General features: G+C 37.9%; 3 protein-coding genes and 1 long non-coding RNA gene across 20 annotated transcripts; 1 reads left to right on the top strand and 3 right to left on the bottom strand.

Annotated features, from left to right (window-relative positions):
* Window positions 1-1,862: 1,862 nt before the first annotated feature.
* agtr2 (angiotensin II receptor, type 2) lies at window positions 1,863-5,277 on the bottom strand. The gene is made up of 2 exons (XM_030144717.1): window positions 5,102-5,277; window positions 1,863-3,435 (listed from the first exon to the last, which is right to left on the bottom strand). The coding sequence occupies exon 2, from the start codon at window positions 3,379-3,381 to the stop codon at window positions 2,137-2,139; it is 1,245 nt and encodes a 414-aa protein (XP_030000577.1). The 5' UTR covers window positions 3,382-3,435; window positions 5,102-5,277; the 3' UTR covers window positions 1,863-2,136.
* A 20,251-nt stretch (window positions 5,278-25,528) lies between these two features.
* On the bottom strand, window positions 25,529-43,918 carry apool (apolipoprotein O-like). Of its 14 annotated transcripts, none has more exons than XM_030145136.1 (18): window positions 43,876-43,918; window positions 42,825-42,920; window positions 42,593-42,718; window positions 42,006-42,060; window positions 41,673-41,771; window positions 36,135-36,226; window positions 33,784-33,900; window positions 32,654-32,885; window positions 32,325-32,561; window positions 32,065-32,184; window positions 31,081-31,206; window positions 30,472-30,597; window positions 29,984-30,109; window positions 29,384-29,506; window positions 28,775-28,905; window positions 27,716-27,830; window positions 27,164-27,268; window positions 25,529-26,186 (listed from the first exon to the last, which is right to left on the bottom strand). In XM_030145136.1, exons 1-18 carry the CDS (start codon window positions 43,885-43,887, stop codon window positions 26,098-26,100), a joined length of 2,127 nt encoding a protein of 708 aa, XP_030000996.1. In that variant the 5' UTR covers window positions 43,888-43,918; the 3' UTR covers window positions 25,529-26,097. The 14 variants fall into 14 exon arrangements, with proteins under 14 accessions (XP_030000996.1, XP_030000997.1, XP_030001004.1 ...); XM_030145137.1 differs by having other exon boundaries at window positions 27,716-27,826; window positions 28,780-28,905; XM_030145144.1 differs by having other exon boundaries at window positions 29,984-30,041; window positions 30,530-30,597.
* Window positions 43,919-44,629: 711 nt separating this feature from the next.
* On the bottom strand, window positions 44,630-143,160 carry LOC115426896 (connector enhancer of kinase suppressor of ras 2). Of its 4 annotated transcripts, none has more exons than XM_030145132.1 (24): window positions 142,812-143,160; window positions 123,291-123,454; window positions 111,688-111,890; window positions 109,637-109,724; window positions 106,399-106,440; window positions 102,028-102,147; window positions 100,047-100,106; window positions 99,835-99,903; window positions 88,346-88,492; window positions 77,807-77,934; window positions 77,481-77,692; window positions 73,532-73,618; window positions 72,508-72,716; window positions 67,651-67,688; window positions 67,525-67,567; window positions 66,483-66,531; window positions 64,853-65,025; window positions 63,252-63,325; window positions 63,058-63,129; window positions 56,336-56,406; window positions 56,131-56,231; window positions 51,831-52,581; window positions 50,001-50,263; window positions 44,630-47,771 (listed from the first exon to the last, which is right to left on the bottom strand). In XM_030145132.1, exons 1-24 carry the CDS (start codon window positions 142,873-142,875, stop codon window positions 47,562-47,564), a joined length of 3,438 nt encoding a protein of 1,145 aa, XP_030000992.1. In that variant the 5' UTR covers window positions 142,876-143,160; the 3' UTR covers window positions 44,630-47,561. The 4 variants fall into 4 exon arrangements, with proteins under 4 accessions (XP_030000992.1, XP_030000993.1, XP_030000995.1 ...); XM_030145134.1 differs by having other exon boundaries at window positions 47,562-47,771; window positions 51,831-52,425; window positions 142,812-142,875; XM_030145133.1 differs by lacking the exon at window positions 73,532-73,618.
* LOC115426900 (uncharacterized) lies at window positions 75,223-95,365 on the top strand. Its single transcript, XR_003936401.1, has 3 exons — window positions 75,223-75,232; window positions 83,881-83,886; window positions 95,257-95,365. It is a non-coding gene; the product is annotated as an uncharacterized LOC115426900 (long non-coding RNA).
* Window positions 143,161-144,179: the final 1,019 nt, after the last annotated feature.

Here is a 144,179-nt window from a genome sequence, read left to right as displayed (position 1 = left end):
TGGCTGGACCGGAATGTATCATAAGGGTATTGGTATATGGTATCTGGCCTTGGTACTGTATGTATACAACCTATGAGAGGCACTCCAAGAGGAGGAGGGGGAATGATGGAACTGGATGTCCATCTGCCGAAGTGAGACAGTTAAGTGGAGGAAGACGCTCTGTCACAGCCGCTGGAGGGGAGGATTGAGGAGAGGAATGTAAAAATGATGGAGGGAATAAGTTTCACCAAAAATGTGAGCGAATGAGGACAAAAATAGACAAGTCCAGAGCAGTGGAAGAAGTATTCAAATGCTTTATTTGGTAAAAGCAGGAAGACAGCACTGCAAAATGTCAAAGTCCTGCTTAACTTATTTACTACAACAAGTATTAGCAGCAAAATACAAAATGTTGAAGTAAAAGTACCTCCATGACCCTTTTGAGGATTAAAAAGATCATGAGGTTGAATGGATGAAGTGAAAAGACTAGTTTGGTCCCAGTGAATGTTATGAAAACCTTTACTACAGGGGTTATGTGATCACTCTCATTTGTCTGATCAGTCTGTTCATCAGTCTGTGAGAAGGATTAAAGAAAAAATACTGGGAGGAACTTCATCAAACTTGATAGAAGGGTAAAGCACTTGTGAAGGACGATTCCCATACATTTTCGAAGAGAAAAATCACCCCAAACTGACATACAACAAAGAAAATACCAGTTAAAAGATAAATAAAATTAACTGAGAAATTGCAGTCACTATATTAGAAAGACCTCTTTTACCATCATACCATCGCCAATACTCCAACACTTATGTGAAAATAGTAATACATCTATGGTGAAAACACTAGCAACATCCTTACCAGTATTTTGGAATTAAGTATGTTCTAGATTTCATTATTTGTATGCTTTATTTTATAATATTATGAATAATTACATGTATTTTGTGAGTATAGGTTCTGAAGAAATATAAGATTAGGTACAACATTCCTGGAGTTCATTTCAAGTCCTGAATCTTTTATGTATTTAAAATTATTTTGGCTTTAATCTAACTATGCTAACAGCTAGCCTGTGGTTAGCATGCTAGTTAACACTAACTGAAGTCACCATGTTAGCTAGCTCATGTTAGCTATTTGACTTGAAAAAGTACAGCTATATATATTCATGTTTGCTTAAAAGAAAGCATTTTCTTATATGTATTACTAAGGAAACTAAAGGTCATGTTTATATTCGTTTTGTGTGTAGGATGTTGTAGAATAGGCAGACATCTCGGTGACAGGAAGTAGCTTTGTTTAGCATGTGTAGCCTACAACAAATCTGGATGAAAGGAGAAAAACATAGGTCATAATTAACTTGTTGTTTGTAATGTTGTGGTTTAATAGCAGAGAGCTGTTGGCCTTGGCTGAGTTCTGTGTCCTTTAGTTATCTCACATTATTGGATTTTTGATTGTGGAGTTTCCGAGTCTGAACAGCAGGTTATTGTTGTTTTGCTGGACTGAAGGTCCATCATATGAAACATCATCATATGAAACAAAAACATTTATTTTAGGTGAGATATTTATCTGGACATTTGTTTAGAGATTTAGAAGTAGAACTACTATGCGGCAGAAGTGTTAACAATGAATATGATGTCAAGAGGTCAAAGGTCGATCCCTTATTATCAACTGTACGTGTCAAATTTCCATCTTTGTCAGACGAATTTGTAGACTTAATGGTACAATATTTCCTTCTACCACAAAATTATAAACAAGTATATACACAACTACAGGTGCATCATAATTGTACTTAGCCTATGTGCAATATTTGAGTAAAAGTCACCACTCCTATGATCTTCCATTTTAATAGAAATTTACATTTTTGCATATGTTGTTTATTATTCAGAACAAGAGACTGCAAGAAATACATTCTTTTATTCGATAAATTCATTTACATAAAACAGCAATAAATGTTTAAAGTTAAAGAATGCACAAAATCCAGAAAAGACAAAAACAGTAGTAACACTGGTTAATTATTATCCTTAAACATCTGTATTTCTTTTATCTGTCATATGCTCTGTTGGACTTTGACTTTAGCAACAGCCCCCATGTTTATTTGAGTTCAGTCATTACTCTTTTGGGATGTGGAGCAAGTACAACAAAAAAAAAAGTTCTGCCCTCTAAAGTCCACTAGGCAGCACCAGAGCTCTCCACTATCGCCAGGTCTTTCAGGTCACTGAGTTTCCGTGAGAAGGAACTCAGCCTGGTACTGAAGGAGCCCCTCTTCTGGCTGTGATCATCCCTCCGGGCCTTCAGGCAAGCGCATAATCCCTTACAGAGACCACCGAGGCGACCGCGAAAATGATGCCCGATAAAGCAGTAGAGCAGGGGGTTGATGGCCGAGTTGGAGAATCCCAAGCAGAGGGTGATGGGGGTGAGGTTGCGGATGGTCCAGTCCACCCAGCAGCTGTCGGCCAAACCGTAAGCTTGCAGAATTTCCAGCATGGTCACATAGTGGAATGGGAACCAGCAGAAGAAAAAGGCCAGAACCACAGCTGCCACCGTCCACAAGACTCTCTCCAGGCCCCTGCCCTCTTGTGGTCTTCCTCCACTGGAGTTTGGGTTCACACAGGGAGTGGGGGGTCTCTCTGTTCTACTGCAGTGCTCTGGGGATTCCACAGATTTTTTGACAGAGTGAGATGAGCTCCCCATTCGTATCACGTCGGTGTCCGCTAGTAAATGTCGGCCAATCACACAGTAGCAACAAGAGATAACAACCAGAGGCAGAAGGAAGGCCAGAATTATCTTCATCCAGGCCAGAGTTAGAAACCAGGTATCATCAGGATAAAAAATCGCACAGGCCTCCACGTTTTCCTTCAAGGGGTAAAGGTCCCGCAGAGCCAGGGTAGGCGCAGAGCAAGCACAAGACAGAAACCACACCAGGCCGCACGCCAGTTTGGCTCGTTTGGGGTCCCGGGCACTCTGGGAACGCAGCGGGTGCACGATAGCCAGGTAGCGGTCCATGCTCATGCACGTGATGAAGAAGATAGACGCGTAGAGGTTGAAGCTGAGCAGAGCGCCACAGATCTTGCAAGCCAAACGTCCAAAGGGCCAGTTGTAGTCCTGGGAGTAGGGGACGGCCCACAGCGGCAGGGACATCAGGAACAGAAGGTCGGACACACACAGGTTCAGCATGAAAGTGTTAGCGATGCTCCTGGAGGTGCTGGAATGGGCTAGCACAAATATAGCCAGCGTGTTACCCACAATCCCCAGCCCGCTGATAATGCTGTAGATGATGGGGATGAGGGTGGTCATGGATAGAGAAGGCCATTCTGGACAGTGGGAGGTGGGGGGGTCTGAAGAGGAGTTCAGGTAGCTCTCTGTAGTGGAGTTAAGGGAGGAGTTGAAAAGGGAAAGGTTGTTTGGGATCACCATGATGGAACTTGATGTACCCTTACGTCACTAGACTTGACTTCCCTCCAAGAACAGCTGGAAAGAAAATGGAAAATTGGGCAATTAGAATTCATGCACCATTGTTTTTTGTTTTTTGTTTTTTTTAATCAAATCTCAAAACAAATCAGCAGGTATGAAGCCTGTTACAATGTGTGCATGATTTAATGTGAAATACTCACACAATTACTATTTTGTATTGTATTTTCAATTAACAAACTGAAAATAAAGCTATTAATATGTGAATCTGCAAACACTAAATTATGTGGCACTCACATGGAAAATTCACTTTTTACAGTGTATGGTCCAACAGTAGAATAGAATATAGATTAATTGAGTAGTTGCCACTTATTGAATTAATCAGTAGCTATTTTGCCATCTCATTATTTGATTTTCTGTTTTTTCCTCCTTTGTGGCTAACTATCCTTGGGTTGTGAACCAAACACATCATTTGAGGTGAGGATATCCTTGGAAATTAGCATGTTTGTTTTGTAGTTCAGAGCACCTAAACATCAAAACAACAAAGAATTGAAAGTTGCACCTCTTGCAGAGTTGTGTATGCACATGTTAGAAAATGGAGGAAACTGAAGAGACAAACAGTGTAAACTGTAAATAGTTTTCGCTGGAGCTGAGCTAAATAAAGACTGAGAACTGACAGATGTGAAAGGTACAGTTTTCATTAACAGTTTGTCTATTTAGCAATACAGCTACATTAACTGATGCACTGTAAGTTCTCAAAATAAACAAATACAAGAAAAACTTTTAGTTTTTTTTAATAGATGTTTTACTCAACTTATTTTTCTATGAGTAAAATAAAAATGACAAAATACTGTAGAATTATTACAAGTGATGCTTGCATCTCTGTGTAGCAAAAGAGGGTTAAATACAGCTGAAGTCTGTTCTTTGTAGGATGATAAATTCAATCCACCCATTGTAACATTTATCAAAAATATCTGTATTGAGTCTCAAAGCAAAATGTCAATTTTTCCATTACAAAAATGTCATACATCACCTTATATGATGCATGACATTCGTTTGCCTTTTATGGATGAAGAAAAAACTTGTCCACACAGTAATCTTTAGTATTTGCCTCATGTGTTTGTTAGCTGTCCCACTTGATAACAAATCACACTAAAAATACATTACACCATTCTGGACGTTTGGCAGTAATGAAATACCTGCTGACAGGGTTGTAATAATCTGGTGTCACTCTGTAGACACATCTATTTTTTTTTTTTTAGGAATAATTGAAAAAGTCTTTTTAAAAAACTCATAACATCCACCAGGTCGACGCTGACTCATTTTAATGTTAGGGTTACTTTTAGGCCATGGTTAAAGTGATGGAGTTCAGACTGTGTTTCAACCACATGTTAAACACAGAAACCAGATAAAGTCTATAACCCACATATTGGCCTTTCACTTCTTTGTCTATAATGTTAAGACTGATTACGACTTATACATATATACATATATACATACTGTGATCCCCCAGTTTAGTTAAAGTCACTCAAACTGTTCTTTTTCCAGTGCTATGTAATCCACATCAAAACAGAAACAGCAACAAGTAGAAGGCAGACAATATCATCCTCAAACAAAAGTGGCATTAAGGCCAAAAAATAAAAGAAACTTAAACACATTATCAAATCCAACTAAAAGTGCTTAATCTCTGCCTTTGCATGTTTCTTATTAAAAGCATTTCTTTTACCTGGTCTGGTTGGAGTGTCCTGTTCAAGCAGCCAAGCCTCAGCCTCAGTTCTTTTGGCTAAAGTCCATGTCTTGACATTTGCTCCTCGACCCCTCTAAGAGAAATCTGTGCAGCTGAGTACTCCAGACCATATCACGCCTCTGTGTGTGTGTGTGTCTGTGTGTGTATGTGTTGTGTGTGTGGAGAAAACAGACTCTGAGAAACCAGATGAGTTTGGGGGTCTTATAGCTCCCTGGAGCCTCTTGATGATTGCACAACAGGGAAGTTGCTTATGCGTCACAGCTTCTTTACCGAAGGGGCTGGACTGGGCTGGATGTGGACACAAGCCAGGCCAAGGGGGGTAGGAATGAAACACTTTTACTGTTGCTGATTTTTTTTTTGTTTTGTTTTTTTTTGTTATGTTTTGTTTTTGTTTTTTTCATTTCAATCCTACATTTTCATTTTACTTTCTGTTTGCGAGAAAGAGAAAATCAAGTCAAGATGTGCATCAAGAGTCAGAGCTGAGTCTCCAGTGGCTGGTTTTGCTGCAGACACACAACCTCATGCTGCACCTGGACCATAATGAACAGGCCACCGGGGTGTTTAAAGTGTCAAACCTCACGGCCTGTAACTGTCCCAGCCGGGGCCCCTGACCTGACGAATTGAAGTTACCAGTTAATTAGCAGAGCATCGCACTTTGTGTCATATTCTTTCTGCCAGCGGTCAGATAAGGCATGGGAAATATTTACTCTGTCTCAGCGGAAGTCGAAGGAAGCCACTGGGGCAGAGGCAGAAGAGGAGGAGGAGAGAGGAAGATGAATGATGAGGAGGAGGACGAGCAGATCCTGCAGGGAGTGAACGAGAAGATGAGAAGGAGAGGGAACGACGGAGAGCGGGAGGAGGAATAAAGAGAGAAAGCGGAGATTCCCTCCAGTGGTTTTTCATTAAAGCCTCTGGTGAAAGTTAATGAGGGATGCGTGCAAAGCTCTGAGACCGATTACATCACAGCCGCTTTGATCAATGGCGTTAGCGGCCGCCTGTATGTGTGTGTGCATGTGTTGGCCTATGCCTCGGTACTTGTGCAACTACATGTGCTCAATCTGGGCCTGAATGCATCGACGCAGTGTGCACAACGCAGTTTACGTATGTTCACACATGTGCGCTCCGTTCAGCATCGATCAGGATGTGACACATTATAAGACCCGTGGGAACCTTGACGGTGAGGATGACGGGTGAAACTGAGAAGGTGTGTTGTCTTCGTGTAGAGCTGCTTTTGCCCAAAAGGGTCATGGGGGCACTGTGAATCCATTTTTCTAATTAAAATAGAAGAAATGGTCATGTTGACATCACCAAAACCCTGTGGAATGTAGAGGGGATACCAAAAAAGATGTGTAAAAAACAAAAACAGATAAGGAGATTAACCCATAAAGACCCAGTGCTACCTTTGTGTCAGCTCCCAGATGAATTTTTCTTTATATTTAACTTTTCTGAAGTGATTTATCACTATTTATTGTAATATTATAATCAGTATTTTTCATTTTTTCAGTGTAAATCATGTAGTTTCCTATATTTAATTCACTGATCACATAGACCAGGGGTGTCAAACTCATTTTCTTCCGGGGGCCACATTCAGCCCAATTTAATCTGAAGTGGGCCGGACCAGTAAAATAATAGCATGATAACCAATTAATAATGACAACTCCAAATTGTTTTAGTGCAAAAAATAACATTAAATTATGCCAATATTTACATTTAGAAATTATCCAAACAAAAAGGATGTGAATAACCTGAAAAACATGAAATTTGTAAAGAAATATAAGTACAATTTTATCAATATTATGCCTCTACTTATCATTTATACATATGCATTACTGATCAGATCTACAAATACAAAAAACATTTAGTAACAGGCAGAATATTGTTAAAATTGCACTTAATTCTCTTTAGACATTTCAGGTTGTTCATATTTGTTCAGGTTATTCACATTTTATTATTAGAGGATAGTTTATTAATGTAAACATTTTCATAATTTAATGTTTTCACATTAAATCAAAAAGAAAAAACTGGTGTTGTCATTATTTATAGGTTGTTATGATATTATTTTTGAGTTTGAGGCCCTAACTTGCACTTTGTAAATTCATCTCGCGGGCTGGATTGAAACCTTTGGCGGGCCAGTTTTGGCCCCCGGGCCTCATGTTTGACACCTGTGACATAGACGCTGAGAAAAGCTCAGATTATATTCAAAGGTTATTATTTCAGAAACAGAGAAAACTGAAGAAAAAGCAACTTTTTCAGCAAATATATCATTAACTGAACATAAAAACAACTGTTTCCATCCACTGTCATTTATCAAACTCCACGGATTTTACTGGTGAATCAATGTTGTAGAAGATGACGGTGTTTCCATGGTAACTACGAAGCCTCTGAACGTCCAAATGGGTCAAATCTGATGACCGTGAAAGATGACAGACTGTATTACACACCAATTATTTACATGTATTGACAGGATAAGTGGATGAACAGGTATTAAACATTTGAGATCATTTCATTATTTTTCAGTATTAGAGGCGACCGTCGGTGTTATTTAGATACATGTGGTTTGAAGTCCATTACGTTCATCACTGTCTTGATGGTGGAACTGTGAGTAAAAACATAGACAATACAGGATATTTTCATACATTTTGGTCCTGCATGGGGAACACTGGTCCTGTTTGGGAACCACTGCTGTACAAAATGAGAAATTGGGAACGTGCCGTATGTCACCGAACTGTGAAAATCCAAAACGGATCCTCGGTAATACAGCAGGCATGATGGGTATGCACAGTTGTTTTCTCACTGTCTCTACACATACACACTTATGCACAATCCAAAGGCCTTCAGTCATGACGTGCAGCTCCTAAAATCTGATATTTATGGTGTCACGCCAGCCAACTGAAATAGACGACTGGAAAAAAACCCAAAAGGCAGGACTTCGCTCTCTCTTCCCACAGCCACACTGAACCCAAGTCTTACTCAGTACACTTATAAAACACACCTCAGTCGATCTGCTCTCAAACTCACATTCACTCTATCTTAACTTTCACTTGTTTTATCTCACAAATACTCCTAAATTCAACCTTTTGACCTTTGTCGAAATCCAAATTAAATCAACTCTGGAGATAATTAGATTTTCACTAGTGAATCATTGAGCCTGTTTACGTACACACAAATACTCCGATCATTATCCAATTTCTGGAGTTGTCAGATTCTTTAAATGACCATACAAGCATCATAATCTGATATGTTTTATCAGATAATGACAATAATCCGATTATGAGGAATCGGATTAACACACCCAGATTTCTCCCCAATACTCCGGCGTCTTTTTGCACGTATACAGGTTAATTTGATTTATTTCATTCTTTTATGTCTGTGCATGTGTAAAAACAATTAAAATGGTAGAAAATGGAAGTCAACAGGAAGTCTGAGTCTACCATCAACACGTAGGAACATACTCCGAAAGAAATACGATAATGGACTGGAGCGACTAAACCAAGGTTTGTTGATTATCGCATTTCTTAAGTGCATGTAAATGCATTAGATTTCATTATTACAATTATCCGATTACTCCCAGATACTTTATGTTCATGTAAACAGGCTCAATGTTTCCCTTTCTTTGGCATTCATTGCATGTTAATACATACTGGTATTAAATTATACACTGCAAAAAAGGGGTGTCCAAAAACAGATAAAAACACTAAATCTGAGGTATAAGGTACTCAAAACAAGTGAAATATCTGTCCATGCAGAAAGATATTTTCACTTGACCAGATTTCTTGAATAAAGATTGTTAAATCTACAAATTAGCATGTCTACAGATGTATGAACACTTACAATAAGGAATTAACTCGTAAAACAGGATAAATTATCTAACACCTCTAAGTTTTTTTTTTAATCTTGGTAAGAACCAAATAATTTGCAGTGTATAGCATTCACACAGTTTACATACACCACTATGAGCCAACATTAAAAACTTTACAGGAAGGAAAACTAGGTCAGTATTATCATCAGAAATGTACTTAAGTATTTCATGCATGCATTTTGAGAGAAAAATATCTAGATTTTTGGATTATTTTTCTAATTCTAAAGTCTATTTGATATTTTTTATGGCATTTTATTTGCAACTTATGTTTCCTTTTTATGCATGGTGTCTTCACAGTTATTCAAACACTTTGAGTAGATTTATCATAAGAAAATAAACATATCCAAATCCTTTTCAGACAGAATCAGTAAAGCTGTTGTACATTATACCAGAAGGTTTCAGATACTGTATATCAGTAAAAAACTAATGTGCAAAGAGGTCAAATCAGGTCAAAAACTATCAGTATGTACATGAAGCTGTGACGAGCATGTACATTTAGAGCAGAATGTAATGTTTGTGCATCAAAAAACCACTGCACTTTGCATTGCCACACAACAGTGGTTTGTGTGACCTATTTTTAACCTATTAAGACCCAAATATTCACCACCAACCAAAATCATCTTCTGATCTAAAGTGTTTAGTACCTGTTGATTCAGTAATCCTATCAATACATGTAAATAATTGGTGTAAAATGCAGTTTTTCATCTTTTCATGGTCATCAGATATGACCTATTTGGACGTTCAGAGGCTCCTTAGTTACTGTGGAAACACCGTCATCTTCTACAACACTGATTCACCAGTAAAACCCATGGAGTTGGATCAGTGATGGTGGTTGGAGATGCTTATTTTATGTTCAGTTAATGATATATTTTGCAGAAAAAGTCACTTTTTCTTCAGGTTTTTTTTTTTTTTTTTTTTTTAATTTCTGATAGAATAACCCTCAACTTTAATCTAAGCTTTAATGAACATCTACATGATCAGTGAATTAAATATAGGAAAATGCCTGATTTTCACTTAAAAATGTAAAATACAGAGCATAATATTAGAATAAATGGTGGCAAATCACTTAAGAAAGGTTAAAAATAGAGAAAAAATCATTTGAGAACTGCCACAAAAGCAGCACTGGGTCTATATGGGTTAAAGACTGAAATACACAATACTGAATTAAATACAAACCTCCATTCAGAGACAAATTATGTTGTGCATTTGTTATTTCTGTGTAGTGCACAGTACACAGTGTACACAGAACAGATTACTCCAGTGGGATATGGAAGAAACAGCTTTCTTTTTTTTCCCCCTTTTCCTCATCAACAGTGGATTTATTCTCACACTTAGAACATTATTGCTGGTTTTTACATACATTTATCCACAAATATAATGAGTTTCTTATGTGTGTCTTTTACATACACAACAAACAATAATATAGCATAATCTAAAATAACACCTCATTCCTTACTGACAGTTGTGGCTATGTAATTCTTTTTATAATTAAATTATGGAAAGCAAAAGTAGTCAATTTGTAAAAACAGCTGGGGGGTGGGGTGGGGGTGGAGTGTTTGAACAGTTGCATTACATTCTGAATTTTACTGCTGTATATGTTTACGGTTGAGTTGTTTAACCCATTAAGACCCAGTACTACTTATGTGGCAGTTCCAAAATAGTTTTTTTCTCTATATTTAACTTTTCGTAAGTGATTTATCACCATTTATTATAATATTATTCTCTATATTTCATGTTTATACAGTAAAAAACCGGAATTTTCCTGTATTTAATTCGTTGATCATGTAGATGTTCATAAAAGCTCAGATTAAAGTTGAGGGTTATTATATCAAAATCAGAGAAAACTGAAGAAAAAGCTAGTTTTTCAGCAAAATATATCATTAACTTAACATAAAGCCAGTGTCTCCATTCACTGTCATTAATCAAACTCCAAGGGTTTTACTGGTGAATCAATACTGTAGAAGATGACGGTGTTTCCATGGTAACTACAGAGCCTCTGAACGTCCAAATGGGTCATATCTGATGACCATGAAAAGATGACAAACTGCATTTTACATGGATTGATAGGATTAGTGGATCAACAGGTATTAAATATTTTAGATCAGTAGATTGTTTTGGTTGCCAGTAGATGTTTGGGTCTTTATGAGTTAAATATTTTAAGTCTGTTTCAAATGCATCATACTCTATAAAATCAAGATCAGTATTTTCTTGTGATGCGTTAGCTTTGATTCCAGCACATTCACTGGGGCATCATTTCCATAAGCGTATGCAATGTTCCAACATTTATTTCCATGTATTTTATAGACTCATAATGCAGCTGAACCTAGACCTGAACAACTGAACCAACCCCAGACCAGAACACTGCCCCCACAGGCTTCTACTGTAGGCACTAGGCATGATGGGTAATCCCTTCATCCAGCTCTCCTCTTACCCTGATGCATCCATCAGTCTGGATCAGGGTCAGTCTGGACTCATCTGACCACGTGAACTTTATCCACTGGAAAACAGCCCAGTGTTTATGTTCTCTATCAAACTAATGGTTGTTTAAGAAATTAGAACATACTCCATCAGTTAAAGGGTTAAAGAATGTGCTGCAGCTGAAACATTTTCATCACTGCAGTAATTCTCCAATGGAAGGCTCTGAACTATTGGCTCAGTGAAATCCAGGCGGTGAATGTATTTATTTATTGGTGTCTCTGTCCAGGTATTTTTAAAAAGTCAACTTTTCCTGAGGTCAGAAAAACAGACATGTTTTCGGCTTTGCATCACTGTGTTTTTGAGTGAATCCAAGAGTGTTTTGGAGCAATTTACTGAGTTTAAGATCTTTCAAATGTTCAAGATCGTCACATATGGCGATAGTTTTCATTGGACAGGAAGGGGATGGGAAAGTGCACCAAAAACACAGACACATGAAACAGAGTACAATGCATTTGCCTCTGATGTTTAATGAAAAACAGGTATGACACTGCAGTAATTGGTACTTAAAAGTACCTGACTTGAGTAATAGTGCTTAATTCAATTCCACCACTCGTACAGACCCCTCACTGGGTGTCAGATACTCAAAATAAGACGCTTGAGTTTGAACATGTGTGGGAGTGTGGGAGTGTGTGATCATCCAAACACTGGGATTCAGTTACAGGCTGTACTGGCAGCAGATAAGAAGAGCAACAGAGCAGAGAGCATCAAACTTTAGCTTACATACCATCACTGGACACCAGCGCCACAGCCAATTAGGTTTTCACTAACCCACCCCCCCCCCCTTTTTTTTTTCCAAATTAAAACTTTTAGTTGCTGTTATAAATTGGGTAAATCATTTTATTTCCTCTGCACTTATGAAACAAACAATGGTGATAACTGAGGATGTGATGTGTTTCCACTGAATTCAATAAACTGCAGGCATGCAATTTTAGTTTTATTTGTGCGCATATCCAGACTAATATAAGGCAACATCAACAAGTACACATATAACAAGAAAAGTACTCGGAGAGCACAGACCTCTTCCGAGACAGATCTGCCTCCTGTGCATGCATATTTGTTTGTTTGTTTGTTACCAAGATAACTCAAAAAGTTATGGATAGATTTGCATGAAATTTTCAGGAAATGTTGATACTGGCACAAGGAAGAAATGACTACATTTTGGTGGCGATTGGGGGTGAATGATGACAAGCCCCCCCCCCCCCCCCCCCCCCCAGGCCCGATCACCACCAAAATGTAATCATTTCTTCCTTGTGCCAGTATCAAGATTTCCTGAAAATTTCATGCAAATCTGTCCATAACTTTTTGAGTTATCTTTCTAACAAACAAAAAAACAAACAAACATGCACACACACGCGTAAACACACAAAGCAAAGTGATCACAATACCTCCTGGTGGAGGTACAAAATATGCACATGTAGTGGAATTACTGATACTCTGAGTTAATCTTTAATGCTGGGACTTTTTTTTTTTAATAATGTAAAAATATAAAAAAATAACATATAAATTATAAAAAGTAAGTCCTTGGTCAATAAATAAATGTATCATTTACTTAATATGTAAGGACAAATGTTCAGTAGTGGTTTTAACAAATATTAAGTAAATTAAAATATGTTGAATATAATTTTATGGTGGAAGTATTAACTCAACACAGAACACGCCCACCTTTACCAAAACCTCCAATGAATTAACACTACATCCATCATTCACCAAAAAAAAAGACAAGATTGCTGTTGTTTACATATATCATTGTTACGATGTCATCAACTTTCTCCTCAGTCAAAGTGACACCACTGTGTAATAATCTTAATGTTGTACACTGGCTGATAGTTTACATTATAAATTGTTTTGCTTAGTTTTTAGCAAGAAAACTGCAAATCACATTCATTTTTCCATGCGCTTTGTGTTGACACTAGTTGTACCAAGTGATGCTAGGCACAACAAACCCCTATGCCCTAGCACCCTCTATTGACGAGCCGCCGCTGTCTGTTAGTGTTCACCACAGTTTTTACAGCCACATGAATGAAAAGAGGTTCACCTGGTCGACTCCTTCTACAGGTTCAGTTTCATGGTGTATCAGTCTGTCTACTGTGGCTCACTACTCCCTCTAGTGGTAGGAAGTGGTAATACAGATTTGCTGACTGGTACAGATCTCTCCAATGCAATGACATCTTTAGTATACTGTCAGATCTGTTCTCTCTAAACACTTAAATAATTAAAACAAAAAATATTACAACCACATTGATAAATAAGTTGATGTAATAAATGTAAACTGTAGCAAAGAAGTGACACAATATTACAAAATATATTTACATTTCCTGAGAAATTAGTACAATAAGAAATGTACAAAAATACACACTTAAGTAAATCTATAACAACTGAATCAAATCTGTATCTATACTTCATAAGAAACAATGTAAGCGTTTTGGTAGATTGTAGATGTATTTTCTTGTAAAATTGATGTTGCATTTTGTACATTTCGGTCAATCAAAACAAGAACAAAAATCTGGATGAACTCCGTGACCCTTTCAACTGACCTATGGTTTATTTAATATAAACTTGGGCATTTGACCTTTAACCTCTGGCCTCCACTATTTTACCGGTTCATCCTTGAATCCAAGTGAACATTTGTGTCAATTCAAAGACATTCTATCAAAACATTTCTTACATAACATGTTTTAGATTCATTTGGATTTTAAATTTGCAATTTCAGATTTTACTTATTATTATTTTCATCCATCCATCCATCCATCCATCCATCCATCCATCCATCCATCCACCAATCCATCCATCCATTCATTCATTCATTCATTCATTCATTCATTCATTTATCTGCCAAGTGATCAAACTTTGGCATTCCAATAAATGTTGTGAAATAAAAAAAGTACAATATCTGCTTCCAAAATGTAGCTGATTAGAAGTATACAGTAACATGAAATGAAGTGGTAAATGGAAATACTAAAAATAGAGTACATGTAAATACAGAGCTTAAGTAAATGTACTTGGTCCACATCTGTATATATACAAACAGTCTCCAGACACCCTTAATTTACTTACATAATTATGTTTATATTTTATGTTTATATGTTTTTGCTGATAAATGTGTTTGAAGGGGGAGGATTGGGGTCTTCTTCACTGCTGGACCCTGGGAAGAAAAGCATCACAAACTGCAGCCTTCGCAAAGTCATCTGTGGAAAATCTGGTTCAGGGAGGTCAGAGGTCAGAGGTCAGGATTGTGAGCCCCACTTCCTCTCCACAGGCCAAACAGAGCACTGTGGACAACGTGACACTAGTGACATTAGTTCTCATAACTTCATCATATCTGCTACATGTCGGGGGGGGGGGGGGGGGGGGGGGGTGGTGGAGTGAGGGGCCTCCCTCCCTGTTTGGGGGCCCCTTGAGAGAGGTGAGATCTGACAATAGTTAGTGTTACATCCTGCAGGGGGAGGGGCTCTGATACACCCACAACTGGCTCTCAACTTATAGCAACAACATCCTTTTTTTTTTTTTTTACAATCTGTGAGAATAAAATATCATCTGACTCCCCAGACGTCCACGTCTATTTTAAACCCAGTCAATACGTTCCATGTGGTGTTATTAACAGTAGGACAAAAGTCTGAAACAGTCTTTAACTTTGTTGTTTCTTCAGGGTTGTAATAGGTGTGTATCTTTACGTCTTACAAGAAATATGCAGAACTGAATGCTTTTTTTTTTTTTTTTTTTTTTTTCAGCAATCTGGCCTCCACTATAACTGTACTGGGTGCCACAAGTTGCTTGACAGTTTTGATCTAAGAGGGTTTTGAGCTTTAGATCAGTTCCCCCTACTGGTTTTATTAAATTAATTTATTACTGTATGGATAAACAGGACAAGGTTGTACACAAACAAACACTAATACAGATCCTGAAGAAAAAAACAAACAACAGGCAAAAACAAAACAGTAACAACAATAGAAGAGCATCAGTGAATTTAAAGAACAGAATAGTCCCATATCTAAATAACCAGTAGCAAACAACACATGAAAAAAAAGAAAATACGTGTGTGCGTGTGTGTGTGTGTGTGTGTGTGTGTGTGTGTGTGTGTGTGTGTGTGTGTGTGCGCGTGGATATGTGCGTGGGAAGTTGCGATGTGAGTTGCGTTTTTGTTTTTTTATACTGTTTACATAGTTGCTGTATATTCCAGCTGTACATAAATTATTACAAACACTAAGAAATGCATATGTTCAAATACATTCCATGTGGTTTTATTTATGACTTTTGTCCTGGACATGGTTCCAGGATAAAAATCTTAAACAGTCTTCAGCTTTGTTGTTTCTTCAGGGTTGTAAAAAGTGTGTATCTTTATTTCTAACAAGAAATGTGCAGAAATATGTGCACAGTATTGAAACACAATGCATTTTTGTTTTTAGTACTGTTTACATTGTTGTTGTATATTCCAGCTGTACATAAATTACAGACACTAAGAAATGCATGTCATTAGCCTCATAGCATAATTAATAAAGTCATACACGATATGGACAAAGGTATTGGGACATGTTGAATTCAATTTCTTTTCCAACGGATCTGGGATACAAAATAACAATGACAAATGTCAAAATTTATTTATATATTGTGATAATCTTTGAGGTATTTTGGAAGCAAAGATTACAGTTTAAACAAAACCAACCAGTCCAATGCAATAATATTTAATGATACGTTCCAATACGTTCCATGTGGTTTTAGTAACAACAAGTGGTGCCAGGCACAACAAACCCGCCCCTCGCATGTATTGTAGCTTATTTTGGCATCGATCCAGCGGATGTCATCATGTCTATGCATGTGCTGATGTCAGCATATCTGTTGCCTCTATATATGTGCCAAGTTTGAACTAAATTTAAACAAAGTGGATGTTTTTATAGACATTTGAAATTTTGCCCATTATAAGTAAATGGAAGGAAAAAAAAAAAGATTTTAAAAATTCATAAAATTTTAACTTTGACCTACGTTTCCCAAAATGTAACCACATCTACTCTGGACCACTGGCAATCTGTAAACCCAATTTAGTAGGAATTCAACTAATAGTTTTGCTGCTAGAGTTTTAACAAACAAAAAAACAAACTGAACCAAAAACAATATTCCTTGGGGGGGGCATGGTTCCAGGACAAAAGCTTCAGCTTTGTTGTTTCTTCAGTGTTATAATAGGTGTCTATGTTTTGTTTTGTTTTTAATGCATATGTGCACAGTATTGAAACACAGTGCATTTTGTTTTTAATAGTGTTTACATAGTTGCTGTATATGCCAGCTGTATATAATTTACTATAGAGACTATGAAATGCATACCGTTAGCCTCGTAGCAGAATTGCCTAGGTCATATTTTTGGTGAAATTGTGATATCTGTGTAACTTTACTCTCTGAACACTACTGATTCATTTAATGCTAATATCAAAATTTGGCCAAAAATATGACTCAAGCAGTTCTACTATGAAGCAAATGATGTGTTCCATGTAGTTTTATTAACAATAATATAGGGACACGGTTCCAGGACATGAGCTGTTTCTTGTTTGTTTCTGTAACATTTCTGACACAAAACAGTACAGTCACATCAGACCAGAACCCACATGTCCCTTAACCCCTCAGCTCCAACCAGCAGCACATACTGTACAGCATATGTGGTTTCCTCTGCAAGAAACAGGAAGAAGAACTGGACCAAGTATTGACGTCTAATTGATCTGACATCTCCCACTATTGGTTTTTTTACGCGTTTCTAGCATGTGTGCACCAAAACACACACGGTCACACATGCACATTTGGTCCCCAGGGTCGTGGCCCTGGTCAACCTCATGCAGAGTTTATGAGGTCCAGGAAGCCTCTGAGGAGCACTAAAGAGACCATAAAGATGGTAACAGATTATGTGGTTCCTCTGTGTGCACACATAATATACAGCGGTTTAAATCAAAATATAAGGAAATGGGCTTAAAACAATATAGAGATGAAGAGCTTTGAAGAGCATTTAGTGTTTTCTTATTTTTCTTCTTCTTCTTCTTCTTCTTCTTCTTCTTCTCCTTCTCCTTCTTCTTCTTCTTCTTCTTCTTCTGTGTGCATGTATGCATGTTTATAACTCATTTCTCTGGTATAACCGCAACTATAAAAGTGAAACTGGGGGTGGGAGTAAATAAGTTTTTCTTCTTCTCACTCCCTTTCAGGCTACTAGGGTTGCATATTAGTAGTGAATTATTGTATATTTATGTATATTTGTGCACACATAATGATGTGTATATAATATGTGGATGTTATATTATTTCTGTCTTATTGTGAAATTGAAACAACACTGTACGTAGAGTGCACAAGCTCAAAATAAACCAATCGATCAATCAAATATAAGCAAAAATGTGGCACCGAAAACAGTTAAAACGCACGATTGTTTCACAAATTGTTTCACAGTTATTTCCATGACTCATATTTCCTGCACAAATGTTTCACAGTTAATAACATATGAATATTAATGTGTTCTTCTCCCCTGAGAATGATGAGTAATGATGATAATTTCCTACTTCTACTCCTACCTACTCCTACTTGTCTCAAATAGGAACCGAGTTTATCGTAAACTAATACATTATCTACTGTCGGATCTGCCAGTTGAAACCTGGTGTGCAGTCATAGCTCAAGCAGCCTTCCATAACGCTCTGTTTGTCTGTGTGGAGCTTTAACCCATAAAGACCCAGCACTACTTTTGTGGTACTTCCTAAATGACTTTTTCTCTCTTTTTTAACCTTTCGTAAAGGGGTCATATTTTGCTAAACCCACTTTTATTAGTCTTTGGTACATTTATTACACTGGTCAACAACAAATTTATTCTTTAAGTTTTTTGAGCCAATTTAGGATCATTTTGGTGTGCTGAATCCAAAAATCACATTAATTTTGCTCAGTCAGGTCAACTTTCTGAACTATGCTACATATTGGCTTTTTAACATTTTTGCTTGCATTTATGGGCATTTTCACATCATATGATACAAAATTCTTTCAAATTTCTTGCAATAAACGAGTTCTGAAGATTTTACTTTTGCCAATTTATGATTTTTGTTTTTTTTAATATTACAGGTGAATGAAATGGCTTCGACTAGAAGATCTTGCAAAAATAAGCCTGACGTATTCTGCTACATCTGCGGTGAATACACCATTGTACCTAACAGGAATCAAGTCACAAGTTTCATAAAGTGTGCTTACCAATCTTATTTTGGTATTAATTATTATATTTTATGAGAAGATCGAATTTTTCAAAATCAAATCAGCAAAAAAACCTGACCTGATTGAGAAAAACAGATGTCATTTTTGGATTTAGCGGTGCAAAATGGTCCTAATTCAGTTGAAAAAACCGAGACAACTTGCAAAAAACATTTTTTTGTAACCCAGTGTTATTTGTGTATTTGGACCCTAATAGTTCAAAAAGTTTGAATTTGACCCCTCCAGGTGCTGCAAAGCTATCTTTATATTCATTTTGGCAAAAATTGAGTGGATTTCTACAACCTGTTTTAATTTCTGCTTAATTTGTTACGTCTGTAACTAGTTACGTCAGGACATTCGCACATATAAGGTCAAGACTTCTGACAAACATTTCACCGAGTACGACATACTTGTTTGTCAGCAGCAGCGGTTGTAGTTAAAACTGAAAATATGTCCAAACTTCGAGCCGATTACCTAAAATGTTCGGCTGTTGGTTGAATGGGACAGAGCAGCACAGTAAACAACCTGGGGAGTGGGGGTAAGTGGGACATGAAGTGGCTCATTTGCATTTAAATGTCAGCGCTCAAATCTACCTTTCTGGTGTCATTACTCAGAAATAGGGTTGAAGATGGACCTGTGGAGTTGAATTAATGAAGAATTCAGACCCAAGCACAGTATTTACAGTTTATGTGACCACAGGGAAATGTTTTAAAATGCATAATTCTATTTTAAAAAGCAAAATATCACTCCTTTAAGTGACTTATCCCCATTTATTATAATATTATTGTTTGTATTTTATGTTTTTTTTTCTGTTAAAATCATGCATTTTCCTATATTTAATTCACCGATCATGTAGATGTTCATAAAAGCACAGAGTAAATTCAGTGGTTGTTTTATCAAAACAATAAAAACTGAAGAAAATATGACTTTTTCCAGTAAAATATGTCATTAGCTGAACATAAACCAGGTGTCTCCATTCACTGTCATTGATCAAACGCCATGGGTTTTACTGGTGAATCAATGTTGTAGAAGATGACAGAGTTTCCATGGTAACTACGGAGTCTCTGAACGTCCAAAGGGGTCATATCTGATGACCATGAAAAGATGAATAACTGTATTTTACACCAATTATTCACATGTATTGATAGGATTAGTGGATCAGCAGATATTAAACATTTTAGATCAGTAGATGCTTTTGGTTGATGGTGGTTGTTTGGGTGTTTATGGGTTAAAAAACATCTATCATGACCAAACCCACAAAACAGACCTTATCTATGAATCATATTTCTGCATAAACTGCATATCCTGGCCAATTTCATTCCACATTACCTTATCGTACACTGGTGACCGTAGAGTTGGGATAATGTTGTTTTGACATATTTGTCTTTTTATTCCCATTTATACACATCAGTAATCGCCTCTGACTGGGTTTAATGATTTCAAACTGAGCCTAGTTACACTTTATCTGGCAAGAATAAATTACACTGTCACAATCATTTCATGAGAAGAGATAAAAAATATTTTATTCCAACTTTATGGGCAACAGTGTATTAAGGAAACACATTTATGTAATGTTTCAAAGCTCTGATATAATTAAATCAAGATAAAGGCATTTTAATCATTTTAAATATACATCTCAGTCTATAGATGACCTAAAACACTTTTAAAATACTTTATTTTGAGTGTTTATTTATTTATTTATTTATTTATTTTTAATATATATTGAACTGTGCAGAGGTCTTAAACCTTTATCGGGCAAGTGACTATTTTTGGTGATTTCCACACACATTACAAGACAGTGACAGCAACAGTTCCAGTGAGGACTGAGTCAACAGGTTCAGATTCAATGTGGTCTACAGCAGGGGTCTCAAACTCATGTTCTTTCAGGGGCCACATTCAGCCTGATTTGATCTCCAGTGGGCCGGAGCAGTAAAATAATAACATAATAACATATAAATAATGACAACTCCAAATTTGTGTCTTTTTTTTAGGGTAAAGAAAAAAAACATTAAATTATGAAAATATTTACTTTCATAAATTATCCAAACAAACAAAGATGTGAATAACCTGAAAAAAATGACATTTCTTAAGAAAAATAAGTGCAAATTCAACAGTATTATGCCTCAACTTATCATTTTTACATGTGCATTATGGATCAGGTCTACAAAGACACTACACACTTAGTAACAGGCAGAAAATTGTAAAATTGTGCTTAATTTTCTTTAGAGATTTCAGGTTGTTCATATTTGTTCAGATTATTCACATTTTGTTGTTACAGGATAGTTTGTAAATGTAAATATTTTCATAATTTAATGTTATTTTTTGCACTAAAACAAAGAAAAAAATTAGAAGTTGTTAATTTAAGATTTTTTGCTTAATTTAAGATTTTTTGCTAAATTTAAGATTTTTTTTGCTTAATTGAAGATTTTTTTGGTCTTAATTCAAGATTTTTTTTTACTTAATTCAAGATTTTTTTTTTGCTTAATTCAACATTTTTTCTTTAATTCAAGCTAATTTTTTTGTTTGTTTGTTTGTTTGTTTAATTCAATTCAAGACTGTGGAAATTTTGACTTTGCAAAAACATCCCACGGGCCAGACTGGAACCTTTGGCAGACCGCATTTGGCCCCCGAGCCGCATGTTTGAGACCCCTGGTCTACAGGGTCTGTCTGGAGGGTCTAATTCTAATGTTCTAAAATACACGTTCCTTTCACCTTACATGTGTTTTTCTTGCATTTTTTTTTTGTTCTACTCATGGGTAAGGAACCAAATATGGTAACTTCATTGACCTTGATTTTCTATATAACAATAAAAATGTTTGAAACATTTCACAAAAGTAATAAAGTCTTGTTATATCCTCCAATAACACACTAAAGTTTTTTGTTTTTTTTTTAATTTTTATTTCCTGATGAAGGCTTGAAGCTGAAACATGTTGAAGTGTTTTTTGTTTTTTTGTTTTTTTAATTTTTATTTAGATTTTTGCACAATATAAAACAAAACAAAACATCCGAGACAAGACATAAATAAAAAAATAAATTACACCACATAGTATTATTATTGTTACAAATATTATACTACATCTATGGATACATTGCCAAATATCAAAATATTTATATATTTGTATACATATGCACACATCTATATAAATACAAAACACCTCATGTCAGGGCTTATAAGAGCAATTCTCGTCAACAACCCAAAAAGGTTAATTATACAAATAGTCTTCGACCATGTGCTGTCTCCACTTAAAAAGATCCATTTTCATTTGTAATGATGCAGTCATTCTTTCCATAGTGTACGCTTGTTTCAGTCTTTGCTTCCATTCTATTACCATTGGTGATTTGACACTCTTCCAATTTACTGTGACTATTTTTTTAGCAATCAATAGTAAAATATGTGAAATATATCTCTGCTCTGCATTAAAATCATTGACTGGTATGACTCCAAGTAAATAGAACAAAACATTTGAAGGGACTTCTCTTTTTACAATTCTTTCAATTTCTTCTTTGATATTTTTGAAGTGTTTTTTTAAAGGTCTACACATGACCATGCCGTGAGAATAAAGGCATTTGAATTCTTAAAGAGAGTTTGTTATCTACTTTATGATTCCCTTTTTCCAAAGAGCACCTCAAACAAACTCTCTTTTTTTCGAATAATAGTAGTATTCCTTCCCATGATTTTTTGACACTAAGGTTGAAATTCTGAACATCACAGTATTTCTGAGTGCCCTGGAAAAGGTTAAACAGTCTTTAGCTTTGTTGTTTCTTCAGGGTTGTAATGGGGGTTTATTTTTATTTCTAACAAGAAATATGTGCCCAGTATTGAAACACAATGCATTTTTGTTTTTAATACTTTTTAAGTATTTGCTGTGTATTCCAGCAGCTGTACATAAATTACTATAAAGACTAAGAAATGCATATGTGTGATCATGCATTTCAGAAAAAAATATAAATATTGTAGAAGCTACATGGGATCATGTAGACAGAGACCCTGAAGCCCCAGGGACATTCTGAAGATATGTAATATAATTAAAGATTATTTAAGAAAACATCCAGACAGTCGACCCAAGAGAGGCGAAGATTTACTGAATCCAAAAGGACTTTACCTGCAGAGGCCGTTTAGTTCTTTGTTTTATACATTTTTCTTCATATTTGTTGCTAGAAATAAAGACACATGACCATTACAATCCTGCAAAAATAACCTAGTAAAAGAGTGTATGTTAAATTTTTGACAAAACCAAATCAAATAATTAAGAAGGAAGTGAAATGCTCATTTTTTTCCTCCTTTTCAGTAGTAAAACAGAATGTACATTAAAAGTACATTTATCAGAACAATAGTGTTGAGCACTCTCAGGAACAGGATTCTTATTGAAAGTTTTTTTTTAAATGTTTGAAATGCCTTAAATAAAACCTCTAAAAACCACCTCTGAACCTTGTTTTTGGGAAAGGATTATTCATTTTCACTCCATAACTTTCTGTATCTATGCCAGAAGTGGGAAGTAACAGGCTTTTACTGCAGCTGAGGAGACTTTACATCATGGGTGTCAAACTCATTTTAGTTCAGGGGCCAAATTTGGTCTGCAGTGGGCCAGAGGAGTCAAATAATAACAGAATTCTATAGAAATAATGTCAACTCCAAACTTTCCTTACATGATGAAAAAGTTTACATCTACAAACTGCCCTTTAAAACAATGTGAAGAACATGAACAACCTACAATTTAAGAAAAATCAGTGCAATTTGAACAATTTTCTGTCTCAGTTTATCATTGACGTCATGTTCAGTACAACTTACAGATCACAGTGGATCTACAAATACACTAAATATTCAGTAACAGGCAGAATATTAGTAAAAGTACACTTACATTTCTTCAGACATTTCAGGTTTTTCATATTTGCTCAGAATATTTACATTTTCTGTGAAATTATAGAATTTATTTTAGTGTAAATACAGGAAAATTACATGAAAATATTTACATTTACAAAAATAAAAAAAATGGAGTTTTAAGAATTTCTAGGTTATTATGATCATATTTTTGCCGGTCTGTATGTGGAACCTGAACCCCAATTTTCTGTGATCATCTTCAGTGTAATTTTGGCATTTTCACAAATTTATCCTGCGGGCCGGATTGGAACCTTTGGCGGGCCCCATTTGGCCCCCGGGCCGCATGTTTGACACCCCTGCTTTACATGTATCTGAATCCACAATGTTTTACTTTCACTCCTACATTTGATTATTTCTATTTTACATTCCAAACATCAAGACTGAGTTCAAACTAAATGGAAAAGACAACACACACACACACACACACACAATTTCCCTGATGGGGTCGAAGTTCAGGCTCGACAAACATCAGAGAAAAATAAAGTAAAAAAAAAAATTCTGTTGTTGACTCTTTTCAGAGTCAGCTTTTCAGCGTTCTAACTGTTCAACATGTTCATTAACTTCGGTGCATTCTGATGTTATTTGAGGTGAGAACAGTCTAACGGTCCTCAGCTTCACTAACATGATATGAGTTTCAGGTCAGTGCAAATGTCCTTCAAAGGGTCTTTCTCACAGGGGTCTTATCTCTAAGTTCCTGGCACTAACCAAAACACTTTCGACACACCATAATTTTCTCATCTTTATCTTATGGGAGACAGAAGACTACATGGTTCAGACAGCTTCAGCCTTTGCCTGATGTTGTATCTCTTTCTTGGAGCTCCAATAAAGTGAGTATTTTTGACACCGAACGCTTGAACCGACCCTTGTTTATTGAAGACAAATTAGTAGAGTATTATTTTTCCATAACAGGGTCTATTCCATATTTTTATGCTTCAATAAAAAAAGAGCCTGTTTTTTTTTTTTTTTTTTTTTTTTACCTTTACTTCTGCAAAGAACTTCAACCACTTAAACAACTATCTGTGTTTTTTAAGTTAAGAGTTGAGTCCTTTTTATCTCACCAGCCGATAAGTACGAGGTGTTGTGAAGGCGTCGTCTTTATTAGCAATTTCTTCAAACATCTTCTTTGGTCGGATTAATTTAAAATTTTATATGTCACTTCTTTGGGACAATGTCTGCAAAGTTTGTTCATAGCTTGGAGATATTTCCATTTTTTTTTTTAAATTTAAATTTATTTTTTTACAAATTTTTTAAATATTTAAAATTTGCCTTTACTTTTAACGGTCCATATTTTTGATGGTTTATAACATGGAAATGGTTACATATATCCGTATATTTACTATTCAGCACAGATAGGAAGTCATACACAGACTTTCATTTGGGACCATGACCTTTGACCTTGAGTGACCGTAAAAGGGTCAAACTCAAGGTCACCAGTGCCTACATTTCAACAATCTTCTCCAAAAGTACTGCTTGGATTCATTTTTTTTTTTTTTTTAATCAAGCTTCCTTTGGACAATGTCTATAAAGTTTATGCACAGTTTTGAGAAATTAACGAAATTTTGAATTATTAAAAATTTCTTTACTTATGATGGATCATATTTTAATGGCTTTTAACATGTAAACGGTCATAGATATCAGTACAGTTACTGTTGAGCGCTGATAGGAAGTTGAATATGGACTTTGATTTATTTAGTTGAGTTCTCCTCCAGTGAAAGTACCACCCACTTCTATTGGGAAATTGATCTGCATCCAGACCACAGGACTCTAACATAGAGACAGAACCTGACAACCTCAACTTATTGATTCTTGATAGAACATGCCGATTAGAAACAGGGCCACTGGTCCTATTTTTTCGACATATAAACTGGAGAAACAGAAGTGAGACAGACTAATGATATTGTAAGTTTTCCCATCAGTGTTGAAATCCCTGGAGATCATTTTTCTGTGTTCATGTGGTTTATACAGACTAGTAAGAAATACAGTTGAAAAAACATGATTTGAGAAAAATATAGATTTATTTTTGGGTTGCTAAATCAACAGACATTTCTTTTTTTTTTTTTAACAAAATGGAACTAGCCCAACAACCAGCACATGTGCAGTGTTTCCAGCTTACGGACGAACTGGGCTTTATTACAATAAATAAGAGCACCCTGATTGTGAAAGCTGCAGCACAAAAGCCAGTAATTGTTTAGCGACACAGACATGAGAAATCTGCCAATTCGCCATCTGCCAATTAAAAACAGCAGTGAGCGTGTTTTTTTTTTTTGTTTTGTTTTATTTTCCCTGGTCCTTGTTCTTCTACCAAAACTGATGTCAACTCGTTTACTGGAATTTATTGCACTTCTGCTGCGCATATGTACAAAGACCTTTTCTGAGGAAATGTGACTGAGAGATGTGGGCAGATAAAATGGAAACACTGATGAAAGACTCCCAAACTATGCTCGCTTACAAAATGGCTTATTTACACGGTGTATAATGACAGTTCCAGGATGCGCAGTGTTTGAATGAGGTATGGGATGGCAGTGTGATGGTAATGAGGCTTCTCCTGTGGCTGTCTGTCGTCTCTCAGCTTCGTGTGGTGTACAGGTCTTGATCCTCGGGGCTGGCCTGGCCGAAGTCCATGAGAGCAGGGTCTGGTTTGAAGCCAGAGCCCCCTGGAGGACGCAAAAGCAACAGCAACAAGAGCTTAACCACAAAAAACAGATGTACCGCACACCAAAGACATGATTCACTCAGTATTTGTCAAGAGCTGAATGACATGACCACAAAACAGAAATATAGACTTTTTTTTCTTTCTATAAACAGTCAAGACAAGATGTGATTCAGTTAGATGCTTTAAACTAATGTTTTTAATTTTACCTTATACATATATTTTATTATTTTGAATAATCCTTCATATGTTATATAATTCCTTCTGTGGTATAGAGTTAGCCTATAGTATATGTTCAGTATTTTTTGTAGTTTTATATATTGTCTGTATTTATCAATATACATTTTCAGCACAATTTTGTGGCAAAGTTTTGATGTAAATCTTTCTTTTTGCATTTTATGAATCTGCTGCTAAACAGAAAAGTGCGGCTAAACTGATTCCCATTGTTCCTGTAACAGGGACAAAGATCTGTTCTATTCTATTCTATAAAAGTAACAGGAGGATGGAGATAGATGTGGAAAATTATTTGAAACCTAACAAAGCACAAATATTCAATGGACAGAGGAAACATTCACACTGAACATACTGCAGCAAAATAACATGTTTTATATTAAATATTTATTATGTGTGAGAAGTTTCTTAGTTTAGGCATTTTGTTCACACCATAAAAAAAAAAAAAAACCCTGATGAACTGAAGTAATCTGATGTTATCGTCTCAATCTGAATAAATGAAAGACGAAGATGGAAAATTCAGAGGTAAATCATGTTTAGAAGCGGTGAAAATTAACCCCACACTCACACACAACATGAACAGCCAGGATATGTTCCAATCAGATAATAGAGCGTTCAGATGTGATTGTGTGTTTCTTTGTCTCTGTGGACGTGTATGAAGCAGAGGTTTACATGTATGGTGTGTATCACTTGGCGTGGGGCCCATTAACAGTGGATCAGTGGTGTGTGTGCAGCAGGTGTTTGTGCTACCTTTGTTGTCTTCTGCTGCAGGCTGTTCAGGAGGTGGTGGTGGAAGTGTCGAGGTCTCCTCCACAGGAGCTACAGGTTCTGCTTCAGTAGATTCGACAACAGTCTCTGTGGAACAGTGTGAACATACAGTAACAGTGGGTCAGTTTTAGGGAACTGCTGTGGTCTCATGGAGCCGGACCCGTCTCCACACTTTATTAAAGCTGTGTTCGTGCTGGAAACGGTCTGACTCTATTCAACAGCACTCTGAAATAAGGAGTAAAACTACAGGATGCAGCAGTACAAAAGTGCCGAATGAGGACATGTGTTGGGGAAACATTTGCACAAGGGAGAGTCAACTGCAGTATTGAAATGAGTAAAACCACACAAAAGAAACTATCACATTCTAGTCAAAACCTGCCATTTCCAGCCTGTCGATGCAGCTCAGAGGTTGGCATCGTTCTTTCATAAAATGACTGGGACTTTGGAAATGATGACACAGATAGCGGGATGCTTACAAAATACGTACCCGAAGGCAGGATTATTCCAACAGTGTTTCCTGTGTGTTTCTGGTACCTTTGTTGTCTTCTGCTGCGGGCTGTTCAGGAGGTGGTGTAAGGGTCACGGGCTCCTCCACAGGAGCAACTGGTGACTCTGGCTCTGGTTCTGCCGCTTCAGCAACTGCCTCTATACAAAAGTATCAATAACAGTAACATTGCGTCAATGTCAAGGTGTTGTGCTATTTCTCGCATAGTCACGCTGACAGATCTGGCTTAATTTTCTATCATTCTGGGATGTGGGGTCGAAAACTGGGGCCTCTTCTTTGGATTCCTTTAAATAATGAAATAAACTTGTGTGGCGCTAAGCTCATGATTCAGCAGCAACACCTTTACAAAACTGCATCAGAGGAGAACTTGCAGGACTAACATTACCCCATGAGAAAGTGGTTTTACAATCCCTAAAATCCCCGCAAAAGAAACGCCACAAGAAAAGAGGCACAGCTTTGGTAAATCTTACCATTTTTAGCATGTGGTTACATTTCAGAGTTAGTTTTTCTACATAGTGGTAACACATGTAACAGAAGAAGGAGGGGAATCCTGACAGAAATAGTCGCCCAGTGATACAATTATTCCAGCATAGTTCTTAATTTGTGTTTATAGTGCCATTTAGAGTTGCAGCTATTGATTATTTTTGTAACTGATTAATCTATCAAATATTTTCTATGATTCAATTTGATTATACGAAAAATCTGAAAAAAACATGTCTGAAAATGACATCTACAAAGCGTATGTGCACCGAACTCTTCAACACACTCGTATCCAACTTATTAACAACTTAAGATGGAAAGCCAATTATTTTACTGTTTGTGTGAAAGCTTAACAGTTTAAAGAAGAGATGGTTCCAATGTACAAAAGTGAACAAATAGACATTTTCTGCCTTTTTGTCCTTGACTCTTAAGTCGTTTGTGTTGATGCTGGTGTCATGTGTGTCATAATAAGTGTCTGTGTGAAATACAACAGTGAAACCAATGTTTAGAAAAATTAAGGAAATGAAGCTTCAGTTCAGAAAAATTGTAATCGAATAATTTTTTAAATTGCGTCAACTCGATACGAGTCGATGAATGGTTTCAGCTCTGGTACCTTTGTTGTCTTCTGCTGTGGGCTGTTCAGGGGGCGGTGGGCTGACCACGGAGGGCTCCTCCACAGGAACAACTGGTGGCTCGGCAGCTACCTCTGGTTCTGGTTCAGCTGATTCTGCTACGGCCTCTGTAGAAAAAGAGTGAATATACAGTAAATGTGTTTTGGGAAATGTGTGGCGTCTGGCTTAGACACCCCTCCTTGGCGCTGTGCCAGTACTGGAGGTCTAACTCATTCCACTCTCATTCAGGAATAAGAAAGACAAACCCTGTGGGCTGTTAGGCTGGTTTGGATTCCTTTGAACAGAGTACACCCATCTTGGGCAACGCAAAGCTCAGGATGCAGCAGCAGTGCCTTTACAAATTTATGCCGTTGGAAAAATTTTTGGTAAAGCATTTGCACTGGGGACGTGAGCTGTGGTATTAAAATGATAAAATCCATACAAAAGAAACCAACACATGAAAAGATATTTTTGTCAGACACAAAAATCTGGGGAATGTGACTTCAATAACAGTAACACACACCGGGATGGAGGAGAATAGTGACTGTAATGGTCACCCAGTGGCAGGATTATTCCAACAGAGGGTTTCCTGTGTGTCTGTGGTACCTTTGTTGTCGTCTTTGGGCTGTTCAGGAGCTGGTGGTGTGAGTGTCGAAGGCTCCTCCACAGGAACAACCGGTGGCTCGGAAGCTACCTCTGGTTCTGGTTCAGCTGATTCTGCTACTGCCTCTGTGGAAAAACAGTGAATATATGGTAAATGTGTTTTGGGAAATGTGTGGCGTCTGGCTTAGACACCCCTCCTTGGCGCTGTGCCAGTATTGGAGGTCTAACTCATTCCACTCTCATTCAGGAATAAGAAAGACAAACCCTGTGGGCTGTTAGGCTGGTTTGGATTCCTTTGAACAGAGTGCACCCATCTTGGGTAGTGCAAAGCTCAGGATGCAGCAGCAGTGTCTTTACAAATTTATGCCGTTGGAAAAAATTTTGGTAGAGCATTTGCACTGGGGACATGAGCTGTGGTATTAAAATGATAAAATCCATATAAAAGAAACCAAGACATGAAAAGATGTTTGTGTCAAAACACAAAAATCTGGTGAATGTGACTTCAATAACAGTAACACACACCGGGACGGAAGAGAATAGTGACTGTAACAGTCACCCAGTGGCTGGATTATTCCAACAGTGTTTCCTGTGTGTTTGTGGTACCTTTGTTGTCTCCTGCTGTGGGCTGTTCAGGAGCTGGTGGTGTGAGTGTCGAAGGTTCCTCCACAGGAGCCACTGATGGCTCAACGGCTAACTCTGGTTCTGGTTCAATCGATTCAATAACTGCCTCTATAGACATGAGCGAATACACAGCAACATGGGGTCAGCACAAAGGAATCTGTGGCATCTTTGGCCAATTTGTCTTTCTTTTTTAAAGAATCACGCTCATCTGAGAAGTGGTGATCTCCTGGTGTACAAGCAGCACTTTTACAAAATTATGTCAGTGGAGAAGGGGTATAATAAGGACTAAACCCCTGCAAACGCCGTATGAAACATCAATGTCAGTGTGAAGTTACAGCTAAGGGGTGATTGTTCTTTTCATACAATGACTGGGAAAATAGTGACACAGAGGATGGAGGAGAATAGTGACTGTAACGGTCACCCAGTGGCAGGATTATTCCAGCAGAGTGTTTCCTGTGTGTTTGTGGTACCTTTGTTGTCTTCTGCTGTGGGCTGTTCAGGAGCTGGTGGTGTGAGTGTCGAAGGCTCCTCCACAGGAACAACCGGTGGCTCGGAAGCTACCTCTGGTTCTGGTTCAGCTGATTCTGCTACTGCCTCTGTGGAAAAACAGTGAATATACAGTAAATGTGTTTTGGGAAATGTGTGGCGTCTGGCTTAGACACCCCTCCTTGGCACTGTGCCAGTACTGGAGGTCTAACTCATTCCACTCTCATTCAGGAATAAGAAAGACAAACCCTGTGGGCTGTTAGACTACTTTGGATTCCTTTGAACAGAGTGCACCCATCTTGGGCAGCGCTAAACTCAGGATGCAGCAGCAGTGTCTTTACAAATTTATGCCGCTGGAAAAAATTTTGGTAGAGCATTTGCACTGGGGACGTGAGCTGTGGTATTAAAATGATAAAATCCATACAAAAAAAAAACCAACACATGAAAAGATGTTTTGGTCAAAACACAAAAATCTGGTGAATGTGACTTCAATAACAGTAACAAACAAACACCAGGATGGAAGAGAATAGTGACTGTAATGGTCACCCAGTGGCAGGATTATTCCAGCAGTGTTTCCTGTGTGTTTGTGGTACCTTTGTTGTCTTCTGCTGTGGGCTGTTCAGGAGCTGGTGGTGTGAGTGTCGAAGGCTCCTCCACAGGAGCCACTGGAGGCTCAACGGCTAACTCTGGTTCTGGTTCAGCTGATTCAACAACCACTTCTATAAAGGAGAACAGGGAATAGGGCAAATTATACTAACACAATGTCAGTATGAGTGTATCATTCAGTAACACTTCCAAACTCAAGACTAATAGAATTATTAAAAGAACATTATGAAAAGATTTTTTAAAAATAGTGGCAGTTAAATTAATAGGTAATGATCTCCAATTAATTTGAAATATGTAATAACCAGTTTAACTCTCTTTTTTTTCTGAAGTTCTCTACTGAGGTCAAGAAGCACATCGGTACGAATGTGAAGGAGGACTTTACTGAACTGTTTTAACAGAGTGACATAAGATTTACCGTTCTGAATTCTCAGCACAGTCCTTCTTTGTCCTCTTTTTCAGATTTTTTAGACTGTTGTCAACCTTACTGAAGTTCAACCACCACTTGAATGTGAAACTTTTTAATGCCAATTATGATTTTTATTATTGCATATGAGATGTTTGCCCTCGCTGAGATCCAGTTTTAATAGCCTTGATAGAATTCAGATGTCACTGAAACATATTGTTTTATAATATTCTTTAATATTTCTGTTAGTACAGTTTAAGAAATGTGCCTTTCAAGCTGACAGTTTAGATGAGTTTGAGGGATTTACTTGAAATCTGTATTTCACAAGAGAGCATTTGTGCTCAAAGTTAAAACATGCTGTTAAATTCAATAATTTAGATTTACATAAGCTTCTTTTGTGTGGATTCATTACTTCCAGTTTCCTTTTAAATATTCATCATTTCAAGTTTTAGTCTTGCACAACCATAAGCAACTTGAGCAATAAATTTGTTATTTTTTTTATACATACATCCAAGTTATTTTTCACCCAGCAGAGGAAAGGCATAGAAGTGGTGTGTGTCTGTGGCACCTTTGTTGTCTTCTGCTGTGGGCTGTTCAGGAGGTGGTGGTGTGAGTGTCGAGGTCTCCTCCACAGGAGCCACTGGTGGCTCGACAGCTAATTCTGGTCCAGCTGATTCAGCAACCGCCTCTGCAGAAACAGAGTAAATATACAGTAAGATGGAGAACATTTATCATTTCATACACTGTAATTATTAGATGTACAATGTGAAAAACAGGCACTGGTTTGCATTGTGCCCATTGACGTCACATGCAGACTATCTGCGTTACCTGCTGGCTGGTCTGTGGCAGCAGATGGCTCCTCAGTGGAGGGAACAGCTTCGGTTGGACTAGACTGTGCTGTATCTGGTCCTGAGCCCGGCATGGGTTCAGCCGGGCTGGCGTCGGTGGGCACGTCCCCTGGTGTCTGTGTTGAGTCCAAGGGCTTCTCACTCTCGACAGGGGCAGGTAGTTCCTCAGACGGAGGGCAGGTCTCTGTCTCTGATGCCACAGAGTTCACCACAGACTCTGGAGAACACACAGGAAAACAGAACAGTATAAGATAATGATGAAACAAGTGTTGAAGACAAGGAAACCCATTGGTAACTATAATGTGATACCTGTGCTGGTGTCAGGAGGCATCTGGTCAGGTGAAGTCTCTGTGAGCGTTCCTGATGATTCCTCTACTGTTACAATGGCTTCTTCTACCTGGACAGGAAAAGACCCTGCAGATTCCACATCTGCTTCAGAGATCGTAGAGCTTTGGGCTGAGCTGTCTTTTGATGCGTTGGACTCTGAGGCAGGGTTAGACCCAGACACAACCTCCTCAACTACAGCAGGCCCTGTCGCAACCTAACAGGGCACAATATTCAACATTAAAAACTTCTCATCAACTGCTACTCACACACATATGGTCCATAAAGTCTCTTTACAATTTAACAAATTTATTACAAAAGCAAATGAATAGATATGTTTTTTTTTTTTTTGCCTCATTTAATCCACCTCTATATGGACACCATTAGTTGCACAAAGCACATCCAGACTATACTAGATTTCTTGTCATGTTGGCTGTAGCGTAGCCTCATCAATGGTGTCAATGGCATCAGTGATCTTTTGCAACATATCCAGTCAAAAGGTCAAGGTAAACATTTGCAGTAATTGATCTCTTGTAGAGGAAAAATGGACCAATGATGCGACGGCACATGATCCAACAATGTGATTAAAAACTTTGAAAACCACTGAGTACATAAAACAAATCTGATTAACATATCTTATCAATTGATTTTGTAATAAATTTTATATTATTTTATAGTTTGTTTGTTTTTTAAACTTGGTCCATTTAGAAAATGTGATTTATAGTTCCTTGGACATTTCTCCACATGTTTAAGATTTATACAGAAAAAAGAAAAGGCAGAAACATCATTAATACTGAATCATTCTGTTTCTAGGTCACTGATACCTTCAAAACAACTAAGCAAAATGTACAAAGAGCTTTAATGCCTCAAAACAGAGCAAAACAATTACCATAAAAGGCCAAAGTGACTGGAAAAAAGAGATAGAATGCAGTCTTTTGAGAGACAGAAGGGATTTTTTGCGCAAGTAAAATATGCAGAGGGGAACTCATTAAGTGGGAAGTGTCTCTATCATAAGGGCTGAAACGTTTTCGTTTGAGTCACACACAACAGAGGAGCTTTACAGTAGTTTCTACTGTTAAAATTGTTGCAAATACAGAGTAAACATGATTGCTGACCTGTGACTGTGATGCAATGATCTCTTTGGGTACATGTTCCTCAGCCTTGGGGGTAAACAGTGAGGACACGGCGGCGCCGCTCCACTGCCCGGCAGCATACACCTTCTTACCTGTAACCTTCAACACACAGATGACAATAATAAGCACGAGAAGAAATGGAATACAGCTTGTTATTTGTTGAATTACAACCAAGCAGTCAGGAGCCACTTCCACCTGCTGTACTTCTTACAAGCTCTCTCTTAAAGGGGTCATATTTTGCTAAACCCACTTTTATTAGTTATTGGTACATTTACTTGTGTATTTGGACCCTAATAGTTGATAAAGTTTGAATTTGAACCCTCCAGGTTCTGCAAAGCTATCTTTATATTCATTCCGGCAAAAATCAAGTGGATTTCTACAACCCGTTTCAATTTCTTCTTAATTTGTTACATCTATAACTAGTGGCATCACAACATTTGCACATGTAAGGTCAAGACTTCAGACAAACATTTCTCAGAGTGCACCTTAACTGTTTGTCAGCTGCAGCGGTTGTAGTAAAAACTGAAAATATGTCCAAATTTTGAGCCTATTACCTAAAATGTTCTCTTGTTGGTTGTACTAACAAACTCAAGTGGGTGAACGGGACATAGCAGCACAGTCAACAACCTGGAGGGGTGGGGTGTGAAGTGGCTCATTTGCAGTTAAAGGGCCAGTGCTAAAAACAACCTTTCTGGTGTCATTACTCTGAAATATTGTTTGAAGATGGACCTGTGGAGTTGAATTAAGGAAAAATTCAGACCCAGTCATAGCATTTACAGTTTATGTAGACCACAGGAAAATGTTTTAAAATGCATAATTCCATTTAAAAAAGCAAAATATCACTCCTTTATCTCAGGGTGCAACGTTCACACCAAAGAATATGATGAAATTACTTCAAAACTAACACTTTGCGAAACCTGAGGTGTTCTAGTGTAAAGTCCAAACTGATTAAATATTGAATCCCAGAAATGTATGTTGTCACGTTCGGTGGAAACTCAGTGAAAGGTGCTGTTCTAAATGCAGTGTTTATCGAAAGAGTGTAGAATTAGATGTAGTTCTTTTGTTTCTCACAGTGCCATCTTTTGCACCTAATTGTATTTCAACACAGAAAAGAAAGTCAACAGTCAAACGACACTGAACTAGGAAAAAGCAGTATGATTAGGTCTTAACTATAGAAGGTTATTTTACAGTTAGTGCATAATAACACCAGTGACACTGAATAAAACACAGGGTAATAATGGGAACCTGTTACTGAAAGTGCAATATTATAATAAACACATAATGAGACCCTACACTGGTAAACATTTAGTAGGAGTAGATTATCTATTTGCCTGCAAATCCTATAAGATAGTGTAATACTAATGTAATTAATTTTACAGCTGTTTTATATCTTTTCAATCTATTTTTAATCTATTCTTGTATTTTATTCTTTTTGGGGGGTTTTTATTTATTCTTCTGTACAGCACTTTGGTCTACTGTGGTTGTTTTAAAGTGCTTTACAAATAAAGAAGAAAGAGAGAGAGCTTAATTGTTCATTCTCCCCTTATAAGTCGCTTTGGAAAAAAGCATCTGCCAAATGCAAAAATGTAAATGAATGTAAATGATGTACATTAGTGCACTCTTAAGGCCTTTACACGCCAAGGGCTGGTCTTTTTAATGTGACTAATTCTACATTAATATATGTTTTTTTAATTGTTGTTTGTGTCATGAGTATTTTCAAACACAGAACATCTTATTTTTGCTGAACAAGGTTGATTATTCTGAGCAGTATGGATAAACACATCAACCGATCACTCTTCAAATGTGATGTGACAATATCAGCGGACCAGGAACTGACGGACGACATGTGGAGCAGAATCACAAAACAACTACAGAGGATGAGACCGGTGAGGAGCGTCTGTATCGTTAACATCACATCAATCAGATGTTAGTTCTGAAGAAAGTCTTCTGTGATTCTATTTAGATATTTTATTAAACTGCTGCTACCATCACTGCTGTTTTGAGTCATTTTGATGTAAAACATTCATGGATGAGTATTATACATTTCTGTAATATTTATCGTCACACCCCGTGTATACAGCCTCTCACAAGGATTTAAAAGTGTAATACATCATGGATGCAGCGCTGGTGGAATACTGCCAGTATAATTCTCTCCTACTCATTCTCCAAATTAACAGAACTTCACACCTATCTGAGATTAAAGTTGTAATTTATGTTTGCTGTTTTCAGATGGCTTGTCCCTCTACACAAAATACTTCAAACTCTGTTATGTGTCAGTGCTATATTTGGAGTTGCATTGCTGAATCTGGTACAAATGGAAAAATGAGCGTTACCTTAAACAGAGCCACTGCCTGGGCGGGGTAGCACACCGATGCTCCTGCACTCATCAGGCCCAGAGGAAGTGCCACCCTCTTCCCACGTGAACCTGAAATACAAAATTTGCAATCTTTGTTAACCGTGTGAATCTTACGATGGCTTTATGATTCTGTTACAATCGGCCTGTGAGCGATTCTTGATGCATCTCAATGGTCACATGCTCCATTTTCTGTAATACCGCACATTTACTTTTCCATCACTTAATACAAACAGTCTTCAAAAAGGACAACGTTAACTCCCCCTTATTAAAAATGAGTAAAAAAAAACAAAACAAAATCAGATTACAACAGTCTGTAATCTAAAGAGCTGTATTTTCCCTTAGCAACATCTGTGTGAGCCTCCTCAATCTGTAACCATGACAAAACAAAACCCATATCCATCTGCACACAGCGCACCATAAGTAGAGCTGGAATCGATAAAAATGCAGTTTGTTTTCATGTAGCAGGTCTAAGAAAGGCCGCATTATGTCCTCAAATAAACATTATTAACAACAATCTGTTACCCAGTGTTTCCCATTAGTGATACAGACGGTGGTTTTATAAAGAACCCGAAATACTGTGTTAAAAAGTCTCATTTAATCATGTTGTTATTGAAACTACCCACAAAAACTCCATTTTCCATGAGTGAGTGAGTGAGTGTGTGTGTGTGTGTGTGTGTGTGTGTATGCCTATACGCAAAAGACACAACTAAACCAGACCCAGAACCAGCAGCCTCTGAAACCAGTCACAGCTGCAACAGAGAAATGAACCAAATGCAATGAGACAAAATGAGTGCCAATGAGTGTTAACGGCATCATATCAGCTGTAAGTTATGAGGCAGACACACGTTCTGTCTGATTTTATCACAAAGACACAACCTGGTCCGTCCCACTCAGATACTCACTGTGTCAGTGTAACTGCACTGAGCGTCAGTCTCATAAGGTGAAAAATAACTTGAGAATTGTGAACTTCAACATGTTGCTTAAAATATCAAAAGTTAACCCACAATCCAATGCAAGGGGGCAACACGTCAATGTTACTTTACATCTTTACTGTCCAGTGTGAGGCTAAAAAATACACTCATAAGCGTTAGTGTAATTATTATGTACGCTGAGGACTTGATTAGTGACTTATTTCATCAATGCAGACGTCTGCGTCATGATGCATCATCAGGTATTGGGCTGGGTATCATGGCCAATTTCCTTAATTTGATTTCGATTCAAAAGGTTCTGAATCAACTGATCGCGATTCGATTTGATCCGATCTGATATCGATTCGATTCAGTATTAATTGATTGATTCAGATTAATTTAGTGATACCAAAGTACAATTTTGAGCTGTAACCTGATTACTTGACTACCGCAGCCATGCAGCACATCATTATTGGTATCAATGTTGACATTAGAAAGGAAACAAATATGACATTTCAGCAGTAAACAGCAGAATCTGCTCTTAATTAATAAGGGGACTGAAACATTGCCATGTTCCTGCAGTGGCTCAGAATGGACTTCTTCGTCATCTTTATTCTGTTTTAGGGCTGGTGCTTTTGGCCTTAAGGTGCATTACTATCACCTATGGCTGAACGTGGATCCAAGTTAATACTCCTAAAACGACCGGCTTCCACGATCCGCCTCTGAGAGCCACCATGGACCAGATGGTCCAGGCGGCCAGTTCCTCCGCACTGTGGGCTCGAGTCTGAGGCTGGGAGGACCTCCCGCAGAAGTGTTTTCCCCAGCCTTCCTCCGCGCCCCTCCTGCACCAGAACCGTCATGGGGGAGATCGAGACTCCCCGTCTCCCTCAGGGGCCTGCATCTCAGCATCGGCGGTACCCGGGTCAGGTACTTGCGGTCCTGCTCTGAAAAATCGATCTAATCCACTATTACTCGATAATGCTAAATTAAGTTAAAATCGATCCAATCAATTTTTTCACCCAGCCCTTATTCCTGAATGTGACTAGTTATCATAGCAACGTACAGGAGCATATTAGGACATCAACACTTATTCATTATATTAATTGTGTTATGACTATTATTTATCTTCTACTCAGTTACTTTATTGTGCCACCACTCTACATATCATGTGGACAGTGGCTTAAGTGCCAGTGAGTTCTCTCTTTTTAGTCCTTTTTAGTCTTTTGGCCCTTGTGGCCTTGGTTATGTACTGATGTGATGTCTCTGACATGTTGTACTCCTGTCAGTTGTCTTCTATTTGATGTAGTTGTTGTCACTGTTGTTGGTGGTGTGTTCTTCTATGTTCAGGAGCTGCTTGAACTGAATTGCCCCCTTGGAGACTAATAAAGTTGTCTGTATCTATCACATTGTGCACAACTGCAGCTACGAACAGGTGACGTAACAATGGCAGAGAAGGATACTTAAAACTGTAAGGTATCATTTCCAAAATCAAATTTTACTTTATGTTATTTGTCAGGTGACAATGTTATTTTGTAGACCTAATGTGTAGCCGATTTATCAAGTTAGAATCTATGACGTTTTTGGAGATTTCCAGCTAGCTTGGCTCATTGTTCCACATTGCAACATAATGGAAGACAAACAGTACCTACTATGTTGGATTGATAACTCTGTGATCTGCCTGATTTTAGGGCAAGTTTACTAATGCTTTAGCTGGCATGGAACCTCTGTGAAGCGGTCTCTAATTTCAAGTAATGGAGACAAAAATACACAGTGCCAAGTTGAAGCCAGATGAAGTGACACCATCAGCGGAAAAGTGGCAGAACAAAAGTCAAATACACGTGATCCTTCACCGATCATCAAGACAGGAAATAAACTGACACTTGTGGTTCAGTCAGACTGTGTCAGTGAGAACTAAAGAACCAAGTTCCAACACTGGTCTGACAAACACCAGACTTAGAGTCTCTAGTAGTGGTAAAACCTGCCTGTAGAGAGACAGACACAAAGACAAGACAGACAGAAAGAGCTCACAGAGTTGAAACAGAAACCTTTTGTCTCACGTTGCAAATCTGTTACTTCTATAGTTTAGCAGTGAAATGTATCCTCTGTGATTGTGGTCTGTGAATGTTGACAAACAGACTTTCACCTGTGACAGCAGTTTTCGTAGGACTGGGTCAAACTCGGGTTAAATGACATGAACAGGAAACTGAGGAACAGTGAATGACGTCCCCATTTCCTCTACAGGGGGCTGGCCAAGTGGTAATGGACGAACAGCCTTACTATGTTTTTGTTTGCCCTTTCACAGCTATTTATTGTAGAAAGATGATCTTCAATCTGTGATTGAAAAAAAAATGTTTTAACCTAATTTTCTGACTTAAAAATAGTAAAAACCCCTCTGTAATGGATGGAGAGAAAATTAACATCTGTTTGTGACCACTTCATAAAACCTGCCTTAAGATGCAGCTCCAGTTTCATAAAACTGTAAATCTTTACAGTTCGTCCTCCAGGGTGTCTATTTTGCAAAACAGTAAACAGTTTGTATTTTTTCAATATATAAGGGCATAAAACAGCAAGAGTTTTGGTGACGGATGTTTCGGTAACGGATGGACAGGGGAGAAGAATTACAAATTTCAATTCTTTATTCAGCATATTTATTAGTATATATTATCTACAAAGTTAAGTGCCTTAATAAACTAATTTAATACATTTTAACACACATTTCTCTTAGTTTATTAGATATTTGTAACCAATGGACAAAGTGTAGCAAAAGGCTTTTAAATGGACCTTACAACTAATCATCAGTATAATATAGGTCCAAGAGAAGAGGATTAAAGTTATGCTTTAAATTGCACTGACGGACAAAGAATGCAAACATACAATTATACTGAAGGTAATGCCATCTAAGTATTTTAAAAACATTTTTCTAAAAAATAAAACTTGTGCTGGACACTAGAAGTAATGTACTTTCAAACTATATAAGTCTTCAAAAGGTGATTTTAAATGTATTTTTGATCAAGATGTTAACCTTCCCTTGGCCAGCCCCACAGACAGAGCTGTGGATTCTATGTTAAACTTTTCCTTCCACACTTACACTACACTTAGTTTGTGTTCTGGAGCTTTCACATGTATTTCAGTTTTTCTTTGCTCACTGTGTCACTCACTTAAAAGCTTGAGGTGTGATTATTTTCTCAACTGCTGTTTCAGTGATAGTGACTGTGTGATTTATTACATCCTGCAGCTGGATCCAAGTGTGGCAATCAAAAACCTTCTCTGGTTAAGAACCTGTTCTAAACAGTTCAGTTCATAGGATCTGGCTCCATGTTCCATCTATAACTGCATGACAGAAGACATTCAGACTGTAGAGGTTCTATATTACATTAACTGTAATAATATTTATGTGATGTAATATTAAATTGCACCATTATTGCAACATACGTTTTTCTTTGTCTTTAGATTTTATTTAGTTTACATTCTTAGCTACAACATAACATGTTTCTCTGTGTTATTTTACTTAAATTTACTCATGACATTGGAAAAATGATTTCATCATTATCGTTTTGAATGTTCTACCTCTAGATCCATGACATGTTCTGCTGCATGGCAAGTATTTCTTATGTTCACATATTAAAGATGGTTTAAAACCACATCTATTTTATTTTGCACCGTCTTTTACAACATTGAATGATGAAATCAGAGCCTACAGGTGTTTTTGTCTTGTTATGTTTTATATTTCATCATTTTTATCTTAATGAACCTTTTATGCTGTTTTCAACCTGTTACATCTTTTTTCATCCTGCTACATGTTTTATGTTGTTTTCATCTTTTCAAATAATTTAAAACCACAAATAAACATTGGTTTTCTTATGCACTCACTTACTGATGAAACCATTTTTATCACTGTAATATTTTTGGTCATATCATGAGGCCACAGGTTCTACACTGGCTTTTACACTGCTGTCATTGGCTGTATATGATACAGATGCTAAAAAGCCACATGAAATACAACATTATACTGGGTTAACTCTATGCTGACAGCAGAGTGAGTTCTCATGGCTGCCTAAGAAAGAAAACATTCTTTGAAGATTACAGATGTGTGTAATGTGGGATGTCTCAACACTCTCTGAGTGTAAACCAAACCATGTCCGGAGCTATCACTGACTGACAGCATTTGGTGCAGTATAAGCAAACTGAAATATGTGTGGAAAACTATGTACTGCAGTATATAAACTCAGTAACTACAAAGGTTTTGTAGTATACCTGTTTTACTCTTTATATATGTATATATACGTAGATCAGCAGTGTGGAATGCACGGTTGGGTGACAAAATGATAATGTTAATTATTATGTTATACATTTCTCTTATATTACATGTTTATTTTATAGTCACCAAAACACTTAAAGAATGCTGTTTTACCTCATCTTTATCCAATATATTTTTTGTGTTTTTTTAAACAAACATTCTAACTAAATATAACTGACTGTTTTGAATGTTCTGCTGATTTCAAGTGCCACTTGACCACAAATAACCATCTGGTTTCTTAAACTTTGACTCAGAACCAAACATCAGCCTGTAAGTATGAGTGTGATACTATAACTGGGGCTCAGATTACCTTTCCGTGCCAAGAACATGCCAAGCAGGCCCGCCATGGTGATGGTGCCAAATCTGGGTATGAAGTCCGGTGGAGGGTCTTTCAAGTAATAGTACACATCTGGGAAACAGTTCACACAAAAACAAGATGATGGTGAAAGATGAGTAGAGACAATTTCTTCCATTTTTATCATTTCATGCCATCACAAATTAGACAAAAGCAAAAATGTGTAGCCACTGGGGTGGGAATGTCATTAATCATATTCAGTAGTAGGAAAGGAATGTAGGTTTTGACATTCAACAAATGGGGTTATAAGTTCTAAATGAGACCTTAAGGAACCTACTGTTGACTCACCCTCTCCTGCATGGTACAGATTTACACTTCCTCTTTTCACAGAAACACAGGCACCCTGCAGGAAAGGGAGGACATGCTAAAAATTACACTTCAACAACCACCACCACAACAACAACAACAACAACACAACTATCGCACATGAGCCACACATCTATTTTATAAAATTGAAGGAGATGCACCAGAGTTTGTGTAAAGTCTCTTTTTTTCTCCCCATCTTTGACAATATCAAACTGTCAAATCTCCTCTTGCAGCAAACTTTACAGCTGCGGAGTCAACTGCAAGAACACCATTTCCTGTTTAACTCCTGAACTTCGCTGTTTGCAAAATCGTACCTGCACAGAGCACTTGCAACATGTGGGATTGTGCTCTGTAACCGCAAACAAGAGGAACAAAAATCAGGGTTGGAAAACTAACACTGCAGGTGCAAGATAAGACCTAGTATATGTCTTACATGTTGTTCCATTTATTTAACACTTCAGAGCATCCGTCAAACGGTTCTATTTGAGCTCAGTCTTAGAAAGGATGTGAATGTGCATCAAGTGTTTCAAAAACAGAACTGTTAAATTTACAGGGCAGAGTCCAAATACCTTTACAGCCTGGATAAATGGGAGTACTGCCTCCCTTGTGGCACTGAACCCACTTTCAATAAGTCCAGGCTTCTCTGTGACAAACTGGACCTGAGTGGACTGCTCCAGTGGGCTGTAGATAGTCAGCTGGAGATAGCAAGACAAGAGTCAGTATGTCATTGTAAAACACAGCAGTGAAATTAACAGCAGATGTTAGGGCTGACTCACACTTAACTTGTGAGTAGAGAATTACCTTTTCTCGAGTAATGCCATCAGCAGATGCATCCCTGACTCTGTAAACACGGATGGAGGCAACACCCAGCACCGTCGGGACGGCCACCATCACCGCCTAACACACAATATGAGCACACAACACTTTGGATGGAAAATGTAAATCTTAGTCTTTTTTACATGAAATACAGAATAATGGTGTAAACCCAGCTTTTACATTTTTTTTATAGTAATACCATACATATGAAAAATGATGGTTTAGTGATAAATTTAGAAGATTGGATTTGAATAGTTTCATAACAACATTTGCCACATTTAATATTCTCGTTTGTGTACATGATCGTTAATAATAGATGTCAAATGAATGAAAAATTAAAGATATCTAAATAAATTCTCATAAACAGCACTGCAATGTAGTTTTTCAGTTAAGCTACTAACAGAAATATGCTGACATTAAGGCCATCACGAAGCATTATTATTATTTTCATTCATTTTTATTCATATTCATTTTTATGAATGTCTTTTAGTTTTCAGTTGCTGTATCCTGTGCAGCTTTTCAATTCATGTTTCAAAACTCGTGTAGAATTTCGTAACTATATTTTATGAAGTGCCATAATACTACTAATATTAATAAGACTTTACATACTTAGGTAATTAATAACACTTGACTAGCTAACATGGTCAGTGTTTAAAATGCTAACGTTAGCGCTGTCGTTGGTTCAGTTACAACGTGCATTAAGGCAATAAGTATCAACGTCAGTGTAGGTCATTTTTAGTACCGTACAACTGCATACGTTTAACAGATTATAAACTGTGGACTGTGCTTCAACTGCTGGCAGCTAATGTAGCCGCTCGGTGATATTAGTTAGCATGAACTCATTTAGCAAAGCTAACACAGTAGACGTGGTTGGCGTTTCTGTGACGCTGTACAGTCTCCTGAATGGTGACATTCGGTTCAGGTTTACTTTAACGTCTCCTAGACTCTCGAGGTTTACACAACGGCCATGCTTTCACCGAAAACATATATCTAGAATGCAAAAAACTTTGCCGAAAACGAAAAGTCGAGCGTTCACCTTGGCCGCCATGACAGCGCTGCTTCTTCTTCGTCTGGGTGTGAGTGTCGGCTGCTCAGTCTGACACTGCCCCCTAGCGGACACACAGACAGCTGCAGCGGCCTGACCCAGGGTGATGTCATTCAGGAAGGATGGTGTCATAATGAATGGTTATAGGTTAAAAAAAAAAAGAAAAAAAAGAAAAAAGAATGGTTATAGGGAAAATTGACAGCCACTGGGCAACATCATTTAACATCTTTAAATAATTTCCATATACATACAGTTACTAATGAATATAATATGTTATAGTATGTTTTCCCTTTTTAGCCAGTTACAAATGTAGGTGTCATTGTTCTTGCTTTCGACTGAAAAACTGTGACTTTATTTTAAATCTGATTCACAGCCAAACTGAAAAAAGATCATATCCCTGTGTAAAACAGATTTTCATGAGTGTTATGTGATTTATTTGACAATAGAAGCTGTCTTGACAGTTTAATGATAAATGTACAACCACTTAATATGTGATTTAAAAAACACTTCTGACATTGGAAATGACCATTAGGACAAAAATCTTACCACAGCTCCATTTAAGTGATGGTCTTCAATTTCAGTGATGGATTCAGATTCAGTTCGCTCAAAGACACTGACATATGTACATTTGAGAGGTTGTAAAATGCATGTCAGCTTAAAACTTCACATGTATTTTGTCCCCATCAGTTAAGGAACAAGCTGCTTCAGCAAATACAAGGAAATGCACACATTAACAGAACACAGCTCATAGTGCAGAGGATTCAGTTTATTGAAGTCAAAGTTTAACAACTTAAGTTTACAATCTGTATTTTTTGTAATATATATTCATATATATGAAACCAAAAAAGGCTACTTTAGGAAGAATAAATGTCATTTTCTTTCTTTTTTAATATCATCTTTAGTCAGTTTAATGTACAGAATAACAGTAAGCTAATATTATCCTTGAAAAAGAGCAATATGTTCCTTTTTTAATGTCGCAGTGCAACTTACATCTTACACACCTGTGCAATGTACCATGAGGTGTACACCCCTGAAAGAACACACAGTGGAATCTCCCTTTTCGGCCTGTTTCTGCAGGTCTACACACACAGAGATCTGGGAGGGATAACACAGTCTGTGCCTACAAATCAAAACTCACACTCTTTAATCTACAGTATATGGAAAAAGAAGACCAACACTACAGATGAGAAACAGAGAGAGAGAGGTCTGCAGACTGAAACTGTATTGTAACTCTTTAACAGCTGTGTGTGTGTAGAAACACCAGTAATAGTCAGTCTGTCGTTGCCAAAGAGAGGGTTTGGGAGGCACAGGGAAAGTGCTTGCATCATTTAGTTTCGTTGTGGTACTCTCAAATCAACCATTCAAAAAACATGGACTATATCTCTGAGGTGTGTTTGAGTTCACGACAGTGATATGATGAAAAAACCTGAACCTACACGTAGAGAACTACACTAAAGTATGAAGGCTAATACAGATAGTGCTGGATGCAGCGGGTGCTACACATGTCTCTCAGAGTCTTCGACACTGGGGGGCACTGTTGAGTCCTTGGCCTGATATTGCGGATGAAATGATTCATCTGAGTTTCACAGACATTAGAGACCATTAAGAGCAGAGGTCTATGACCCCTTCTCTTCCTCCCTCCCTCCTTCCCGTCCTCCCCCAGTATCAACCATATGCTTGGAGGGAATGTGGAAATAGCTTTCATTTTCAGAGGACTGTTTTCTCTTTGTTGTCGAGACAAACCTGCCGCCTTTGGACACATGCCTGCCTCTCAATGTAAACCAAAACATCAAATTGAAACCTCCTCCTGGTAGAATGCTAAAGGAGGATCTGCATTAGATATACTGGGCAGCAAAAATGCCTCCCTCGGTTTAATGTACAGTGTGTGTCTTCAAACACTATTGAATGACAAAAAAGAATACTTTAATCTATGAACATTTAAATAAAACTCTCCAACAGTACTTTTGCATGTATCATGCGCTACAAGTCTAATTATCTTGCAATCATGAGAGGAAGATTAAGAAAATTAATACAAATGATCCACAATATTACCCTGTCCAGTCAAATCAGTCCCCGGCCTTATTCTCATGCAACATATCACCAGGAGAACGTCGTAAGGGTCAGCCGTGATGTAAACCAGTCAAAACTGTCAGGTCGAGTTGATAGCGGGTGTCGTTTGCTTCCTAGTTGTTCAACCGCTAACACCCTGCATCTACAGAGTGAAGAGGGGGACACTGCAAAACCTTGGCATAGAATACATCATACTTTACATTATATCTATGACACAAAACGTAAATAGATTTATATATTCTTCTATGTTTAAATATATTTGTAGACTGTACACAAATCTTTAGAAAATGAGATGGCAAATGCTTTTACCTGATATTTTGAACAGCAATGGTAAAGAGGCCGATGAGACATAGACCCTGTGATGCAGCCAATGAGATATAGACATATAGAAAGTGCATTCTTTGTAGTGAGTGACTCCTTTGAATAAAAACAAACAAACAAAAAAACTCTCTAGCTCTTGCATTCGCTGCTTAAGAAAAATGGAAAAAAAAAAAAAAAAAGTTGTTTTGCACCCACGCAAATACATACTCTCGGTCTTCCCTCCGCTACCTCTAGAAGCATATCACAGTGGTAGTGGAACGCAAACATTTACATCAGTATACACATATACACAAGTCTTTGACGAGAGAGAAGAGGTCAGAAAGGAAGGAAACAAAAATGAGGGAAAAGAACAAGATAATGGAGAGAAACACAAAAAGGAAAAGTAAGAGAGGGAGAGAGAATGCAAAGTGAATCGTAGTAATTGCATTCTATCAGAGGAGCCTCCTTCTACAGGTAAAATTGTAGTTTTTGAACAGTTCACAGTTTGAAGTAGTGTGCATCAATCCAGCACAATATGGTTTCTCAGTGCTTGTGGCATTTTGCTTCCCTCTGCGAGGAGCGGCTAAAACAGATAAGCCAAGCATTGTTAGCTACCTTTCACAGTCTTAACAGGATTTGGGACAAAGTCACCGCTAGCCTGACTCTTTCCCGCACTGCCCTGTCCTGTCAAATCAGCCTGGAATAACAGTGAGGTCCCTGTAAATCAATGAGATATGCAGTGAGACAAAAAAAAAACCAAAAAACAAAAACAAGGATAGAGAGAGAAAGGGGGAGAACTGGTGGCTCTGGGTGCAAAGTTCATCAGTACAAAAGTACAGTGCTGTGGTGAAAAGGATTCTCCTCTGTATTGCTGCTACATAGCTCCCCCTACCCCCCCTAAAATCAATCATAAAATAGCAAAACTAAGAGAATATAAAGGAACGGACATGTTAAAAAGTCTCCTTTTTTCCATTTTGCTCGACAAGCGTGTGGAGTTTATGCTGAGTTCCATAGACAAAGGAAGATTAATGCTTTCTGTTCAGGCATGCAATAGGCACCCTGTGGGGTCCTCAGGATTATCAAAAGTTCTTACACGCAGGTCTCAGACTGTTCCCTCTATGATATTTACACATCTTACAATGTGTGTTCCTGTGTGTGTGTGTTTGTGTGAGTTTGAGTGCGTGCTCAGAGTCGTGATCAGGAGGGGTTTAGCTCATGTTAAGTCAGTGTTTGTGTGTGTGTTTGTGTGTGAATATGCGTCTGTTTGTGTTCATGTGCGATTCAGTCTTTTGCTCCTCTTCTCTTTCTTACACATGTGTCTCAATGAAGGAGTGTGTGTGGGTCATGAGGGGTGCGGCGAGCGGGGATAGATCGTCCTGGCCGTTGGTGCCGGGGCTGAGCTGGCAGATGTCTGAGTAGAGCTCGCTGTGCCACAGCTTCCACTCTCTGAAGGTCTGGGAGCACAGGCCAGGGTCCTCCAGGAGGGCACAGATCACTGCCAGCTCCGACTCTTTGGCCTGAGGGATCCAACACACACAAAGGATCAACACATGAAATACTCACCCAATTTCAATCACCCATTCCACCTCATAACCTCATAATTAGAATTACACACAACTATATTTTTGCGTATTGTACAAATTGCTATTCTAATGGTGTCTTTTAATTTGCATATTTGGTATATTTGTTTGTTTTTCTTTTTGTTGAATTGATAATTTCTTTCCTGTTACTTTTTATTAGACATGAATGAAGTGACTGTAACACCCAATAATTTCCACCTGGAATTAATAAAGTATTCTGATTAAGTAACCCTAAATTGATAGCATTACACACAACAATATTTTTGCACACTTATTTATGTATATTTATTTAATTATCATATTGGTACTATATTGTCTAGTACATATTAAATTGCTGTTCTAATTGTGTCTTAATTGAGTGTTTTAATTTAGTATATATATATTCAGAGCGATATATATGCTTGTATATTTAGAGCTTTATCTATCTATCTATCTATCTATCTATCTATCTATCTATCTATCTATCTATCTATCTATCTATCTATCTATCTATCTATCTATCTATCTATCTATCTATCTATCTATCTATCTATCTATCTATGTTGTTGTTTTTTTTTTTTCTTTTTGTTTTATTGGTAATTTCTTTCCTGCTACTTTGTATTATACTTGAATGGAGCAACTGTAACACCCAATAATTTCCACCGGGGATTAAAAAAGTATTTTGATTCTGATTAAGTATTCTAATTTTGGGACTTTCTTATAACCCTAAATTACATAATGGACCACAGCCTGTACAAAGAAGAGGACGGAGTCACGGTTATGCCTCCCATTGGATTTTGGACTTTGGAGTTGTGTGTTTTGACATTAGAAGTGACCGTACTGGACATAAGTGTGGAGTGAGACTTTATAGATTGCATAAAGGTGTTAATTCATTTTCAGTTTATTTTAATGGTTCCAGTATACGTTCCTTCTTGCAGGACCACAGATCTACATGCTAAAGCTACATTGTTTTAAATTAGTTTTTTGTCAGAGAAATTAAATCACCATTACCAAACTACTATTGCCATCTGTGAACACATGTATTTTCAGGGGGATAGTCATATGGTGTAAAGAAGAAGGGAACAGAGCCACCTTGGACCACCCTTTTCAAGCCAGGAGTTTGTGTTTTCTCTGTTGTCATCTCAGATTTTTGGAGGCAAACATAACTATATTTGGACTAAAGGACACAGCAGTGGGAGCAGAAGGGATGATGGCTGAGCTAATGCTAAATATTAGCGCACTGATTTCATAAAATGGCAAATTCAATTAATTTTCTTGATAGTGTAACTTACTGACCCAGACTACATCCACAAAAGTTGGACTAAGTTCTGTCCATCACATATCCAAGACTCTGACTTGCCCTAAAATGTAGATTAATTTCCTCTACTCGTCCCATGAATTTTTCCTTGATGTCACCAAAGGGGCATCAAACAGACATGATGAGCGAGTACTGTCAGTTCCTAAAGCAAGAAACTGTCGCAATCCACAAGACCAAGAGACATTTTGAAACCAGCTGATGGACTCTGACTCTGAGGTTTATTTTTTACTGGGCTTTATGTTCATATCTAAGTATGAAGTATTGTAAGTAAATATGACCAATCATATAACATATCATCTTCAAACTATGAATACACAATAAAATAGAAAATTTGTGGGGTTTTTTGACATGCTTATGTAACTCAGAATCCTGATGCTGAAAAAATTCTGATTTTCAGATTTAGTCACAATCAGATGTATTTTTCATTTATTTGTGGTCAAGTGTAATTTAACCTCTAGAAGCCCAGGAAAGTAAAGGTTTTGTTTTTTTCACAATAAATCATTGTCTTGATTGGAAACAGGATAATGCAACAGTTTTTTCAGATACATTTATTTATTTATATATTTATTTTTATGGAATGCCTTTAGTAGTGGACAGTGTTTTTCCTTTTTTTTCTATAGTTGTGAAACTCCTGTCCCCTACGGAGGACAAAAATACATTACTGGGTCTTAAAAGGTTAAAGACGTCCACTTTATTAGAGTCCAAATAAAGTGGATGAGACCAGAAAAACTGCTGATGTTCAATGTATAAGTCGACAGGAGTCCAGGTGTTTTGGGGGCAGCATCTAGTGGCCATCAGAGGAACTACACTTTAAAACACCTCTGCATTAGCTTTCCTTCTCAGTGGCGTCATTGCCTCTTGGTCGGTACCTTCAAGGTGCTGCGTAGGGCTCGGACTCGGTGCAGCCTGTCGTTGAGCAGGGGGTCCCTGGCTCTCTGAGTAAAACAGCGCCGAAGCTCCTGTCTGCTACAGGGTCGGGGGTCTCCCAGGGCGGTCAGGTTGGCCTGCTCCAGGGCCCGGTACAGCTGTTCTAACCCGTCCAGTGACTCCGGCTCCCGGCCTTCTGAAACCCGCCGCTCCCTTCCCTCCGACACTCTCCGCTCTCTGCTCTCAACTCTCAACTCCCGCAGGTCTGAGACATCCAGAAGAAGAAGAGGACGCAGTGAAGTTCAGATCAATGTCATGTGAAGTTTGGGGTTAATAAAAGTCTCCTGTGTTATATCAAACACTGCTTTGGATTGTACTGCTCAGAAACCTATAAAAACACTATGATGTCTTCACTGGCAAAAGCACAAATATATATAAAGATATTCCTCCTCATTTTAGTTAAAACCCAACAGGTAGTAGTAGTAAAGTGGAAAAAAAACTGTGCCGCAAAATGGGTATATTTTAAAACGTCCTGCCATTAATGAGTTAATGAGTAAGTATACCTCTGTAATGTTTACAAGGTTTTATCTAGTTTGTCAGTTTGATTTTGATTTCATTTTAGTTTGTCAAAGTATTTTTATTTTAACAAATGAGCTTGTTTTGGTTTGGTTTTATTAAGCTTTGATGCTGGTGTTTTATTTTTTCACAAATTATGAGGGAAGTTTAATTTATAGAAGAAGAAAAATGTAGAACATAATTTAATTTACAAAACTGTTGCAAAAGCCCTACATTGTGCAAAACCATTTTATTCATGTACACCACAAACTATTAACATTAGGGGGAAAAATTCTACCTGCACTTCTGTTTTGCTTTAGTTGTCTTGTTCAATAGACTTTCTATGTAGATTCATGATTTAGATTTTTTTAAATATTATTTTAGTTACTAAAAATAATTTTGTTCACTGCTAGTTTTACCCTTCATTACTATGACAGACCTGTTTCACAGGCTTTTAGATTTATTTCAGTCACCCTCAGGTTCAGTTTACCTCCTACTACCTTGTTTACTATAGGTTTAATTGTAGTAGATCATGTCTTTAGCTCAGCAGCCGATAGGTCATGAGCTATTGTAAAAGCACTGTGTCCATTGTTGTCTTCGTCTTCTTCATCGCTGTCATCTTCGTCATCTTTTTCGTCGCTGTCTTCGCCGTCATCTTCGCCATCGTCATCATTAGCAATTTCTTTAAACATCTTCTCTCATGAAACTACTGGTTTGGATTCATTTCAAATGTTTTACTTATCTTCTTTGGGACAATGTCTACAAAGTTTGTTCTCGATGTGGAAATTCTTTGATTTTTTATTTTTGACAAATTTTTGAAATCTTAAAAATTTGCCTTTATTTATAATGGGCAATATTTTGCTGGCTTATGACATGTAAATGATTAGAGATATTAGTACAGTTACTACTGAGCACTAATAGGAAGTCATGTATGGACTTTCATAGTTCTCCTGCAGTGACAGTACCACCCACTTCTACTGGAAGTTTGATCTCCTGTATCAGGACCACAGGACTCTAGCATAGAGACAGAACCTGATAACCTCACAAACTCAACATGTTAATGATTCTTAATAGAAAATGCTGATGAGATACAGGTCCATTGGTCCTATTTTTTAACTTTTTTTTTAGATCACATGGTTTAATTTAAAAGTTATAAAGGCAAGAACACTGTGACTGATGTCATACTTTAGCATCCACCTGTTTAAGGGCTTTGAGGACTTTTTACTCATGCCTTGTAAAGTAAGTGCCTAGTGTTGGTGTATGGTGTTAATGCTTACCCTCCTCAGCCTCCAGCATGTCTGCGGCCTGGCCCTCCGCCTCCTCATCCTCACTTCTCTCCTCCATATGAGCCGAGGTGTGTAACAGCTTTCCTGGCATGGGGTCTCTGTTCCTTGGCAGACTCTGGCTGCGTTGTTTGTGGGACCGTCGATGTGTGTGGCTGTGTGTGTGAGGGCCCCGCTCCAGTGGGAAGGGCCCGTCTCGGTCCCGGTCCCTCTCTGCGGCGTGGTGTCTCCGTACGGGCAGTGTGGCTTGTCTGCGTCTCTCTGGGGACATGCCCTGTCTGCCCAGGCCTCCATACAGGCCCATGTCTCCGGCCATGGTCCCCATCAGGCCGTAGTCGCTCTCCCCGGGCGCCGTCTGGAGGAAGTGCAGCCCTGCGCTGGTCAGTGGGGTCTCGATGAGGTCCTGCCAAGACCGGCGTTCACGATGGGATGAGCGGCAGCCGGATGAGTGGGTACTGGTACTGCCTGTGCCTGTTCCCATGCCCATGCCGTCTCCACGCTGGTCCTCGGCCGAGGAGTGGGAGTGTGTGGACTCACTGGAGAAATGCCTGCCGTGCTTAGGCTCCGGAAAGGGGCTAGAAGAATTAACCTGGAGAGGGAGAGGGGAGGTGGAAGAGACCATCTGTGGAGGGATAGGGGAGGTGGAGGCACTCATCGGTGGAGGGAGTGGGGATGGTGTGGAGCGCATGAGGCTCATGGAGCTGACAGAGCGGGGTAACTGGTCATAGCTATGAAGAAGGTTAATCTGAAGTGTCAAGGGTAAGTGAGGTGGATGGGGTTGGTTAGCACCAAGAGAAGTGAGGGACGTTGGAGTGAAGGTGACAGACAGGTAAAGACAGCAAAGAATGTGATCCAAAAAACACAGGAAGGACAGGAAGAGAATCAGACAGTGGAGGGTGAGGACAGGAAGAGGGACAGCAAAGTACAAAAAATGAGAGCAGTAAAGCAATGAGATGGCAGATGAATAAAAATAACAGCTTGGGAATGACTGGCATGACTATTGTTTGGCTCCACTGGGAGAATTCATAGCAATAGCAGGGAGATGGAGTGCATAAAAGAACTGCCCACTCCCATTGACTATGTAGTCTGTAAAGGTGTCTCCTTGTCAAATCTGTCTACTAACAAAAAAACGAAAAATGTCTAAGAGCTATAGTGCATTGGGATGTACTATCAACAGGGTAAAGAACCCAGAACTGCGTTTTTGGAAGCTGTCAAGCTGAAAGAATTGAGCCTTTGAGGACACAAAAGTGGATACAGGACCTCGATACTCGATAACTTGTAAAAAATGTTTCATCACTGCTGAAACAGTAAGTTTAGCTGTTGATTAAAAGTGGATAAATCAGAAAGCTATGCTGTAATATGATGTTATTAATGTTATTATGTTTGCATGTGATTTAGCTAACCACAGTAGCACAAATAGTACCTATAAAAATGTTCATGGGCTTGGATTTTTCCCTTTTATTGCTTTCATAATGAAATCATGATCATTTTAAGTTGGCTTTGTTGGCAAGGATTTCCCCCCAAAAAACTCAAGGTGAATATACATTTCTACAACATTATGTCAATTAATCAAAAATACTGTGTATAATATAAAATAAGTGATTGATCTAATTCACCAGAGGTCAACAAATGTCACAACCAGTGAAATGCAGACCACCTGAGTGCAGTGAATGTGTCTCAAGTATATGATATAAAATAAGTGAATTACATAAATATTCACCCATTTAAGTCTTTATTTAGTGGAGTTACCTTTGGCTACAATCACAGGTCTGTCTGTCGGTGTAGGTCTCAATCAGGTTTGCACACCTGCAGTTTTATTTCTTTGCAAATTTGCTCAAACTGTCATTCCGCATCAGGTGAATCGGTCTGAACAGAATTTTTCTAGTCCAGCAACAAATTCTCCATTGGACTGAGGTCCGGGTCTTGACTCAGCCACTCCACAACATTCACCTTGTTGTCTTTAAACCATTTCTGTTAGCTCTCGCTGTATGCTTCAGGACATTGTCTTGCTGGAAAATAAATCTTCTCCCAAGTCGTAGTTGTCTTGTAAACTGACTCAGGTTGTCCTCCAGGACCTCCCTCTATGTTGCTGGATTCATTTGAACCTCTACCTTTGCAAACCTTCCGGGGCCTGTTGGGTAGAAGCATCCCCAGAACATGATGCTAACTCCAACTGACTTTATAGTGTGTTTATGGTGATGTGCAGTGTTTGGTGTCCTCAAACATAGCATCTATTCTGGTGACCAAAAAGCTTCATTTTGGTCTTCTAAACCTGAATCTTTTAACTCCTTCAAAGTGATGTCCCTCATAATTCTCATTCTTCATAATCACTCAGTTTTGTGAGGACGTCCTGATTTAAACATGTGCCATAGTCTTTCTGTTTATTCATGTATTCATTATCTGAACCTGCTTTATCCTCACTAGGGTCACTGGAGCCTATCCCAGCTACTTATGGGTGTAGGACATGTTGCCAGTTCATCACAGGGCTGACATATAGAGACAAACAACCAATCTCTCTCACATTCATACCTATGGGCAATTTAGATTAATCAGTTAACCTATCAGTGCATATCTTTGGATGGTGGGAGAAAGCCAGAGTACCCGGAGAGAACCCACGCAGACACGGGGTGAACATGCAAACTCCACACAGAAAGGTCCCACCCCCATCGACTGGTGTTGGAATCGAACCCAGGACTTTCTTGCTGTGAGGCACAAGTGCTATCCACTGTGTCTCCCATCTTTCTTTTTATCAATTTTGACTGAACTCCCGGGATGTTAAGTGAGTTAGAATGTGGTTTTTCCAGACTTACACTTCTCAATAACCTTTTCTTGGAGCTGCTCGTAGCGTTGTTTTGTCTTAATGACATGACTGTAGCCAGGAATACTGATGAACTGGTAACCTGATTAACCAGGATGTTCCAAACACAGGTGTGTTTATACTTACAGTCTCTTGAGACACATTGACTGTCCTCAGGTGACATTCTATGCTCTACTTGTTTGACACTTTGCACCAAATGGATGGACCTCTGTTAAATTAATTCAGTCACTTTAAAACAGGTGAATATTAATGTAATCACTTATTTTGTATTATATATTTTTTTTGTTAACTGGCATTAACGTTGGAATTTATCACCACGTTGGCTATGATTAAATTTATAAAAGTAATAAAAGGGAAAAACATCAAGATTTTTACAAGCACTGTAGCTTTCAAAAGGCTTACTTATCACATCATCATTATTCTCTAAATATCTGGCTGTATTTTCCCCATAAATAAATTGGTGCATCTACAGTGAGCAATTTTGTACAGCGTCCAAAAGCATTACACTTTATTTCCTTCTGCATGTGTGTGTGCTAAAGGCAGAGAGGGCTGATAAATCATCGTTAATGAACATAGAATTAGTTCATTATAGTGCTGAGTTTTTCAGCATGGGTGATACAGTCTAACTTGTCGTAATAGTAATCATAGATGTTGTAGCAGTAGTAAGAGGAGTATTTTTTGGTTGTTTTTCCAAAATAAATGTATATACACTGCAAAAATCTAAATCTTACCAAATTTATTTTTCTCATTTTTAGTCAAAATATCTCATCACACTTAAAGACATAAGATATAATCACCTAAAGAGTAACTTGTAGGTGAAATATAAGAACTTATTTTTAGACAATAGATCTTGAAAATCTTATTTCAAGAAATCTTACAGAGATAATTTTCACTTGCTCCGTTGGCAGATTTTTTGCTTGAATTAAGCAAAAAAAATATTGAATTAAGCAAAAAAAATCTGCCAATGGAACAAGTGAAAATTATCTCTGTAAGATTTCTTGAAAGAAGATTTTCAAGATCTATTGTCTAAAAATAAGTTCTTATTTCTCACTTAGAAGTTACTCTTTACGTGATTATGTCTTATGTCTTTAAGTTTGATGAGATATTTTGACTAGAAATGAGGAAAAACACACTTGGTAAGATTTAAATTTTTGCAGTGTAGAAACAGACACATGGAATTGAATTACAAAGATAAAACACACCTGCTATCTGATAATGGTTTGCTATTGTGTTGGTATTTGTCGCCATCTAGAGGTCACATTAGGAATGAGCTCTGGCAGCAGAACACACAGAAGTGTTGGTCTTGGCTGCTTACCGAACCAGATAGTCTCACACTCTGATGTTTTATTAATGCTGAGAGCCCCGGTCTATGCAGCTCTGAAAACTGTGGGGCTTTTAGGAATAAAATATTCTATCAGAATGAATCACTGCAAAGGAAACATTGAGCTTGGATTATGTGTGTTGTGCGATACTTACTGATGGTGTGCGATGATAAGTATCGCAAAGGGATGAGGGTCCCTCCTGTTTGAGTGTCATCGAACCGTCGACCTCATCCTGATCACTCTCACTCCAGTAGTCTGATATTAAGATTAAAACAAGCAAATGCATATAAATGTTAGCCAGAGAAGTAGAGTGAAATATTTACAGTTTTGTTTTTGTTTTTTTTTTAAATTATTATTACCTTCATCAGGGCGTGGCACCTTGTCATCTGGTGTGTAGCCAATAGCAGCCAACCCCAATCGGTTCATCCACCTAAAGGAGGTAAGGAAAGGAGACAAGGAGTAAGGATTAACATTAGATGACAGATGAGACACAGAGCAGAGCAGAGGAGTGGATGGGTTACACTAGCAGGTGATGAATAAAAAAAATCACTGTAAATAATTCAAGTGGTGTCTCTTAACAGTTGATATCTGTCTAACTGGCTTCATCCCCCTGATGACGACAGGAAAGCACCGAGATAATTAAAGTCACGGATGCAGAAAGAAGGAACTGAAAATTCTAGTACGTGGTTCTGTCTGAACAGTCCGTCTCAGAAGCCGTCCCCTTCAAACCCCTCTGTCTGCAGATCTTGACTGGTCTTGTGTCCCTCCGCAAACACACAGTAATAAGGTCATGACTAAGAATAGAGGCCGGGTCTGTACAGAAGGAACCGGAAACTCCTCGGATGACAATGTGAATTCATCAGATTTAGACACTTTATGTTCATCCACCATTGAAAACAGGACTGAACATGAAGTGATCCTATGAACTACACTGGTTGTGTTTTCACCGCTGAGCTACGCTGTTAGACACTGATAGGATTAAGTAAAAAAGTACTTAACCCTTTATCGGGCAAGTGATTATTTTTGGTCATTTTTGCGCACATTTCCAGACAGTGACAGTTACAGTGAGGACAGTGAGGCCACTGTGTCAGGTCAAATGTGGTCTACAGGGTCTGTAAGGTCCACCTCTACATAAATAGTGAGTGTACCTGCTGTGTTAGGTACCATGAAGTAATGGTACTAATGTATGGAATGATGTTCAGAGGGATAATGACAAGTGTCTGTATCAGCACTTACGTTGTTGTAATCTTCTAAAAGTGATGTTCTTTTCACCTTAAATGTGTTTTTCTTGTATTTTTTATATTTACTTCTTGTATTTTATTTTATTTTTTGCCACTTATGGGTAAGGAAACCAATATGGTAACTTCATTGACCTTGATTTTCTACATAATAAAACATTCTGAAAAATTTCACAAAAGTCCTCCAATAACACACTAAGGTTGCTATTTAGAATTTCAGACTTTTTCTATGTGTGCCCTATAAAGAATTAAGTAATAATGATTAATAACTGAACATGAGCACACCATAACACACCAGATGTAAATGCATAGGTTTTGTTGGGTAGGATACAGTTGAAATGCAGAACATTATACATTACTGCAGCGTATTTACCCTGTTAACTGTTAAAGACTTAGAAATAAGTTTGTGGCAACTTCTAAATTAAAGTTTTTCTACATTTATCCTTTCCTAATTGATTCACACAATGTATTATAACATTTTCCAGTCAAACTATAACATTTTCCTATATTTAATTTATCGATCATATAGATGTTCAAGAAGCTCAGAGTAAAGTCAAAGGTTATTTTATTTAAACAGAGAAAATTGAAGGAAAAATGTTCTTTGTCAGCAAAAGTGTGTCATTAACTGAGTGTAAAACGAGCATCTCCAACCTCTGCCATTTATCAAACTCCATGGGTTCACTGGTGAATCAATGTTGCAGAAGATGACGGTGTTTCCATGTTCACTACGGAACCTCTAAAAGTCCACATGGGTCATATCTGACATCAGTGAAAAGTTGAGAAACTGTATTTTACCCAAATTATTTAAATGTATTGACAGGATTAGTGGTTGAAAAATTATAAAACATTTTAGATCATAATTTTGGTTGCAGATGGTTGTTCCGATCTTTGAGGGTTAAAAATATGTTTATTTTTTTTTCAATTTCTTTGTCAAAATAATCTGACTTATCACATTTAATTACCAAATTAAACACTAAGGCTGAGCGTAGTAATGCTCCTCTGATCTTCATTATAATGTGAATTAAACTGAATTAAATTAAAGCTTCATTCATCTTCTGGTTATGTTGCAGATTATAACTATCTGAAAACTGAAGTTAAAACACCAAAGACTTGTCAGAACCACTATTAATTTTGTCTGTCCTGTTTTTTTGTTTTATTTTGTTTTGGTTTTTTAGGGGGGGGGGGGGGGGGGGGGGTGGGGGGGCGTTATTATTTAAGGGGATGTTAACTCTGGTCCAATCTCCACAAAAGTCAGGTAATGCATCTTAACATTCTATTTGACTTGCTTTAAAATGGAAAAAAGGTGAACAGGAAGTCGCTTCTGAACTACTGTAGAAATCTGGCTGTAGATTTAAGGGTCTCATTGTAAGGTAACAGAAACACAATGCTTATTTTCTTAGAATTTTAAACTTCATTTTTAATATTATATTCCATTTTTGTAATTACTTCCTCCAACATGTCCCTATAGTTTAAAAATATGACATATGTCAGCCACATACAACAACAAACTCTGACTGCCATAAGAGGAAATTATATTCTTATAAACTGTATCCTGAGGTAAACGATTCTTTAATCACTAGCAATTTGAATAGCGGCTGTATAAAATGGCTTTCACAACTTCAAAATGAACATTAAAGCAACAAAATGAGCAAAAAATGAATAAAACAATGACCATTATGAACAAAATAATGAGCACAATAAAGAAAGAGAAACAAAATAAATAAGAAAAGGAGCAGAAAAAGGAAAAAAACAATGAACCAAATGAACAAGATAATGAAACAAATAAAAAAAGAACAAAATATGGGGAAAAAAGCACAATAACTGTACAAGAAAATTAACAAAATTCAGAAAATAGTGGAAGAAATGGATAAAACAATTAAAAAATATATACACATATAAACAACTGTATCTGAATTTTTTTAGTGCTTTGCATTCGTCTTACTGACAATAAGCAGAAGTCTACTTTTTTGCAGCTCATCTAAAAATTCTGTTAAAGTTGGGACACATTTGGATGTCAAGCACACTTTAATCTGCTGCAAACACGTTTCTGTTCAAAATAAAATGTGTTGCAAAGGATAAAAATACGGTACAGACCCTCGATAGTTCGTAAAAATTAACTATTTAAGTACCCGCACTTTTATTTTTTATAGATTTAACTTTTAAAATGGTATGAAAACATGTATTTCCCCTTTGGAGTCAATAAGGTTTTTCTGTATCTGTATATATTCAGTATAAACAAAGTGAACTGGGTGCACTAGATATGGTAGGAAATTCTATAAACTTCTCAGCACTGAATTAACATGATTTCTGTCTTTTCACTGAATTTGTTAATACTTAGACAATTGCAGAATGACGTCAGCTTTATTCTTAAAGAGCTGGTTTTATTTTGTCTTGTAGTGGGGCTTTGTCATTGTCTGTCAGGGTTATTTTGCCCTGTTTAGTCTGACATTCCTATATGTGATTGCCTCCTGACGCCAGGAAAATCCAGATGTTAGTGCTCTGAATAGTAATTATGCTTTTCAAAACGTCTATAGCGTTTTGTTCTGCCGCTTTTACCGACATCCACCTATTCACTCATACATACAAAAGCACAGAAAGAAAAACGTAAGCAACATTTTCACACATATGCCTCCAAACACAGTATGGAAGTCAAATATAGCTGGATAATTACCCTCCTTCAATTATCTCCCTATGTCATTGAGGAGAGGTGTGGGTAATTAGAGCTCATCAGATAACACTTCTGCAAATGTAACACATGTGACAGGCACACACACACATTCACACACAGTTCTACATGTAACAACAGCAGAGGGCCCGCTTCATGTCTTATTCATGGACGGGGTTGTGTTGGTGGGCTGTTGCCTTGTGTAAACTCGGTTTACTCAGTTAAAATATTCATGAAAGAACACGTGACATCCACCGGTCTGTGACAATTGTCCACATTAACCCATAAAGACTCAGTGCTACTTACAGGGGTTGGACAAAATAATGGAAACACCTTCACCTCAAGATGATAATGCCCCAATCCATACAGCTAGAATTGTTAAAGAATGGCATGAGGAACATTCTAATGAAGTTGAGCATCTCGTATGGCCGGCACAGTCCCCAGACCTCAACATTATTGAGCATTTATGGTCAGTTTTAGAGATTCAAGTAAGACGTCGATTTCCACCGCCATCGTCTCTAAAAGAGTTGGAGGGTATTCTAACTGAAGAATGGCTTAAAATTCCTTTGGAAACAATTCACAAGTTGTATGAATCAATACCTCGGAGAATTGAGGCTGTAATTGCTGCAAAAGGCGGACCTACACCACATTAAATTATATTTTCTTAATGTTTTAAGGTGTTTCCATTATTTTGTCCAACCCCTGTATGTAGCAGTTCCAAAATAGTTGTTTTTTCTCTGTATTTAACTTTTCTTAAGTGATTTATCATCATTTCTTAGAATATTATCCTCTGCATTTTGCATTTTTTCAATGAATATCAGGTATTTTCCTATATTTAATTTACTAATTATGTATATGCTAGGGATGTAAACAATTAATCGACTATCGATTAATTGTTGATAAGAATTTGCTCGATTAAATTATTAATTGTCGGTTAATTACCCTTGGGGAGAGGGAAGTCTGGGCATCCCTGCTTAGACTGTTACCCCCACGACCCAGCCCCGGATAAGTGGTGGACAATGAATGCATGGATGGATAATTGCCCTTGTCCACCTGTCCACACCTGTCCGAAGGCTGCTGGTTTGTCCACGCTGCGACACTGCAGCTAGGATAGCCGGCCATCAAACCAGATCATGGCGTTGATGAGTTAGAATGTCTTTATGGACATGGTGGAGTGAAACACAGACCGGCCAGTCTGTTTGTGGGAGCAGTACACCCCCGAATAAACACACGCACAAATGCGGGGTCGGTATCGGATCGTTATCTGTGGAGGTTGGTCTAGTCCACAGTCAGTGAGACAGAAGTTGAAAACATCCTCCAGGCTCCTGACGTGGGCCACAGGTTTGTGAAGCTTCAGGAAGTGTGGAAAAGATAAATGAGCGAAAAGTTTCACTTTCGCTTCTGCGGGGGCACGGACTGCACCGCCCCATACCCCCATTGTATTATAAGTAGGACGGAAAGTGACGCAGGCCCAACATGGTTACCAACTAACTCGCACGCATCCCCTGGCCGAACTGCACGGGTGGGGCTGAGTAACCCCCCCCCCACACACACACACACACACACACACACACAGATGAAACGCACACGCATGTACCCCCCCATCACAGACCGCCACACCAACAGATGAATTCCACAGGAAACACTGACTGTATACAATAGTTCAATAAATCAATCATTAAGGAATATGACATGCTTTTTTCACAAAGTATATAAACAATATTTAGCTTTTCTTCTTATAGACTGTATTGAAAGAGAAATTCAGGTTCTCAGGAAAATCGCCACTTATCAATTAATCGATCGATAAGGTCAACCAACTAATGATTAATGGATAATTTGCATCCCTAGTACATGTTAATAAAAGCTCAGATTAAAGTTGAGGGTTATTTCTTTCTTTCTTTAGGATCCCCATTAGCTGTACCATAGCTACAGCTATTCTTCCCGGGTCCTTACAATAATCTTTACAGCTAGTCACTACAAATAACATACGCTATAATCATACAAAACAATTTTTCACATACAACATAACATGAAAGAAAATAAACACCAGACAAAATACAGACACGACAGCTCTGTTAGGTCAGCAGGGCTATAGTATAAACAGTACATACATTCAATTACCCCATGTATCAATCATTATTATTATTGTATCGGAAACAGAGAAAGCTCAAGAAAAAGTGCGTTTTTCACCAAAGGTATCAATAACTGACAATAAATAAAAACAAGTGTCTCCATCCACTGTCACTTATCAAACTCCATGGGTTTTACCGGTGAATAGAACAGGGGTGTCAAACTTATTTTAGTTCAGGCATCACATTCAGCCCAATACGATCTCAAGTGGGCCAGACCAGTAAAATAATAACATAATAACCTGCTAATAATATCAATTCCAAATTTGTCTTTTTGTTTTATAGTGAAAAAGTAAAATTACATTATGAAAATGTGTACATCTACAAACTGTCCTTCACAAAATTTTGATTAACATGAACAACCATGAACATCCTGGAATTTACAAAGAAAAATAAGTGCAATTTTAATATTATGATGCCTCAGTTTATCATTTACTCATGTGCATTACAACTTACAGAATTTGCAAATACACAAAACATTTAATGACAGGCAGAATATTGATAAAATTGCACCTATATTTCGATGGACATTTCAGCCTATACATGGTTGTTCATGTTATTTCCTTAAAAAATTTCATGTATTTTTCTTTTTTTTTTTTTTACTCTAAAACAAAGTTATTATTTATTGTTCATTATGATAGTATTTAACTGGTCTGACCCACTTTAGATTGAATTAGTCTGAATGTGGAACATGAACTACAATGTATTTGACACCTTTTGGATTTCACAAATACATCCCACAGGCTGGATTTAGACCCTCATGTGGGCCAGTTTTGGTCGTGTGTTTGACACCCCTGAAGTAGAAGATGACAGTGTTTCCATGGTAACTACAAAGCTTCTGAATGTCCCAATGGGTCATATCTGATGACCATGAAAAGATGACAAACTGCATTTTAGACTAATTACTTACATGTATTAATAGGTTTAGTGGATCAACAGGTATTAAACAGTTTAGATCAGTAGATGGTTTTGGCTGTCACCACCTGTTTGGGTCTTTATGGGTTAAGACACAAACACAGTCAGTCACACACACACACTCACACACTCACCTGTTCATTTCCTCAAGACAATCTGTGGCGAAGAAGAAGCTCTTGATTTTGGGATGACAGGCTTTGAAGGCACTGTCAATCAGAGAAGAAGACTGATTAGTGTTTGTGTATTCGTGTGTGTTCATGTGTGTGTTTTGTGGGTGACGCCAAATGTGCTTGATTAGTAATTTTGGAGCCATATGAGGGACACTCACAATTTCCGTCTGCACTCTATGGCTCGGTCTATTCTGAACTCAGGGAGGCTGATGAAGCCCTCAGCCTTCTCATCCTGCAGGCAGAGACAGATGGAGATTGGTGGTACGTCAACAACACACAGGACAAAATGTCATGCATACTGATATACCAATTTTATTTGGGCTAGTCGTATTCTCGTCAGACGTTTGAAAACAACATATGCTGTTTTCATCGGCCAGGGTGAACTTCTTATTCCGCTCAACACTGACTTTCAAGCCAGAAAAACACACATGTCACATCTACAGTTAATTTATCGCCTTACACTCCATTTTTCATGAAAATATTCTAGTAATCCAAGGATCCAAACACCATCTTAAAGACTTAGAGCAGGTTTTGTTTTTGTGTCAGGTCAAAATTCTTTGAATACATTAAAGACGTCAACTGTCATCCCTACCAGCTCAAATGTAGGGATGATAACGTTACATAAAAACAGACTCTCAGTGATGAAAAACAACATAAACAGAAAACACATGAAGAATACAAGGATTAATATAAGTAGGTAGGTGCTTTTCTGTAGTGTGTATGTTTAAAAGTAGTAATGAGCTACAAAATGTCAACATAAGGAAAATGAATATAATCTATGTAACTATTATAAAGTGTAATAAAGATGTGAGTGTTATTTTAAATGCAATATATACTTAACATTAAACTGGAATTCCATCAATGATGATTAGGGCCATTTTAGGTTAAAATCTAATTGTATAAGAGGTTGTTGGTTAAAAAAAAAAAAAAAAAAAAGACAAACTCAATATCTGTGAAAGTACAGTAAAGATGCATTCTGTGGAAGTCTGTTTTTCCGAGGTTTTTTCCCAAGACTTTAAAAATTTCCATTTTTTTCTTGAAAATGTATGACTTTATAAATGTACTAATTTGTGAATTTTTTCTTCAAAATGTCCTCCCTTCTCCCAGTTGACATATATTTTTTACTTTCTTTGTTTTATCTACAGCAGTCTTATAAATTCCTATATTTCTACTTTTTTTAACCCATAAAGACCCAGTGCTACTTTTGTGGCAGTTCCCAAATGAATGTTTCTGTCTCTGTTTCTGTCTAACCTTTCTATTTATTATAATATTATATTTTCAATGATGCATTTTTTCAGTGAAAATTAGGTATTTTCTTATACTTAACCTATACCATGATCATATACTTTAATTATCATGCTGAGAGTACATTTGAGGATTATTATACAAAAAACAGAGAAAACTTAAGAAAACGTGGCTTATTCAGTAAAAGCTTTCATTAAAACAAGTGCGTCCATCCACTGTCATTTATTAAACTCCATGGATTTTACTGTTGAAACAATGTTGTAGAAGATGACAGTGTTTCCACATTCACTACAGAGCCTCTGAACGTCCAAATGGGTCATAAACAAACTGCATTTTACACTAATTATTTACATGTATTGACAGAATTAGTGGATCTAAAGTTATGAAACATTTTCCATCAGCAGATGCTTTTGGTCACTAGTAGATATTTGGGTCTTTATGGGTTAATGTTACCCAAAAGAAGACATCAGGGAAAAGGTAATGCATGATGACCCTGTTTTGAGTGATGCCTTACATTCTGGTTGGTGTACCAGTAGAGGCAGGATTCTTTGAGGATAAACCAGTATTTTCTCCATTTCTGGGTGAAGTAGCCTTTGGCATCTTTCTTTTTCCACAACCAACCCTCACAGTCCCCGTGGCCCAGGTCCTTACAGGAGATTCTCCTTCGACTGGCACTGGTGAGTGAACCTACACACATCGGAGAGAACTGTATTAATCAGGGTTTGTACAGGTGCTTGAATTCCTTGAATTTTAGATGAAGTGCTTGCAATTATAACTCGGTGATGTGATTTATTTAGTTATTTTTAATATTAACTCTGCCAGGTTAAATGGCAAGCCAAAGCTACTTACAGAGACGAGATACATTTTGAAAAATAAAACTTATGTCAAAAAAGAAAATTAGAGAAAGTAATCACTAGAAAATGGATGACTGAATAACTACCCACATTAGAAAATTGGATAGAGCTTGTTAAAAGAAATTTTCCTGATGGAGAAACTCACATTTGCTTTGAGACTAGAACATGAGAAATTTGAGGAATGGAAATCATGGATGGATTTTATGAACACTAAAAAAGAACAAATCGTGACACCCACTCTTGTTTAGCTACTATATTACTGTCATTTGTATTATTGTTATTTTTTTGTTAATGTTTTGTTGTTTAAGAAAAAAAAAAAGGGAAAAGAAATCAAGAAGTGATAACACTGGAGATATACACAGGAAAACAATTGTACAGATAGATTGCTTTGTTCTTTTCTGGAAAGAAATATAGAAAAACAAAAATGTAAAATGTTATATGTGTATGTGAATGTAAAACATGTACATTCTCCAAAACAAAATCAAATAAAAACTTGAATTATACAAAAAAAAAAAGAAAATTAGTGTGTGCTCTCAGGTTGACTCCAGGTACATTTTTATCTTAAACTTTGTCTGAAGAACACCAAGTGGATTCCCTTTTTTTTCAGATAAAATGTTGTGTTCTCCTTTAATTCTAAATTTTTTGCTGTTATGAAACATAATTTTAGATGTTTATAGCATAATACAATGTACATCATTGTGATAAAAAGTGAAAAAAATAATCATGAGTATATGTATTCCTGTAGATGTGTATTTTACCCCAGTGATATGGTGATGTGCTGGGAAAAATCTGAAAATGACCCTTAAAAGTGCTTGAATTTGACCTTGAAAAATGTGTGCAAACCCTGAATAATATGGTTTGTATTAAAATGTAACTGATTTACTAAGTGAATTAAGCCACATACAAGTACACATAACTAGCAAACTGAATCTTTTTGTGCAGACACTTTTGTCTTCCTCAGTGTTTTTAAGCTGTATGGTTACATCAGTGGCAGTGATGAATAAGGAGCATCTAAAAAAGCTGAACTATCAATCACACCAAGTAAAATGAAGAAAAAAAAACAAGGATGGCAGCTGCTAGAGAACATGAACATTTTCTGTTTTGCAGATGCAGAGTTGTTGCACCTGGTGCGTAAATGAAACCATGTGCGACTTGTGCAGCTTTTATCTTTACTGCGAACAAGTCAGTGTTTTAGAAATGAAAGGTCTGATTCTTTCAAATGTTAAAATAAAGACACTAGTGGACATGTACAACATAAAGGACACAGACAGCATGTAGCAGGGTCTCTACCTTTACTTCTCTTTTTGGTTTTCGTTCTTAAAGAGGTGTAATGGAAAGACTGGTGGGGCAAAGAGAGAGAAAGAGAGAACAAAGATGTTAGCTGTGTTATGAAAAACACGGTCACAGGCAAACTTTCTGAGTTTGTGCTAATGCATTTTCCACATAGGGAGAAGCAGCAGGTCACTCTCCATGTTTGGTTTATTTTTATTTCATCTGGCGCACAGCAGTGAGGATTACAGGCACAGAGGGATCACTATAACTAAAACCCGTCACAGCCAGAAGTGACCTACAACCTGTGATGGAGAACTGAGAGCTGTCATGTCTGGGTGGTGTGAGGTGCATCACCTTCAGTTCTATTTTTTTAGCTCTATTTGGTGAATGTATCAAAAAAGGTTGCAGATGTTCGATGTGTAATACAAACAGCTAAATTTTCCTCATGCTGTGCCTAAAGACATTGGTCATTTTGTCTTTATTTGGTAGAAAACTGTAAAATATGTCATGTTATGCAGCAAACTGGAGCATAATACACTACTCTACACTATGGGAGAGAGCAACACTAAAGTTACATAAGTCTCCTGGCTATTTATCCAGGTAACAAAACCAGATAAATATTTGTTTATAGTTAACTAAGCTGACTCATTGTACACTACAGTTCATAGTGCTTTGGTGGAGAGTCTAGGGCTAATGACTAACACAGCTTCCTGTGTCACACTAACCTAAATAGGGAAACCAATTTAGCTTATCCAGCTGCTATCTCTTCATTATTACAACTCTGAATGGATTTAATCACAGGTATCTGTCCTCTTTTTGTCTAGATTTGTGTCTGTTTTTGTCTGCACGCTCAGCTAGTTTCTGAACACAATCGATCTCCGTGTACCAGTGGATGCGGTTGCTAGGAGATTGTTGATGTAACTACAAAGTCTCAGTTGCTTCATCCAGATGGGGGTTTGAGTCAACAGTAAAATGTACCAAAGAAAGACAATGTGATTTTAGAAGAAGAGATCAATAGTCATAAATAAAGTAATATACAGAGCCGTCTGCTGTCGCTTACCTTTCTCATGGAGGCGGCTCCTGAGCTTCCTGAGCCTGAATACCTACAGAAGGACACACAGGACCGAACATAAGCACAAATGACTCATACGACGTACATGTGAATGTGGTCAAAGCACAAACTCACCTGTCTGTTGTGTCTGCTCGCAGTGTGTCTGCACCACGCTGAAAGACAGAGACAGGAAGGACTTCAGCAAAGCGCTTTAAAACAACACAATCACCATAGCTTCATATGAATAGTATTTAATTGGCTGAATCACCATTTTGTGCCTTATCCTTCTACACATAATATCAGATGTATCATGTGGTGTCTTTTGTTTAGCTATAATTAAATGCTTGATGTTAAAGCTGCATCTACAGGGGTCATATAAGGGTTCAAATAAGGTCTGGCTATATAAATAATAATAATAATAATAATAATAATAATAATAATAATAATAATAATAATAATAATAATAATAATAATAGTCAGGCAATAGAATGTAAATAGGTATCAGTATCAGCAACTGAATTATACCATCCTTGATGTTTTGGGATTATTGTTCAGTATGATATTCAAGGCAATAAAGCATACATTGAATGGTGCCCACCTTATTGTCAGCAGGCCCTTTAGTCAGAAAGAAAATTAGTTTGGATTTAGTTGGTAAATCTAACCATAACCCTAACCCTTTTCTGATTAATGGGCCTTCTGATTTTCTGACTAACAGGCCTTCTGACCATAGAGCGCCTCCCCACTGAATTCAGCTGAACAGAAAAATAAGACAAAATGGCAATTCAGCTAAACCATCCCAGGCTGTTGGGTCAGCGTTATTAATGAGTCCATGCTGGCGGTTCACAGACATGTGATGCTGGTTTAGCTGGTTTTACCTGCTATTCCAGCAAGGAATTTCTGCTACTGTTATTTTTCATTGGGTAAACGTGTATTTCCCAACGGGTAAATAATATCATTAGATAAACATTTTTTAAAAAAATTAATTAATAATGAAAAGAAGGGGAAGAATGAGAGAAAGAAGAAGAAGAGTACAAGATAATATTTTTTTAAACCTGGCCTTGTGACTTTTTAATATTTAACTAAATATCAAAATAATGGTACAAACAAGCAACACACAAATAAATAAACAGATGAAATTTACACTTGTAGTGCTTCTTTCGCACAATGCTAGCTTTTTATCTTTGTTGGCTTCCTGTGATTTCATTTTATACCTTTGCACTTTGTGTATTTTACTGTACAGTACTGTTTACTGTTGAGCACACTTTTTAAACAAAAATATTACCTATACAAAACAAAACAAAATGAAAAAGTAATTTTTCCCCAAAATGCTAGAATAAAACAGATGAAATAGCAGTTGTTAGCATTACCATTAGCTTTTAAATGTGTCTGCTACTGGTGGATTTTCATACAGGTGTTTGATACTTTTTGAATTTTATTGTACTTTTGGTTCATGTTGAATACAGAATTCATTAAACAGCTGCTTTATGTCAGAATATAATCGGACCTAAAGTAAACTAGATTTTTTTCCCTAAAATGCCTGAGGAATTAAGCAGAAAAGCAGTGTTAGCACAGATTTGCTGGAGGGTTCCAGTGTCATGCTTCATTCACCGTTAACTTTTAAGCTTTGAAGTCTTCTGATCATTTTTGTATTTCATTGTACCCTTGTTGAATACAGGTATTCTATGCTACAATAGAATCCAATCAAAACCAACTAACATTTTTTACTCCCCAGCATATGCTTATATGCTTATTAATGCAGGATAGTATATGTCATGTGTTCTCAGAACAGATATGAGTCACCAGCAGGAGAAACACACAACTGAGACAGTTACAGAGGGTTGGTGTGAGCTAAGCTGTTAAAGCGTCCCGTATGTGTGTGTGTGTGTTTGCTTGTGATGTGTTTTAAGCACAGTCTGTCAGTTGTGCTTGTAATTGGTCTGGCTGATGCTGAGTCATACACCTACTCACAGGGATACACGTCTGTGTGCGTGTGTGAGAGACAAAGTGAGCGTGTGCGAGGGTCTGTGTTTGTCCAGAATAAACTCGTATTTAGACTCAGGCATGTCTGAGGAGATGGGGATATTAGGATGAGTTAGGACGGGTTGTGAGATGGCTACCCTGCATACTAATGCACTCCGGGGTACTACTCAGTGTGTAGCCTGTGTGTGTATGCGTACATTTTTGGTGTTCGTTTGCATGTGCATGAAAATGAATCAAAAACCTGACAGTGGGGCGTGTCTGCAAGGGATACTGTCATTGTCATAATCAGTGGAGCTGGCTGTTATGCAGACACACAAACCATCCTCACTCTCCTTGTTCTCCTCTAGGTGACACACACACACACGCACACAAAATATGTGTGAGTCAGTGAACGCTATGACCTCTCCTCCAATCATACGGCATGCCTATGCAGACACACACGAACCAAAGTGTGAAATGTGTGAGTCATGGAGGTAAATCTAATTTAATAAACAAACCAAGCAACAACAAAAAGGGTGTGAAACACATAAATATAAGCTACCTAAACTCTGCCTTAAATGCACCTTAACATATACAAATATAAATAGTATATGCATCAACCACAGTTTGCAGACTAGAACAAACAACACATCTATTGCTAATAAATGCCACTGTCCTGTTCTACATCAATCACTAAAGATACAGAGCTTTCATAATAAAATGTCTGATTTCACCTTTAAAACTAGATCACTAACTTCTAAAAGAAGGTGGGTAATGTCACCACCACAGATCAATGTACATCTGACACATATGTGAATATTAAAATCCTCACTATGATGTAGATGGGGAATGACTCAAAACAGACTACAGTGTCCTTGTTCACACTGATAGGGGAGTATATATGTAACACATGAGAGAATTATTGTAAAGGCTTGTTTACTGTCCTTGTGCACAAAAGATCCATGCTCTACATAACTGCTAAAACTCTAACAATAAAAAAAGACATTTTCTTTACATCAACATGATGCAAATAGATTGACCATAATCTCTAATAATAATAGGTACAATTTACAGTATACATGTATAAAAACTTTATTTTGGCTCTCTAGTTGTTATTACTCTCTGGCCTACTATCTAACCGGTTACCATGGTTTCCCTATCACAATAAGCTTTTGCATTAAGGCATTGGTACATTCAGTTTTGGTGGAACTTGGTAACCATAGTAACCATTGACTAGAACTTATAACTTCAAGTGCATTAAAATACAAATCACAATGAGCATGTCCTATATTTTTAGATTTATATTTAGTTAGAGATTTATTTATTTCTTACTTTGATGTTAATTCACCCGTTTCACTCATCTATATATTTACGATGTATTGATTACTCTGACTGACATGTTCAGATATTGAGTTATCCAGTTTCTAACAAAGTCGAAGTTAGATCATTTTCCTCAGTGTCTAATTTGCCTTTTCAATGGCTTACATCAGCAGCTCACCAAATTATTGTCATTTTATTGGCCTTAAAAAAATCCATTAAAGACCATCCTTCTCCAATGCATGTTAGCATTTTTGGGCATCACCTAAACTGTAGAAGCAGAGAATATACTTTATTGCACCTTATTTCCTAGAAAGAAGCTTTTAAAAAATAGATATCATCTGTTATTTGCTAAAAAGAAACTGTGTCATCACTTCATCCATGACTTCCTCAGACTGCCACTGATTTATTTTACATTTGTTTGAGCTATTTTATTGTAATATTGTAATAATGTACATCCAATGTTGTGCAAAATAGATAGGTTTTAGCCAAATAGGAGCAAAAAAGTGCCATCACTTCACTGAAACTTCACACAAATCTAAGGACAATGCTGACGACAAGTCAAAAGTAATAGCTCATCAACACTGAAATGACAACATTTATTTATTTACTCACTAAGTTCAACGTGAAAACTGTCAATAAACATTGTTTATTATTGAATTGTTATTTCTTGATTTAAAACATAAAGACCCAGTGCTACTTTTTTGGCAGTTCTTGAATAATTTTTTCTTCATATTTAACCTTTTAAAGTGTTTTATCACCATTTATTATATTATATATGTAATAATAATATGTAATAGCCATGACCTAGATGGCTAGAAAGTCAGCTGGAGAGTCAGCTTGTGATTGAAGGGTTCGATTTCCTGGACTGGCGGAGAGTTGTTGGCTGATGTGCCCTTGAGCAAGGCGCTTAACCCCCCCCATTTGCTCCTCGGGTGCCTGACATGGCGAGCCCACTGCTCCTAGTATGCAGTGTGTGTGATGCATGATCTAGTGATGGGTTAAAGGCAGAAGACAAATTTCGGTGTGTGGTGCATTTTTATGTGTTTGACAAACTATTACTGACAAAATAAAGATTCTATTCTATGTAATAGTATCTCTATTTTACATTTTTTTCAGTGAAAATCAGGTATTTTCCTATATTTAATTTACTGTTCATCTAGATGTCTGTAAAAGCTCAGATTAAAATTCAGAGTTATATCAGAAACAGAGAAAACTAAAGAAAAAGTTTCAGTAAAGATATCAATAAGTGAATGTAAAAATAAGTGTCTCCATCCACTGCCATTTATCAAACTCTATGGGTTTTACTGGTGAACCAGTGTTGTAGAACATGACAGTGTTTCAACATATTGATATTGGTTTAGTGGTTCAAGAGGTTTTCAAACATTTCAGATTGGTAGATGATTTTGGTTGCTAGTGACTGTTTGGGTCTTTGAGGGTTAAATTGACACAAACTTTGGTGGTGGAAATTTTTAAAACGTGCATCAGATGTTCCAGATGTCAGTTTTTGATCTCCTTCATTTGTAGTCTGTATGTGTACCTACCCTAAAAACCATATAAAGTATACATACATCACACAATGATAACCTGACTGTGATATGAACCCTGTTAAATTTGTCAATACCACTATCAGTCCTTGTGTAAAACCCAGGAAACAGATGCTAGAGGAGACGATACAAAGATATTCTTGCACATACAGCATTCTAAAGTACTCACAGGCAAAGCATCAGGTGGCTGGTCTAGGCGCAGGGTGGAGGACAGCATGGAAGGACTGATGGGAAAGCTAGGGCTGCTGGGATTGCGGCTCTTGCGCCGAGAGCGTCTGGTGGAATCCCGCCGGCTTTCTCTCCCCGGACCCTCGGGTTCCTCCTCGATCACCAGGATCTTGTCGTCGCTGAGGTAACGCAGCAGGGAGTTATCTGAGTCTGTGGGGGTGGGAGTGGGTGTGGGGGGAAGAGACGGAGCAGTCAGAGGATGGACAGTCTCAACAGAAGGGGAGGACAGACAAGAAGAAGAAAGGCAAGAAGGAGTCGAGGGAGAATCCCAGAGTCGAAGATGAGGCTGAATAGACCCTTAGAGATAAAAACCCAACAGAAAGGGATAAAAGAGCCTTAGAGCTGGAGTATCTGATATGGATCCACAGCTGGGACGTACAGCTAATCTGTTTGCAGTGATTATGCTGATTTGGAGGGCATGACTGCTGAATCTTGTCACTCAGATAAAGTTTTAGTCCGCTTTAGCTCTGGAGAGAGAAAAAGCTTCTTACCTAATTTGTTTATTATCCATATACTTTAATGTAAAACACTAAAAAAGTGACAGAGAGAGAGAGGAGCAGAAGGAGCGAGGCGGACCCCCGACACTAGTATTGTGCTTTAATGTTATTCATAGACTTTCTGATGGTAGAGTGGAGGATCCTCGGTTGAATACAGATGGAGTCTTGCCGCAAAACGGTTGAGCTGGTTAGAATTGGTCACAAAGAAATACCTACATTTCCAGACCTGCTGTATAAATGCAATTTCCTTGCATTTATGTTTATTTGTCGCTCTGTCAGATACATACCTGGCAGATATGTATCCTTACACAACCACAGCACCATGAATAACCAGAGATGAGCTGAAATGTGTTGAGCTGAGTATGGAGCAAAGCATGGGAACCAGTCTGACCCGTCTGTGTGTGTATGTGTGTTTATGTTTAGTGTGTGTGTGTACGTGTGTGTGTGTGTGTGTGTGTGTGTGTGTACCTCGGCTCCCTCTCTTGCCCATGCTGGGTTCCTTGGGCTCGGCCATCCAGTTATATTCGGGAGGCATGGAAACAGGTCTGAGGTCACCTGGAACGACCAATCAGCAATCAGAGAGTCTGCTACGGGGGCGGGGGTTCGAAGGGGGTGGGTGTCACGGGAAGGTGGTGACCAAGAGACAGCAGGGGAGACAACTGGAAGGGGTGGACAGGTGAGAGGGAGAGGAAGTGTGTGCAGGTGAGGGGGGAGGAGACTCTCAAGGACTGGTACAAAGTGTACGGAGGGGGTTATGTGACCAAATGTTCAGCTTTTACATATGAATAGTAAACAGGTAGCGGTTGCACATTAGCAAGCTAGTAGAATGTGTACCACTGCTGATCTGGTATTTAACACTGTTTTATATAGAACAGGGGTGTCAAACTCATTTTAGTTCAGGGGCCACATTCAGCCCAATTGGATCTCAAGTGGGCCGGACCAGTAAAATGGTAACTGTGGAAAAAAGTAAAATTATATTATGATCAGGTTTATATCTACAAAGTTTCCTTAAAAATCTGAATAACATGAACAATTTGAATTGTCTTAAGAAAAAGAAGTGCAATTTTAACAGTATTATGCCTCGGTTTATCAGTTTATCATTTACACATGTGTGTTACAATCGCACAAAACATTTATTAACAGGCAGAATATTGGTAAAATTGCATTTACTTGTCTTAAGACATTTCTGTTTATTCATATTTGTTCAGGTTATTCACATTTTTTGTAAAAGTATAGTTTGGTAACGTAAACATTTTCATGTAATTTTACTTTTTTACACCAAAAAAATTAAGAGAAAATTTGGGGTTGTCATTATTTATAGGTTACTTTGATAATATTTTACTGGTCTGACCCATTTGAAATCTAATTGGACTGTATGTGTCTGTATGTGGAATCAGAATTAAAATGATTTTGACACCATTGATTGTTAATATCTTCAGTGTCATTTTTGCATTTCACAAATTCATCCCGCGGGCCGGATTGGACCCTTTGGCGGGCTGGATTTGGTCCCGGGGGCGCATGTTTGACACCTGTGATATAGATGTTTATGTGGTTACAGTTTATGGAAACAATTACACACTTCTTTTGTGGAGGTTGTGCCTTCTTTTATTTCTCTTTTCAGTACACTTCTTCCCACTCCTTCTCGAGCGCCAAAAATTTTGTTTGACCATGTTGTATGGTTCTTTATCTGATGATTTTATGTTCTCGAAAAAAAATTAAACTAACTAACTAACTAACAGGATCATTCTTGCAAGAATACAGATCTACATGCTAAGCTACAAATGAGTTAGCAAATGGTTGCCCATATTTACATATTCAGTTTTCATTTGGAATTGTTTCTTGGCGTTGATATAAAAAACAAAAAAAGCAAAATGGGATACAATAAAACATGGACAGAGACACTTGGACATAGGAATTTGAGTTTTGCTGTTGCTGTGTTGACTATTTGGAGCCAGATGGGAACATTTGGATAAAGCAATATTACACTTATTAGAGGGTCCAAATAAAACAAGTAAGACCAGAATGACGCTTGAGAAAAGTAGCTCTTTAGGGCCAGAAATGACCTAAAGGGCAGAGCCATCATGAGGAGTGATGGTTGAGCCAATGTTAAATGATCACTTACTTACACTGTAAAACTGCAAACATCAAAGTTTCCATAGCAAAGACATGGTGTTGTTAGTCTAAGTTAGGAACCACATTTACAGTCGAGCTGTCTGTCAGGAGTAAAATATGTCTAATTCAATATTGAAAAGGCTGAAAATTCAACTCAGCAGGTGCGCAAACTGTCAATCATGCCTGTCAATCAAAGCCTCACATGGTAGGTACCCAAACCTTCTATTTGACCTAAAACCTTGTGAACACAGGAAAAAAATATAGATGAACCAAGAGCTTACTTCATAACACCACCAGATAAACAGAATTAGACTGACTGGGTTCAGGGTAAATCTGTGTGAGAAGAGCCTCTCTGGAACATCTAGTGGCTGTCAGTGGTATTACAGTTTAAGACATCTCCACATAGGCTTCATGTGACTGATGTAGTGAAATCACATGTGAAACAGGTTTAAGAATGTACTTTTTGTGACTGATTTCTTTCCTTTGCTGACTAACAAATTGTTATATGTATGTGGACTGAACATGAATTTGAACAGCAATGCCATAATCCCAAAAAATATACTATCTATCACTTTACCTCAGTATTGGTTGCTGATCAGAGTTATATTAAAGGTGCTTATGGTGCACAGACTGTCCTCATATTTCAAAATGAGCCTCAGAATCTTAGGTTTGGGAGTGGTTGTTTTCCTAAATTTCAAGGGCATAGACATCTTTCTCCAGCGATGACCCTTAAATAGTACAGCAGCTTAAATTTGTACCTGTAGAGAATTTTCATTGCTAGCTATTTCAAAAGATCATGTGTAATACTAGCGGTTCCATCAGGTAATTTTACATTATAGCCTGTTGTCAAGTACGCGTGAATACTAAGTCACTGCTCTGTCAGTCAGGCATGGTCAGCGCCTAACCTTCACGGGCTGTTTCAGCACCAGTAGAGACACAGTAACATTGTATTGTCCAATTACGTGGGCTGTGATGGACTGGTCACTGACCCCTGCAGTAGACACCAGTCTAAGATGACACATTATTGGCCAGTGTTGGGTCATGTCTAGGGCAATGGTGGAGTGCAAAGCTTGCAGCTGCACAAACAACAATTACAACCGCTCAATCTTGCTCACTGATTGTTGCTTGTTTACTTGCACTGGTCACCCAGAATCAACATGGGTACTTCACTTCTGGCTGGCAATGGCTGCTCCCTACAGGTTCTGCCCCTGCGTGTCATTCATGTAATAAAAAGGTCCAGTGTGGTGCATTTACAGTGATTTTTTTACGGTATTTGCGCCTCTCTTGCTTATAAGTAATACACAAAGCACAATTAATGCTGTAAGCATGACCAGTACAGGCATACTTTAATGGAGTGATATTTTGCTTTTTTAAAATCATGCATTTTAAAACCTTTCCCTGTGGTCTACATAAACTGTAAATACTATACTTGGGTCCATCTTCAACCCTATTTCTGAGTAATGAAACGGTAAAGGTCGTTTTGAGCGCTGGCCCTTTAAATGCACATGAGCCACTTCACACCCCACCCCCTCCAGGTTGTTGGCTGTGCTGCTCTGTCCCGTTCAACCAACAACTGAACATTTTAGGTAATCGGCTCGAAGTTTGGACATATTTTCAGTATGGACTACAACCGCTGCTGCTGACAAACAATTATGGCGTACTGGAAAAATGTTTATCAGAAGTCTTGACCTTATATGTGCAAATGTTATGATGTAACTAGTTTTTAGACATAACAAATTAAACAGAAATTAAAACGGGTTGTAGAATTCCCCTCTGTTTTTGCCTAAATGAATATAAAGATAGCTTTGCAGCACTTAGAGGGTTTAAATTCAAGCTTAAATCCTAGTTAGGGTCCCCAAATACACAAATAAATGTACCAAAGACTAATAAAAGTAGGTTTAGCCAAATATGACCCCTTAAGTAGTAACACTACACTGTAGCCTTCAGAAACCTCCATTTGTCACATAACGTTATCAGTCACTTGAGAGTCTCCCAAAGAACGCAGAGGATGTCTCGGTGGCTGTTTGGGACAGTGGTGGACACAGGTGGTTGGGCAGACAGGGAGCTGGAAAGTCTTTTTGGACGGACTGTGTGGCATGTAGTCAGTGTATCTGGGATGTGTGTACGTGAAGTAAAGACATGAAAAAGCAGAGCCATGAAGCAAGTGATGAACATGTACGTAGGAGTTCTGAGAAAAAGGTGGAAGATGAAGTGAAACACTGGTGGAAGAACACATGCTCCTCTGCTAAACAGACACAGGGCCGGAGCCTTTCCTGGCCCACTCGGACACCTTTTATCTTCTTACCATGAGTAGGGGTCTTGTCTCGTCGGCGAACCCCTGTATTGCGGCCCCTGTCATAATCAGGCCCTGGAGGTCCATCTCCCTCCAGCAGAGAGAAATACTGACCGCTGTCCTGGTCCAGGTAGTAACTGACCGCCTCTGAACCTTTGGAACCGGATTGGGAGCTCACACTGTAGCGGCTGATGTCGTCACATGACATCAGACCCAGCTCCTCCCTGGGGAGAGTTGTTATCATCACTGTCATCAAGACTATCATCAGCACCATCAGCAGGATCATAATAATCACCATATTCACCACCATCAAACATCTGCCTGTGTGAGTCCCTGACCTGGTGCCGTAGAGTCCGGAGACAGGAGAGAGGATGTAGACGTCCTGCATGCTGGGGGCGTCCATTTTGGACATTCCCAGAGTACCACCAGGTGTAGGGGAGGTGCTGGTGGGGCTGGTGGGGATGGGCTGAAATGAGACAAACAGGGAGGGAGAGAAGAGAGAGAGGAAGGATGAGTATTTCTGCACCTCTTTGTTGAGATGTACTTGGACGATGGTGTCGCCTTAAAACACAACCTGCTGAAAGTGAACAGAAGATCTTCTCCTGCATCATCCCTGTGTCACAGAAAAACAAACAAGAGTACAGTTTATGGCGCTACAACGGAAGATAACCTTGTGTTTGTGATGCTGCAGCCAGTGTTTGTTTAAAGACTGAAATAAACAGATGGAAAGTTATTTCCAGAGAACTGCTGTGTTTGTATGAGGAGACGATCCTAGACTTTCCTACTATAACTAGTGTCCATCGCAACAATGTCCTGAACATAGAATTTATTAAAGACATGGATGTAGCTGTTACGATGCTAAATATTGATTTATGGATTACTGTTTAGAAACCTGGAGTTTACATTTTAGCATTGCCGTCCTGAGTTTTTGGAGCCACAAGCAACCATATTTGGACAAATGGGTGGAGTTTTGGAAGTGTGAGGATTGATGGTGATGGGTAAGCTACTGCTAAATCAATGACAGAGTACAACAGGGCTGTCAAACTCAGTTTAGTTCAGGGGCCGCATTCAGAACCAATATGATCTCAAGTGTGTCAGACCAGTAAAATAATGGCATAATAACCTATAAATAACAACTCCAAACATTTCTCGATGTTTTAGAGGGAAAAAAGTACAAATGCATCATGAAAATTTTTACAATCTACAAACTATCACTTATTAACCCTTTCATGCATGAATTATGAGAACCCTAATCAAGATTTTTTTTTTTCCTGAGTGTTTTTATTCCTCTTTAGGCATGAAAAAAACAATGTGATTGATTTGTTTTTTTGTTTTTTTTTAATGAACCTATTTTTCATGGAGTTACAAAAATTGTCCACTCAGCTGGACACCATGTGTTTAATTTTTGAAGCAAAGAAACATGCATTTACTGTCATACTGTGTGAAAACTGAAAAAAAAAATGTTTTAATGCTGTTAATTTGATGTTTTCTCACATTTTAACTTACTATAATAGTAGTTATTACTCACCCAAATAATATGCAAAAAAACAAAACACAACAACTTAAAAAAAAAAAAAAACAACTTGCTGATTACAGTCTAATAATTAGCAATTGATTTACACTAAAATATGTAACTACAGATCAGGTTTCTCAAGAACTGCAAAGTTACAGTAATGGTATGAATGTCAGTGTATTATGGGATGGTGCATATGTATCCACTGTGTTGGTTGATATAAAACTAAAACAACAAAATCCATGATTATACAAGAGAACAGCTGGAGAAAAACTGTCCACTGTAGTGACCACTGTGCATGAAAGGGTTAAAATGGCAATAATATGAACAATCTGAAATTTCAGTTTGCAATTTTAACAGTATTATGTCTCAGCTGATCATTGATAGATGTGCATTACAATTTTCAGATCACAGTGAATCTACAAATGCACAACACATTTAGTAACAGGCATAATATTGTAAAACTGCACTTATTTCTCTTAAGACATTTCAAGCTTGGAATTTCCCCAATATGTCACATCTGCTCCCAGACGTTAGTCTGGTTTTGTCTGTCTTGTCTGTCGTTTCCTGTTTTATTTTGTTAGGCTCTCCTCATGTGTCATGTCTGGTGTCTTTGCTTCCTGTTTCTAATGTGGCCCACCTGTGTGATTACCTTTCCCCGCCCTGATTTGTTCCACCTGTGTCTCATTGTCTTCCCTCCCTCTTGTGTATTTAAGCCCTGTGTTTCCCCTTGTCCGTTGCCAGTTTGTATTTACCACCGTGTGATACTTACCAGCGTTTTTTGGATCCTGTCTGTCTGCCTGTTTTTGACCCAGTCTGCCTTCTCTGACTCCTGCCTTTTTGCCTGACCCTTGTCTGTGCCTCTGCCTCCAACGATTCAACGTGTGTTCGACCTATTCGCCTGTTTTACCGTCGGATTCCCGACGTGTTTTACTGGTCCGGGCTGTGGGGTCCCATCTCCGGTCCACCTCACGAACCCCGTGAAGAACCCAGGACTCTGTGTCTTCAAGATTCTGTTTATTAACACTATCAGAGATTTGTCAGTTAACTTTGTGTTTAATAAACACTGTATACTTTTACAGTCTCTGGGTCTTGCATGTGGGTTCAGTTTTTGTACTCAAACCATTACACAATAATGTATATCTTATCTTAAGATGTTCATATTTGTTTAGGTTATTCACATTTTTTTGGGAGAGGATAGTTTGTAAATGTAAACATATTCATGTAATTTAACTTTTTTATACTAAGACAAAGAGAACATTTTAAGTTGTCCTTATTTATAGGTTATTAAGATTGTATTTTACTGGTCCAACCCATTTGAAATCACGTTGGTCTTTATGTGGAACCTGAACTAAAATGATTTTGACAACATTGACTGTTAATATCTCAGTGTAATTTTTTCTTTTCACAAATTCATCCCACAGGCTGGATCCACCTCTTTGGTGGGCCACAGGTCATATGTTTGACACCCCTGCAGTAGAACATTCACATCACCACATCATCTGACCATCTTGTTAGTAAAACTTGATTAATCACAACATATGTTGTGTTCTCTACACGGGTGCTCTGAATGTTAGATACAGCCCTAAAATCAGATATGGCCCCTAAAATCTTAATGATGGAGCAGTCATATACAAAAAAGATTACCAGTACACTTATTAGAGTATTTGTCTATCAATGTCAGGCTTTTTTGGTGCCAGCATCTACTGACCAAGAGCGGTATTACAATTTAAGATTAAGCCATGACTGTCAGTAGTAGTAGGATTTTTCAAAACAAAATAGATAATGATTTTACAACTAAATAACATAATCCCAGAAAAACAGGAAATTTCACTTTATAAAATAGTCTCTGTTGAGATTAGTAGTTATATACAGTAAGCACAATTATAAACAACAAATGCAAGGATGGCCCATTGAATGTTTAAGGGGAAGTGCAGTTGCCACCTTTTGAGACACTGGGCATAGTTCGTCAAGTTTGGACTTGCGAACTCGGTGAGTAGGGTCTTGGTAAGAACAGTCCCAGAGAACAGACTTCCTAAGAACACAAGTGCAATTGGAACAGTTGCGTCCTTGTGAACTTTCCTTCCTGGCTCTGCTGTATTTCCACCATTGGCTCACTAACATACTCCCACAATCCACCACAATATATGACTCGATTTGATTCCAATACATTTGTACTTTTTACATGTCATTTATATGGTTTATACATTTTGTATAATCTTCAAAACTGGATAGACAAATTTCGTTGAATCCCATATCATGATAATAAAGATGTATTTCTCACTATTCTGCTTCTCGCACGTGTTCAACCATTGTATCACATCATCTGGTGACGATCATCTACTCAATATTGCATTTCTGAGGTAAACTGTCACAGAGGCTGGCGTTGCCTTCGAGAGTAGCTTGAAATGCATCAGGGTATTTGCCACTCAAGCCCACATGAGTCACCAACCAGTGCATCCTTGGTTTAAGTTAGCAGACAAGAACAACATCTGGGTATTCCATCTGAACTTGGTGTGTGTGAACTTTTGAATGGAACAGTACTTGGGCCACGACTAATGATGTTTCACAAGATCAGAAGAACAGAAAAGAATACGTGTTGAGAAACGCCTACTGTGTTGCGTGAAGTTTTTCAGCTGTCAGGGGCCTCGTAACATCTCAGGACCCCAAACAGTTGCCTGTCCACCAACTGCGTCTGTTTGTACGTTATTCTTTATGTATATTTGTCTCCCATGTTCAAACGCTTCACTATCCTGTCTTCTCTGTCTCAAGCCTCTTCACTCGCACACAGCTCTCCATGTCTGTTCCCATGACAACCCCTCCTCTTCACTCTCTTCCTCTCTCTTAAGCCCCCCCAAACCTTCACACCGCAAAAGAGGAAGAGGACAGAGGAAAGCTAGTGTGGCATCCTAACTGAGCTGTACGCGTGGATTCATGTGTCATCAGGTCCTCTGTGAGGACAGGACGCCTCATGTCTGATGTCATAGGAGCTCAGTCCAAATTTTAAATGAATTAGATTTGTTCTTTGCTGGAACACCTGGGGTGACAAATACGTGGTTCGTTCTGACAATTTGTCCCAGAGGAAAAGGTTTCCAGATTTTGAAAAATGGAGCGTTTTACTGTATGTCTGAGGAATACGCTTCACTTCAGAGAGGAGATGCGTGTGTGTGTGTGTGTGTGTGTGTGTGTGTGTGTGTGTGTGTGTGTGTGTGTGTGTGTGGACAGAATGGATAAACAGACAGAGGCTGAGCGATGCGGAAGCAGGCAGCATTCTCATTAAGGAACCCCAGTGTTTCATCATTTCATCAGCGGTGCATTAGGCGTTCATTTCATATTCCAAACTTTCCATCCTCTCCCCCCTCCATCCCTCCTCCCTCTGCCTCCACCCTCAGGCCCTGCCTCTATCTCGCACAGTCTTCCCCTTGTGAAGGGAGCTTACTGTAAGACGGCCTCACAATAAATAATGAAGACAGGGTGGAAAGACAGGAGACGAGAGAGAGAGAGGAAAGCAGAGGAAATAGGACAAAGACAGAGACAGAAAGGAAGAGTGCAGGAGAGGGAGAGTAAGACAGGGGAGCTGTGCAGTGTGGTGACTAGAGCTGAGACTGAAAACAGTAATTTAGTGATTACAGCCCACTGCTGCCGGCATGAAAAAAGGGGGGTTGGAGGGCTACAAGTAGAGAGAGATGGGACTTCCGCAGCAGGCGCTATTCCAGTCTGTTAAAACAGCACTTAAATCATTTGGCCCCTGCTGTGTCCACTTTAAACTACCTAAAAATCTGCTACTCATATCTTCTCCAGACCAGTATTCCCCCTTTCACCTCCATTACATGTGCACACGCAAACACATTAACTTGGACAAATACACTAATATAATACATTTAATATCTTGACCGTGTAAAGGACACAAAGAATAATAAATAGGGTTAATATAAACTATGCAGTTGGACTGGATGAATTCATTACCTCTTACTGACCTATATGTGTTCTCATTAGTTCACTATAAATAATACATACAAACAATGCAAATGTTCTCAACTGCAGTCTGACCAGTGCTGGATTTTTGAGACTGTATTTTGCATTTATATTTAAATAACAACATATGCATACTTTCCCCCTATGATTATAAACAGTAGGCAGCACACAAGCTAAATTGGGCGCCACCTAAAACAAATGAGTGTTAAATCATTGTGAAGAGCATCTAAACTAACTAAATGTAATGGTTCCATCTGGTCTCCAGTGGATGTCTTAACAAGTAGATTTTTTTTTTTTTTTTGTACACTGTTACGGTAGTCATAAGGGTCCAAAATGGTGTGAATTTATATATTTTATTGAAACAAACTAATGCTAAAACACATAAGCCCTCTGAAATAGTATGAAACACCCTCATATACATATGTTATGTTTGATTGTGTGTAATAATGTAAGATAATCCTTAAAGAATAGAAATGTCATAATATGATGGTATTTACTGCAAAGGCCAATTTATTTCTGAATTTTAAATGAAACTGAGCAACTAATGATGAAAGCTTGATATCCAAACAACCAATTAGCCCAGAGTGCAGTCATCAAAAATCACGTTGCAATAAATTAGCTGTTTTTGCAATTATTTAGTCATATATGTTCTTTACTTAATACATTTCTTATGTCCTGATGAGGCCACTTTACAGTAGATAAAAAATTGCACTTACAATTTTGATAATCATTTAATTTTTGCTTAAAATGCGATAAGTTGACAGATTGTGCCTTCTCAAATGTGGAGATTTGATGCTTTTCTTTGTCACATCGTATCTGATAATAAACTGCTAATCTTTTGGATTTGTACTGTAGGCAGCTTTAACGCAGATTCTGTATACTTGATTGTTAAAACAGCTAGCTGCAGCTGTAATGACAGTTAAGCCCAAAGTAATACAAATAAAACACTTTAGATGTTATTTGCTTCGAAAAAAAGCATCTGCCAAATGCATAAACATAAACATAAACATTATCATTCACATAAATTTAATGCTGCAGGTCTAATAAAACTGAGCATTCAATGACTTTCCAATTAATGATTTAGCCCAAAGTCTGGTCTGGAAGTTCACAGTATTTTGCCTTCCATGCTGGCATCCTTAATACAAAATATTAATATAGAAAAACATATAGGAAAAGTAGAGTCAACTGTGAAAGGATTTATATAAATAATAAATGATAGATAAATTAGCATGCTATGTGTTAGCAGAAGTAAATTGACATTTTCAAGCCATGTGTAAGATCTTACATTATTATAGCTTGTGTGATGACAACAAATGTGCTTTATATAGAGAGTATTTTATATAATACAGATATTTTTGAGTCACATTTGTGTGCTGGTAACTTACGTTAAAGGTACAGTGCATAATTCCCCTACCCTAGGTGACAGCAAATACCTGAATCAACGCAAAGACAGCGCGATTTCTCTGTTCCAGTGTTGCGCTTACCTAACGACTGGCACTTTGGGATAAAAAGCCTTGGCTGTATCTTTCACAATTTTCGAATACTTCGTTTCCACAACCTGCCAAAATGGCGAGCACCTCAACTTCTCTGTCATCACTTCCATCGACCTGGTCTCGCAGAATTCCGCGTAATAACATGTAATGACCACAGACCCCTACCTCAAAATCTGTGGTGGTGTCACGGAATCGTCAAAAATTCTATGATGGGCCCACAGAAGTGATACCAATGTAAGTCGGAGGCAGGCATCAGCTGTGGTCCACACACAGATCCCCTGATTTAAATGCATCGGGATCACTCATCTTATGTGGACCACACACTGATCCCCTTTTTCTAATACAACCTTGCATGGACCCTATAAGATGAGTGATCCTGATGCAGTTATATTTGAATCAGGGGATCCGTGTGTGGACCACAGCTGATGCCTGTCACTGACTTACACTGGTATCACTTCTGTGGGCCCATCACGGAATTTTCGGCAGTTACGATATGGAGAAGCCCACCCTGTTCTGCAGGCGGCTACTTCGATTTTTGTCCTCTGTAGGCTCATGTAGGGAAAAAAAATGGCGCCGATAACGGCGGCGCCAAGCAGGCAGTACCTGCGCTATTTATATTTAAACGGGTTTTTCTAGGTTAAAGGTAATTGAACAAATTTGGTTTTTTTGACTTATTGAGCACTATTTTTCAATTATAATCAGTAATTAGACTGATTATTGGAAAGAACACAATAAAAATCCTACAAACTGTACCTTTAAAAATGCTTTATACTGTATCTCTAAGATAAACATGGAGCTCTACTCGTATATTAATAATCATGAGAGCAGTGGTTGTGAAATCAGTTACAGGGTTCATGGTTATTTCTTATAAATGTTTAGTGAAATAAACACACTAGATTAATGAAGAAAACCAAACATTACATCTTTGTAGGCATTTTTACTGACAGCACCTAAACTTGGTTGGTATTTTCTATGTTAGTAACTCATTACTGAATGGTGATATATTGTACAATTTCCAATACGGCTCTCTCGTATGTTATATACTGTAGTAACTTTATTAATAGGTGGTTTAACATGTTAAAGAAAGCTAAGCAGCAAGTAAGATCTGAGATTTAACAGTATCAACCTTGCCAAATAGCCTGACTCGCTGTATGAAAACTGCCATAAGTTATTTATTAATGGTTTATTCAACCTATATAATGACCTAATTATGGACCAGTCCTTTAAATGGACACATCTGTCATAAATATAATTACATTACATTCATTTTGAAAGGATGTCAGACACTTTAATTCACCATCTCTCCAAAACTCAACAAACACAACAAAAATCCACAAATGCATTGTAACACCATTATATGTGGCCTAACCCCTCACCCATTTACATGGACCATCAATAATACATAACCAGCCAACACATGTTACCTAAAATAGCATCCATTCACAAACAGTAATTATTTATGTCCCTAAATATGAAACACATATATGAAAACAGGGCCACGGACAATGTGCAGCACACACGTGACTGACGGTATGACCTGAGATGGGGATGCTGATGTAGCCTTTAGCAACATGTATGTATAAACAAACAAGCATGCACAGAATATTTATCATCAAAATAACACAACGTCTTTGTCAAAATCATTGGCATCATTGTTGCAATTACAGTGGATCATTGGAACGCTCCTACTTACTAGATTACACACACATGCAAACACATCGAGGAAGAGAGGGAGAGAGATGTGGGATATTTAGAAGACATAAAAGAGGTTGCCATGGAAGGATTTGGACCTGGAATCACATGATAATTTGCAGAGATAAATTGTTTCCTTTGTGGATTCAGTTATAATCCATCTGAATATCTGCCACATTTGGGCTAAACTTCACAGCCGTGCAATTCATCCTCCAAAACCAAGCTTAGAGGTACGAGCGTGCATGTGATTATATTTGTGTTTGTTTGCGACTGTACAGTATGTATCCAAAGCCAAGCGAACAGAGTGCAATGACCCAGTTCCTTCCCTTCTCAAAGGCGCAAAAGAGCTCATAATGGATACAACCCTCCGTAAGAAACACACTTGCTTGTGCACGTACAGATGGACAGGATAGGAATGTGTGAGCACCCACATTGAGCACGCACATACAGGCTGTTTAGCAGGATATTTTGGATTCAGTGAATTATCTCCAGTATTTGCTGAGTAGCGGCTCTTGTTTCAGAGCCAGTGGAGCTGCCTGTAGTTGCTTATGAATAATTAAGAGCTCCAGTCTTTCTGAGAGAGAACAAATCTAAAACACTCCTTTCTTCTCTTCTCCCACAGATATCTCTGCGCTCTGATCCGAGCCCTCACGGTGCATTTGTGTCTTAGCAGATCATCAGGGTAGAACACTCATGGCGCGCAAAGAAAAGACAAAAAAAAAAAAAAAAAAAAAAAAAACACAAAAAAAATTCCCACAATTCTTCACTGTTGCACACAGTAAGATCATAGTGCTAACAAGCCATGATATAACACGACAGCAACCTGAAAGAAAAGAAGGGTCCCCCAGTTCGTTTAAGATAGAGACGCTGATGAGGGAGGGTGTCGAAAAAGGCACTACAGTGGTTGAATTTCTCATATATACATTATGTCTTTACAGTTCTCTCAAAGATGTAGAGGCGCATAACTGCTGCAAAGAACAGAAAGAGAATGAAAGGGAAAGATAGAGGGCAAAAAACAGAGAATAGGAAAGACCCAGAGAGAAAAAAATAAAACACAGAGAGAAAAAGCCAAAGAGCGTCCAAACCTTGTGCAGAGATCAAAGCATGCGCGTAGCATGTAAATGAATTAGCCTGATGCGGGGTTAAAAATAGCAGCCGTGGAACACAGGCTCTGACAAGACAGTCGCTGCTTCACAAAGCACTCAGGCAGGCGTCAGACTATAACCTTCACCTCACCCCTCCACCCGTCTCAACACAACTCGCTCTTTTCTAAAATTGTCGAGTGATATTTTCTGGGTACCTCTGAATGAGTGACAGATTTACAAAGTATTTGCTCTCAAGTGAAATGTGCTCTGAGCCTTGAAAAATGGGCATTTCATGCATTAAGCCTTACGCATTTAAAAAGATGTCCTTCGGGGCAAAGGTTGAACGAATCGAGACTTCGGTTTCAGCAAATATGAACATGAAGGGGGAGCCTTTAGTGACCTTGTGTTGCCCCAGACTAGCTCTTGGCCGAAAGTTCAACCCGTATTATTATATCTGGATCAATTGACAGTGCTCAGAATTGCAGGGATATGATTTCTTGCAATACAGGGTTTTCATTTTCTCCAATTTCAGTTGTAGCTTACTTCCCATCTCAAGATATCTCGATCTAAAAAAAAAAAAAAAAAAAAAAAAAAAAAAAAAAAAAAAGGCTGGCAGGCATAAATTCCCTGAAGGTGTAAGTTCAGCTATCAACGCATTTGTGAAGTGCTGGCAGTACAGTAGGCTGTGAAAATAAGAGATATGTTAAAACTCTCAAAAGATGGACTGATGCAAGGTCACAACAGTGGACCGGTTCCTTTTGGAAATAATTCTTTAAAATGCCAGTAGGAGAAATCAGAGTGTGGGCAGAAAAAAGAGAAGAAGAAAAAGTTAAAGCCAGAGGTGTAAGAAAGCTTCCTGTACATAGGGTTAAATTATGCTTCCAAAAATCATAACTGTACCAAAAGTGTGCAGATGTACAGTGTGTGCCTATGTAGAGGAAGGGAATGAGGTCAAAATTCGATTTCTCGCATCCTTGTTACGTTTGAAATATAGCAATGCTTGAAGAGTAGCGTGTCATCAAGTGAGTTTAGGCTTTTTCAGGTCAGAGAGTGGGGAATATCCTGCTGTGAACAAAGCAGGTGTTTTATTTTTTAGGGGTTTTTTTTCTGCTGTTTTACCTGCAGGCCAAGTGGTTTCCAGCGGACGTTCCTGAGCAGAGCGGGCGTGGAGCTCAGGGTGTTCTGGGGCCTTTTCTTCAGCGTGAGGATGACTCCGCACGGGTCCTCTCTCAGAGCATTGACCAGGTTCTTCAGCTGCCAGCCCACCTGAGGACACATACACCGGGGCTACCACAAAAAACTGCTGCAGTCCACTGAGCATGCATGTTGGAAAGAACACACCGCTGAGGAAAACCACCACACACACACAGGGATTCAGGTGCCCCCTGTCCAAAATACCAAATGCTGAAGACCAACAAAAACATCAGTAGAGTTTGACCGTCCATTAACTGGTGCCACCACATAATTGAAGACTAATCTATTCATGCAGCCAAGATACATATGCTATAAAATAGGGGTGTCAAACTCATTTTAGTTTAGGGACCACATACATCCCAACATAATCTAAGTGGGCCGGACCAGTAAAATAATAACATAACAATATATAAATAATGTCAACTCCAAACTTCTCTCTAGGTTTTAGAGTGAAAAAAGCAAAATCACATAATGAAAATGTCTACATCTACAAATTAGATCAAATATGAAAATAAAATGTGAATAACATGAACAAATTTAAATTTACTAAGAAAAATAAGAGCAATTTTAACAATTTTATGCCTTAGTTTATCATTTACACAAGTGCATTACAACTTACAGATCACAGTGGATCTACAAAAATGCACAAAACCTTTAGTAACAGGCAGAATATTGTTAAAATTACACTAAGTACTCTTAAGACATTTCAAGTTGTTCACATCTGTTTTTTTATGGAAGGATACTTTGTAAATGTAAACATTTTCATGTAATTAATTTTTTTTTTACACTCAAAGACAAAAATTTGGAGTTGTCATTATTTATAGGTTGTTATGAGAGTGTTTTACTGACTGACCCACATGAGATTGAATTGGGCTGAACCCTTGGGCAGGCCAGTTTTAGCCCTCGGGCCATACGTTTGACACCTGTGCTATAAAGGATACATACTCATACAGCTTATACAATTCAAGCAACAGTCTAATGTTTTGTTTCAACAGCAAAATTACAAACGACCGACACAAATCTTCTTCTCTCTAAAGCAAAAGCCCACACACAATATAAAATATATAAAAAATATTTTAAAATATATAAAAATATATCACAATATCACAATAACAGTAATTATGAGTTTATTCCTTGTTTGCATTTCTGACATTCACCTTTAAAAATATAGTTTTTCAGTCTCATTTTTGTTTCAGCACCAAAACTACTGGTAATGACTGACACAAATCTTCTTCTCTCTAAAGCACAATCCACTGTGCAACCAGTGTCCTGGAAAAGTAACAGGAAACAAACTAAACTGTAACTGAAATTTATCACTTAGGTTCAATTATGAGGGAATCAAAGCAACAAACAAATAGACAAGCCTGACATTGGTTTTGAACAGATCACAGTGAATTTAACAGGTGGCCATTAGTGTCCAATTAATCAAAACAATAGAACAAATTCAATAAAACAAGGAGGGTTTTTTTTGTAAATTTAAGAAGTTTTGTTGCTGAAATCAGATTCTTTTTATGTCATAAATCCTATTTTGAATTGAACTGAAAATTTACCACTTTATTATCTTTTCCTCTTACATTTTTACTCTCCTGGAAATGTTTATTTTTTCTTGAAATACTATCACTGCTCTTCCCAATTCAAGCAACCCTATTTTAGAGTCTCTATCAGATTGATCCAGAGACAAGACACTAACACAGAAACCAGGAGCATGGCAAGTGGACTGTAAAAAAACAAATCATAGATCTAAATATGAACAACAGTCTGCAAACTCATTACCAGCTGAAATCAAATCATCTACAGATATAACATCTTTTACAACAAAGGTTAAGGGCTGGCTAAAAGCAAACCAGCGCTGGAGCCATTTTAGCTAATTGCACTGTGCATTCTGTTTTATGTGTTTCATTGGGCTTTTATGTTTGTACTGTAATGTGTTTTTATGAATAAGAACTGGGTAATTTAATCATGTATGTGGCTGTGTGTGCAAGAGTCCAACAAGGGACAGGGGTTGTGAACAAGTAATAGCTACAAAGTCCTTGTGCAGCACAGCAGATTAACTACGATGGTGTATTAGGGTCACTGCAGGCAGCAAAAATTTTCTTAGAATGGAGAGAAATGTTCCAAAAAAAAGGCTCAAGAATAGTCATATATTCACAAGAAAAAGAAACTTCGATACGGCAATCAGCAATACCACTCTAACCACTCACAGGCAAAGTGGTATTCATTTTGATTATCTTACTACAATGGGACCTGTCAGTGGGTGGGATATATTAGGCACCAAGTGGACATTTAGTCCTTGAATTTGATGTGTTAGGGTGTATTCATGCCTGGAAAGTCCAAGAAATGGCTCAAGAATAGTCATATATTCACAAGAAAAAGAAACTTCGATACAGCAATCAGCAATACCACTCTAACCACTCACAGGCAAAGTGGTATTCATTTTTTTTGATTATCTTATTACAATGGGACCTATCAGTGGGTGGGATATATTAGGCACCAAGTGAACATTTAGTCCTTGAATTTGATGTGTTAGGGTGTATTCATGCCTGGAAAGTCTTTTAGTCCACTTATTTGGTTCAGATCGAATATAAACTTTATTTTTTTTGTTTGGGTCGGATTGCATTCTCATTGCACTTTTGCAAATGGACTAAAATTTGCGACCAGAAGCACACATGCGACGAACTGCACTGACATTGAACAGAAAAGTCAGGACGGTGTGAATCAAAGACGCACTGCATAATATGGGCATCTGACCAAATATCAATGAGACATTCAATCTCCTCGTTGCTCCACGTCTGTCCACGGCTCATGGCTGCTGCTATTAGCTCTGACTACCCATGCTGCTCGGCTACTTCCAGTTTTATTGATTAGCCACAAGCCACGCAGCTACAGTGGCTCATCAAGCACAAAAAGGAGTATGATTCTTTAGTTTGTTTCTGCTTGAGGCCGGTTATATTCACACCAGAAGTAAACTGGCCCAGAGTCTGTTTGAAAACGGAGCTTGTTTGGTTCAAATCAGAGTTTGCATGTTTGTATTCATACAAAAAAAAGTCCGGACTTTCTGAGGGAGTGAACTCTGATCTGGTTTAACCCTTTCATGCACAGTGGTCACTACAGTGGACAGTCATTCTACAGCTGGTCTCTTGTATATTTATGGATTTTGTTGTTTTACTTCCATATCAACCAACACAGTGGATACTTATGCACCATCCCATAATACACTGCAATTCATACCATTACTGTAACATTCCTGTTCTTGATAAACCTGATCTGCAGCTACATATTTGAGTGTAAATCAAATATTATATAGCTAATTGTTATTAGACTGTAATTAACAGTTTTTTTTTGTTTGTTTGTTTGTTTGTTTGTTTTTACATTATTGTGTTTTGCTGTTTTTTGCACATTATTTGAGTGAGTAATAACTACTATTATAGTATGTTAAAATGTGAGAAAACATCAGATTAGCAACATTTAAAAAAAACATGTATTTCCTAGTTTTCACACAGTATGTCAGTAAATACATGTTTCTTTGCTTCAAAAATTAAACGCATGGTGCCCAGCTGAGTGGACATTTTTGTAACTCCATGTAAAAAAATAGGGTCATAAAAAAAAAAAAATTTAATCACATTGTTTTTTTAATGCCTAAAGAGGAATAAAAACACTCAGGGAAAAAAAAATCTTGATTAGGGTTCTCATAATTCATGCATAAAAGGGTTAAATGGACCAAATGAAGTAGGTCTGAATACACCCTCAGAAACAGTACGATGGCCAAGAGGAGGGATCTGAGCAACTTTGACAAGGGAGAAAATTGTGATGGTTAAATCATTGGGTCAGAGCATCTCCAGATCTTGTTGTTTATCCCCAGTGTAAAGTGGTTAAAACCAACCAAAAGTATCTTAAGAACAACAACCAGATCTCAACCAATCCAGCATCTATGTGAGCAGAATGTTATTACCACCTGTTAATATTCTGTAGGTTCACCTTTTCCAGAAAAACAGCTCTAACCTGAGGCCTAGACTCCACCCGACCTCTGAAGGTATACTGTAGTATCTGGACCAAGATGTCAACGGCAGATCTCTAAAGTCCTGTAAGTAGAAGTGTACCTCCATGGATTGGACTTATTTGTCCAACACCTCCAACAGATGTTGAATTACTCAATTCCTTGGTCCATTTTTGGCTGAAACTCGCCACTGCATACCAGGAACACCCAACAAGACCTGCAGTTGTGGAGATGCTCTGACCCAGTCATCACTGTTACAGTATGGACCTGGTTAAAGTCACTCAGTTCCTTACGTTGCTTATTTTGCTGCTTCCAACACATCAACGCCAAGGACTAAATATTCACTTGCTGCCTAATATGTAGCAAAACCCATTGAAAGGTACCATTGTAATGAAATATTCAATATTATTACCACTTCCCTTTAATACTATGAAGTCATAATGGGAGCCATGTTGGTAAAAGTACAGATAAAGTCCCATAAAGCTTGTCTAGTTTGGTTTGGATGAGTGTTTTGTGTGTAGAGCTGAAGCACAGTAGGTTAGAGTTTGTATTGGATCTGACTGATACGGCCAAATGTATTGTCACAATAAAAAGCTTTGTACAAGTCAAGGGCTGGTTTCAGTGATTTACGTTATTTGAAAAACTTAAAAAAAAACTGTGAAGATGTAAATGGTTTATATTTGCATGCATAGAGTCCCCTGTTACCTGATTTAGCGTTTATTTCAATCATTTTCTTATTTTGTTAATATGCGGTGAGGACAATCTAAAAACAGTACGTGGTTTAAACTTTTCTTTATGGTCAGAACATGACAAACACTTGACAGAGCAGCAGAAGAGTTCAGAAATCTAGAGATGAACATTCAAAACTACTATAAAAATAAAATGTTTCAACCATCAAAATGTATATAAACGAAATTAAGTAATAACATCAGAATATTAAAACATGTGGAAATATTTTAACTACAAATATGAACAAAATAAACCCTGAAGACAAAACACAAATGTGTATCACGATATAGAAATACATCACGATAACAGTAATCATGATTTTAGCCCTAGTTTGCATTTCTGACATTCACCTTTACAAATATAGTTTTTCAGTCTCATTTTTGTTTCAGCACCAAAACTACTAATAATGACTGACACAAATCTTCTCTCTAAAGCACAATCCACTGTGCAACCAGTGTCCTGGAAAAGTAACGGGAAACAAACTAAACTGCAACTTAAACTTATAACTTAGGTTCAATTATGAGGGAATCAAACAAACAAATAACAAACCAAAGTTTTCTATATTAAATGGGATGTGGACAAGCCTGGCATTGGTTTTGAAAAGATCACAGGATGTACTTAATGATGACCTCAGATAAATGCAAAAAAAAATTATACTCTTGCTCTGAGCCATCCCAAAATTAATGATTTTTTAATAAAATATTGGGGCCAGAAATAAGACAAAAATTGGGACATGAAAAGCTACCTAAGTGTCTGCACTTGATCTGGAAAACATAGCTTGAAATGGTCTTATATACCACTATAAATAAAGACACTGTGTTATATTTGATGATCCTATAGGTTTTTCTAATCCAGACATGCAGGTTTCTCATTCTAGGTTTCACATGAAACCCATCATGTCCACTCACATTACACATGGAACCTGCCCATTTAAACAAATAAATTGAGAGATTTTTCAACAGCGGTCATTTTTGTGAAACACTGCCTAGCATAATTAGTTTGATACCCAAAATGTACCTGTGAGACAATAGATATTTGAAAAATAGCAGCAAGTAATTTTCCTGTCTTTTTTACAGTGTTACATAAGGATTTTTTTATAAAAATCATATAAAAATAATATAAAAATGTGTTTTATCTGAAAAATAGTTTCTCTTTTATCTCAGTAAACATTTATTTTTAAAATCGACCCTAAGTGTTTCCAAATTTGCTTCGTAAAATTAGTCTGCATCTGCTTTGAATTTTTAACCCCTCTGTCCGGTTTTTAGGGACCATTTTCATAGAGGCAAATAAAATGCAATTACTGACTTTACATATCATAATGACACTCATATTAAAACATACTAAAATAAGATATAGTTCTCCAAAAATGAAACTGGCTTTCACCAAAGCATTTATCATCACTACATGGGTGAATAAACTGTAAATGGTGCTACTACACAATTATGCATCTGTTGTGTAAACCTTCTGCAACTCTGACTGCTTATCTTTGTGAGAAAATATAGTAAATGTTCACTTGATCATGTGGTGAACACCTACAATCTGTAATAATCTGCATAATTTTCAGCAAGTTATTACATACTGTGGTTGTAATTGCAAAATACAGGCTGTAGCAGCAGTCTTTTGAGGGGAAGCCTTGTAACAGGATTATTGCAGGTATTGACTCTACTAGAAATAAATGTATGAATGTGTTTCTCTGAGTTAACCCTTGACGTGAAGTTTCTGTTTGGCTATATTTGCAGGGTAAAAATATGATAAAAGAGCAACTTTTTGCTGTTTTTTTGTAGATATTTATATTAAGATCAGGGGCAACTATAATGGTGATCTACTTTAATAGTTGGTTTGAATATTTTATATTAATTATAACTGAAAACGTCTGAACTGGTTGTTTAGATGACATAGGTTTAACAATTATAGGCGGATGTCTTCAATTATAACCCATAACCATATTGACTGGATGCATAGGTTAAATTGGGCCAGAGTGCACCAGAGGTCAGCTCCCTTTCCCTAAATATAAAACAACCCTCTACTATGTCTGTTATTCAATTTCATCTCCTGATGAACAAAATAACTATGAAGTTGAATATGTACAAGGCGACCCAAAGACACACCTGAGTCAGCTACATGGGGTTGTCAGACGTTACATCATAACACATTCTATAATTCTAGTATCTCAGTACGTCAACATCAAAGCGCCGCTCATCTAAACCATGATCTATTCTAAATGGAAGGCCTACAGTAGGGTTGGCCACACTTATTCCCCACTTATTGAGCTACTTTTAAAATGACCAAGACAAATTGATCTGCCACCACGATATTTTAATACATATATCGGCAGATAGCTCATTAGGTAATATTACTACCATTTACAGAACAGGTGCCCAACATGCGGCCCGGGGGCCAAATCCGGCCCACCAAAGGTTCCAATCCGGCCCCTGAGATGAATTTGCAAAGTGCAAGTTAGGGCATCAAACTCAAAAATAATATCATAATAACCTATAAATAATGACAGCACCATTTTTCCCCTTTGATTTAGTGCAAAAAACATTAAATTATGAAAATGTTTACATTTACAAACTATCCTTTAACAATAAAACGTCAGTAACCTGAACAAATATGAACAATCTGAAATGTCTAAAGAAAATAAAGTGCAATTTTAACAATATTCTGCCTGTTACTACATGTTTTGTGCCTTTGTAGATCTGATCTGTAATGCACATGTATAAATGATAAGTTGAGGCATAATATTGATAAAATTGTACAAATATTTCTTAACAAATTGCATTTTTTTCAGGTTATTCACATCCTTTTTATTTGGATAGTTTGTAAATGTATATATTGGCATAACTGAATGTTATTTTTTGCACTAAAACAATTTGGAGTTGTCATTATTTATTGGCTATCATGCTATTATTTTACTGGTCTGGCCCACTTCAGATTAAATTGGGCTAAATTTGGCCCCTAGAGAAAAGTTTGACACCCCTGATTTACAGTATATCAGTGGTTGGATAGTTCAGTGGGTAACGTTACTGACTGTGGTGTGGGAGACCAGGGCTCAAATCCCATGCTAATTTATGTTCATTTTTAATACATTGAAAAGTATAAACATCTTCATTGTTTAAATAACTATTCAATCACACAGCCTACACATTAAAACCGAACAAAAAAATGTCTGACAAAAGTTGTGGGCGATATGAGGGCAATATTATGTAAATGCTTGTGAAATAAGATGTACATTGACCGTAGGCTACAAAAGGGCTCCCCCTCCTCACAATTTAACCACCAGTTGGACGTCTTTTGAAGCCACTCAAAAATCCTATGTAGAGCCAAGCCTCTTTGTTTATTTATTTTTTAATCAAAAAAATAAATAAATAAATTCAACTCCTGCATTTTCTAAGGACTAAAATTAATTAAAAATGAGGAAATGTAAACATATTTGTTTTCAAGCAGTGTATTACATAATGTGGTGACAGTAGGCTGCATAATGCATTACACAATTCATTGTTACATGTCTTTGTACTATGTCTGTTTCATCTTCTAAAATAGTACACATACTAACACAGTTCTAAGTACTAAACTACTGTATGTATAATACATAGTCTGTGGTGTTGAAGTAAACGACGGACCAGGATTCTCAGGGACAGGGATGGTAACAGCTGACTGCAGTGTTTCTCTGTGGCTGTGGACTGACTGTCTCAGAGCTCACAGGACTCATCAGGCCATTGATTGGTGACACTGGTCTGAGCTACTGGAAGTGTCCGCAGAGGCCTCAAACGCACATACATCCACAAAGAGACGCACAACTGCTCTGACCTTATTCCTGACATAATGATGACCAGCCTGTGTCAGCCTTTAGCAACCCGATTCCTGTTCACTCTGGCCCACATCAAAACTCCAGCCACCAAAACAAAAAGGAGGGCATCCAAGGACAGGACAGCACTTTGGTCATTTATTTTTGATAGGAGTCATTAATTCAAACCTACAGAATTAGGTCTGGATATTGGAAGATAATACGGTGTTTTTTGGTAGATAGACTGTTGTAAACTGTAGCCTAGTTTTGAGCAATTGGTCTTTTTTCCCACTATTCTTTGATCATCATTTTTATTTTTTAGCTATCAATGCATGCTGTTGCCACTGTAAAGAAGCAGAAAAATGATAATGTAGATGTTGAGAGTTAGAGCATTTATGCAGAAAAAGACACCTCTATAGTAGTGAACTTGGAAACGGCGTCAGCTAACATTAACAAAGCCTCAGTATGTGAGTGTTTAAGTTACAAATATACTAATGAATAAATAAAAGTTAGCTTAGAAATAGAATGAACTAATATTAAGGGCTAGCTACTAAGGAGTTAGCTTAAATATCATCCTAGCCAACATTAACAAAGGGCCAGTGAGTTAAAAAATATAGTTAACTAATGGGTCAAGTCACGCGCCTGTTGACTTTGAATCAAAAAATTAGAATTGAGATAATGATTTCAAACTTTTTGTAGTTCAATAGTATAACATCTTAAATTTCTAAATCCATTAAATGTTTTTGCCAAAAAAGGATTTTCAAGAAAATTACGGAACTTTTTATACAAACTAAATTCAGTCCCTCAGAAAGTTCTCTAAGAATGAATAATAACAGAACTTATCACTGCTATAATTTGAAATCTCAATCATATATTTCTATTTTCAATATAGTTTTATGACCTTTTATACACCCTTTTATCATTACAAAAATAATTTTGTTGGAAAAATTGGTGTGAATTGCTTTTTTAAGCATTTGAATATCAGATAGTGCCGGTTATGTAAAAAAAAAAAAAAGAAGCTTAAAAGTAGAGTTCGCTAACAATGACAAAGGGCAAGCTAATGAGCAATTAGCAAAGAAATAGCATAGCTAACATCAACAGATGACTGGTTCCCAAGAATAATCCAACACAAACCTCACATTAGCAAACGAAAATCTCGTAGGTCTCTTATGTCCCTTTGAACCTTTAATTTGTCCCGGTGTCTTGAACTGCAGTCACATGAGTAGTGGTGAGTGGTCAATTTAGACATTTTTATGATAAAGTGGACTAAAGTGGACCAAACTGGACATAAATCACGTAAAACCTCTCAACCCTTCTTTGATCCATCACAGTGTTATGCTACCAAGCCTATTTTAATGAGGCCAGTTTAAAGCTTTTTTTCTCCCAGCTCTTCTATGCAAATATGCAGAAAGCAAAGGGAAACAGGGAGAGACCTACCAAAATAATACTGGAGCATAAACTGCTAGTGGAGAGGTTTTTCAAATCCCAGGGGTCTTCATTATTTTCCCAGATGCTATTACCTCCACATAATTATGTTGTTTCTTCAAACAATCAGTTTGTTATTTGAGCAAATTCCACATTTTACCTCAAAAGAGTGAGTGAGCTAAAAACTGTCCTGTTTTGAAGTGAGACTCAAACAGAAGCTCATGCATAGACATGAAGGCAGCGCTGTTGCTAAATACGTGGGATAGGCCTACATAATAATTGTATAATGTAATGGAATTTGTTCATCCCATCTTCACACTAATCTAATTTTTAAATATGGCACCTCACAAGATAAACTTATCAGCGGTGATGTTGAAATACTGTTTGCTGTTTTTGTGTTTCCATTTTTCCTCCACAGATGCTCGATTTAGGAATGAGAAAAAAAGAGCTATATTAAGTCAAGATTTCCCTCTGCTGTTCTCTCCCTGCTCCCCTTCTTTTCTTTTCATCCTCTTCCTCTTCTCCCTAAGTCCCTCTTTACTTCCTCCTCCTTTTTTTTTGCCCTACTCTCCCAGCTCTGCCTCATCCCAGCCTCCCCTGACTACTCCCACCCCCCTGTTCCCCATCCTGCACACACACCTCAGCCTCCCTGCGCTTATCTCCTCCCCCAGAGTGAGGGATCAGAGTGGTGAGGGTCTAGCTGAGGGAGTAATGAGGGGTTGGAGCTGAGCGCCTGGCGGGGTGCGATCTGCACTGTCACCCCGAGGAGAGAGAGTGAGAGAGATAACACGAGGCTCCCTCATGCGTCAATCAACCCCACTCCCCAGCGCACGCATGCACGCTTCAGCATGAGCAGCACCTATCGAAATGCACAGGGAAATAGCTACAGAGAAGCACACAAAAGACGTCGTCACAACAGACACAACCCCTTTTTTTCCCCCTTCAGAAATCTCAAATAAACGCTGGAACAAATCGTTTGTGCCAGAGCCGACAGCGCAGGCAATAAGACGGCGCGTTCAATCACATGCTCTCACAAGGCGCCGTTCCATTTAAAATGGCTGCCCGTTTCTGTGCTTCCCTCTGAAGTGATGAGTTGAAGGCACAGCTACAACTTATTCAAGTCTGAAAAGTGGAACATGAGTTCACAATTTAAACCACACGCCTCCTTCAGGGGTTTCTTGTGACAATGGGAATGAATTCCAAAAAAGTGTGAGCTGGCAATCATGTTGGACTGAACAAAGGTCTTGAAACAATCATCCTATAATCTGCTCCAACAGAAAACCTCATTAGCCTACATAGCGACACATTCACAGGACAGGAAGCACCATGGTGGCAGTGGTGGTGGTGGCAGCAGCAGACACGATGTACCTTGATGGCTAGAGGGCATTTTGCAGTATGTATTCACAGTGGAAACATGTGGGAAGCACGTTCGGTAATGGCTTTTACAGTGTTACATGTGTTGATGTTGAATGAGCTCACCACTGTCTGATGGTTGACTTGGATCACCTCATCACCTGCATGGATCTTCTTACACTGGTCTGCTGGAGACTGCAGGAGTAGTTCATTGAAATACAACAATAACAAATATGAGGACATACTAGGGTACGGATTCACTTTCATAGTTGTATATGAAACGGCAAATTGTGGCTGGTGGAATATCAAACTTCAGGCGGAATGAAACAAAAACTCACATTCTCTGTGGTGCCGGTGATAACATGGAGTCCATCATACGTCGATTTGATATACATCCCCTGAAAGATGAGGAAGATTCAGTACAACACACAAAAAGTGCATAACCATATACTGCATAATATATGGTGTGTGGGTATATATGATCCTGTATCTGTAAAAGTACAGAAGTATTACAATAGAATTGTACAAAAGTAAGGATTTGAGTGAACGTCTGTGACTGGACTGACAGATAACAGGCGAACTAAAGTTTATATTAATGTAATGTGTCTTTAAATAATGTGTCTTTGTGTTCCCAAAGTCAGAACTAAACATGGAGAATCAGCGTTCAGTTTCTATGCTCCATATATCTGGAACAAACTATCAGAAAATATCAGGTCTGCTGAGAGTCTGAGTTCTTTTAAGTCAAGGTTAAAGACTCACCTGTTCACTGCTGCCTTTGACTAAAAGGCTTTTGACTTTTTAAATTTTATATTCTCTTTGAAACTCTGCACTGCAACTTTTACTTTAATATGAGTGTGTTTTTATTTTTATTTTTATTTTATTTTATTCTATTTTATTTATTTATTTATTTATTTATTTATTTTTGATTTTATGTGTTGTTTTCTTGCTTGCTGTTTTTGATCACCTTTTATATGTTTCTTTTATAATGTTTTAAATGTGTTTCTTTTTGTTTCTTTTATTTCAATGTCCTGTGTGAAGCACCTTGAATTGCCTTGTTGCAGAAATGTGCTATACAAATAAACTTGCCTTGCCTTGCCTTGCCTTAAATAAGGTGTTACACCATCATAGGCCTTCATTATAGCACCAATGATTCTTTTTATGCACAGTCATGCATGTTCGATTTGGCTTCAACAGCAGAAGGATCAGTTTTATTCCAATGAAGTTATTTGCTGCCCTGTAATGAAGCAGCATCACTCTCCACTCATTCATTTAAGCTTTAATCATTTTAATGATTTATGTGTCTCAGTCCATCTTGGCTGTGAACTTCATAACATACATATTAATTAACCTGTTTACCGACCATTAACTGTTAGTTGTAGTTAGTTAATGCCTTAATTAAAATCTAAACTTGTAATAAGATTATTGTTAACGTAACTAATGTTACTATGTTCATGATTAACAGTTAGTTAGAAATGTACCCATAACTATGTTAAATAATGTTAATGGGTTTACTGTAGAAATAATTAACTATTAGTTAATCTTTATCAGTATATTAACTCATGTTACAAGCATTTTAATACATTCTTAAATACTGTATAAATAATAACTTATTTAACATCACTATTAGTAATATTAGTCACTACCTTACTTATCACGTAAGTGGTTTCGTTAACAGGTACTTCATCCTTATTATTATTACGGTAATTAACTACTAGCTAATGCTTATTATTTAGTTAAAAGTGTTACCATAAACTATTAAATAATGTATAAATAATAACATAGAGCAGATTAACACCATTAGTAAATTATTATGAGACACATTTATTGTTAGTTAATACTTATTAATGCATTTACTGATGTTAATGAAAGTGCTCTTATTGTAAAAGTGTTATTTAATGATTTGCTTTGTTGTAAAGTGGATTTCCATATAATTTCCTGTTTATTTGAGTCCAGCACATGTTCCTTGTATCTTTGTACTCCACTGATTCATCATAAACTGGTATCTTCTAAGTGTTTTGTGCGAGGCAGTGATATTAGTTACTGAAAGTAGTTGCATACTGTCATTGCAAATTAGGTTAATGAGAAAAGTTTTATTGGCAAAGACAAAAGTAAATAAAAACATTTTCCAATGTATGCTAAAAACATCTCTAGATTTGAGTAACTATGGGGATGATTTTTTGTTATTTAAGTTACTATGAAAGCGACAACTTTCATATTCCACATCATAATGAATGATAATTGTAGCTCTAAAACCATCTTGTGTGTGTGTGTGTGTGTGTGTGTGTGTGTGTGTGTGTGTGTGTTGCAGCGTGTCCTTACCAGGCCTTCACTAGGCATGATGCTGGTGAGGTGGACCACCTCCAGATGGGCAGACTGAGACACCAAAGAGTCTGATGACAAAGAGATGATGTGGTCGCATATCCCTGCTAAGGTCTTACACTGGAGATGAGAGTCGGAGGTAAAGAGAGGAGAAAAAAAAATGACAGAAAAGGAGAGTGAGAGGGAAAGAGAGTGACAAAAAGAGAAAGACAGAAAGTTATTGAGATTGGTTTTGGTCCGTGAGGGATGCTGTGACCTAGCTGGAGGAGGTGAAACAGAAATCATTTCATCAGATTGTTCCACATCGCCACTTCCATCACTCCGGCACACAAACTGTTTCCTGTCACAGTCTGTCCACAGGCATGCCCACGAGGCGCCGTCACAGACAGAACAGCACATCACCGATACCAGCCAACCCCGAGGTGCCCACATGACATTTTCTAACATCTAAATTACAGAGCGGAGATATTCATTGTTGTTAAGTGTCATTTTTTTAGGCAAATATGAGGCATTTTAACCACCACATCAACTAAACAGACTGTGACACAGACTAGAGGATTTTCTGTGCTGTATTTTCACACTGCAGTCATACTGTATTTCTAATCCATTTTATCCCTTTAGGTGCACCAGAGTAAATATGCCAAATTAAAAGCATGGCTTCACCTTGCCTTTGTTCTGAATAAACCTTGACTGTTTTTCAGGCTATTTGTGTGGTTGGTCACGCATGCGAGTTAATTTATCATTTGCAGCATCTCTGCCTTCTAATCATGGCTGACTGACTCTCAGCCCATTTTACTCTGGTTATCCTACCTCACCATCAGCCTGTGGACATACATACACGCTGGAATGTAACAGACATATAGGAAAATACAGATCATGTACACGGTTTTAATCAACAGTAGGACAAGCATGACGCTGACACACACAGATGAACCCTTCAACAGATAATCTTCTGATCTCAAGCCTAATGAGCAATTACTGGATTATAGTCATGAAATAGCGAGAGCAGGTTGTTAATATGCACACGTACGTACATAGTGGAAGTGGTCGCGCGCACACACACACCACAGTGCAGAGCCTATGATTCATTCAGTGTGTGAGAAAAGCTGGAGAATCATCAGCGAGGCTTCCTCTCTCTGCTCCAAACACACACTTTTCTGGGTCAGTTTTACGAACATATGTTAAGATTCACATTTCTACTAAAATATTATGTTCTACTTGACACATAAACATTATGTAATAGGACTTTTTATATCACGTGTCAACACTTTAATTAAAAAAGTGAAAGGGGTTTATCAGAAGCGCTAACAAAATGCAAGTAATGTGCATCTACTCCAACTTTTAGAGCCATTAATAGCATGTGAAGTCAAGTCCCGTAGCTGGGTTCTACCACAGCTTGTGACAATGTTGCGGCTCGGCTTGTGTTCCTCTTTGATCACCGGGCTAATAGTCTTGACCTGGGATTAACACAGGCCCGAGAGACAAAGGACCAGTCACCAGCGTCGGAGTCTCAACTTCCCCCGGAGTTGACACACCCTGCCTTGATCTGACACGCCTCTGGAGAATCAGAGCGCAGATTATAGGGAAGTTAACTTATGTGGCTGGCGTCAGATTTAAGAGCAGTCAAACAGAAAGCCAGACATAGTACGCTGCCAAATGGATTAAGCTCTGGCTGCACACTCTCCCCCCACCACCACCACCAACACCACCACCACTACCCTCCGCCTCCTCCACCTCCTGCATTCTCATTCTCTCTGCTCACACCTTTTTTTTCTCACACACACATACAGATGCTAACACACTCCAAAGTATGGTTGTGTAATTCATTATTATGTATCAGCGCTGAGGCAAAAAAATATAAACCTGAAGAGAGACACACACACACAGAGATGGAGAGACAGGGGGAGGAGAAACAGAGAGTCCAGGAGGAAAGGGGAGAAAACAAGGGAAAGGGAAAACACACAAGTAGGACAGTCTTATGTAATTCCTCTCATACTTATGCATGCATGCATGCACATAAACACACACTCATACACACTTCACGCTCCATCAGACACACAGACTCACACATGCTCATATCTTATCTCTTCTCTCTCTCACACACACACACACACACACACACACCATCTGATTGCTGCAGGCTGTTGTCTAAAGGAGAGCAGAGTAGCAGTGAGTTTTGCATTATTGAGCAAAAGATGACAAACGTACAACTACCCCAACAGTGGCTGAAACTGGGCTGAGCAGGGCATTAAAGAGTCCCCGAGGCAGGTGGGGGTCCGTCTGTCCATCTATCCATCCATCCGTCCATCTGTCCATCCGCCCACCCATCCGTCTGCCCATCTATCTATCTATCTATCTATCTATCTATCTATCTATCTATCTATCTATCTATCTATCTATCTATCTATCTATCTATCTATCTATCTATCTATCTATCTATCTATCTATCTATCTATCCACCCTTCCATCCATCCATCCATCATCCACCCTTCCATCCATCCATCCATCCATCCATCTATCCATCCATCCATCCATCATCCACCCTTCCATCCATCCATCCATCCATCCATCTCATCTACCTATGGGTATACTGATGTTCAACAAGAACTACCCACAATAACATGGTAATACTCAGAATTCTAAGTATTATCAGCCATAGAGGTGACAGATTACTAGTTTGTATTTATATTTAATACTATAGTATTTACTGTATATCTAAGGATGTCTCCTTTGCTGTGGTTAAAGTGAGCTCATTTCAGTTACTTGTATTTATTATGTATGATGAATTACTCTATTAACATGATGTTATTGGTATTACCAATGAATTAATCAAAGTGGAATAAGTACAATATTGACCTGTTACATCTTTAGACTTCGTATTATAACCATTGGTCTATGGCTGGTTAACATTTAATTTGCTGTTTTTTTTTGTTTTTTTTTTTACTTTTGGTGTCAAGCTAAATATTTTTTTTACACAGACATAAAAAAATAGTATGACAACAATCCTTATAATATACATTGTGATCGTATAAAATATGAACAGATTTTTTTTTAATAAGGAGCATTATAGAACAACCTGCTAAATGTGTTATTAAACTGTAGACCTCCTGAGTAAATCCTTGTCATCTTTGTTTTTAAGATAAATTTTTTTTCCAAAGAACAAAAAAGAACACTCATTTTTACATTAAGGGTCAGTACACTGCAAAAGAAAAAAAATCTACAGCTGTTGATACTGTCAGTGATCTGTATTCATGGTTGCATCACATAAAGTGTCCTGTGGATGTCTGTGTGCTGCACTGGGTTCAGTTGCTGTTACTTTGCTTTCAGTTTATTAATTTCTAAAACATAGTAAACAAGGATCATCTAAAAACAAACACCTCCCCCCTTCTCTTTCTCTTTTCACCGTGTCCTTGTTTCACACATAGACCTCCCACTCATAACAGACTTACTCATGTGTAGCCTTTAGTCTGACAAACACTATGAGCACACACATGTGCAGTCATTTAAATATTGGATTTTGCCTGATGCCACTTGTCCAGGGTCATTATCAGGCCTGAAACAACAGGGATAAATGACAGCCATGGCTCCAGAACTGGGGGTGAAGCGCTTTGACCGAAATGACACAACACCAATTAGGAACCGAAGTCTTAAATACAGCACTATGACTGGTGAGGTTTACAGAAATACGTAACAAAACTGAATATTTACCTTAAATATAACATTCAATCTGGGTCTCAAAGCCTTGGTGTAATATATTCTTTTTGTGTGAACCCCCCCACTAACATTACATTTGGTTTAGTCCATTGTACCTTGAATGGCAGCAGGAAGTGTCCTGATCCAACTGTCAGCCCAGATCAGACACTGACTGCTCCCTCAGTTTCACATGTGTACACAGTGACACACTCTGTCATACATGCACACACACACACACACACGCACACACACGCACACAATCTAAACTGGAGCTTTCAGATGGCCCTGGGCTCACACGCACTTCAACATGCACGCATCTGAGACACAAAATCCCACAAACGTAGAGCACTCTCATATACTCAAAGCAAATTAAATACAATATCACAAATGGACACACACACAAACACATTTCATTACAAGTAGAAGCTTTCTAGAAAACGCAACCCCATGTTCTAACAAGAAAGATTTTGTCTCATATTCATCACATGACAGATGGAAAAAAAAAAAAATCCCACAGTTCACACGTGCCTCTGAAACTACCCTGCAGTGAAAAGCGGAGTCGGAAACCGTACTGTTTCTCATTTTCTGTCTCGTAACAACAGGACTGTGACAGAAACAGGACAACAACTTTGAGTCATCAGTGATATTTCAACAAGTCTTCAGAGAGGGCAAACTTACCACATGGAGAATTTTGTTCTCGGTTTCATACACAGTGCAATCCTATAAAGGGAAAGGAAGAGAAGAGAGGGAGGAAGAAGAGGAGGAAAACATGAGATGGAGAAAATATAAACCCAAGCATCCGCACAATAGCTCAAATAACTCCCTCGTCCAAATATAACAAGCAGGAAATGAGAGAAATGAAATGGACAACGGGGGAAAAGATGGCTGATTCCTTCTTTTTTAGCAGCTGCAGTCAGATATTTCATTTCTAACCTTCTATGTGGTGAATATTACTTTGCAATGGAGACAGACTCAGACAGTGGATTGACCGGTTTTAGATCTACTCTGCTGCGATGAGCTTCCACATGACAGACTGTTATTTAACGATAGCCGATAGTTAATCTATTTCTGGGAATGTGGCCCGTTGAATACACCAGATGTGCATGGGTAGCATTTAATTCATCTGTTTGATGCATTTGTGTGGGCAGCGCTGCCACCTTTGTGTGTCTCCCTGCACCCTGGCAGCCACATGTTCATTTGGCGCACTGTGGACTCACCATAGCCCCCTTCTCTCTCCCTTCTCGTCTGGCCCTCATAAAGAGTGGATGGGTGTTATCTGCTCGGCTCCAGGACTCACTCTGGGCATATGGACAAACACACTCTCACACACTCTAAGCAGGGTCTTACAGGGAGGACATGGATGGAAACCAGGAGAGCAGCCATCGTCGCTTCCCCAAACAATGAGATTTCTGCAGTATTAGAGCGTGTATGCATGCACCTGTGCTTTTCTTTATTTATTTTTTGCTTTGTAAATGCATACATGTGTCGACACGGTTGAGGGATGGTGCCAGAGTGAAGGCAGAGGGGACGACAGACCCCCAGTTCATTCTCCGTCAGGGTACATACAATAAGAGCTGGGATGAAGTCTAACACTGAGTAAATGAATTCACGGCCTCAGGCTGTTAGTGTGAGCGGTTCATTCCATCAGCCAGGCTGTGAGAAGCCTGTGGCATATGGGCGTATGTTCCCCTCAAATCTATAGAAATGAACTTTACAATAGAATCCATACTGATGTGCCTGCTGAGAACCCAGTAGTTATACCCTTCCCATTTGGACTCAGACAAATGATGGACTTCATGTGCACCACATGTGTTCAGTGTGTGTGTGTGTGTGTGTGTGTGTGTGTGTGTGTGTGTGTGTGTGTTTGTGTGTGTGTGTAAGAACCTACTGTTAGGGACGTCACAATGATTACATTTTAGTTGATTAATAACAATAATTGGTTTAATGATTTAATTAATTACATTGTCTTTTTGAGATCATTTCATGCCACTCTTCTACTGTAAGCCTAATTATACTTTGATTATATACACAATACACTTAATGAAGACAAAGGGCCATTTATTGCTCATTAAAACATTAGAACACATTCATAAACAATTAATTTGTACACTTTAGGCTTCTTTAACAAAAAAATGTGAAGGGCAGATTTGACATGAATAAATGAATAATGTTAATGAATAATGATTGTATATAGGTAATGTGGAGGGTAAGGAGGTAATGACTGGAAAAACAGAATCAACCCTTAGGTTTTGCTGGTTTTCTTTGCCTTCATAGAGAAATGAAGTCCTGCTCTTTCCCATCTTACCTCATTTTGTTAAGAAAAAAATAAATTTGTAAAACGTATTACAGTCCATGGTGAGAGACAAGTATTCTTTTTTATCCAGTTTGAATTATACACCATTTACACATATGAAATTTGTCAGTTTAAAAGAACATTGCAGTTTGCTGTAAATCTGATTGTAAAAATACTTAAATACTACACAGACAAAAGCTGCAGAGGGACGTCATTGTACCTCTGTCCCTGCGGCTTCACCATAACCAGACCTGTAGTGATTTCTGCCTTTTTATGCTTTTTTTCTGCTAACTCTCAAAGAATGAGGTGGAATATGTTGAAGTTATGGCTGTTTTAATGTTGGTCATTTATATCCCATGTGACGATTGATACAGTCAACAAAGCCATTACGTACAAAACTTCATTCGCTCATTCATTTTCCAAACCAATTGATGATGATGATGATGATGATGATGATGATGATGATGATGGATTCTCCAGTCAACAGTTCATCTCAGGGCACAAAACTACATGCTACTTTACTACCTTTACATCCAAATGTGTCTTTCTTGACTGATAAAATTCCATTTTAAACAGACATGGGTATATGGTCGACCGACTCAAACAAAATGAAAACATTATTTATCTCCTGCCTGACTGCTGTTCATATTCCTCTGGTCCTCTGGAGTAAAGTCCCATTGGGCAGAGCAGAAGGGGTGCCCTTGTGTCTGTACTAAATTTTCAACCATAAATAAAATATAAATATCTACTCTGATATTAATATGTAGGTGATAAATCCTTCAGCTATGTGTCAAAGGAGGCATGAACATTTTTACTAAATCTTTAATTCATCACATACGGATCAAGTTTGACCCAAGTTAGCATTTTTTTAACAATATTTTGCAAGTTTTTAGATCATTCTCATTGCGTTTTTGCCTACAATTGTTTAGGGTGATTTTAGTAATGTCAAATCAGGTCTAATTTGACCTGACCTCTATACAAGTGTTAAACAAATTATTATTTTCTGCAGCTGGTGATGGGAGTAACTGAGGAGTGAGTAATTGTAGTTCCTTCTCCTCTCCACAGATAATAATATAGGACTGATCAGAGTAAAATGCTGATAGTAAAGACATTTATGAGAAAAGCACGAGTGATTCTTTCAGTTATAATGGAAAACGGAGCTTTGTTGGGTGGCTATGGCTGAAATTCTATGTATTGCAAAGTTTGTTGTAAGAATGAGAACAAGGCAGATAAGATGCAGAAAATGGCTCATTTTTCAAAGACAAGTCTCCAAAAAATAAATGTTTGAAATGTCTGAAATAAGCACAGACATTTGTTACACAGAAATAAGATGGCTACTGACAACTACTAATAAAGATCAACATTAACTCTAGTCGTTTGTTACTGCTTATGATAACTGCTAATAAATTGTTCAAGGGCAAGTGAAAAAAACATTACATTCAGTCCTGGACGCTTTGAGATAATCAGCATGTGACATTAATTCTGTACTCGCATCCTATTAATCTAATTAAGCCACATGAATGGTGGAAGATGATGTGGAAAAAGTGATCAAAATATGACGTATAAGTTATTTTTAATACAGGTGGATGGAGATGATGATGATGATAGTTGTGACAGACCTACCTGTTGTACAATGGTCGTTAATTCTAAGCAGAGCTGCACAATGTTGTTCTTCAGTAATGAATATTCAGTCACACTGGCAAACGGAGACCTGAAACATCACAAAGAAACCCTCCGTCAAATACATCCTGGGTTTTAACGGTGACGCTGTGAACTTCTGTAGAGACTTGTTCAGTCTAAATATTGGGTCTTGAGTCTTTCCATTCCCTCTCACTGTGTAAGAGTGATGATGAATGACAGCAAAGCATATTCAGGCATTTTAATAAAAAGGAGTTTTCTACACTCTGATTGTATAATTCTTATTGATTTATGTTATATTGTTGTGTCAGTGTCATTTCCTGTTCAGTGACAATGCTGTAAAGGAGACCAAGCAGCTGATAAAGACAAACAGCCATGTTTGATATGATATCAAGACACAAGACTGTACAACTCAGAGGTTTTTAAAGCCCAACAGTATTTCACACATTTATGTACAGTATGTACATGTGGCTTCATGAAATAAATGAAGGATAAAAACATCCTTATTTACTCACTTTAATTGTCAGTCATCACTCATAGAATCTCTGTATGTGTATGCATAATAATAATTAGAAGAAGAAGTGGAAGAAGAAGACCAGTTCATTATTCTGATGCTGATACTGTAACATACTTATAAAGATGTGCATCATTTTATAGTGGCCAACTATCAGTCAAAGTTTTATAAAATTGGGGAAAAAAAAAACAACTAATATTTTCAACAAACACTTAATGTTGTGACCTTGAAAATTTCCACTGTTTTCAACATAAAAATAAAAGCAGTAAAAGTTGCCTTTTTCAGGTTTGTCTGATAATATTTTGAATATCACTGTTTACATTCTGTTTATTGTCTTCACTTTCATGTATATTTTAATATTAAGTGTTTTTTTTCCAACTGCAAATAATATTTTTTTGATTCAAAATCTTTCAATTTTCAATTTCAAATCCTATTTTTTGTGAAACTGAAAATATATGATTTAAAACTGTAAGAAACCTGAATCTGACAAAACATATTTTAAAATAAAATTCCAACTGAAAAATTAGCACATATATATAAATATAAGAAATATATATGAAAATTAATAATGAAAACAAAAAAAAAAAACAATTCTTGAAAAAATATTCATTATAGAATCACAACAGAACTGAAAATATCTTGCATATATTGTTATATGTTTAGTAGTTCATTCATTCATTTTCTGAACCCGCTTTATCCTCAACCAGGGTCACGGGGGTCGCTTAGAGCCTATCCCAGCTACATAGGGGCGAAGGCGGGGTACACCCTGGACAAGTCGCCAGTTCATCGCAGGGCTGACTTGTTGTTTAGTAGTTGTTCAGTTAAAACCTTTTTTTGGTCTTCTGTCTTTTGGCCTGTGTTGTTATAGACTGTTGTAGAACTCTTTTTGTTGTTCAACAGCTCTGTCCAGTGTAATAAGTATAAAATAGGACAAATAACATAACAAATTAAACTGAGTCCTTGTGACCAAAATCATCTACTGATCTAAAATGTTTATTAACTTCTGAACCACTGATCCTATCAATACATGTAAATAATTGGTATAAAATACAGTTTGTTATCTTTTCATGGTCATCAGATATGACCCATTTGGACATTCAGAGGCTCCGTCGTGAACGTGGAAACACTGTCATCTTCTACAACACTGATTCACGAGTAAAACCCATGGAGTTGGATCAATGACAGTGGATGGAGACACTTGTTTTTACGTTCAGTTATTGATATTTTTGCTGAAAAAGTCACTTTTTCTTCAGTTTTCTCTGTTATTGATACAATAACCCTCAACCTTATTCTGAGCTTTAATAAACATATATATGATCAGTAAGTTAATTATAGGAAAATAGATGATTTTCACTCAAACCGCACAAAATACAGAGAACAATATCATAATAAATGGTGATAAATAACTTAACAAAGGTGAAATCTATAGAAAAAATGCATTTGGGAACTGCCATGTCTTTATGGGTTAATATTAATTGATGAAGGCTGTACTGAATAAACAGGTCTATGTACGATGATGTACCTGTCGAGCCAGGCCAGCAGATTTTTGGCTGCACCGATCAAATCCACCACAGAGGTGAGGAAGTCATTAGGTAGCCTCCGGGAAGCTCGTCCGTCATAGTGTCCGCCCCTCCGCCGGCCCAGGATGAAGTTCTGGAGGTTTTTCGCTGAAGCGTTCAGCTTGTGGGATAACGTCCGCAGGTTCTCTGTTTCGAGGCCATAATTCTGCAGGACAGACAGATTTCATTTCAGGAAAAGTAACACTAATGACTCATTTTTAACACAGTCAGTTATTGGTTAAATGTCTAAATGTCACCGGTAGCAATTTAACCATGAGGTGAGACTCAGTGAAATCAGGGCAGCTCAGTTATCAATCAATCAAATTTTATTTATATAGCGCCAAATCATAACAAAAGTTATCTCATGACACTTAACATATAGAGCTGCTCAAAACCAGACTCTCAAGCCAATTTACAGAAACCCAACAGAATGTACTTATGGCTCAAACCCACAGACATGACAGAGGCATTGATCCACTTATTGAACCAGGGCTGCAACTCATGGTAATTGTCTTTATCGATGAATCTGCCAATCATTTTTTCAAAGAAATGATTAAATGTTTACTCTATTAAATGTTAAAAAAAGAAAAAAAAAGACATGAACAAGGCCTGTCATGATCTCCTAATTCTCAACATGACATTTTCATCAGTGAACGCCTCAAGATTTGAGGATTTTGATTTGAGAAATTACTGAAACAATTAAGCAATTGCCAATAGCTTCTGATTACCTATGTATCTAACCAGAGCCACTTCCCTGAGAACAGGGGAGGTCACATTATTATTATTTTTAGTCAGTTAGTTCTTGTAGCTCTAAATCTAACAATCAATTATCAAAAATCAATTAGCCTACATATCAAGTATTTAGAACCAAAGGAGCAGAATACTTAGAATATAGAATATGAACTCACTATTTCTTATCACACAGTATTTTTTCAATATTTTACATTTTTAAAAACTTGAATAAAAGTTACAAATCTATACATTCATTTATACAAATTAAGCACTAATGTTTCCCACAGTTTTGAGATATAAATCATGGGTGGATGTGGTGGAAACATAAAATAAAAATGCTGATAATTTGATGTGTATTTTGGCTTCACCTTAAAAAATAATCTTTAATAGAGACAGTCCTTTTCAAAGAAATACAGCATGTATATTTGCTAATTCTTCACATTATTTTATACAGTTAACTGCAAATAAATACAAATTACATGCCCTGTGAGACCAAATACATACATTTCGGTGCAGGTTACAGGCTAATAATATAATAATGTTGTTTTTATTTCCTCTCTTCAATATATTTCCTCTTTATAAATTAGATAGAATGATGATAATGATGCTATATTTAAGTGGAGGTAACAGATTCTCATTTTATCCACTCCTTTTTATTTGACGTCACAAAGTAAATCTCCTGTGACCCACCTGTGGTCTAATCAACAATCTTCACATCAGCTTAGTTTATTGAATGTTATTTACTTGCTTGAAATAGTAATCCCATCCACTTAACCACTCAGATGACAAATATCATAAAATTGACTGATTAATGACTACTAACTACCTTTATAATAACATTTATCTATATGTAGGCCACAGATCAGTGGGAATGTGAAATAAGCTTGTGAATGTTAAGACCTCTATCACAAACCCACATCAGAGTGAGAGATCCAATCACGTCATGTTCTGGTTCTTGTCTCATCCTTCAATATGTCATCACTATAGTACTGTACTGTGGAATGGATACACTCACATATATTTCACAGACATGCACTATATTGCACACTTTTTCATCACAGATAAATGGTCACTATATTACAGTACCTCCCATCATAGCGTCTTTAACCCATAAAGACCAAAACATCCACCAACGACCAAAAGCATCTACTGATCTAAAGCGTTTAATACCTATTGATCCACTAATCCTATCAATACATGTAAATAATTGGTGTAAAATGCAGTTTATCATCTTTTCATGGTCATCAGATATGACCCATTTGGATTTTCATTCGCACCGAACACTGTAATAAATTTCCTGTAGAATTGACAGTAAATACCAGGCAAAAAAGTTGCCAATAATTGTTTGCTAATACTGTAAAAATAATTACACTATATTACTGGATACGTTTTACAAATTGTTGCTGTATTTACATTAAAGCAATGTATTGTCGTTTTATATTAGAAACAATCATTAATTGTGTTTTACTTTTTTTAGTTTTGACTGCTCCAGTTTGACTGTAGCTGTGCTAACGGAGCTAACGGTGCTAACAGAGCCTGGACTATTGGAGGCTTTTCTGAATGGGGCTACTACAGCTAGCGTTAGCTTAACAGAACCAGTTTTTTGCTGGCTAACATTTGCAAAAACGGTGCATTCTGAGTCCCACACCCCGTATATTAAATATGAAACACGACTAGGATAACAGAGCTAACGGTGCTAACAGAGCCTGGACTATCGGAGGCTTTTCTGAATGGGGCTACTACAGCTAGCGTTAGCTTAACAGAACCAGTTTTTTGCTAGCTAACATTTGCAAAAACGGTGCATTCTGAGTCCCACACCCCGTATATTCCATATGAAACACGACTAGGATAAATAAAACAATGTGAAATACAGTCACTCACACAATAAAGAAACATTGTTCTTAATAAAATGCTGATTTTTACATGTCTACATTACAAGTTAAAATAGATGTGTACACGGTCAACTTATATTGCATGAAGTTACTACTTGAATCACATTTTAATTTTGTGGGCTAATAATGTCTTATTTATACTTCATTGAGTGGATGGATGTCTGGTTCTGTCCTCCGTGCCCGTCTTCGTGTCCTCTTTGACACCTTCTAATTCTAACAGTGTGTAATTGTAATTTGTATGGTTTACAGTCAGGATCAAGTGAACATACAACCATCTTGTAATTTTACTTCGTGATACTGTGAACAAATGCTTGAAGTTACCGTAAATATTTTTATCCATAACGCATTGCAATATACAATTGTAAATTGTTAGAAAAAGAAGCTAATGTCATTTTTTACTGTAGAAATTACAGAAATATGTTACAGTGTAGTGACATGGAAACACCGTCATCTTCTACAACACTGATTCAAAACTAAAACCCATGGAGTTGGATCAATGACAGTGGATGGAGGCACTTGTTTATATGTTCAGCTATTGATATCCTTGCTGAAAGAGTAACTTTTTCTTCACTTTTCTGTTTTTTATATAATAACGCTCAACTTTATTCTGAGCTTTTGTGAACATCTACATCATCAGTGAATTAAATATAGGAAAATACATGATTTTCACAACAACAACAAAAAAAACAACTCAGAGGATAATATTCAAATAAATGGTGATAAATCACTTCTGAAAAATTAAAAATGGATAAAAAAAAAACAAAAAAACATAAAAATTATTTGGGAACTGCCACAAAAGTAGCACCAGGTCCTTATGGGTTAAACAGCCTGTCTCTGCTCTAATATAAGAACAGGCCTGCTTGAGTAGCCTGTTACTACACTGTGACCCTTTTAAACCAACACACACACACACACAGACCCACTGAGCCACATTGTGCTCAACGTCCCAAGGCACCTCCAGTCATGTCCTGCCTGACAGAGCCTGATTCCTGCTGACACAAAGGCAACACACACGCACACGTACGCACACACACACACACACACACACACACACAGAAACACAACGCACACAAGTTGTATAGTCAGATGCATGGGGCTGAGCTAGACGTATCTATTCCTCCTCTGCCTCTAGATCTATTCTACACAGTCACGACCACAGCGACTACAAAGCAGAGAGGGTTTCACAGTGGCAGCGGAGATGGTGAATTGAGGGAATTGAGGAACTAAAGAGGCAGAAGACGAGAGAGAGAGAGAAAGAGAGAGAGAGAGAGAGAGGAAAAGAGAGACTATGTGTCCTTCTGAAACTGGGTCATGCATATACGCTGTGTTCTGTATAATCTGCATTCTGTGTGAACGTCAACATATACATGAACTTGGGAGCGTTACATGTTTGCCCAGCTGTAATTAGGCTGTCCTATAGTTTAATCTAAAGCTGAGAGCGGCTCTCTCCAGGGTGCTGAAGCCAACCAGGGAGAATAAAGCCCCATGTCCACTGTCTGACTTTGTGTGTGTGCAGAAAGAGAGAAATAATTTGAGCTGTGCATGCATATATGTGCATGTCAAATCAATACAGTAAGAGGGCGATGTCATTAAAACAACCCCTTCCTCCTTCTCCTCCCTCTTCCCTTTTTTTCACCTTCATGTCGATGTGGTTGCCATGGCAGCTGTGTGTGGAGTGGCCTCTTCTCTATGCTGATATTCCTACCGCTATCCTCAGAATCGCACTCCAGCATCTTTTATTTATTAAATGTTTTGGGGCGAAAGGAGAACCTCGCCATTTAATTCTCTTTTCTTTCCACAGCTGAAATGTTACGTCACAGTACGCGAGGCCACATTCACCAGAGCACGGTCCCCGACGCTGAAACGTAGCATATCTAACACCTATTAATCAACAGCGGATTGATTTTGCATTCATGCTTTTCACATTAATTTGCATTCAGCTGAAAAGATGTGTGTTTAACGCTCCGCTCAAGCAGACTGCAATGGCTAAGTTGTTGAAATTAACATATACTGGCACGACTAAAGTAATGTTTCATATGTTAATGTTTTGAAACACACTGAAAAAACTGAGAAGAATTGACATTTAATGAAGCAGGCTGAAGGTAGTTTCAATACACAGACATATTAAAGTGAATCAAACATATTTACATGCAATTTGTGTACATTTATAGCATTTAATGATTCTATTTCAGCGATTTTCAGCAGAATAAAAATGTAGAAATAGAGAAGGAAACTGATATACTTCAATGAAGCCATAGATTTCAATCATTTTTCTAAATTTTTGGTTGATTTTGCTGCTTTTTAGGCATAATATTTGAGAAAGATCAATGATTCTATTCTGTGATGATTAAAGAGTGCCATCGTTCATTATTATCATTTCAGTTTCTTGAAAAATATCAAAATAAGCTGCATTTTACAAACTAATTTCTACTTTGAGCTTCCAGTATCCAAGTATCTAAATAAAAATGTGTGAAATATTTGGAAAATTCTAACAACGGAGTTACAAATTTTTAACCAGCCTAAATCTACTGTTACTGTGAAAGTAATTTGGTTAAATTAACCCATAATGACCCAGTGCTACTATTGCTGTAGTTCCCAAATGAATTTTTCTTTTTATTTAACCTTTCTTAAGTGATTTATCACCATTTATTATAATATGATCCTCTGAATTTTACCTTTTTTTCAGTAAAAATCAGGCCTTTTCCTATATTTAATTTACTGATCATATACTTTAATCATCATTCTGATATTATGTTTGAAGGTAATTATATCAAAACCAAAGAAAACTTAAGAAGTGACTTTTCCAGTAAAGTATATCATTAACTGAATGTAAAAACAAGCATCTCCAACAACTGTCATTTATTGAAGTACATGGGTTTTACTGATGAATCAGTGTTGTAGAAGATGACAGTGTTTCCACGTTCACTACGGAGCCTCTGAACGTCCAAATGGGTCATATCTGATTACCATGAAAATACAGTAAACTGTATTATACACCAGTTATTTACATCTATTGATAGGATTAGTAGATCAACAGGTATTAAACATTTTACATCAGTACATGATTTGAGTCGCCAGTGGCTGTTTGGGTCTTTATGGGTTCAATATAATGGACCCACTAATTAACATTACATGCCCTTTTGTTACCATAAGTTTTTTAGGTAAACAATGTCCATATTATTATTTATGGTGGAGCAAATGGTCAAGCTGGTGAAACAAAGGATTAAAGGGTTTGTTTTCCATTGTTTGGTAATTGAACACAATTAGTTGCACACATTTTGATTTGTTTGAGTTCATTTTCATGTGGGTGTCCCTCAGTGTTTTTAATTCACAAAGTGCTGCCCAAGGATGATAAAAAACAAAACAAAAAAACAACCAAAATAAAGCAGAAAACATCAGAGACACAGAAACAGATGTGAATGTAAACTGCTTTAATAGAGCAGCAATGATTAATCAATTTATTAACTGTCAGTTATATTAATTGCCAAAACTCTAAATAATAAGTGGTGCCAGGCACAACAAACCCCACCCCTTGCACATATTGTTGCTTATTTTGGCATCGATCCAGCTGATGTCATCATGTTTATGTGTGTGCTGATGTCAGTATATCAATTGTCTCTATATATGTGCCAAGTTTGAAGTAAATTGAAACAAAATTGATGTTTTTGTAGACATTTGAAATTTTGCCCATTATAAGTAAATGGGAGAAAAAAAAAACGATTTTAAAAATTCATACAAATTTTTTAACTTAAATGTATTTTCCCAAAATATAACCACACCTATTCTGGGTCACTGGCAATCTATAAACCCAATTTGGTACGAATTCAACCAATAGTTTTGCTGCTATAGACATTTGAAATTTTGCCCATTATAAGTGAATGGGAGGAAAAAAAAAAAGATTTTCAAACTTCATAAAACATTTTTACTTTGACCTATTGTTCCCAAAATGTAATTAGATCTATTGTGGGTCACTGGCAATCTATAAACCCAATTTGGTATGAATTCAACTAATAGTTTTGCTGCTAGAGTGTTAACAAACAAACAAACCAGCAAACCAAACCAAAAAAATTACCCCTTGCCTCCCCTTCAGGGAGCTGGGTAATAAAATAACAATAATAATTTTGAGAAATTTTGTGAATAAAAAGTAAGCATTTTCTGTGTCCAGACTTTGGAATTTCTATATTTTATGGTTTCTTTCCTTCTCCATGACAATGGAATGAATATCTACAGGAAACAACCAACATTTCTCACTCTTTTATGATTCTCACTTTATAAACCAAACAACTAAAGGATTAATTGAGAAAACAACAGATGTATGATCAACAGTGGAAGTAACGGTTATTTGCAGCCCTAACTGCATTAAATCAGTCAGTGATTCACACCAACGGGGAAACAAGCCAGAGTTCAGGCTAAAAATTGCAAAACAACATAATGTCCCACATAGCAACACAGAAAAAGAACCAACTCTGAGGATATGAGAGACGGTCAATGACTGCAAATAGAATGCTGACTCATCTGTGTAAGAGAGTAGGGTCTAAAGGCTTGGATGACATTGGTGAAATAGATATTCATTGTATCCATTTAACCCCAATATTTACAGTTTCAGGACAATGTTTCACTGGCAAAATTATTTAGTTGTTAGCATTTTTTATTTAAAGCTAAAATGCTCATGTATCATTCCACATACAGACCAATATGATACAGACACTTTGGTCTCACACATATTTAAGATAAGAATGAAAAAACAAAAACATGATGGCAGTGAATAAAACGAACATGACTACACCATATACTGCATTTCTTACACAGACATGGATGTCATTTGTTGTTGTATTGTTGTTTTGAAGCAAAGAGTGTAGTTTTGCCATATTGACTTTTTGGTGACCAAATACAGACCAAACTCTGAAGCTGCAGGAGTGCGAGGTATGGTTTCTGAGCTAATGCTAAATCCTAGCCCTCAAAACACTTGTTTAACAAAGTCAAATGATAGATTCTTCTTTTTTTTTTTACTCATCTGAGCTCTGTCAGGAAAAAAAATGCATTTTATTCAGTGAGCTGAAGCTCTGAATGTCTAATGCAGGAAGTAAAGGAAGTATCAATCACCTGCCAATGTAACCCTTCTATTAGCCTTTAAATCTTATTAAAGGGTGAATAATTAACGACGGACTACCTCAATTTAAAAATATGAAGGAAACCAGAATGGCTCCTGGAAAGAAATTTCTACTGTAGCATTTTTTGGCAAGAATGTACGGCTATAGAAGCAGGGTCTTTTTGGAGTTAACATAGAGTTATTGTCAGATATTACATTCTCTAATACTAAAACATTTGCTTCACACAGTCCTTGACTCTTTATTTCTTATTCTTAATATTCAGCTGTATGTTAGATTTTAACAGGCGATAATGCAACGATAAAACAACCAAAACACCAACATTACAGTGACTACAGTGAAAGGAGACCCAAAATAGTGCCCTGAGGGACACCAAGAGAAGTGGTTGACAGGGACATAACCAATATTCATATTTGTAAGACACAAAGAGATTTAAAAAAAAAAAAAAAAAGAAAGAAAGAAAACACTGCAGTAGCATGGTATTTTAAGGGATTTTCTACAAAATCCAGTAATTCCTTACAAAGCAAACTTCAGATCTTTAATTTTTAAGTCACGTTATATTATATTTGTATAAATCATCTACTCTTTTAACTTCAGTAACTGATGCGATCATGTGCTGTACGTAAATCTGACAATTCACATTTTGGGATGAGCACTCAGTCCATTCTCGAATAATGGCTGTTCGTCAGCATATCTTGTTAAAAATCCACTACACACACAGAAATCTATTTAGCATAGTTGCTAGGGGGCAAAACTCGATTACATAGGCATAAAAGAGGGGACTTTTCCACATTTACAGTGAGACTGAAAGCTCAGTCAGCACCTGAAACTCGCATTGATCCAGGTTCACAGAAGCCTCGGGTTTTACTGCGGGAAGACTAGAAAGTCATAACAGTTGAGCCAAGGGAACCAAGTTTTGCTTTCCTTATAATGGATTATACTGCTGACGACTGTGAATCTCCCTTTATTATCCAAACAGTGCGTACAGGTAGAGATGAAGAGTGTGTGCTTTTGCTACCTGGGGAGAACAAACGATAAGGGATAGAGGGGCCAGCTCTTCAGTATATTACAATTTAACCCTTATTTACCTAATTTAATGGAGCTTTTGGCCATTATTTCACTGATTATAATAAAATTTTACTGTTCTCTAATTACATGCTGAGATCTTGTAACTGTGACTTCACAAAAAATTAGCCAAAAGTTTAGACAGATTGTAAAATACTGGTAAGAAGACTGAAAATGTCAACAGCTGACTGTCAGACACACATCTACGGCAATGTGATGAAAGCTGAAACACAAAAACGAAAAACAAACAACAAACAAAAGCCTCTGTTCTCCTCCTCTAAAACACTAGGTTCACCTGGGGTTTTGTTAAAACCAGACTCCCCCAGATGTCACATTGTTCCCAGATCTCATAACTTGGTTGTGACAACTTCCAAAAAAAAAAAAAAAAATCAAACCTGAGTCGTATTAAGGTGGAATTATCCAAAGAAATGATGCGCAGAAGCACTTTTTACCGATTCATCTTGCGGGCCTGGCATCTGTGAATGTATGTGTTTGTGAATGTGTGTGTGGTGTGTGTCCAGGTCCAGGACATATGGTGATTGCGGCTGTGGGACACTCATTCCCATGCTGGAACATCTGAATGAGAAGAGGTGCTGATTAGCGCACACATCCACGTACACACACACTCTCACACACACATTCAGACAGCCCCAACTAATCCAGCCATGTGCGCCTGAGAGATAAGGTGCATCCTGCATACTCTTTCTACATACTCGCTCTCCTTCTCCTTCTCGCCCGTTCCCTCTTGCGCTCTCTTCCTCTATTTCTCTTTCTCTCTCTGGGAAAGTAGCACCTAATTCCCCCTAATTCCCTAATCCTGAGCAGGGCCACTGCACATACAGTCAGCAGTGACCAAGGCACTACACACAAAGCACAGCCCCAGTGATGGAGGGCATTTTTTTAGCCTCTTCTTAAGCCAATATCAATAACTGCTGAGAGAAAATAAACAACAACCCATATAGAAATCAGTCAGAATTTCTGTAGCGCTTTTCGAATAAGAGTTGTACTTACATATAATGCTAATAATAGTTCAAAATGATATAATGTACACTTTTTTCTACAAACCCATTGTTTTTTTTCATTTAACCCATAAAGACCCAAACAGCCACTGGCGACTCAAATCATGTACTGATGTAAAATGTTTAATACCTGTTGATCTACTAATCCTATAAATACATGTAAATAATTGGTGTAAAATGCAGTTTCTCATCTTTTCATGATCATCAGATATGACCCATTTGGATGTTCAGAGGCTCTGTAGTGAACGTGGAAACACCGCATAACATTGATTCACCAGTAAAACCCATGGAGTTGGATCAATGACAGTGGATGGAAGCACTGGGTTTATGTTCAGTAATTGATATATTTTGCAAAAAAAAAAAAAAAAAAAGTCACTTTTTCTTCAGCTTTCTCTGTTTTTGATATATTAACCCTCAACTTTAATCTGTGCTTTTATTAACATCTACATGATCAGTAAATTAAATGTTGGAAAATACCTGATGTTCATAGAAAAAATTCATGTCATAATAAATGGCAATAAATCACTTCAGAAAAGTTAAATATACACTGGAAAAAATCAAAATCTTACCAAGTGTATTTCTCTCATTTCTAGTCAAAATATCTAATCACACTTAACCCTTTCATGCATGAATTATGAGAACCTTTATCAAGATTTTTTCCTGAGTGTTTTCATTCCTCTTTAGGCATGGAAAAAAACAATGTGATTAAAACATTTCTTATGAAAAATAAATAAAATAAATAAAAAATAAAATAAATAAATGTTAAAAAAAATCCATCAAAAAAATAATAATAATTTAAAAAAAATTCTTATGAACCTATTTTTAATGAAGGTGCAAAAATGTCCACAACAGCTGGACACCACATGTTTAATTTTTGATGCAAGGAAACATGTATGTACTGAGAAATTGTGTGAAAACTATAACTATTACAGTCGGGGGAGATCTACACAATGTTACCAATTCATGTCAGAAAAGATATGTAATGTGTTAAAACTTTAATAAAGATATGTACAAAAAAACAAAACAACAAAATGCATGAATATACAAGAGACCAGCTGTAGAAAAGCTGTCCACTGTAGTGACCAGTATACATGAAAGGGTTAAAATAAGACATAATCACCTAAGGAGTAACTTTCAGTGAGATATAAAATCTTATTTTTAGACAACAGATCTTGAAAATCATATTTCAAGAAATCTTACCAAGATAAATTTCACTTGTTCCCTTGCAGATTTTTTTTTATTTTTTTGGCCTAAATTAAGTAAAAACATCTTGAATTAAGCAAAAAAAATCTGCCAATGGAAAAAGTGAAAATTATCTTGTTAAGATTTCTTGAAATATGATTTTCAAGATCTATTGTCAAAAAGTAAGTTCTTATATCTCACTCTAAAGTTACTCTTTAGGTGATTATGTCGTATTTTAAGTGTGATGAGATATTTTGACTAGAAATTAGGAAAATATACTTGGTAAGATTTAGATTTTTTCCAGTGTAGAGAAAAAATATTTTGGAACTTCCACCAAAGTAGCACTGGGTCTTTATGGGTTAATGTCCTAAATGTCTAAAAAAAAAATTCTGTTTGTGTTGTATTTGTCTGATGAAACAACCACTTTCTGAATAACAAAAGGTTCATGTTGCTCATAATAATCTCATAGAGAAATATGTGTGACAGTGTTACGACAACCTTTCAGACATATAAAAGGTAACATGTGCAGAATGTGCATGTACAGCAGACACAATCCAAGCTGACTGACCAGGGCACACAGCAGATCGACAGCTTCCAGGATGAGCTCCTGATGTCCTATCCTGGTGACACCCAGCTCCTCCAGCTCCTGATGGGTGATGTGTAGCAGCTGCTCTCCCCCCATCTGCTCCCGCTCAAAGCTCTTCACATACTGCTGGAGACAGTCGTCCAGACCTGAGGAGAAGACACAGACACATGCGAATCACCCTGCCAATGCAAATCCACACATTCACAAGCAAACACACACAAACCTGCTGCTGCCTGACAGTAGAATACAAAACAGAAAGGCCCTGTCGTCTACATCGCACACTGAACCACAGTCTGATTATATCGGGGGTGTCAAACATATGGCCTAAAACTGGCCCCCAAATAGCCCGATCTGGCCCGCAAGATAAATTTGACACTGACAACATTAAACATCAAGGGTGTTGAACTCATTTTAGTTTAGGGACTCAAGTAAAATCATAGCAAAATAACTTATAAGTAATGCAGGGATTAAAGCAAAAATTTTTCATCTGACTGAAAATTTTCTTCTGGTCAAAATCATTGGCCACTATTAAAAATGATGCAATACAATACTACTATAGTGTACAAGTTTATATAGTCAAATTTGGCAATACTGTAAAACACACTGAATGGGAGAGTGTACAGGTGTAGAAGATTAGTAACATGGGTAGAAAAAATGTCATGAGTGGTATTGGTGGGGGGTCTGTGGGTCCTCCCCCAGAAAATTTTTAAAGCTTCAGGTCAATTTTGGTGCTCTGTGGTTAATTTTAAAGGGTATGAAAACCTTTGAAGCAAGTGAAAATAATAATTACTAATTAGAGTTCCATTGTCTCCCTTCTAATCAAGCCATGCCCACCTCCATCTATTTTTCACGCATCTCTCAATAGTTACCACTTCAGCACCTTCCTCTACAAACGTGTCCATGATGTCGTATATGCTAGCCACAATAATCTGTACGTCGTCAAACCTGCGTCCACAACCCCCTCCCGCCAATATCATGTTCTGATTGGAAGAAATTACGTCAACTGAAACAGAAATTATATTCTGTTCCAGATACTCTCTGAGGGTATTTAAAATACAGTGGCTTTGCAAATACCAAGGGTGTTACTCATTCATTCAATGTTATCTTCGTACTGTACCACACAGATAGAAATAAGATGCTAAACGGGTCAAAATGAAGCACTTATGCAGTCGGGCGCGTAACCGCGTAAGGCCGCGGCACGCACAGCCGCACGCACGGGAAGGGCACATACACACAAACACAAACACACACACTAGTCATATACCGGCAAGAGGAGATAAGCTATGAACCCAAACATGAAGGTCCATGTAGATCAGTTCTGTCTTCTTCCCTTTTCGCTGTGGTTCTTTCATAATGAAAGCTACTTGTTAGCACTAAACTAAAGTTAGTCTGGAGGCTGAACTTCGGTAAAGCTGAACTTGTCCATGTGTTTCTGAGGCACAGAATGAGCAGCGTTTCCTTCCAAAGAGAAATAGTCATCAATCTCTCCTCCCGACATAAAAAGAAAGAAGTCATCTTATTATCATCACTGTTAAACCTGTCAGCCCCCTGTGCCTGTGTTAAACACCTGCAGATCCAGGACAGCAGACCCAGGACAGGATCGCGGTGCCGACTGGACTCCGCGAAACACGTGGGGAAGTTACTTCAGTATGACTTCTTTCCCCCCTCAATTTTTCCATTTGATGGAAATCCGTCGTGGTGACGGAGAACTTTAATCCCTGAAGTAATGACAACTTCAAATTTTCTCCATGGATTAATATGGAAATAGTAAAATCACATTATGAAAATATTAAACTTTCTAACAATAACATATAAATATAATATAAACCGCACAATAAACCGTATCCCTATCCAACCTGTGGCATGATCAGCATGTGCACAGCTGTAAATAGTATATATAGCTTTTTTGGATTTGCACTTATTTTGCTCTTGCGTGCTTTTGTGCTTTGCTGCTGCAAATCTGGAATTTCCCCTTGTGGGACTAATAAAGGCATATCTTATCTAATCTTATCTTAAATATCCTTAACAAATATGAAAAACCTGAAATAAATGCAATTTTACCAATATTCTGCCTGTTCCTAAGTGTTTTGTGCATTTGTAAATCCACTATGATCTGATTGTTGTGTTAATAAAAAGCTGAGACATAATATTATGGTGAATGCACTTATTTTCCTGAATACATTTCAGGTTGTATGTGGTAGTTCAGGTTATTCACATTTTCATAATGTAATTTTATTGTTATTGTATGTAACTATGTATTGGTTATCATGTTATTATTTTACTGGACCGGCCTACTTGAGATGGAACTGGGCTGCATGTGGCCCCTGAACTGAAATAAGTTTGACACCCCTGATTTAGATTGTAGGCATCCGAGCAAACACCCACACAAAAACACACAGTGACAGCGTGTTTACTCCACCACGCAGAAAGTTAAACACCAGCCTCGAGCCACAAATTTCTCTGTTACTTTACTGACAACTTACTGTCAGTTAGAAAACACAGCTGTTGGTGATGATCACACACCGATCTATGGTCACACACACATACAGAGGGTTTTAATCCAGTGAAGACTAGCGTTAGACTGGATCTGGAAACAGATGAGGTCAAGGTAAATGAAGGATGTAAATCTCTGATGCATTTATTTGCTTATGCTTTGTTTTTGTCTTATTTGTTTCACTGTTTCCATTGTTTTTGTCATTTGCACAATTTTCATCGGTCACATCTTTTACTTATCATTTAAAACCACAAATGGAGTTTCTTCTGCTTTTAGAGGATGAAAATCTGCTGCTAAATTTGACTGAAATGAGAAATGATAACTATCAGTACTGACTGATGTTTGAGGACATATCAGCCATTACTAGTTTAGTGCATTGGAGATGAAAATATGATTTATAAGTCAGTGATATCAAACAGAAAACACTAAAATGTAATGCACATTCTGAGGATTTGTGGGTGTGTCCAAAATATACCTCAAAAGATGTGAGTAAAATATCGACGTGTGACTCTGGGCTGTTAAGCCGTGGTTCGCTGCCGTGCAGAGAGCCAATCAGCTGTAGACGTGGTGGGTCCGGGATGCTATTGATCAGTAAGAGCCTCGGGCTTTGAACCAAACAAAGTCAGCAGAAAGCACGCCTCCCCACAGACCTAATGAACAAGCCCACTCGAAAATGAGCACACAGAAGACAAAAAAAAAAAAAAAGAAACGCAGGACAGGAAGCGAATCTATGCACACGTACACACAACCACAGAGAAAACACACACACTCTGTCTCTGTGCAAACACACTTCAAACACAATCACACATACAAATACAATTACAACTGCTGTTGTTATTCAGGGTCTTGACGCCACTGTGGAGGCATGTTGTTAAAGCTGCGAGGAAAACACTGATGCCCAAGGGAAGCAATACTGGCAGAGAGCAGACAGTGTGGTAGCACCTTAACACTGTCACCACACACACACACACACACACACACACACACACACACACGCGCATGCACACACACACACACAACAAAGGATGAGCATGAGGCATCTTGCTCTTGGTATGCCATGGGACATAGCAGACAAAAAATAAGCCTAGTGTTGTGCTGAGTGACACGGACAAACAATCTTGTTAGATTCAGCACAGCAGAGCAATTTTAAATCTAACACAACAGTAAGAGGCTCTACACTGTAGCACCACAAGTAAAAATTGTTTAATGGAATGCATCCCCTGTGGACAAACCCACATTTCCCACGTTAGCACACCTTTCAGAAAATTACATTATCTTATGCAAGGCTGTCGGTGTATGTACTGAAATGGGTTATTGGATGGAAACATGATGTATTGGTTTCATGAGAAGTGCATGGTAATGTCTCTTTGCAAATTATTGTTTTTGGATTTTCAAAGAGAGCTGTGAAAAAAAGTTCTGCGTTTTTATCAAGGCAAATGAATTGAAAAATGAACAGCGCTCTTCACTTTTCTCAGATAAGTATCACAGTGATAAATCTTACATAGATGCACAGCTATGCTCCAGCGTTACATTCCAAGGAGCTGTTTTCTTTCCTGTGGATCTAAAATGTTTACAAAAGTGGAGAAAAAGCCTCCTGTCGCCTAATAAATCATCACCTGCATTGGTAGAGATATGCACAACTGGACTGAAAATGCAGATTTCTGTATGTAGTTCACCAGCAGCTATAGGAGCAAAGAGAGAGAAATGTGGAGAATATGGAGGCAGAGTGGAAACAGAGAGCCCTGCAGCTGATAACTAGGACTTCTGAATATGTGATTCCTAGTCTTCAGTATGAGAGAGACAAGAGTAGAAGAAAAAGAGACATGACTATCTCTCAAAATGGAGGTTTTTTATCATTGAGTTCCTTCCTGACAGAGAATACAATACAATACAATAGCCTTTATTGTCATTGTGTGTCCAGTGAAATTAGGAGTGCAACTCCAGTCAGTGCAGCAATATTAACAAAACACCAGAGCAAATATAAAATAACAAAAATTGAAAATTAGATAAGAAAATAGAATATAAATTTTACAATTTTACAAAGTAACATAAGAATGGAGCTAAGTATAATAAAAAATAAAACTAGAAAAAAAAATACAATATGCAAATTTACAGAATGTGACAGTATGTATATCTATTAATGGTATAAACAGTGTGTATTGCCTATGAATAACAGTATGTATCTCTATTAATAGTATTAAAAGTATGTACTATCTATGAATAACAGTATGTATATCTATTAATAGTATTAACAGTATGTATTGCCTATGAATAACAGTATGTATATCTATTAATAGTACTAACAGTATGTATATCTATTAACAGTATTAACAGTATGTATATCTATTAACAGTGCTAACAGTATGTATATCTAATAATAGTACTAACAGTATGTATTGCCTATGAATGACAGTATGTATATCTATCAATAGTATTAACAGTATGTATTGCCTATGAATGACAGTATGTATATATATTAACAGTATTAACAGTATGTATATCTATTAACAGTATTAACAGTATGCCTTGCCTATAAAAATAGTATGTATATATATGAAACAGTATGTATAACTATGAACCATGTCTATATCAAAATAGCGCATTTATTTTTGATAAATATGGAATAAATATTACATTGTTATTGCAGGACAGGATTATTGCATGGGCTGTATGTCAGTGCTCACCAGTCATGTCTGTCCATTGCCCTTTGCGTAGCTTCCATACAGTTGAGGCCTGTCCAGCTTCTGATGTCACTAGACCATGTTGTTAAGGGTCTTCCTCTCTCTCACTCTTTTCTGGCATCAATTTTCCCTTCAAGTAAGGTGTGTTTCAAGGTGTTGTGGCTTATGATGTGGCCAAAACACCTCAGTTTCTTTGTCTTGGCGTTTTCTGGTGTAAACTCTAGGTTCGTCACTGTCCATCCATGAGATTTTCAACATTCTTCTATATGTCCACAGTTCAAAGGACCCTCTTTTTGATTGTTCTCTAGGTAGATAAAACTCGAGATTTGCTCAATAACAGCTCCATCAGTCAAAATGTTGATTCATGGCCTTTCTTCTCTTTTGCTGAGGACCATTGTCTTTGTTTTCTTAGCGTTCATCTTCATGTTGTAGGTTTCTCCTGCTTTATTAACTCTGTCTATAATGAGATCTTCCTCATTTTCTGCTGGGAGCACTGTATCATCAGCGTACCGCCGGTTGTTAACCCTTTAACCCCTAGGACATTATTTGAGGTAAACGTGCTGCTGTGAATTTGCATCTGTTTCAGTGTCATAAAAGATGCTGTGAGTATGTGCTTGTGTTCCTTTTCTTCAGTGGTTTTGTTTTACTGTGTGTTTTAGGTCAAAACAGGGTGGAATAACAGACAAAGACAAAGAAAGGAATTGAAGTTTGAAAGGTTTTTACTAAATAAGACACTCAGAATGAACATCAATAACAGATTTAGGATGTTTAAAATGAACTGTGAACTGGAACACACAAGTATTTGAATTTTGGATCAGTAGTTTTTGTTTTGGGGATCTTTTTTTCTAAATCAGTCCAGCTGTTTTTTGACACCTGGTTGAAATCCATAAAGCAGTTACACGGTCAAAACTTGGTAAAAACACAGTAAAAAAAAAAAAAAAAGAAAAAAGAAAAAAGAAAAATCACCACAACACTGCAAACAATCGTAAATACAAAAAATGACGGGGAAAATGGTGTGGGAAAAAAAGCCCAAACCGTCTATTTTTATAGTGAGTCAGTCTCACTCACTGTTCTGTGTTTTATGCACACACACACACACACACACACACACACCATTACACAGGTGGTGTGAGGTGCACTGAGCATGCTCAGATGTCTATGGAAAGAACAAGGTCTATTCTATCAGCACGTTTTCTAATTTTTCCTACTGAGCACACAGTTGAATTTTTATGAATATTTAAAACAAATCATACATTCAGAACTCTCACCACAGACACATCAGGAGCTAAAGAGTTAATTTGGACACCACCAGACCAGTGTTTACTCCTTTGTGGTTGTCAGTGCTCCTAAAGATGTGCTCAGTCTACAGATTAAAGACACTTGGTGATAGGACACGTTCTTATCGCATGCCTCGTTTGATGTCAGTTTTGTCTGACATGCATCTCTCTAGTTGTATGGTTGCCCTTTGCATCCAGTTGAGGTTGACAATAAGTCACAGGTCTCTCCCATCACTGCCAATGTTCTTTAGCCATTCCATCATCAGGTCAAAGGCCTTCTCATAGTCTATGAAACAGGCATACACGTTATTGTTTTATGTTTTTATTCCCATAAATATAGTCATGGAAAAAATTATTAGACCATCAAAAGTCATCAAAAACAACGGTTATGCAATCAAGTAGTAATTCCTGTGTGTATCATGTGACTAAAACAAACAGAAAAGAAAACATGGAATGCCTAAAAGCACTGTTTTTGTCAGTACAATGCCATAGATATTGATGTAAGAACTGAAGTGATTTTGGTTATTATCAAGAAAACATCAAAAATGTCTAGATATCAGCTCTGAAATTAAACTCTTACGAGCTATATTTGTTGTTATTATTACATTTGTCCACAAATGTACCTTTAGTTGTACCAGGCATTAAAATGAACAAGAAATTGAAGAAAACAAGGGGGGTCTAATAATTTTTTCTGCGACTGTATGTTGTATAGCATCACGTTCACCTCTTCCTTTTTCTCTGCTGCTCCTTCTCTCTCCCATTCATCCTTCTCCATTTACATCCCTGTTTCTCCCTCTTAAAGGTGGAAGCACTTTTTAATAGCAGCCATGACATACAATTTGGCACATTAAGGTTCATATCATTATAATGCAAATGCTATATCTGGCTATATTTGTGAAGTGATGACAGTATAATGTCTTCATTGCACGTTTAACATTCTGTGCCGGAGCAAAAAGTGGAATTACTTTCTCACACTTATTATTCTAGTCGTGACTTTAGTTCACTCATTAACTGTCGCCCTTTTCCCCTCTCTTTCTTCCCTGTCTCTCTCTTCACCTACTGTGGTATATAAAGTATGAATTATATGATGAGGTGATGAATAAAGAATCAAAGAGTTCCAGGCCCCACTGACTCCTCTGAGGAAGTGTCATAGTATAACTATGTCCTACGTCTGCAGCACAGAGGAGGGTGGGATTCTGTTAGAGCTGGGTGGCATGCATAAAAATATTTTCACCATAAATATAAGTATTTTTGTGCTGCTGAGTAAAAGTAGAAGAAACCAGGTGGTAATTATGGTTCTAAATTATTTGTAAAAAACATATAGGGTCAAAGAAATCAGATATCAATGCAAGATGCATCAAAACTAAAATTATTTTAAGGATGAAATGAAATGAAGCACCTTGAAAATTATATAAAAGATCAAGCAAGACGAAACCATACAAGACAGGGATATCAAACATACGGCCCATGAGCCAAAACCAGCTTGCCAAAGGTTCCAATCCGGCCCACAGGATGAATTTACAAAGTGCAAAAATTAGACTGAAGGTTTTTACAGTCAAGGGTGTCAAACTTGTTTTAGTTCAAGGGCCACATACACACCAATGTGATCTCAAGTAAAATAATAATGTAATATCCTATAAAAAATGACTCCAAATTTTCCTCTTGGTTTAGTGCAAAAAATAACATTAAGTTATGAAAATATTTGCATTAACAAACCATCTAAAATGTGAAGAACCTGAACAAATATGTCTAAATATGTCTAATATGCCTGTTACTAAATGTTTTGTGTCTTTGTAGATCTGATCCATAATGCACATGTATAAATGATAAGTTGAGGCATAGTATTGTTAAAATTGTACCTATTTTTCTTCCTTATTTTTTATCATTTCAGATTTTTGTCAGGATATTCACATCTTTTTTGCTTGGATAGTTTGTAAATATATATATATTTTCATTATTTAATGGTTTTTTTTGCACTAAAACAAAGAAAAAATTGGAGTTGTCATTATTTATAGGCTGTTATGCCATTTTTTTACTAGTCCGGCCCAATTGAGAACAAATTGGGCTGAATGTGGCCCCTGAACTAAAATGAGTTTGGCACTTCTGATATAACATAATATGATCTTCAATATGAAATAAGACAAAAATTAGAAAAAACAAAAGCATCATAAAAGACAAAGCAAGAAAAGTCAAGACATAAGCTAATCTATCATCCCTGATTTTTGTGATTTAGGGGTTTTTTTCATTCATTTTCTATATCTTGAGGTAATGTTAAAAAAATATCCACAAACTAAATTCTTATTCACTGATACATAAATGCTGTTAAAGATAGTTATTTGTGCTCTTTGTGGTTGGATCAGGAAGAAATACTAAAGAAACAGCACATTTCACAAATTTAAAGGTAGAATATGCAAAACAGTTACTGTAGATAAAGGGCTCAATACCAGAATGTATCAAAACTAATTAAATAACAAAACAGTGAAAACTTTAGATATGAATGTGAACAAAAACCCTAAACACAAAAGAAAACTGTGTATTATGATAAATATAATCATTATACTATAAATATATATCATGATAAATATATCGTCATCTTCTTACTTTTATTACACAACCCCATTTCCTGTATTAATTGCCAGCGTATTTCGAGAAGGTTGTCTTGATATTTTTGTTTCAAGCATTATGTGAATAAAAGCTCACATCTGCACACATATGTACCAAACCTACCACATACAAGAATACAGTCACACACATGCACAGAAAGTGTAACACACAGCTGCTCGCCAATCACATGAGTCAGAAAGCTTCCCCTGGAGGACAAACTGCGGATCTGGGTTCATCTGCTGAGTTCATATGCCAGCTGAAATAGCACATGGTGCTCACACACATACACAAACACAAACACACAGAGGTCACATCCACATGTACTGCACCGTCACAAGCTCTTTATAATATTCCAACCGTGTTCATGACAGTTACCTGTATCATACGACACTACTTCAGTACCATTTCACTGTTCACAGCTAACAGCAGAAAATATAAAAACTGACCTTACACTTACGTAGACCTACAGTGTAATTAAGAGTCGAGGCTAAACAAAGTCATTTTGCATGAGCAATGTCAGAAGTGTCTCTATGTAATCAAGTCATAAGCTTGTGCTAGTTTCCCCTGGAAGCCATTCTGAATGGAGAACAACACATTTAATCTTACTTTAACCATAGATAGTTCAAATGTGCTTCTGCCAGCTTCCACAGTGTGTGCACTCACTAAAAACACACTAATGCATTTGGTGGAAATGTTGTTTTTCTAACTGTGTTACAGGAATTTCATATTGAAGTATATTTGCTAAGCCAGGACATATTCTCACACATTAAATTTCCTTTTGTAAAAACCAACAGGACAGATGTCAACACATCAACTCTGCATCTCTGCATTTTATTTCCATTCTGCACAGGTCAGTATGAAGCTTCACATCAAATGTTCTCCATTGTTCTGCAGAAATAAAAATTGAAATTAAATGTCCTTTTCTATTTTTGAAGTCTTATGTGTGTGCCCCGTGGGGAAAAAGTATCCATGAAAGTTAATGTCAGGAGCAATTCCATAATACATTTAAATAGGGGTGGGCAATATGACGATATTAGATTGTGAAGGATTAGAACGTATTGACGATCCAGCAAAGCAGAAAGATCATGGAATCGTCTATAATATGATTTAGTCAGAGCCATAGAGTATGCAACGGCTCTGGATGTAGTTATATGCTGATGCACAGACGCATCACGTCAGTTCACGTCCACGTCACATGGATTTCACATTGTGTAGTGGGAGTCATGGCTGACAGCGAAATGGACGAGTTGCTTTTTAAAAAGAACTCCATTTCCATCATATGGAATTGGTTTGGCTTTTCCCCAAATGACAAAGCGCAAACAACAGTAATTTGCAAAATGTGAGCAGATACAGTTCGCACGTTGGATGGCAACACTATGAACCTGTTCTATCACCTGGCAGTGTGATATCATGACTTGTGTAAATGTACACACTACTTTTAATTGGTGTGTTATCTGTACGCATTATAAACTTTCCGCGTGTATGTTCACGCTGTTAGTAGCCCGCTGTCCAACCTGAATCAGTGCATGCCCAAACAGTATGCTGAGAACCAAACTGCTAGAAGGCCAGCCGCAACGCAGCCAAAGGCAACAGGTAGACAAAACAAAAGCAAACAACTTTAATGCAAGCATTTAGTAAAGGCACTCTATGAGAAGAGTAGCAAAAGGTGGAAAGAGAGAACAGAAGCAGTGACTTTTTACCTGTCAAAAGATGTGCAAATTAGTTTCAAAGATCAATGTAAAGAATTGTGACAAAATCAAGATCGTGATTTTATTTGGAAAAAAATGTGATATGATATTTTTGCCATATCGCCCACCCCTACATTTACAGTATATGCCTATACTTATGTTACCATTTAAAGACTGTTGGTGATTTTAAAAGATAACTATCACACAAGTGAAGAAAGTCATAGTTTATGGTAAAGATGGTAAAGGAGTACTTGGTTTTGTCTGAAATGTCTCACTGCTAACATCAAAAGGGCCTCAGCAAATTTCAACTCATCTTTGAAAACAAGCGAAAAAGTATTCGAAAAAGTCAGGTCATGTGAACATCCTCAATGACTCTGAGCTGTTTTTGGAGACAGAAACTCAGGAATTCATCAGTTTTAAAACATTCCTTGACCTTCAGAATTATCTCCTAGGACGATAAAAGCAGGACAAAAAAGGATTAATCTCCTACCATACCAATACTGTACATATTTTTTTTTCAAATTAAGGTCCCTTGAAGGGGCAGGACTTGTATTGTGTCTGCATTTGCTATTGCATATTTACATATTTCCTATAGAAACGGTCGGTCAATTCCAGACGGCAAATAACTGCTTGCTAGTGCATGGATCCACAGGATACATGAGATGTTAAAAAAGCATTTCACTTGATGTACAATTAAAGTTCTATATTGGTTTGATACTGGCACATAGGTGACATACATCACATTCAGTGAAATGCACAAGTGTGAGCACTCTTAAATTTGGTTTTCATGTAGTCTGAAAGGTCTCCGTATCCACATGTTTTATTGTTTGGGCCAATGTGAAGGAATGATTTATTTATAGAAGAACCACTAAAGCATCCCATGACTACTTCCCGCTGTGGAGACTCTCCAGCAAGCATCTCATGTTGACAGCTTCATCCACATTTCATGCAATTCCCTCCAATGTTTTCCTCCTTCCTGAGCAAAAGAAACCCCTCCTCTTTGGTAACATGAGGGTTGCCAAGCAACCAGAGCAAGAGAGGCCTCAGAGCGGAGGTGAAAGATCAGCAGTTATTACCCCTCAGGACCGTGCATTGATGCAAAGCTAAGCAGCACGCTAACACACTACGGATACACTCAAACAACCCCACGTACGTGCACGCTCTTTGACTTGTTGAATAAAAAGACATTTACAGCTGAATATGACACTGGAAACTTCTCAGCCAGTGGGCCATTAGCCTGGACAGGAATCAGACAGTCGAACCTGTGTCTGACTTCTCCTTCGAGATCATGTTGAGGCCAGAGTTGGCAGCTAAGACTCCTGTCCCGTTGCTTTACCCCCGTCTTTAGGCCTGCAGCTGGAGTAAGTGCTTTGGTGAGAGCGACACAACATTCACTAAAAATATTCAGACTGTGAAATATTCATCACATCATGATAGAATATTCTTAAGACGATGGCATTTTAGCTCCTCCGTGTAAGCTTTTGCTCTTTCCTCACTGAAATCCAGCGAGCAGGAAGGTGTCAAGAAGCAATCTGAAGGAACAGGAAGACAGAAAATAGGGTCAACTGGAAACTACAAGGAGTTCAGAAGAAGAGCGTGGCTCCAGGGACTAAGCTGACCCCAGAAAATCTGAAGTGTCTGCAGCCTCTCTCGAAACATTACATTATGTTAACATGATCTTTAACTTCACCTTACTTGCCCCAGTTATCCCTATTCTCCCCCACCAAGGACAGTCATGCCCAGCTATAGTTTAGGAAGTAAAGAGCAAGACTGTACTTAAAAAGGGCAAAGCAACAAGCAGGACACATTTAGCAACGTCACATCTTCACTTTGGGAGAGTCACCCAGAAGTTTGGCCAAAAGAAGAGTTATTGCTACGCTCACATTCTAAGGCCCAGTTTACACAACAACACTTTCAGATGAAAATGACAAAATACATTAACAGATGTGCCTTTTGTTGAGACGGCAACAGTGTTTTTGGGGGGTTGAAGATGCAAAAAAGTGAGACCACCTTCCAGAGCAGATATAATAAAAATGCTCCACTCTCGCATCACCGTAGAGTTTACATCACAGGCATGCACCAGTACAGAAAAACAACATGTCGGATTATTTCCCTGTGACGGATCTTCAAGTTGCCCTAGCCGCTCTAATTCACATCCATTCAGTAACTGTCATGATAGTTCTGTTTCCTTTTTTGTGATTGTATTTCGCACTAGGAGAGAACAGGAAGAGAAGTAGAAAGGTTCTACGCAGGTGCTTGGTCTTGGTGGTGGTGATGCCACCTAGCCACCAGGCATGCACACTACATCGATAAATAGGAAATTTCACACACTTTTGCCTGTTCATCTGCATGCAGGTTTTCCCCCACAATGCACGTCTAAATGTGGAATTAAAAGTGAGAAGGCACCGCCACTTTTGCGTTTTTGGTTCAGATCATTACCGTCTAAACATAGCCAAAACCAGTTCGAACCAAGTGAAAGGTAAAGTTGGTATTGATTGGCACAGTAACCAGAATGAATGTTTCCACTGAGTATCTCTGCATTTTCAGCCGTTTCTGTCTATCTGGACCTAAATGATATAAGGAGAGTCTTTGATGTGCAATAACATTATTCAATAAAACGATAATGATAAGACCGACAGTGTGAATACATTAGCCCATCTATCCAGGGGTCCATCTAACTGGTCAACATGTTCATATGTATGAATGCATGTGCAGTAAGTATGTATCCAATTCATTGTGTTCAGGCCATCTTTTGCAATGTGCTTATTTTACTCATGCTGTAATGTTTATAAAAGATGCTTCATTTGTCAGCATTAAATCAGTTGCTTGTCAGTGACTGTTATAGTTGTTATTGTAAGTACTGTTTGGTTCAGAAATACCAGTATTATATGTGTTTACAGTTTCACTCTAGTAATATCCTGCCTTATATGAGTAATAACCAAAATCAAGTACATTATAGCATTGCTGATTCACGTTTTGTTGTGTAATTGGCCTGTTTGTTATGTGTATATTGATTATTTGCACATGAAGTAAGTGTGTGTCACCACTCTTAACTGACTGCGTCTGTCATTGCTTTAATTCTTGGTTTCTACACTTTCTTTCTCTTCTTTTTTCTTGTGTTCTCATATAAAGCACGGCCACATGTCAGGTCCTGAGAAACTTTGCTCTAAGTTGAATTTATGTGGTGGTAAAACTGCATTTCCCGGAACAACAGGTGCAACATCAACCCAGTGAAACACATTCGAACAGCCGCACACACCCACACACACAGGCCCCTCTGTCCGAGCGGCCGGATAGAGCAGGCGCTTTGATATGATGCCCGCTGCATCTCTCATTCTCCACGCCGCTCACTGCCATTGCCTCAGTGCTCTCCCCTCTTTTTTTTCCTCTCTGTCATGCCAAGCCTTCCTTTGCGCACTCCCTCGTTTCCTCCCCCATCTTAGGCTCCTCAGCCTTTCTTTCATTATGCTCCACGCCTCCCCACTTCTGAATCTGGGTCCCTACTCTCTGCATCTCTACGCTCAGGGCCATGAAACAAGAGGGGATGTGTGTGTGTGTGTGTGTGTGTGTGTGTGTGTGTGTGTGTTTGCGTGCAAATACTGTGAGTATAAATGTGTGATAGAGGCATACAGGATGTGGATTGGGCATCTTTGCTTCCCCATCTTATGACATGTGCTGTGACTCCAACACGATGAAATCTGGTTTCCATGACGACCGATGCCCCACTTAAAGCTGCTGCTCAGGAGTTTGTGTGCTGTGCATGTGCATGAGCATATATACAAATTCTATAAATTCCATATATTTCACTGACCGTTACTGTGAGTGCATGGCTGCATCAGCAAACAGCACATGCACTGGGTCTGCGGATGAGAGTGAAAATGGAGGACTGGAGGAGTTTCCTCTGCGTGTGTGTGCCTGTGTGTGTTTCTTCATAATAAGGGAACGCTCTTTAATCTTTAATGCAGCTGAAACTACAACTAGCACACAGCCAGAGCCAGGAGAAGCGTGTTTTCTGACAGACTTTGTTACCATGTCAGCAGGAGACTAAATCAGGGAACACAGTATGGAATGGTAGTAAACATGGTCCTGACACCCCAGGAGACTCAAACAGCCGAACAACATCCAGGGGGGTTGTTTCACCGGTGGAATAAAGCACCTCCTGATCTGACATTTTACATCTTCCACTGTTTTTCATTGTCGCTATTCACTGTTACAAACTTATTGTGATTTTTGCCCCAATAAGGCAGCAGGTAAAGGGAGATTACTGCAGGAAAGTGAACTGCTTTAGTCATTTTCTCGTCAATGTATGCATCAGCAGGCGGCAGACACTGTACAGCTGAAAGCACAGGCTGAACTTATGTGGTGTGCATTGGGAAGAAGAAGTCCATTTTTCTTTGTTGCCTCATATGATCAGCTCAGATGCATGAAGCGTCATACTTTACACATCAGTTGCATCTGCACACACCCCTGCAAAATATACATACGCTCACACACACACAGAGGAAACTCCTCCAGTGTGGGAGTTCAAATCAAAACAAACGCTGATGAGTCATCTTTCTGTGAGGCTCACCAGTGTTCTGCTGCTGGAGCAGTCCTTCGACATACAGCACTGAGGGATACAGGAGAGTCTGCTTGGCCTAGTAGCTAGCTGTGTCAGGTTTTCTTGATAGGACTGCAGAGAAATCCTATCTTCTTGTCCCATATTTCTTTATATGACAGTACTGGACTGTTGTGAACAGGGCCTGTCGTCAACAAGACCAGGATGAAGCTCCATAAAAAAATGTGACTTAACCGTTGTTTCACACTGGAAGATGATGGCTTCCTTAGAGCAGTCCTTTCTGTTGCAATTCATGACACATTCCTTTTACAATTAAAGCTCCTAGAATGTTTTTGGATTACAAACACATACTGAAATCATTACACAAAATATTCAGAAACTATTTTAGATTGTGTGAGCTTTATTAGCCAATATAGTATACCTTATTCTGTGATGTGGTTAGGTTTAAAATGTCACCTTTTACAACCCAGTAAAGTTTTAGGAGTTTTCATCCTGAGAGAGGATACTCTACATTTTATATTCATGGTATCTTTAATTATGTATTTCAAGTGAAACTACTCGTGCATGAAGCCTCTGTACCTTCTTACAGTCAAGAGCTGCAATAAATCATCAATTAATCGATTAGCTCTTAACTATTAAATTAATCAGTGGCTGTTCAACCAATAAATTTACTTCAGTGATTTCCTTTTTTTCCAAGTGTCTATTGCCACAGTACTGTAGAGCTACTTTCTCATTTATCTATAACTACAGAGCCAGTCAACGCCGTCGTTCTATCACGTGTAGACAGGTAACCTGTCACCCTGCTGCTACAGTACTATGGCAATAAGCATCGCACGTGCCATGTGCCTATCTGGTTACAGGAAAAGGCTAGAGTACCAGGTACCAGGAGCTGATTTGTGCACCTATTGACACTTTCAGTTTCAGTATAGAGGCAAACAACATGAAATGTGGCGACTGTTTTGCCTCATATGAGGAATTTGCCCGGGTTTTTGATACATATAAATCAGCCACTGGGACAACATTCAGAGGATCATTTGATTGGCTCTGTGGCAATAGACAAACTGATATTTTGTGCCACAGTACTGTGGCAGTAGCCATTTCCTGTTTTGTTTTGTTTTTTAAAGAAACCTTGAAGTCTCTGATTCTGGCTTCTTAAATTAGAATATTGCCTGTTTTTTTTGGTTTTTTTTACTCTTCTGTTACAGTTTACTGAATATCTTTGGGCTCTGAACATCATTTTAAGGCAGCTTCTGACTTTTCTTAGACTAAATAACTAAGTGATTAATGAAGAAAATAGTTGTAGTAGTGCAGGTAAACTGAATAATTGTTATGCAGCCCTATAAAACTATAGTATTCATAATTTTAACCATGTTATAAGAGTCAGAGCTGATAAGGGCAGCAACATATTAGAATATGCATTTTGTATTCATGTTCTGTCAATGAATTTTCAAACAAAGACAAAGATACAATATGTAATTTGACAGCAGACTAACCACATATTGGTGCCCATTACCTAGAACACATTGGATTTACATAAAAAAAGAAAACCCAAAGACTATAAAAGTGATGGATAATTACAGACCATCCCTTCCACGGAGAAAAACTATTAGAAGACATGAGGAAAAATGTTTATTGTCATCAGGTGCCTTGTATCTATGGAAATTCACTGTACGTTTCACTGTAAGTGAGAGAAATAACTGGAGAACCTCTAAAGCAGTGTCTCAATGTCACTGCTCCCTAAAAATGGCACAAGATTCCCTCGGATGAGAGTGAGAGAGATGAAACACTCCCAGAAAAAGAGGCCAAGGTGTAGTCTGCGCTGTCTCACTGATTAACACTAGCCTTTGCCCTTTTTTTACTTTATTCATGGAAAAACAATATTCAAGCGTAAGCCTGCCACCGAGGGTCTTTGTTTGAACGTTCACAAGGCAAAAAGATGAGGGGGCTTCACAGGAACAGGTACAATGCTGAGAGATGTTTGCTCGTGTCTACAAACATTCATGCCCAGGCCCATGCTCTTCATCTGGAAGAAGCCAAGAGACTTCTATTTAAGCAACACACGTGGAGACAAAGAGTGCAACGGTGACAAAATGAAACAATTTTCTTTTGCTTTGCTTTAAGCGTGCACACATTTCTTCTTTATCTTTACTTTACAGATGGGAAACTTACAAACAAATACTTGCAGGATCATGATACAAGATGGATCCTCACACTGACTAAGATCTTTTCATTCCAACTTTAAACTTCCAATTTGTGCAGCTTGAGAGTAGAAACGTGTACAAAGAAAGAATGCCTTAAATTATTTCTGATTGACTGTTACACCATTTGTTACACACACAGTTTAAGGTTCACATTTCACTGCTTTACACCATTTCTTATTGTTTCCTGGAGGCTGAAAGTGCAGGGGAACTCTTAGAGCATTAAATTATATCCCTTCCCCTTGCAGTTTATTTTAGCAGAACCTTTCAGAGCATACCCAATGGGACTGACTTTTAGTGGCCCAAAGCTGGCAGCGTTTACTTGTGTCCACATTTCTTTTAACTGTTTGTCTACACATTACTGCTGTGACTTAAAATGAAGGAAAATTTACTCTTTTCCTTATGATGCACCTCTATCTCATCTCAGACTACATCCTGTCAGCCTATGCACATATTTGACCCCTAACAGTTATCTCTAAACCTTAATCATCCCATGTGTCTGCCATAGCAATGTGTATTCCATTTTTCCACAAATCTGGATCCACAAATACCCAAACAGGTACAGATAAACCTCCAACCAAAATTGCAACTTGGCCTCCCTTAATGAACAGTGCAGCAGCAGCAGAGGCAGCAGCAGCAGCAGCAAAGCTTTCCAAGTGAACACTCCACAGATCAGAGGATGGAGCTGTAACTCGGCACTGTCTGGTTACCGAGGAGAGCAATTATAAAACGAGGAACTTCATCGTAATCACTCAACATAACGCATTCCAAATACTTCCTTGCAATGTCCTCTGGGGGTCCATCAACCACCTGGACTTATAATCTGAGCCATTAGTGGCTAACTGTTACCAGAAATGAGCCGCAGTCTTCTAAGAACTCTTTTAAGAGGATAGAGATGCAGGAAAATCATTAAAATACAGACTGCTGCATGTGTAAGGAATCCATACATATATAAATATATACGCACAAAACCTACAGGATTTCACTTGTGGTTTGAGTCATCACGCCACAAGTAATGATAAAGTCATCCCCCTAAATAAAAGATTGCGGACAACCCCCCCTCCTCCTCTCTTTTCCCATTGTCTGTCAATAGGCCTACCACAGTTTCTCTCACAGCTCTCTAGCTGACCAGAGTGTGTGAGAACAGCTCCCACCATCATCACCACACACACTCTCTCTCTCTAACATGCACACACGGCTACACAGTGACATTATTAGTGATTACTCATTCATACTGTCTGTTTGAGGGGACCTATGTCGCGGCCAGCAAAGACACGAACAACCAAAAAAAAAAAAAAAAAGCGTCTGTGATCGGTGCGTTTGCCTTATATGGCAGGCGGCACTGCGCTGTCCACGGTGCTGAATCTGACTGTACGGCTGGCATTGGGGGGTGGGAGGGGAGGGGAGGTAGGGGGTGGGGGGGGATCGGGGGTGCATGCAGCTAACTACATTAATCATACGCGCACACTCTCGTGCATGTCCACATACACCCAGGGGAAGGTGCTGGTGATGGTTGCATTTGGGCATAGAGCATGTGGCAGTCAGAGCAGATGACATATCCTCCACATTCATTGATGAGCTGTTCCTCTGCTGCTGCTGCTGCTGCTGCTGCTGCTGCTGCTGCTGCTGATGTTGGAGTCAGCAGCAGCAGCAGCCTATAGGCTTGGTTTGTGAGGGGTGCGCTCTCAAGCAAGTGAGATGACAGAATGCTGAGCCTCCACTCCCTGCTTCTTGGGGACATCCATTCCACTGCACCGGCTCAAACGCATTTACTGTACTTTGTGGCTGTAATCAGTGGTCAGTTACAGTGGCTAAAATCACACGTCAGCTTGCGGATTTTGGAGAGGGAGAGCACACATGCACACAATGTGGCCCTCCGCTGCACACCACCACCATCATCATCATCAGCATCATCATCATCATCATCATCATCCTTATTCTAACCAGCACACAGCATATAATCATTACCCTAATACAATAAAGGAAATGAAAACCAGAATTACCTTTCATCCAGTCCAGCACTTGCTTTGGTGTCCATTTACTTATAGGCTCCATAACCAAAGCCATGGTGTCACAGTCTCTCCGAGATGAACAGCACAGGACTCAATGCGGGCGACATAAAACGACTTGTCAGTCACATCTGGAATGACACACAGCGGTGGCTAAATCTGAGGGAAAAGAGAAGCTTGTCAGTTTTTTGTTCTTTAATTCTCTCCATCTGAGCATGGCCGCCTGCAGAAACGGTGAACGGGATGCGGTGGTGCAATCCACGCGCACACACAGAGAGACACGCACACACGCGCTCTGCCTCACTCCCTCCCTCCCCTCGACTCTCTCTCTCTCTCTCTCTCTCTCTCTCTCTCTCTCTGTCCGTTTCTCGTGCCTTCCCGCCAGCAGCACCGCGCGCTGTGAGAAGTGAATTTGGTGGGCGCGAGGAGATGGAGCAGCCCCCTCCCCTCTCTACTTTTTCCTCCTCCCGCCCGCCTCGCTGCAGCATCACAAGGGCCACCACTCATAATACAGACCAGGGAATGGTGCAACGCACACCATATAGGGAGGATCTCTCTCTGTCTCCCTCCCAGCCTTTCCTCTTTACGCACACATTTACAGACGTACAGAGACAGAAAGGCTTTGTACTGAAAAATAAAATCACTTCATGAATGCATGCATCACACAAAACCTTAAACTAGAAGGTAATTACGCCAAAAGTGCATGAAGGTCACCAAAAACTTACAACTGAGTAATGCCTCTGTAGGAATATTACAGAAATGTGCACTCTCCCAAGATGGATGCACAGGTGTTCAACTGTGCGTCTGTCTTTGCTTCCATGTTACCTGTGCCTTTTGTGGTAACACGTGCTCCACTGCCACGCGAGGCAGCAGTATGTCATCTGTATTTTGAAGTTCGCCGTGTTTCACTGAGTGGGGATTCAGCATCAGCATCAGTTGTCAGGAGTTACTCTGCATGCTCAGCTTTGAGGAACAGCGCCCCCTGCTGCGCACCTGGGAGACAGGTGACGTCATGCATTAAAGTACCTCACCCCCCTTCAACCACCAACCCAAACCCTCTCCCCACACCCCTCCAGTACCACCCCCCCTCCACCCTCCACCCCCCACCCCCAGTCCCTCCCTCCAACAGCACAGTGCCGAATACACAGCTCAGTTTGTGATTAAAGTTTGGAAACTGTTCAAGATGTTTAACAGTTTTATAAAAGTGATGAACATCCTGAACTGTTGTATAATAATAGTTAGTTAGGCTCCGATGATATATGTGTGGCTGAAATATTTTATATGAAATTCTTTTTTCTTATCTATTTTTATCAGATTGGCTCACAATATGTTTTTACATTATGCACATTTATTACCACTCAT

This window comes from Sphaeramia orbicularis, chromosome 10, assembly GCF_902148855.1.
Source record: "Sphaeramia orbicularis chromosome 10, fSphaOr1.1, whole genome shotgun sequence".
In the NCBI taxonomy this organism is placed as follows: domain Eukaryota; kingdom Metazoa; phylum Chordata; class Actinopteri; order Kurtiformes; family Apogonidae; genus Sphaeramia; species Sphaeramia orbicularis.
The sequence above is the reverse complement of the archived record's forward strand: the minus strand, read 5'-3'. Positions and strand labels throughout refer to the sequence as shown.

What these genes read in the sequence shown, in the direction of transcription:
- agtr2 (XM_030144717.1), bottom strand. Translation starts at nt 3,381, where the DNA reads ATGGTGATCCCAAACAACCTTTCCCTTTTCAACTCCTCCCTTAACTCC.
- apool (XM_030145136.1), bottom strand. An exon ending in TCATTGCATCACAGTCACAG is followed by an intron (nt 32,886 to 33,783) that starts GTCAGCAATCAT and finishes GTGCCCTGTTAG; the next exon opens with GTTGCGACAGGGCCTGCTGT. An exon ending in GCCTCCTGACACCAGCACAG is followed by an intron (nt 32,562 to 32,653) that starts GTATCACATTAT and finishes TGTGTTCTCCAG; the next exon opens with AGTCTGTGGTGAACTCTGTG.
- LOC115426896 (XM_030145132.1), bottom strand. Translation starts at nt 142,875, where the DNA reads ATGGCTTTGGTTATGGAGCCTATAAGTAAATGGACACCAAAGCAAGTG. An exon ending in CTTATCATCGCACACCATCA is followed by an intron (nt 52,582 to 56,130) that starts GTAAGTATCGCA and finishes TTGACACTTCAG; the next exon opens with ATTAACCTTCTTCATAGCTA. An exon ending in CCCTACGCAGCACCTTGAAG is followed by an intron (nt 47,772 to 50,000) that starts GTACCGACCAAG and finishes TGGATCCCTCAG; the next exon opens with GCCAAAGAGTCGGAGCTGGC.